Here is a 142,739-nt window from a genome sequence, read left to right as displayed (position 1 = left end):
GGGGATCCAGTTTCAAGCTTGTAAAATAATTTTTGCATGCTAAATGATGTGGCTCGATCACAAGCATAGCAGTAAAAATTCCACTGCAAAAATATATCTATAGAGATTTTCTGTAAAAGTTTGTATCATAAGTTTTCTAGTGCGCTTGCCAGGAAGTTCGCTCAGGTTTCTTCATTATAGGAGTATTTTCGTGTTTAAGAGTGATTCAAAGCCATTTATTAAATAGTTTGTGCTTTTCTAATTTTAAATTAATGGTCGGTTGAAAAGAAATCCATTTTAAATTCTTCTTGAATTAAGTTTAATTCAAATTTAACTTCGAAGTGATCAAATCTCAATTAAAGGTAATTCAAATTTACCTTAAATAAAAATATTCAATTCAAATTTATTACAAATTTATGATTTAAATTTGTGGATTAGATGTGTAATTTATTTACGAAAAGAAAAATACATATATATCCTTTTAAAATACAAGCACCCTTAAGAGGACCACTAAATGTATTCAATCCAATTTAGTTGGGATTCATCCACCCCTAACAGGACCACTAAATGTAGCGATGACAATGGATGGTAATTCCCCAGATCCTGAGACTCTTCAAGGCTCCCAAAAAAAAGACTTTCAGATTCCTGAGGAACTGCAAGATGAGGCACAAGACAACATATCACTCCAAAGAGTGCTTTCAGATTAGTGCTTATTGGGAGAGCTAGTTTGTCTCCAGAAGTCATATGCCAAAAAGCCTTCTCAGATTCTAACCGAAATTAGTTTTCTGTTAAAAAGATATTCCTGATCTTTTTCCCTGTATGATCATCACTTAAAAGTTCCAAAAAGAAATTATTTTTGCAGACTATATCCTTCAGAGATCTCCGATCTAAGTTCTTACTAATAAGACAGGATGATAAAACCTGCAAAAAAAAAAAAAAATCAAACAGTGATGTGTACAACAAATTAAAAACCTTACCAGAGAGATGAACAAGAAGAAGAAAGAACTAAAGATGGAAAAGCAAGGGGAAGGCACAAAGAACTGGAAATAATTGGAGCGAGAGATTTGGAAAGACGTCGAAAAAGTAAAAACTGAAACCAAAATCAAATCTTTCCAGGCACCCCAGACCAAAAATACTCCAGAAAAACGCTATCCCTTTACAAGCTATTCTTCAACCATTAACATGAGACTTGGACGTTCAGGAAAGAAACTGAAACCCAGCAAATCATAGGCATGGGCGGAGTTGGCAAGAGAAAATCAAGACAATTTATGTTTTTCTCTTCCCAATCCTCCCATAACCAAGAACTTCCTGAGCCTGGTGTCTTTCCTCCAAATCTTTTGATGGGATCAAAGTTGGGAAGAGAAGTTGGAGTGAAGTGAAGTCATTTAAAAGAATTCGTTTTGAGGTTGATTGAGTATTTCAAATCCAACCCTAATCAACGCAAACAACTCTGGAGTCCGTGGAAGTCAATAATTTATCAGCTTTCAGTTTCCATGATATTTCCAGGAAGTTTCTTGGCGGTTGCTCGAAAATGAAGATAAAAAATCGGAGGGAAGTATTGGCTGTAGCATTGCACATGCGTTTGTACGGTGAGTGCTGATCACAGTACGTCTGCTTTTTTCATCTGCGAAATGATCAGACGGTCAAGAATAAAAGAAATGTGGCCCGAATGGTTCTCCTTTGGGCTTGTGTAGCCCACTATAAGGAAATAAAGCCCCATGGCTTCTTTTGGTTAGTTAATAGACCCAATGGGTCAAATATCATGGCCCGATTGAGTTTGATCCAGGCTTATTAGCCCAGACCCAGTGGACCAAAAAACATGGCTCTAATGGTTCTTCTAATTAATGTTTGATTTGATCGAAACTGAGTTAAAATAAAACCTTACTCAAATTCAAATTAAAGAGTTGAAAATCAAATTTGATTTCAAAATTTTTAACTATAGATTCAATTTGAAATAGTTGAACTAGAGTATTTAAATTAATTTAAACTTGACTCGTTCAATCTAAATTTAAATTAAAATTTTCAGTAATTTGAATCGAATCCAACTCTATTTTCTAATTTCTCAATATATCGAAAGATCTACGAATGCTTACTCAAAGTTATTGGCATATTAAGCCCATTTAAAATTTTCGTTTGTTTAAAATTATCTTTATATATTTTCAATCATGCTAATAGCTCCATTAGCTATGGCAATATAATACAATTAAGGTAAAATACAGGAAAATTATAAAACTTAGACTGAATATTGACCTAATTGAAGGGCTAATCCAACCAGCCAGTTGAACTAATGATATTTGTATGATATCATAAAATTTTAATATTTTGACAATTTTTTTAAACTAAATCTAAAATCTAATTCAATTATAGGCAATCTAGTTTATCACAATTTATGTTAATTCAACTCTAAGTTGATTCGGTTTAATAGCTAATCAAGTTTTAATATCATTAGATGGATCGAACATGGTATAGACTAATTTGGTCGAGATTTTAAAACAATGGAATCTTGGTTCCACCCAGATGAAAGCTTCCTAATATTTGTCAATTTTAAGTAGCCTTCACACTTAAATCAGAGCATCTTTGTTAGACATGGCAACAATGATCTTAATAATTTCTTAGCATATGTATTCCGGCCATGAAAAGAATTATCTAATCCATAAATATGTACTCGGAGTCTCTCTATCAATAAAAACAAAAACAATAAAATTATATATATTTATTTTAAATATATAAATTAATACATATTTTATATATATTATCATTTGATTAAATAATTTTAAATTAAAGATAAAATAATATATGATAATATGATAATATATATAAATATATAGGTGTTTATATATTTAAACAAAAATACTTGGTCCACAAAAAAGATTGCATTAATTTGATTGGAAAAACCTTTAAAGCGGAGCAGAAAATGAGGCTTGGCTTTGTCAAATTTTTATTATGCAATAAATTCACATGAAGAGTGGACGAAGAAATTGCTAGACATAGAAAATGAGTTTTTGCTGTCTAAGTTCCTCCACAACTTGAGACGAAATTTCATTATAATTATAAATTTAAGATCCCAACTTGAATGACAACAATAAAATTACGAGTAATATTTTATATATATATATATATATATATATATATATATATATATATATATATATATATCTATTTATATATATATAAATAAGTATAAATATGATATATTATTAAATAATTAGATGTTATTTTATCTTTAATTAGAGGGACAATGAAATAAAATAGTTATTGACTTATATACGTTACAATAAGATTTGACGGAACATTGAGAACTTACTATGAGCAATAGAATTTCTGTTCACATTAGGGTAAGATTTAATTTGGGTTGCTTAAATTTGAATTCAAGTTTAAATCAAACATGTCTAGTTAAAGTTAAAGATTAAACATGTTTTCATAAAACGTATAAGTTCGAACAAATTCAAATATTTATATTAGAGCTAAGACATATCAAATCTAAAGTAAAATTATTTTTTAATTGAGTTCTAGTTGTAGGTCATTGATTTCGAGTTTTCTTTTAAATTTCATCTGATCTATAATTGAATTTTGTTCGAGCTTAATTCAGATTAAATCCAACCTTAGTTATCATTTATAACGGTGGGGACAATAACCCTTTTTATATATGAACCTAGAACTAGAAATGTTTATGAATATTGAATGAATTCATTTATTCATGGATAAGTGCATTCATTTATTCATCAATCAAAATTATTCAAGTTTAAATTTGAGTTTGAATCGATTCAAATATTCAAATTTGAGTCAGTATATATTTGAATTTAAAATAAAATTATTTTTAAAACATGTTCGAGTCTCAATGAGCCAATCTTGAGCTAGTTCTTTTGATTTCAAGTCAATCACAAGCAAGGGTTTGTTCAAGCTCAATTTGATCGAATCAAATCTAGCTTTGATGACAAGTGGCTTTGATTAATTAATTAGGCTAATCAACTTCATAAGTACATGTTTTATTATATATATTATAAATTTGAATTTAGATGACTCAAACTTGGTTTAGACAAACTTAAACTCAAATTTAAGCTGAAGATTTTGTAATATCAACTCGAGCTTAGAGAGTCATTAACCCATCAAACTTATGAGTCTAAAAAAATTTGATTCAAATTAACTAAATTAATATCATATATAATTAATATATATTAAAATAATATTATTTTGAACGTTTAAATTAGCCCGGATTCATACCTAACTAAACACAGAGAAGGACTATTATCATATTTCATTCATAGAAATTAAGGAAGACAAGACAAGCAACTACCCATAATCCCCAAGCCAGAAGGGCAGGTGATGGGAAAAGATCTCACCTAATTAATATTATTTCTACTTATTAATGTGTGAAATAGTTGGATGATTTAGACTAGAATCCCAATTAGTATGTAAAGCAATGTGGCCCGAATGATTCTTCTTTGGGCTTGTGTAGCCCATTACAAGGAAACAGGGCCCATTGGTTTCTTTTGGTTCGTCGATGGACCCAATGGGTCAAAGATCATGGGCCAATTAGCACTTATCCAAAGTCCGAAAAAATAATAATATTATATATATATAACTTTATATATAAATAATAATATGTTATCATATAATTAAATTTTTTTATTTTTAATTTTTAACTATTTAATCTGATAATAACATATCATTATTTGTATATAAAAATTATATACATAGTACTACTTTTGAAAAAAATATAAAATAAAAAAATCAATTGGTTCTTTTGGTTCCTAATGGACCCAGACATGGCTCAATTAATTCTAATTGGTTAAGGTTGGATTTGATAGAAACCTAACGAGTTAAACTAACAATGGTTGTATGATATTATAAAATAAAAATAAAAAGGCATACGCAAATTCAATATCCAATCCATCCCTAAATCACTCTGGTTTATCATTGTACTTCGATACCTAAAATAAGCTTTAGTCATTTACTACTAGATCAAATTTGGAACCAACTAGTACAATCTAGATTCTAAAACAATGTAATCCTACTCCATCCCCACATAAAAAATCCTTAATATTTGTCAATTTTTAGTAGCCTTCACACTTTAATGAGAGCATCTTTGTTAGGTATAACAACAATGAAATGCTAAATAATTTCTTTACGCGTGTATCTCATAGATGAAAAGAAATATTTGGTGAATAAATAAATAAATAAATAAATATATTTTTTTATTTATATTTTTTAAATATTATTTATCAAACGGAAAATTCATCATATTTTATGGTTTAAGATTTAATATTTTAAAATGAATAAAAATTAAGTACAAAATTATGTATTTAATAGATAATGTAAGACTGTATTTGCATGGGAAAACCTTAAAAGCCGAGCAGAAAATGAGGCCTGCCTTTGTCAATTTTTAATTATGCAATAAATTCCCGTGAAGAGTGGATGAAGAAATCGCTACACTTGAAAATGATGAGTTTCTGATGTCTAAGTTTCACAACAATTTGAGACGAAATTTCCTTTTTTTTTCTTTTTTAAAGTAATTAGTTACAAGTTTTCTTTATATATACGAAATAGATTCGAATCTAAATTTTTTTTTTTAATTTTAATATTCCATCAATATTACTCACTCTTAATATTTACAAACTTACGACAATATTTCACTATAATTATAAAGTTAAGATCTCAATTTCAATACCAACGATTAAATTGTAAATCGGGTTCTTGTCATAAGTTTGATATTTATTTTATAACTTACAGTTTTTTTAATTTGGGTCAATAATAATAATTCTCAAATGAAAAAAAACGTCTCATTTTTCGTTTTCAAAGAACGATTAAGTAAAACATACATTAACTTATAGTAATATAAGCTTTAGTGGTTCAATGAGAACTCATTGCGAGCAATAGAATTCCCGTTAGCATTGGACTTAAATTTGATCTGAATTATTTAAGTTTTAATCAAACAAGTCTAGTTTAAACTAAAGATTATATTTATTTTCATAAAACAAATAATTTTAAATTAATCCAAATATTTAAATTAGAGTCGACTCAAATCAAATCTAAAAATAAATTATTTTCAATCAAATTTGAATCTTAATTCATCGATTTCAAATTGATTTTTTAAATTCAAATCAATCCCAAATTAATTTTATCCATATTTAATCTAGATTGTATCTTACCCAGTTTGATAACCTTTTTGATATATTATCCTAGAAATATTGATTGAATTCATTTATTAATGGATAAGTGCATTAATTTCATGCAGTCAGGATATTATATTTTTTTAAGCCCATGTTCTCTCTTGAAAAAAAGTTTGATAACAAAATGTTTGACGAATATTTCTAATTAAAATCAATCATTTATTATATAATCACCAATTAAAAGTTTGAAGGGGAAACAAAAAAGGAGGCGTGCATTAAATACTCCTTCAAAGTCAATCCAAACGGTTGGATTTTAAATTTAAGTTTAAACCGATTTAAAAATTTAAATTTGAGTCAGTTTAAATTTGAATATAAAATAAAATTATTTTTAAATTAAATTCGAGTCTCAATAAGCTAATCTCGGGCTAGTTCTTTCAGTTTCCAATTGATCTTTTGCTAAGCCTTGTTCCAGCTTGATTTGATCGAATTGAATCTATCTCTAATGGCAAGTGGCTTTGATTAATTCATTCGGCTAACTAACTTTCATAATTATATGTTTAATTATACATGACATAGATTCAAACTAAGTTGACTTAAGCTTAACTTAGACAAACTCAAACTCAAGCTTAAGTGTAAAGATTTTATACTGGCAAACTCGAGCTTGAAAAGTGATCAATTTGTCAAGTTTGTAATCCTAGAAAAGTTTGATTTGAATTAATCGATTAAAACGATATTATTTTGATCAATTTTGAATCTTGATACTATAATTAAATTCGAACTAAGCTCCCCGACAGGGATACTAAACACCAACTAATTTAAGATAAGGTTAGATAAACTAACATCCAATCCAAATTAAACATATTGGACTATTCGTATAATTCATTTATAGGAAGACAAGACAACCAACTACCCATAATATAGCCAACCACAGGGACAAGTGATGCGGAAGATATCACCCAAACAAGATTTGAATATTAATTCTGCCTACTAATATGGAAAACAGTTGGATGATTTAAATTAGATTACTAATTAATCAAATTTTCTAGTTGGTGCATAATAAGTGAGATAATTAATGATCTTAATTGCTTTATCAGAACCTATTAATTGCTTTAGAAGGTTAAACAAAATTTTCAAACCCAAGTATATACGTGTAGACGTGTTTAATTCAAATAAATCAAATTTAAGTTAAAGTACCGATATTTGACAACTTGGCTCCAGTCAATGCGATTGTCAATGTTGACACATTAAAACTCTTTCCTTTTTTAGTAATTATTTTTCTTGTTTAGTTGATTTTTCTCTTTTATGTTCTAACTATTATTCTTCTTAATAATACGATGAAATAAATTTAAACTAAATATTTTAAATTCAACTAAAATTGAAACTGGTTTTTGTTTGAATTTGATTCAGTTTGAATCCACTTCTAGGGATACGAGTGACTTTCTTCTCTTAGATTTTATTTAGATGGAAAAAGATTTTACGTAATTATTACTAATTTTATATGAATATAGAGAATATACCTTAGGGCAACTTTGTATAATACGTTCATCTCTCATCACCTACATTTGTAAACTTCTAAAATCATGGACAGAAATTTTAAATGCAGGACCTTGATTTTTCCAGACACTACCTAATTAAGTCCTCCTAAATTAATGATTGTTAGAGAAATGTCCCCAGAAATTCGCTGTTAAAAGCAGCCACCACCTTCTCAATCTTTCCATAAACAAGGACTTTCCAAACCTGGAAGCCGTGGAAATTATAGCAAAAATGGCTTTTCTCAGCTTGTCAATGAACTACCCTGAACTATTCATTTTATCAATTCTTTGCTTCATCCTCTTCCTGTTTTTGCTTCTTCCCAACTGGTCACTTGTTGGAATGTTCCTTACGTTTCTTCTCAATCTCCATAACTTGCCTGAAAAATTCACTGAGCTTCTGGAGAGAAGCCAGGAGGGTACAATTTCAGTGCACAGTTCAAAAATGGACATGGTGGCGACGACAAATCCGGGAAATGTCCACCATGTGATGAGCAAAAACTTCTGGAATTACCCCAAAGGCCCGGCGTTTCGACAACTGTTTGAAGCTCTTGGGGTTTCTCTCTTCACTTTGGACTTGGAGGACTGGAAAACTTACAGAAAGTTCATTCATAATTACTTCATGCATCCTCAGACTCACCAGTTTTTGGCCAAAGTCATCCCTGAGAATGTCAAAATAGGGTTAATCCCAGTTCTCGAACACCTCTCTAAACAAGGGTTTATAGTGGATTTGGAAGATTTGTTCAAGAGACATTTATATGATTTTGCTTGTATAATGTCTACAGGATTCAACCCCAACACTCTTTCTGTGGAGTTCCCTCACCATCCATTCTTCAAAGCCATGGATGACATGTGTGAGGGCATATTTTACAGGCATTTCATGCCGGATAGTTTATGGAAGCTGAGCTGGGTGGGGATTGGGAAAGAGAAGAAACTGAAAGCAGCAAGAGACACCCTACGTGAAATTGCCACAAAATACATGTCAATGAAGCGAGAGGAGATAAAAGCAAACAAAGACAAAGAAAAATTCGATTTCCTGCAGTGTTTTTTGACTGAACATGAAGTGTTTGGCTCGGTGTTGCACCCGGAGGAGATCATAAGAGACAACATCCTGGGCTTCATCTTCGCTGCACAAGACACCACCAGTGCGACACTAACATGGTTCTTCTGGCTGATTTCTAAAAACCCAGAAGTTGAAAACAAGATCAGAGAAGAAATGGAGAAAAACCTGACAGTAAAACAAGGAAAAAAGTGGGAGATTTCAAGCATAGAAGAGGTGCGGAAGCTGGTGTACATGCAGGCAGCTTTTTATGAAACATTAAGGCTGTATCCTCCGGCGCCGTTTCAGGAGAGGATAGCTCTGGAAGAAGATGTTCTTCCGAGTGGGCATCGAATCAATCCGCAGACCAAAGTTCAGATGTCTTCTTATGCAATGGCAAGGATGAAGTGGGTTTGGGGAGAGGATTGTAAGGAGTTTAAGCCAGAGAGATGGATAAATGAGAAAGGAGAAATTAAACATGAGCCATCAAACAAGTTCTTTGCTTTCAGTGCAGGACCCAGGATTTGTCTAGGGAAGAACATGGCGTTTACCTTGATGAAAGCTGTTGCTGCAACTATTATGTGGAATTACACAGTGGAAGTTGATGAAACTTGCCCGGTAATTCCCGCAGCCAGTGTGATTCTTCACACCAAACATGGCTTAATGGCCAGGATAAAAGAACAAGCTCCCTAGTTAACGTATCATATCTTATATGAAGTAACGAAGTGGCCTCCCTCTCTCTGTTTGGTCATCGAATAATGTAATAATGTTTTCGGTTTGTTATGTCAGAATTTCTTATCATTGCATTTAATCCATGTATTTTTGTCTCAAAGGAAACAGCCCCTGTGATGGGAACACTTCTTTTGGTCAATTCAGAGTACATATTAGTGCAAATAAACATGCAAGCGACCGATTTTAAGTATGCCAAGCTTCATGCAAATTGGTTTTAAAATAGGAGTAATGATAAATACATAAATAATATATATATTTGTATATATAAATAATAATAAATCATAATATAATTTAATAGTTTTAAATTAGAGATAAAGTAACATCTAATTAATTGATAATATATTATTATTTATATATAAAATTATACATATAATTTTATTATTAAAATATTTGCCGCAAGGAGTTTAAAATAGTACATACAAATTATTTTAGGACAATATTAAATTAGATATTAATGATGATATATTTTTTTTTATAACTACTGATGATTATATGTTATTATGTAAATTAAAGATATTAAATTAAATATAAAAGAATATTCAATCGTATAATGATATATTATTATAGTACTTAATTTCGTATTCATTTTAAATATATATGGTATTATTAAAATGACGTAATATTGATCAAAATAAGTATCATTTTGATTGATTTTGACTTGATTCAATATTATAGCCGAACTCAGCTAAACTTCTCTCTAATTAAATTGAGTTGGAACTAGTTTAAGATGGCTTGAATTCGATTCGAATTCACCACTAATTATAGTAAGGGGACTTTCTTATGATTCATTTATGGGAATGGTGGAAGACAAGACAAGCAACCACCCAAAATACAGCCAAGCCAGAGGGACAAGTGATGGAAAAAGCTCACCTAATTAATATTTGAATATTATTTCTATTTCTTAATATGTAAAACAGTTGGATGATTTAGACTAGACTACTAATTAATCAAAATTTCTAGTTGGTGGTTCACAAGTGAGACAATTAATGATCTTAATTGCTTAATCTAAACTAACCAATAAAAACTTATTATATTAGGGCTGGCAATGATAAATTTGGGATTCGATTTAAAAGCTTAAACAAACTTGTAAAAATTTAGTCCCAAGTAGATACATGTATACGTAGATTGCACCAAATCAGTTTAAACTCAAATTTACAATTAGTTCAAAAGAGCCAAATTTGAGTTAAAACTGTAATTCGACTCTAATTTAAGGGATTATGAATATCGTAACATTGAAACTCTTTTTTTTTTTTTATGATTATTTTTCTTTTTAATAATTCTTTTGAGTAATATTATTTATCATTTGAGTATACTCAAGCTAAACTTTTTCAAATTTAAGTTAAATTTGAGTCAACTCTTTTGTTATGCTTCTGTACTTTTAAATTTTATTTAAATGAAAATATGTCTCATCACCTACATTTATAAGGTTCTAAACTAACAGACAGAAATTTTAAATGCAGAGGGCCTCGTAATTTCTGTTGACTACCAAATTAAGTGCTTCTAAATAACGGTTGTTAGTTCAATTGTTAGGTAAGATAATTTGATCTATGAAATCGGGTTTTTGGCCCATCTCTTCTTGAATGATTTGGGGATTCTTCGATATGCATAGGGATGGAGACAAGAATAGAGAACGGTGAAATTCCCATAGTCGGGGATAAAAATAAATATACGCCAAGACTCTCTCTGTGGAGAGGAATTCCCTCAACATCCATTCTTCAAAACCATGGATGACATGTGTGAGGCCATATTTTATTGGCATTTCATGCCGGATAGTTTATGGAAGCTGAGATTGGTGGGGATTGGGAACATGTTTTTTGAGTGAACATGAAGTGTTTGGCTCCGTGTTGCACCCGGAGGAGATCATAAGAGACCACGTCCTGGGCTTCATCTTCGCTGCACAAGACACCACCAATGCAACACTAACATAGTTCTTTTGGCTGATTTCTAAAAGCCCAGAAGTTGAAAACAAGATCAGAGAAGAAATGGAGAAAAACCTGAGAGTAAAACAAGGCAAAAAGTGGGAGATTTCAAGCATGGAGGAGGTGCGGAAGCTGGTGTACATGCAGGCAGCTCTGTGTGAAACATTAAGGCTGTATCCACCGGTGCCCTTTCAGGAGAGGATAACTCTGGAAGAGGATATTTCTTCCGATTGTTCATCGAATCAATCCACAGACCAAAGTGCAGATGTCTCCAGAGAGATGGATAAGTGAGAAAGGACAGATTAAACATGAACCATCAAACAAGTTCTTTGCTTTCAGTGCACGACCCAGGATTTGTCTAGGGAAGAACATGGCGTTTACCTTGGTGAAAGCTGTTGCTGCAACTATTATGTGGAATTACACAGTGGAAGTTGATGAAACTTGCCCAGTAATTCCTGCAGCCAGTGTGATTCTTCACCCCAAACATGGCTTAATTGCCAGGATAAAAATACAAGCTCCTTAGTTAATATATTATGTCACTCATACATTTGTTATGAGATACGAAATAGAACGGTGGCCTCTCTCTCTCTCTCTCTCTCTCTCTGTTTGGTCACTGAATGTTGTAATAGTACTTTTTGCTTTATTATGTCAGGATTTCTTATCGTGGCATTTGTGTATTTTTGTCTATAAGGAAACAGCCTTGGTGGTGGTGACACTCCTCTTGGTCTAAAGAGAGTACGTATTTGTGTAAATAAACATGCAAGCGACCAATTCTGGGTAGGCCAAGCTTCATCGAAATTGGGTTTAATTATAACAACACGTAAAAAATTTTACGGCCGATTATATATATATATATAAAACAATGACGTTTAGAAATTAGCAACAAAACGTTATTATATGATAAAAAAGTTTTAAATTAAATATAAAATAATATTAATTATATAATTATATATTATTATTATTATTATTATTAAAATTAGTATTTATTTTAAGTGATATTATTCAAAATTTTATTATATGTAATAGTACTAATTTATGAAAAAAACAATAATTTATTATTATATCATTAAATAATTTTTAATTAAAAATAAAATAATACTTAATTATATAGTAACATATCATTGTTACTAAGTTTAAGTTAGTTCAAGTTTACCTTAACTTCTAGAAATCATGCTCAACTTTGAATCGAATTCAACTATAATATCAAACAAAGTTTAAACTCAAATTTAACTTTTTCTTTTTTATAATCAGAGACTCTATTTATATTTGTTAGACAGATAAATCTGAGACATAATGATTAGATCTATAATTACTATATTAAATAAATTAAAATTTTATAAAGATGACAGGAATTAGAATTCAAACCTCTACTTTAAATATTTTATTAGTTTTATTAATATTTAAAATCAAAAAATAATATTTTAATATATATTAATTAAAACGATATAAGTATAATTATTTCAAATCAAATTGGTTCAAACTCATAAGCCAAACAATCCCATGATCAAACATAAACTCAATAATGCCGCACATCCAACCTCAAATTCAAACTCGCCTAGAACTAGGTTGGTCACAGCTTGAACTCTAGTTAACTGAGCTCTTAATCTGATCCTATATAGTTACAAAAATAACACTCATTATCAACACGATAGGGTTGCTCCAACAACATATAATAAATGATGCAGATACGAATCTGCAGCTTTAATAGAAAGCAGGATATTGTCTGCCCAATAAGAGGCCTCAAATGCAAAATATATAATGCAAGGGCATGCAAGAGGACCTGATCTTTAGGCTTAACGACACAATTGCCCAGATCTCATATGGGCTTATAAACTGCTAATTGAACAAATTATAACATCCATCAATCAAAAGTTTACTTCACCAGAATCTAAAAACAGTACAACTACAATGCATTTCGATTTGGTTGCACGGTTTGAGTTCACAAAGCATCAAAGTAAAACGCAAAAAAGGGAAAAATGCAGCAAGTCTCTCTATAGAGCCTCTTCATATCTCGTAGCTTTAGGGCCACAAAGCGTTTTATATCCGACTGTCCAACTTACGAGCTAGCTAGTTATTCTTATATTATGTATGTAATGGTCACCGCTATACTTATAACTCTCTACAGTAAGAATATTATTTACCATTTCTCCTCCTCTTCCTCCTACTCCATATCAATATGACTATAAACATCATCATCTTCACATCAAAATCAACATCAACATGCATCACCCCATTTACAATTCTCCAACAATTGTTCAAGAATTGGTTGTTTATCGGTTTTTACCTGTCAATTGAGCTTGATAGACCTGGAGTTGAGGTGGCCCATGAACCTCTCCTGGTCAGTGAGTGCATGGCGGAAGTGGCAGCGGTGGCCGTAGGGACAGACATCACCTGCAAGGACCATGCGGCAGACCTCAGTCTTGTATCGTGGGTGGCGGATAACAGGGCGGAGCTCTTCAATGCCGTGTGCAAACTGGCAGTGGTCACCATATGGGCATGTGCCTGTCTCTTGCCATTTGTTGCACAGTTCTGTCTTGAACATGCCTTGGTTGTACACTTCTAGTTCAAGTGGTTCCTCCTCTTGCTTCCCTCCTCGCACGTACACCTTTTGCTGCATTAATAGTTAATTATCATGCGTACATAATTGGCTTTCTTTACATTTCAATTCATAATGTATAGAGACAATAGATTATATTGCAGAAGGAGAAAACCCGCTACTTTTCAAGTTAAATATTATAGTTCCATCCATAATGGATTGCATTAACTTGACCATTTGGCATGTTCTAGTAATCACCCAGATCGAGAATCGAATTTATGTATAACATTCAAAATATGCTGAATTTGGTTTGCCCAATCGAGGTTTATTTACATGTATTCCCTACGTAAATTAACCTCATTTATCTTTATTTACTAAAACATAATTCACATCAACCAATTAATTAACAAAAATAACACATAATAGACCTTCACTAAGATGTTTATTTATTAAGTTTTGTAAATTATAAATATTTATTATCAAAATGTTTATGTTTTTCTGATTGATTAAATAATTCAGAAAAAGAAATATTAATCAAAATATATCATACTACTTACTGTTCACATAGAAATCTTGTTTGTTCAATACTTGAATTACCCAAGAATGAAAACAAAATCTAATTATAAAATTACTAAATCAACATATACAACATTAATTTTTACTGAAACAAGTTAAATTTGTAACGTTCAAGTTTCAAGTCTTAATGAAATAATAAAGTTACGTTTTAATATCAACATTATATGATAATACGAGCTCTGATATGCAGACATATTCACAAACACATGATCACGCTAAACCCGTGATTTTCTGGCATACCAAACAAACAAATAAATGGGGCCTATTTCGCAAGACAGAAACGTAATTTTACCGTAGGCTTAAGGGGAGTCCGAGGGCGAGTCTTAGTGGGATTAGCAGCAGGTGGAACAGTGGTAGCAGCAGCTTGACCCATCTTCAAGTAACCATTAGACCTCACAGAAATACTCTTAGGCAACGAAACCCTCTTAACATCCACATTCTCTATCACACTCGTCGGACTTTCAACACAAACCTCCTCTCCTCCGCCGCCGCTAATACTTAGCCCACGCATCCCATTCACCACCCCAAAAGACGACGTCGCAGCATTATTGTTATTACTATTACTATTATTTCCATTATTGTCATCACTGTTAAAATCACTCACGGTCGACTTAATCAGTAAGCTTAAGTGCTTGTTGAGCTCGCGATTGACGGAGCGGAGCGAGGCGTTCTCCTGGCGAAGGTTCTCGGCTTCTCTGGCTGCCTCACGGAGGCGCGTGAGACAGAGGTTATGGCGGTTGATCATGTCCTGATGTTGAGTTTGCTGCTGTTGCATCAACAGGCGTGAGAAGTAGAGCGAGTCGTTTATGGTCGGATCCGTGTAAGGTGAGATAGAGAGGCTTGTAGTTGTTTCTGGAGCCAAAACGAAGGAAGAGTAGAGAGACGTAAATCCGTCACCGTTTTGACGCTCCTGCGATTTCGTTCCGTCCGCAACGAGGTTGCCATAGGCCACACTTGAAATGCTTTCGTTTTGCATTTGCTGCAGATTTGAAAAAAAATGAAAAATGAAAACAAAAACAGAATCAGATCTAAAGCAATGAAACAGGTTCTAATTAAATTCAAGATTAATCCGATTTTCTAAGCCAAACAAAAGATAGAAATGATTAACAAGCATTGCTTCAATTACAAGAAATCAAATAATTAATAAATTAAATAATCATATTAATTCAAGAAACTCAACTAATGTGTAATCAATCAACTACAATGAACTCAAGAAACAAACTCAGTCTTCAACGAGCAGAGAGAGCAGCAGTTCGGGAATAAAATTTGACGTCGTTTCAGTTTTAAAAAAGGGGCAAAACAACGACAAAAGTGAAAGAAAATAAATCAAAGTTCTAATCCTGAAGCAATGAAACAGTAACTAAAAATCAACGAAACTTGATCAATGTCGTTTCGAGAAGCAAAATTCATGAAACGACGAACAAATTTGAAAGCTAGATACCTAACGAAGAGAGAGAGAGGAGAAAGAGTTCAGAAAATATTTTTCTTCTTCTGTGACTTGAAGAGAGAGAAATGGCGAGCTTAGGCTAGGACTTTATATAAGGAGAAAATTTGGAGGGAAAATACAATAAGGCGTGTTTGGTGTGCAACGAAATAAATAAGTATCTGAAATCGCTCATAAACAAACAAACAAAGCGTTATTTATTTTTACTTCAAATACCCTTGTATTTGTGCTGCGTGACTCATTTGAGAAAGGGTAGTTTAGTCAGTTAAGTTTTTTTGAGCGTTAATTATACAACTACTGGAAAGTGGACACTGTAGAGAGGCAGCGGATTTAGTTAGTTAGTTACCTTACCAGCATCGTCAACGAAAAGCGAAGTTTTGAGGAATTTCATCGAAATGACGAAACAGCCTCGTAGCTGGCTTTTATTCACGAAGGTGCCACTCAAAATGACACGTCACACTCGTTGTTACAATTTAGGAGGTTCTTATCATGAAATCACGCTCAGTTTTGATCAGACGGTTCAAATTCGATAAGTCCGGTGACTTTCTCATTCTTTCTCGCAGGGTCCCACAAGATGATTGATTTTTACTTCATATAACGCTGACGTGGCCGGATTTGAATGGTTCATTGAAATAATTAACAAACATATGGGTTGTTGGAGAGCAAAATTATTTGAGAAATAATAATAATATTTTATTTTTAAACAGTAATAATTTTGAATTTTACATAAAAATATATAATTAAATCACTCAATCCCATGACTATAATTAATTCGTACATAGCTATTAATATTTGCTGATTATTCATATAACATTATTTAAAAAATAATTTTCTGGGTTGTTAAAATTTCAATTTGATAATATTTAAAATAAATTCCACCATTTCAATTACAAAAGTAACTTAATATGACATTTTACTATGACAAAATTAATTATTAATTGTAATAATAGCCCAACAAAATATTGCTACGGTAACATTATAGTAGCTAGTGATGCTCTCACAGGTTAGATTCAATTCGAATTAATATTTCAATTAGGTTCGAATATAATTTAACTTTATATTTAATCCAAGTTAACTTGAACTCGATTCGTTCTATGAAAATGAATCTAATTTTTAACTTAAATTGGGATTGTACAATCAAAGCTTGAATTCAAATTTGATTAATTTGGATCAAATCAAACCTTAACGCTACAAGTACAAGGTGAAAAGGGGATTATTGTTCTACACTTACTTTACTTTAAAATGGCAATTTTGAGGTTGAGAAAGAAGAGAAAGGGAAATTTTAATGAGAGTGGGAAGGCCCCCTAGCTGTTAGAGAGCTATTGATGATTAAAATTTTTGCTTGAATTTGAAGCCAAATAAATTGGTGGTTTTGAGGTTTGTAATTTACAATTCATGGACTCATTGAAGAAAAGATTAAGACCACATAACATTGAAAGAGAAAAGGAGTCATCATGTGATTATTTTGCTTCTTTATCACAACTGTAACTACCTCTTTTTGTTGACTAATTGCAATTGTTTGGTGGGTCATTTTTGTATTGTCATGGTTGTTAAGTTGGTCATTAAAAGATTACTAATTGACCCCCTTAATGCCTTAGAAATAACATATAATCCCTTGACGTTAGAACTTATCTTATTACAAGTAACATTTTCAAATCAAACCTAAATAATGTATTGACCCAGTTAAAGGGTTGGTTTAGGTTTTGAATAGTCTAATTGATAAACAGACCAATAACAGATTAAATAAATATTAGAACAATATTTAATAAAATAAAATTATGATATGGTGATATGGTGGTATGTGACACATATCTTACCAGATGAATTTGGTTTAATTGTAAAAATATATTTTATGATTAAATTTGAAATTTAGAATTACATTTGATGAAAATCGAATTTAGCGTAGTAGCACACATGAGTTTGTGACATTTGGCTAAGTTTGAGTTGCGAGAATGTTGAAGTTTTGATCAAATCACCTTCCTACCGTTTATTTTAACACTTCGGGCTTAATGGCTCACTGAGGGCAAGGGTTTTTTTTGTTACTTTTAAAATCTTTAGGGGATTAACGATATTAATCGATTATAGTACAATAAAATTTTTTGAAGTTTGTATTTCATTTTCATTACAGTTTGGCCATGTTCCTTCGTTTTTTTCTCATGCAGCTGTTGCTGGATATCATCATGGAAAAAGGGTCAGTTGGTAGTAAGCCAAGCAAAATCTGTAGCTTTCAAAAAATATATATATATATATTTTTTTTTCTAATTACAACTCACTATGAGTCATTTTCAATTAGGTTAACCTAATTATAAACTTGGTTGTTTGGAGATTAAATGAATTTACTGTTGATTTTTACTTAATACAGTTAGACAATGATGATGTGTTACTATGTATTATTAATTTCTAGTTTAAAATTATTTTATTATATAATAATATGTTTTTATTAATATATAAATTAATACTTATTATTAATACACATAGTTTTATTGTTTTTTAAATCTTGGAAAATTTTTTTCCTTTTCTTGATTATATTTTCAAGTCTTCTTGTTATAGTAGACTATATCTGGAACTATATAAGTTTTTTAGTTCAAGTGATTATTTAACATTATATAACGATCGTACACAAATATAGACCAAACATAATTTTTGGATGTTGATCTCTTGGTGGACATGTGTCATTATATTTAGACTCAATCCAAACTGAGCACGAGTAAGAACTAACTTGACATCAACTCAAATCTATAAGGGTTAGCTCAGGATCTCTAAGTTTAAATTTCTTTAGTTTGAGCTCAAAATTGAGACTCGAACTCAGCTCGGAAGCAACTTGACTTGGTCTGAGTTCAAATTCAAATATTCAAATCAACTTATTTATAAAAATAAATTCAATCTTTAACTGAAATTTAACTGATTTGATCCAAGCTGCAAATAAACTCAAACTAGTTCGAATCGTATCCAAGCCTATGTGCCTGGAAGGGCCACATTTAAACATTAAATCTGTAAGTACAACCTACCTGAAAGAAGTGTATATATATCTATATATGTTTCAGAAATGTTACACAACTGACAGGGTGAAGTTGACTAAGATTATAAAACTGAAAGTCATATATTACAGACATAGGTCGAATATAAAGCTACTGATTTGCAGCTGGATCAGAACCAAAAACTAAACAATGGAACTTGAAAAAATTGGTTGAATTGAAATGTTAACAAGAGGGCAACAGGGTGCCAAATGCCAATTTCAATTTTTTACAGATGTATATGTACATAACCAGGGCACAAAAAGTTGAATGGCTTCAGGCTGTATCCAAATCATAGTCTTCTGTCTTCACAAATCTGCCCTTTACCCGCTTTCGTACATCGGCTCCAGCTTTCCGGGATGGATACTGAATTTGGTTCTCATGCCTTAATGATCGAAGATGCATTTACAGTAAGAGTGCATAATAACAAAAGAACAATAACAGAGTCCTCAGAACACAGTAAAGAAACCTGATACTTACAATCTTGCTTTCTTCTTCTGTTTGTACCTCATCATGGCATTTTCTCTGGCTTCTGAAGGGACACATTCGAGGTCATGTGAATAGCATGAAGCTTCTCCTCCAGTATTAGGTGACAGTCTGTTATCGAGACAACCAGTACCACTGCTTTCAATGGTGAACCTAGACATAGAGTAGGACAAAGTTGAATAACACGGTCCAACTGGGCAAGGAGAATCCATATTTCCCTGATAGTTATCAATTTGTTTGGTAGCATTGTCCATTTGAGCTGAACTAGAATTATTAACGGATGACGCCTCACAGGCATCCTGTCATATGATGAAACAAAAAGAAATGACTTTTTGTTGTAGAAGAGTCGACGAAGTAGTAAGCATGAAATAAAAAGTATCTGTGACTAGAACTAACATCATCCAACTGTTAGAGAGCATACACTGCAAAGTTATATATCTCTGGGAAATAAATGAATTGTTACATACAGTCAACCACGGTAAATATGATCTAGTGCAGTGTTAGGCATCCCAGAAAATAAAAAGCAAACAGATTGTTAGATGAACAGAGTAATAGCAGAAAATGGTGAGATTAGAAAATACATCTGTATTGATTCAACCAACTTCACAATGGATGACAGTTTGCCATTTCCCCTCCCTGGTCTGGCTTTTGAGAGGCTAGAATCTCTCCCTAATTTGTCTAGCATTCGAGAGTCTAGATTCTCTCTCCACTTTCACTAGCTTTCAAGAGGTCAGCTCTCTTCCTCAATCAGTCAAAGGCTATCCAAACAAAATCCAATTCACTCTCCCTTCTCTCCTTCCCCAATCTCTCATTTATGCTTGATCATTTCATAACTGTCTATGCATGTTTTTGTCATGTTCCATGTTTTCTTACTTCTGTCCTTCCTCATTCCCACTCTTATTCATTCCATGTTTTCATAATTGCCCTTGTGTGCCACTTATGCTCCCTATTCCCTTCTCCTATGAATCATCTAAATCCTTGGCTCTAACATGCAACAACCAAACAATTCTTATTAGAAAGGTAAATTCCAAACAACCAGAAGGGTCTGTCAATCATTTCAAGAAATCTATGTTGTTTGACCCTTCTAGGATATATTTTTACAGAATTTTCAGTTACACGCGAAGACTTGCCATGTACATTAGCACTTATTAATTTTTAATATAATGTTTTCTTATCCTTATTCCCTCTCATTGGCTGAGGAGGGATATTGGATTGGCAAGAAAGTGTGCATTTAAATTGACATATATAGAATTCCAGCCATTAAACAGAGAGGAAGGAAAAAGGATCTTGACTCAAACCTCAATTGCTCTTGCACTGCCTTTATCCGATTTATTGAGGGACGGATTCTTCTCCAAGGATCGTGATACATATTTACCATCAATCTTTGCTCGGACTGCATCTTGATCACCACCAAATAGTTCTTCAAAGTTTCGGAATGTCACATCGACATCAGGTATGTCAAAATCATCATTACAGGAAATATCTTCACAAACTCCAAGGTCTTGCATATTTTGAGACCACAACTATAATAACCAATCAACAGAATTAAAGGTTCATTTGAAAGATTGAAGAACCATAGAAGCTAACCAGTATCAGATTTAACAAAAATCAATCATCTCTTTCAGGCACTTCAATTTACAACACAATAATACATGCAAAGAGTCCATCAAGAGATAAAGTTAGCCTGAAGGCTTGACAATTCAGGGCTAATTTTTTTAGCGAACATCAAATACCAGTTTTTGATGTAACCCTGTAGGTGTTCATGAGCATTAAGTGAGAAGTTACAGCTTAGTACAATAATGTTAAGGATTTGTGACATTTTCTCCAAGATAAACAGTTTTTTCAAGTTACAAAACTGAGTCATTAAGGTTTGTGAGAATTTGCCACTTCTGCCCCAATCGGAACAAAAGCTCATCAATGGTGAAAAGACCGAAAAATTTGCAGGACAGTGACATGAAAAGTGTTGAATTGCTTAGACTGATATTCAGACCACATTTAAGTTGTTGGTGTCAATTAAGGACATTCCATTTTCAATCATATACTTCAAGTGAACCACAATGTGAGCCAACAAATTCATCAGGCAATTATGAACTTCATTTTGAGTTAAAATTGAAAATAGGATTGAGAGTAGTGATAAGAGTTCTCTCTTCTCAGAGAGAACCTCAGTCAACTCATTGTTCATGTAAACTTATTTTTGGAGAAATTTACATCTTGAGGACACTTTTAGGTAGTGATATATCAATATTTGCTAAAATCGAGTGATCTACTGCTTATGATTCAATTGAATAACTAGGTATGATTTGACCAAACCTGATTACTTTGAGCTGAACTTTTGCATTGCCAAAAGGATTCTCCATTGAATGGCATCCCAACAGTTGGAGACGAGGGTGCATGCTCCACTTGGGAAAATGGTGAAACTGAAGGATCAACTGTCAGCTCTTGAAGCGTATTATCACTTTGCAGAAGATCAGTAGCCGAATACTGGGATTGAAAATCCTTTAAATCCTGTTCAAGACATTCATCATGCTCCTTTAGAGGGTAATGTATTGAAGACGTTTCACTTTCTTCTTGGTGACATATCATAGGCAAACGGCTATTTCCCTTGGTTAAACAAAGTCTTTTCAAGTCAATAATCTGTTTCAGAATATCAGAAGTGTTTTGCTGCTGTTTACCTTCACAAAGTATCTGCAATACCAACAAATGTCATGTAGTCTTCAAATAGACAGGAGTGAAGACCACTTAATTTATGTAATTTTTTTGTGTAGCTACTGATAGTTGCAGAAACTACAATTAACTACAAAACTGGACTTCTAAATGACAAAAGAAACAATGATAACTCCAATTTTAAACTGGCCATGCAGCTTCACGTGGTTTAAATCACCTGACTGCATTTGGAAAAACATCAGTGGCACTTCTTGTTTGTGTTAATGAGATTGCACATTCGAAATTCTTATGGATCCTTATAGTTCATTCATCAACATAAAAATGAGATTGCAACTCGATTATAAGGTGGAAGTTTGCCTTTTTAGTAGAGTTTGCAGATGACCTTCATCATCATTAGCAGCAGTAGCAAGCCTCTCTAGCCAATTACTTCTGACATGTTAACAGAACCTACCTGTTCCTTGATTAGAAAAAAAGTCGTGTTTCAAGTAACATGATCGACTGATTTATTATTTGGTGAAACTCTCTAGATGAACTCGACTAAATCTCAATTTGAAAACTAGACCTCATCTACCACTGAAGAATTGTACAAACTTGAGGGACCTTCAACAGATTAAAAACACATCTTGCCTACTGATATTAATTATTTCAAAGGTATAAACTTCTTAATTTAGGAGGATGTTCAAGAAACAACTACTTAAATAATTCTAGTAAGACAAATTTAAATGAAACCCAACAATCAAAAGAAAGATAAGTGTAAATTTGATTTAAAGTCACTAAATCTGGCTCACCCGACTTCTTTGACTGCTTGATCCTGTTTCAGGCACCTCGCCCGAGACTGAAGTCACGGAACTCTCTCTAGATGCAACTGAAGAATCTGTAATTTGCAGTGAAGACGGTCCTGAAATATCCAATTTATCTGCACTTGGATATGAAGGACCACATGAAGTGGAAGCAAACTGATTTGGAAAACCAGTATCTTCCAACTCACTTAACTCAAGACCCCACAGTGCCACAAAATCTTTAGCAGAAGGGCATCCCATGTAACTGCTGATAGCCCTTCTCTGATGTTTGGAAGTGACATCATGAAGACTCTGATCACATCCATGACACATAAACATTCGATGATCCAAACAACGAATATAAGCCAGTGGGTTTCTGCATGAGTCACAAAGGAGAGTTCTGAGATGCCGCTTGGACAGTGTATTAGCTGAATGAACCTTTGCATCACAGGAAAGACAGAGATGCGCCGCATCAGCCTTGCAATAAACAACTGGCCTGAACGCTGTGCAGAATTCACAAATTTTCTCCATTTCTAATTCCAAACCAGAAAGAACTTCTAAACTTCAGAATTCAGTTGCACATTGAGATATTGCAAAATCATACATACACTGTAACCCAAGATCAGAACCAACAGAAAAAAAAACTTTCGCTCTTCAAACAAGAACCCCAGAAACTAAATTCAATATTTTTCAACACCAACTTTAATATGCACCTTATAATATGAAAATTTTCAAATTCAAACATAAATCAAGGACCTATTCTATTTTAACATCAAAATTAAGTGTGTGAATGACATAATTGAAAAGATCATAAGAAATAAAAAATTGTGCTCCCCTAAACCAACCTTCCTAAAAAGGTTTCTATTCAACAAAAATTAGGTAGCATGCTGCATGCGGCTACCTAAAAACCATAAACACCTGTGACGAACAAAGCTAATTAACACAAAGTTTTACTTTAAACAAACTTAAGAATATGAAAACATATTCAACTCCCCAAATTTTACAAAATTCACCTTTGGCAAATCCTTCAAAGATCGAAGACAAGTTAACAGATTAATCCAAATATATATATTTTTATTTTATCTATACAAATAATAATACATGGAAATGCAAAGCAGTTAATCATAAGCTGATGAAAAGAGATTAAAAAATTAGAAACTAAGGTAAGTACTAACAGCGTTTGTTTCCCGAGGAAAGAATCAAACCCCTGTCAGAGAAAGTGAAAGAAAAAATCAGTAGAAATTAATTACTTAGCTTCTCTTTCTCTTCTTCTTTTGCTTTTATCTTCTTTCTTTATCTGTGTATGTGCTTGGGATGGTAACCTTTTTGGGCTGACGTGTTCGTTTAGAGCGTGAACTTTTTTGCTTACGTGGCAGTGGAAACCTGGGGCCCTTCGATGTTATCCAAGTGCATGTGAACCTGTTCAACTTAGAGACAGAGTGCCATGTGATCCTTTAACTTTACCTGCTTCACCCAATCAATGTCCGCCACGTGGAACCGTTCTCCCATTTTGACGGCTATGCTGTTCAACGGCTTCAGATTTAATGGAGTCACACTCACATAATCTTCCATGAATAAAATGCAATATTTTAAGCCATTTCATATAATAATATAATCTTATTTATTCAATAATATATTTAAAAAATATAATTGATTGTTATCAAAAAAACATTTTCCGGCAATTATTTATTGTAAATAAGGGCACCCATTCAATTCAATATAACCTATTTATAAATGAAAATAAATCAAGAATCAATATTTATTTTTGATAATTTGAAAGGTATAATCTCATTATTTATCAAAAACATCCAATAAGATGCCCAACATCTCGCAATTAGACATGGATTCCAGTTGAGCCAAATCGAACTCAAGTTTAACTTTAACTCGAGTTCAGTTTGTTTGCCCCTCCAACATGGCAACAACATTATTCACTCCGTCAATAACACCGTTCGTTCTATTGATAATAATATTCATCCTATTAATAATAGTCTTTTTCGATGATATTGTAAATAAACTCAAATTAAGCATTACAAATTCAAGTCAAGTTGGGGTAGACCTTTGTTCAGAATTTGGTTCGACTCAAATCCAACCCTGCTCACAATTATTGATCATTGTAAAATTTTTAGTATAAGAATGAAAATGTGATTATTAATCTCCAGCAATAGCACATGCAATATCTCACCATTACACAGAAGAGGCTCTTAACGGTTAAGAAGAAAATATCAAACATTGATTTGGTAAATGACATGAAAGGTCGACAAAGTTACCAAATATCCTCGTATTCATCGTCGGGTCAGTGTTGATTCCACCTAATGCTTCTTCTGCAATGACCTAACCAAGCTGACAAAGCAAGAACATGATCTGGTAAGAGAATAAAAAGCACTTTTTGGCAGAAGTTGGTGGCTTTTGAGCCCTTATAAAAGCACTTCTAGATGTGATAACATGCCTATAAAGATCTGGAATTGGATACTCAATGTAACTATCAACACTTTGCAAACCATATAACACATCAGAAAATCTAAAACAAAAGCCAATTCATTTTCTACAACAATAAGGTCAAGAAACAAGATCCCAGTTCCATGAGTAGTCCAATGTTCAACCCTAGAGAACAAAGACTGAACAAAGACAAGTTTGTAACTAAATCCTGAAAACATAGTTCCCTGTAGAATAGCAATCAACTCTAATAATGAGAGAAAAAAGGGACCCCAGATTTCCTTACTACACTCATAATCTGACTCAAACAAACCAGCAATAATAACATGATTTCCTCATCACTTGTCATTGTGTACAATTTGATATTACAATCAAATGTAGGTCACATGGCACAGGAAAATAAGGAATGTGCAAAGCAGTCCAACCCAATTAATACAATAGTCCAGCATTTCCCAAAAAGTGATCAGGCAGTAATCCCGTTCCAAATAAGTTCATAATACAAGATAATACAAGATAATAACTTAAGCATATATCAAACAACTGGATTGTTTTCTATTTTTCTTGAACCATGTCTTCACAGTTAGATTGTTCAGGAATTTGAATAGCATTGTACAATTGAGGAACCAAAATCGTTACAACAAAGTATATATATGGCAAAAAACCAGGAAATAGACTCATTGTTACAGGCACTCTATCTTCCAAAAGGAAATACACACTGATTTGGCACTGTAGCCGGGTAATAACCGGAATAAAAAATAGGAGCAATAAGAGATTGGAGGTACTAAAAAGCTCATGAAGTTATACAAAGTCGAAAAAATGACATAGTTGATGTGAAAACCCTAAATGAAATACAAGCAATGACAATTGGAAAGAATATGCAGACAACTTTTACAGTACATGCCATGGTAATTTAAAAAGCAAACACTCTGCTCATACTCACACAAACAAAAATATCAAGAAACAAGAAATTCAACAAAGAGGTATACAGACAAAGTATGAGGCATATCCAGGAATGGCATGCAAAGTGATAATGAACTCCCTACACTACTAAGATGAGTCCATACCCAAAATTTTAGCAACTAGATACAGTTTCCTCCCTATCAACCCAAGTTTTCAATATATCAACCTAAATAGAATGGTATTCCCTTGAAAAACCACCCTAGCATGCTAGAAAAGATGGTTCACATTGAGAAGATAACTTTTCTTGATGAAGCAATCGATCAGAATCCTGCTTTATTAAGCATGACTGATTTTCCCCTATAACCTAAAACCACTAAGTGGAGTTTGATTAAATTTCAAAACATACCAATAACAACTCGCTTCAGCAGAGTACCTGAAGTTGCCTCTCAGAAAATCCATTGAACATTTCAACGACTAAATACATGAATCTAAATATTTGGCTAAATTTTCTCCCCCTTGAATTAAATTGTAACAAACAAGGATACAAAAGTTACCCAACCCAAGACACAAAGAGGATTTAACAACAGCCACTTATTATATCGAGCCCTAAACAATCCACTATGTACAGTCACACACCATACTTCATAAAGAATCCTATTTTACAGAAATTTGCTTTCTTTCACAAAATACATGTAAAAAGATGTGTTCATAAAAAGTCAGTATTAAAATGAGCACCCAAAAGAGAGGGCCAAGAAAAATATGCCACAATTCCAAAGTTTATTCAAGCACAAATAAAATGGTATCATACCACAGTCATCTTTTCACATGGACTTCAATAATGTCATCATTCTCCATTCCAAGGCCAGCAGGTGTAGATGCTGGACCAATATTGTCCCCATTGAAACAAAAGACTAAGTTTTTTGTATTAAGTTTAACTTTATCTGCATACATTATGAAGAGGTGCTCAAACTTGTCATCCTATAGAAATAGAAGAAGTTCCACATTAACCATAATATCAAGATACCAAAGATACTGCCAAAGAAAAAAGGGGGAAGATGGAGAGTCATAAAGCATAGAATTGCTAAGATTTCTCTTATTTAGCAATCTGTGACATTAACAAGAAATAGACAATGTCTTGAACACATTAAATATAAACTATTGTATACAGAGGGGAAAAAAAGGTATAACACCCAGAATTACTTTTGGCTCAGCAGGGTCCTAGGAGGGGCACTCTAGATATGATCCTCTCACAATTCACATAAAGATTTTACTTTATGCATTAATTTTGCCATCTCTTTATTTCCATCTAAATGTGTAGTCCACATCAAGAAATTCAGGGGCACAAGACTTCATGTGAAGATTAAAATTCCAGATTCAAGCAAGTCCACAGCAGACAGTTAGCTTGCTAATTATTATCCACAAGCCAATAATTTGAAACAAATTACTTGAGTGATAAACAAACAGATTATACTAGTAACATGTCTCCGAACATCCCATGTAAACTTTTATCATGAACACACGCAATTGCTTGGGTTCTTCCTTGCCCTGGATAGAAATAACTATTTTAGCTCTTTCACGGAGAAGCTTTGATGGCTGATCAGCCACACCCTCTGTTGAAGCTTCATGTAAAACCCAGTTTTCTTTTCACAGACTCCACATCTCACAGCACAGCTTCAGCTTCTGTAGCAAATGACGCCAACTCTTTCTTCTTTAAGCTGCAGTACAGTAAATTAATTGTTAAAAGTGAGATCAAAAAATGAGAAACAAGAACAAACAAAGTCAAATATAACACCAGTTCTCACACTTCTTTTATACTTTTAACTGTGTATTCAACATATTTCATAGAATGGAAATGAGGACAAATAAAATCAATTATAAAACCAGTTTTTGTTGATGTGGAAATTAGGTTGGGGGTGGGTTTATAAGTTTGGGGGTAAATCTCATCCTTGAGCTAGCCTTTAAGGTGGAAGAGACCAATAGCACTTCATCCGATCCAAAAAGTGGCATCAAAACACAAGGTTCAAGAACAATTCCATTCAAAGTCCATGGGAAGGTATTGGTCCATATCTCCAACTTTGGTAAAAATCTTATCCCCGAAGGCCCAAATGAGGCCTTTACTCTCCGGGTGGCCTGATAAAGGGTAGGTTGTTGTGTTTGTTGTGAGTGGTGTTAGACCAATGGCTCCATGTGTGATCTGCAGAGGATTGTTGATTATCCCATATTGATTGGGAATTAAATTGGGTGTTGGCATATAAGTATGAGGGAAAGTCTCACCCTTTTACCTTGTTTATAGGGTGGGAGATGCTCAATGTCACTTCAGGTGGCCCATAAGTGGTATCAGATCCCCATATTTAAAAACAATATTAAATAAAATCCATGGGGAGATATTGGTCCGAGTGATTCTAGCTCTAACTTTAATAGAAATCTCATCCCCGAATTCCCAAATGAGGTGAGGTTTGCTACTCCTTTGCTACCTGATTGACCTGGTTGAGGGGAGGTTATAGGGTTAGTTGTGAGTGATGTTGGTTAAATAGCCCAATGTGTGATAGGGGTGACTTGTTGATTGGCTCACATTGATTGGGAATTAAATTGAGACAGATTATACATATGTGAAATAGAGCCTATCACTTAAGCTAGATTTTGGGTTAGAAGAGGCACAACAGCACTTCAGGTGGCCCAACAGCTCTGACACTTTTTTGAAACTTTTAATTGAATTTAATCAACATATTTCCAACCTATATCAGAAAAAAAAAAAAAAAAAAAAGTAGCAACATAAAAAATAGCAATATAAAAAATAGCAATCTCAGAACCATCCATTCGTGTATACCTTTTAAAGTTGAATCCTCACCCAGCTGAATCTCAACCAAAACCTTGGGCGATGTAGTTAGCTAATCATCCTCCTACTCGTATCACAATTCACAACTTATAGTCCTTTCACGTCCACTTTAACCTTTTTCTCAATCTATTCACCATATTAATTCCCCAAAAAAGCTCCCACATTAGTCTTAAACAAACTAATTATTCAACACCTTCACTTATATCCACAATCTACTTTCCCATACGATCATTTTTTTAAAACTAGAAGCTAAATATTAAATTACATATTCTTACATATTACATCCGAACGCGATTTCTTCCGCCGCTTTTTCGACGAAACCGGCGTCGAATCTACATCTGTACAGTCGAGAAACTCAATTTTTTTTTCCATTATAATTATTTTTACAATTTTTTATTAAATAAATATTCGGGAGATTCTTACCGTCAAAGTTCGTGAACATCAAAGGCTGAACACGACCGTAGTCGAACAAGGGTTCCAAGTTTCGTCTTCAGTTAAATTATCTTCCTACAAAAAAACCAGATTAAATTCACAATTAGAAAAATCAAAACCCTAGATGTTTACTTCTAGATTTTTGAATTGAATCGACGAGCCTCACCATCTCTTCCTATCTCTCTCTTACTTCGCTGCGCGCGATGGTTTTTTAAGGCGCGCTCAAATTCAATAATTCCTTTGACACCCCCATAGTTTGTTTAGTCACCCCACAGGTTTTAAAATTAACAATGTCATCCCAAGCGAAAAATTTTACAAAAAATTCCCAATTAAGGAAATGGTTTTATGAATTTAATATGTTCATAGAATTCAAACACCAAACAATGAAATTAATTGAGTTAGGGTGTGTACAGTCCGTTATGGTGCAGTTTGATTTTGATTTTATTTTTCAGTTGTCCATTATGTATGGCAAAATTGTGGCGGAGTAGAATTTGACAACTTTGAGCCTCTAATCCGATAGTTTTTTTTCTTTCTTTTAGTTAGCGCCACAGAGCTTGCAACTGTTACTTTGTCCATGATTCAAGAATACCGAGTCCAATTTAAATTGTGGCGGAGTAGGCTTCTATGAAAACCCTAGCTAAAGGGGCATCATTTTTTCTTGAAAAACCTATCTTTGGACGATTTAAAGTATATTTGGCAACATGTTTATATGTTGAGACACAACACCTCAGCAGTCCAACTTTGAAGAAGAAATTGAGAAATGTATGAGAATGATAATATGACTCGAGGTATATCGATTGGAGAGACAAATGACTCGCAATATAACACTAATTATCGACCCATTAATGTTGCTCCGAGAGAGAAGAATAAGCAAGCCAAGGAAGTAGATTTCTTAGCCCGAGAAAATAGTACAGGGACCAAGTGATCATTATACAAAAACGAAGGAGAAAAAGGAAAAAAGAATAAAGTCGCTGGACAAGACCCAGGACATATAAATAATGATAATATGATATTCGAAATTGAGAAAGAACCAATGAGTGGTAACATCAACGAACCAGAGAAGGTGAGGGAAGAAAATCACATAAGCTTTGTTAAACGCCGGCTTGTTTGGACTGCTGAGCTTCATCTCAAGTTTAATGCCGCTCTTAGGGCTCTTGAGAACAAAAGTAACACATTACTTGCTCTGGAAGTTATTTATGTTATGCTATTTTCTTCTTCTTCTTCTTCTTTTTGTTTTTAACTCATTTTTCTTTTATCTTTTTCTGCTCTATTTTGGATCCAAACCTCGTCCAAAACAAATACTGAAGCTAATGAATGTGCCTAATTTGACACAGCGCCAGGTTGCGAGCCATCTACAGGTTTCCTTCAATTCTTCTTTTGCACTTCAAAGATTTCTGACGATTTTCGTATCCTTCAAGAAACACAAATTAGCTCTAGCCAAGTACAAAGCCCAGAAAGCCGCTGCACCTGGTTTGCCTCTAGAAAAAGACCGCTAAGAAAGCCTGGCAGCGGTAAAACATCAGGGCAACCACATGAGAAGACGATCAAGTCATCGGGAAGTCGGCGAGGACGCAGAAGTAGTAGCATTGCCATTGGATTTGGAGGTAATTTAACCCACATGATTAATCCTCCAAAGTCTCTGACTAGTCTCAGATTGCATGTTAACAAAACAATTCTATACAAGATTTTTTCTGCTTTTCTAGTAATTCTATTTCTTGATTAAACTATAAATTATGCCAGGACAAAGCAGCTCAGGCACTATGCCTAATTCAGGAAAATCTTCAAACCAAGAACTGAATGCTGTCCCGATTTCGACTCCTCCAGCCGCAGGCTCAGTCTTTCAAGCCCAGCCTTCAACAGAGTTCGAAAATCTGGCGAAGTTGCTTGAAGAAGAAGAGGAAGAATTCTCAGGTTCAGCCAGTGGAGTAAATCCAAGTGATATCGATCGATGCTATAGATCGCTATCAGAAGCTTTACTTGGAAACAACCAACTTCCGCAAAATTTCAGTAAGAATAAATTAAAAAAAAAAAAAGTGTTCACATCAGAAAAATTACAATCTGTACTGAGAGTTTTGTTATCTGTGTTCATGTAGACGCAGCAGGAGGAGCCTCATAAATGATGTAAAATCGTTGTCCATCAATGGCATTTGCTGGAGTTCTTCATGCAATCATGCTATCAGGATGATTCAAAGCTAGATAGAAGTATGACTAGAGAAAGCTTTATTATAGTCTGCAGTGTTTTCTTCATACCGAAAAACCAGCAAAAGCTATAAAATTTACCAAGCTAATCAAATCAAAGGTATAAAATTCAGTTCAAACTTAAAAATTAAAAAAAAAAAAATTACCCAATAAGGAAATATATTTATGAGTTGAATACCTTCACGAAATTCATACTCCAAAGAATCAAATTAATTGAATAAATAAAATTAGAGCTTTGACTTAACATTGAAAAGTAACAAAGGAATATACGAATAATTCCTCTCCTTGATTAACAATTAGAAAAATATTTGGCCAGCAGTCGTCAGCTAATACAAACAAATCTAAGCCGTTCATCAGAAAGCTAATCTACCGTCACATGAGTTCAGATGCCAACACCGTAGGATGAACCATTTCCTAGCTGATCTCCCTTTTTTCACCAACAGAAGACAAAACACAACTCCAGTGTAAGATGAGCAAAAACACCTCAACTTCTACTGTTTTTTTAGCCACTAATGATGCGGTGCGCTTCACATAAACTTCAATGGTATACTTTCATCACAGACTACCATAACATCAGACTTCTCTATTGTTTCATCATGTTCAGATTCCACACTACTTTACATCTTCTATGTTTTTTGCTACTTGCAATCTGCTTCTTAACATTTCAAATCGGGCTGCTGAACGGGGTTTGGTCAAAACATCTACCACCTGATGTTGTGATGACACATATTGTGTGGACATACTTTTAGAAGACACCTGCTCATGAACATAATGCATATCTATTTCAATGTGCTTCGTCCTACCATGAAAAACCGAGTTTGCTGCTAAAGATGTTGCACTTGAATTGTCACACCAAATCATATCCTTTCCAAAACACTCTAACTTCAATTCATTAAACGGAATTCTTAACTAAAGAATTTCTGTTGCAATCTGACTCAAGGCTCTATATTTGGATTTAGTAGATGAAAAAGCTACAACCTTCTGCTTCTTGGAACTCCACTGAAGCAGATTTCCCCAATGTAAATGCAGTAGCCACTGGTAGATCTCCGGTATTCCAAATTTCCAACCCAGTCAACATCTGAACAGGCTTCAAGATTCAGCAGACCAGAAAGCTTAAACAAGATTCCATAGCCCAAAGTACCTTACACACGCACGTTTTACTGCTTGCCACTGCATCTGAGTTGGCTCTTTCAGAATCTTTCTCAGTTTATTTACTAAGTAGGAGCTGTCACGCCTTATGAGTGTTAACTACTGTAATGCCCTAATAATACTTCTATACAAAGTTGGTCTATCAAACAAGGACTGTCTCCAACAAATAGTCTATTCCCCACTGCCATTGGAGTAGACACTCCATTACAATCTTGCATATTTGCCTTCTTAAGCGACTCCAGTCTCTAGTGCATATTTAGTTTGACTCATGTACAGTCCAGTAACATTTCCCCTTGCCTCTATTCCCAAAAAGTAACTTAACTCCCCCATACATTGTAAAGAGAACTGCTCATTCAAATCTTCCACTACCTATTTAATAAATTCAAAGTCAGGCCTGCAAAAAGTATGTCATCTACACATAAACCACAGTCCTCTCCTCCTTGAAAACGAACAGACAAGAGTCAGCAATAGACTTGCTTAATCTAGACTTGGCCAAGATTTGTGCCAAACATAAGTTCAAAAACATCGAAGAATATGTAAGATAATCTTTCAGAAACTTCAAATCTAGACCCTCAAATCTACTTGTAAATTTGTATAAATAGCTAACTCTAGTCAACATACATGGTTAATTGCAGACGTATTTTTTTAAATAAATAAAAATATTTCTCTTTAGAAACTCTTTTATTATTATAATTTTTCGTTGAATGTAATACTACGGCATGGAAGAATAATTGCGTTTAATTAAATAAGAAATTATTATTTCAATGCAAGATTAACCAATTAAATAATAATAAATAAAGTAATTTACATATATAAATAATAAGTGTAACAATTAACATATCATCATATTATTAGGTACATTATTGTAAACATACAAGATATTATTAATAATGAATATCTTGACATAATTAGATATTTTTTACTATTTATAAGTTAAAACCATAATTTAATTTTCTAAATATAATTTATTTATTTGAATATGTTTGTTTAAATAATCCATGTAAATCAATATTTTTCACATGACGATGCATTAAGTATAAAGATTAAATGTTAACTTCTTAATTAATTACTATAACTAATTACTAATCATCATATCATACATGGAATTTATGGCTTTAGTAAAAATTATTACTTAGAAACTAATTAATGATCTAGTATACTATTTTTCCCAAAATCAAGTCTTTCAAGGTCCAATTTGTAGATGGAGACTCGATCCAGACTTAACCCATATTTGATCTAAACGTGAAGTTTTTTATCTAAGTAGTAAAGTTGTCCTAAAACCCTACCAAACAATTAAATTTGTATTAGAATTCATACTCTTGTAAATGTTTTCATTAGTGAAGAGTTTTTTTCTCAATCGAATCTTCATTTTTCATATTTTTAAATAAACATAGACTTTATGTACTAAAATTGCACGATTCAAATAGAATTGTGACAACATACATAGTTTAGTGAGGTAATCTAAGGTATTTGTTCTAAAATAAACAATAATTTTTGTATTTGGAAGCTTTTTTATTTTTTAAAAAAAAAAGAAAAACCTTCAAAAAACGCAATGTGTCAAGAGAAGATGAACAATGGCGTTTGGTTCAACGAACTAATACTCATAATTAGGTTGCCAAATTAAGATTATTAGCCTAATAAATTCTATCTTAATATGTGCATATCTCTAATTACTCAATTTATTTCTTTCTCTGTGGGCTTTCATTTTACCACAGTCAACCACGTCAAAACCAGACTCACACTTCTCAACTATGTGTTAATTCAGGCTGTTTCACTCCACGTGTCGTCTAACCATTGGCTACAGCCATTTACGAGCCTCCGCAGAAACCACGTCACTGGTTTTGTTTTACACCTCTTCGAAAATACACGAAATTGGCTATTCTCAATTTCGTCCTCAAAAATTTAGGTGTGTCCCCCCCCCCCCCAGTGCTATTGGATACTGTTATACTAAAGTTTAGTCCAATGAATGAGACCTACCAAGAAAAAGTCTATAATACCCCTATTTTCTTATTCATTTATTATTATATTTGAATTAAATAACAAAATAGTAAGGGCAATATTGAACTAAACTGTGATACCAAAGTTTTGTCCAGTTAAATAAAAAGTCTATAATGCCCTTACATACTTAGTCATTAATAAACTTTTCATCAAATAATATAATTTGATTGGACTAAACTGTCAATTCAACCCTTCAAGAAAAAGTCTATAATGCCCCTATTTTCTTATTCACATGTTTTTAAAGTTGAAATTGAATAAAAAGACAATAGTAGCAATATAAACTTTCCATTGAACGAATTTGATTGGACTAAACTGTATGAATCTGATTGTAATGAAGAAATGTGATACACTAAAATTCTTACGGACTACAGGGTAAAAAACCAAGCCCTCCGAAACTTATGCGTTGCAATGTCAAGTGTTTACGCAAGAAAGCCCCAGTGAAAGCATTAATAAAGAGCAAAGCTGCATGCGTTTCAATTATTAAGACTTCAATTTTCTCTCTCATTTTTCTCGCTTGAGTAATCTTCTTAAGACTTACCTTACTGAGAAAATCCTCTTCTTCTTTCTGTTTCTGCTTTCTGTGTTTGTTTTTTCTGCTTCCAAAAAAGGGACGCCATGAATCTGATGATGGAGAAAAACGCCTGCAACTTGATGGTTCCCAGCTTTGCTCGAGGCCTCAGTATTTTGCTGGTGGATCATGATACAACTTCTCTCATGTATCTAGCTTTAATGCTTGAACAATATTCGTACAAGGGTATATGATATTAAACACTTTATTATAAAGTTTTAATTATTTTTTAACTAATCTTGTTACTTTATGTACATAAACATATAAAAATATTACTTTATATGCTGAATTTTATTGCTTATATTTGGTTATCAGAATCTGATATCCTTTAAAACTTGTCCATGCAAGGAAGTATATGTTGTGCATGATTTTGACTTTATTTTCTAACTTATTATGTGTAGTATGGAATTTATTGTGAAAATGGCTTCTTTTTTTTCATGAAAATCTGAGAGATTTGCAGAGAATCTTGACCTCAATAGAATTTCAAAGTAGAAGAAATCTTACAGATGAATTTACTTTGGGATTAACTGGTTGAGAGAGTATGTTATTTTATGCTCTAATTTAATTCTTTGTTTATTTCCATTTTATTCTGAAATAAATGCTTAGAAATTTTGACTCTTTTTTCTTATTTTGTTCTCATTGCCTCTCCTCCCATCAATTTTAATTTTGTTTTCTTCCTTTTCCCCATTTCATTACTTCATTCTTAAGAATATTAAGAGAGAGAAATTATATATATATATTTATATTCATTTGATATACTTGTTTGTTGTATTCGTTAATATCCTGAGGTATTATATCTCACGCATGTATGAAGGCTAGCCAGATATTTTATGTGACTACAGTAAATTTTTGGTAGTATGATTAATTTGAATAAATTTTTATATAGATATTGCATAAATTCGATATTGATGATATAATATAGCTTAAACAACTATGAGCCTGTAATCTGATATATATATTTTTTTTTTCTTTCAGTTAGCACCACTGAGCTTGCAACTGTTGCTTTGTCAATGATTCAAGAAAATCAAAATCGATTCCAGCTGGTCATTGCTAATGTTAATATACCTGATATGGCTTGTTATCAGTTCCTCCGAGTACTGATTAAGATGGAAATCCCTGTCATTTGTAAGTTTGATTTGTATTTAACTATTGTTTATTTCTTACACGAGTAATCCTTCAGGTATTAACACAGATAGGTATTAATGGGTTAACGATTATTTAATCATATAATGACATATTAATTATTAATGTCTGATAGCACTCATCCATGCAACTCTTCTTTTTGTATATTTGATTATTGATTACTAACTAACTTGCAGTGATGGCCTCCCAGAGAAGTTTGAGTGCTACTACGAAAGCCCTGGCTGAAGGAGCATCATTTTTTCTTGAAAAACCTATCTCTCTGGATGATTTAAAGTACATTTGGCAACATGTTTATAAGTTGAGAAAAAATACCTTAGAGGTCCAACTTCGAAAAAGAAATCGAGAAATATATGAGAGTGATAATATGACTCAAGGTATATCGATCGGAGAGGCAAATGACTTGCAATATAGCACTGATTATCGACCTATTAATGCTGCTCCGAGAGAGAAGAATAAGCAAGCCAAGGAAGTAGATTTTTTAGCTGGTGAAAATAGTACCGGGACCAAGAGATCATTATACAACAACGAAGGAGAAAAAGGAAAAGAGAAGAAAGTCATTGGACAAGACTCGGGATATATAAACAATGACTATATGATATTCAACAAGGAAATGGAGAAAGAATTAATGAGTGGTAATGTCATGGAACAGGAGAAGGTGACAGACGATAATCACACGGGCTTCGTTAAACGCCGGCTTATTTGGACCCCTGAGCTTCATCTCAAGTTTACTGCCGCTTTAAGGGCTCTTGAGAACAGAAGTAACACATTACTTGCTCTGGAAGTTATTTATGTTGTGAAGTTTTCTTCTTCTTTTTGTTTTTAATTCATTTTCCTTTATTTTTTTCTGCTCTATTTTGGATCCAGAACCTCGTCCAAAACAAATACTGAGGCTAATGAATGTGCCTAATTTGACACAGCGCCAGGTTGCGAGCCATCTACAGGTTTTCTTCTTCAAACTTTACTTCAAAAATTAGGTTTTTCCTTCAATTCTTCTCTTGCACTTCAAAGATTTCTGACCATTTTCGTATCCTTCAAGAAACACAAATTAGCTGTAGCCAAGTACAATGCCCAGAAAGCTGCCGCAGCTGGTTTGCCTTTAGAAAAAAGACTGCTACGAAAGCATGGCAGCAGTAAAACATCAGGGCAACGACATGAGAAGATGATCAAGTCGTCAGGAAATCGGCAAGGACGCAGAAGTAGTAGCATTGCCATCGGATTTGGAGGTAATATAACCCACATGATTAATCCTCCAAAGTCTCTCAAATTGCATGTTAACAATTCTATACAAGATCTTTTCTGCTTTTCTTGCAATTCTATTTATTGATTAAACTATAAATTATGCCAGGACAAAGCAGATCAGGCACTATGCCTAATTCAGGAAAATCTTCAAACCAAGAACTGAGTGCTGTCCCGATTTCGACTCCTCCAGCTGTAGGCTCAGTCTTTCAAGCCCAGCCTTCAACAGAGTTCGAAAATCTAGCAAAGTTGCTTGAAGAAGAAGAGGAAGAATTCTCAGGTTCAGCCAGTGGAGTAAATCCAAGTGATATCGATCGATACTATAGATCGCTATCAGAAGCTTTACTTGGAAACAACCAACTTCCACAAAATTTCAGTAAGAATAAATGAAAAAAAAAAAAAAAAAGGTGTTCAACATCAGAAAAATTACAATCTGTATTATTTTTTTTGTTATGTGTGTTCATGTAGACCTGCCAGACGGAGCATCATAAACGATGCAAAATCTTTATCCATCAACGGCATTTGCTGGAGTTCTTCATGCAATCATGCTGTAAGGATGATTCAAGGCTAGATATATAAGTATAACTAGAGAAAGCTTTATCATAGTTGCAGATGTTTTCTTTATACTGATAAACCCTTAAAAGCTTTAAGACTATTTTGTACGTGATTGGCATAAGACTCTCATATTTGAAAAAAGTGGATCTTATCTGATTAAAGCAGAATCTGCAGGGGAGTCTTTAGTTTTCAAAAAAAATCCAGAATTAAATACTTTTGATTGAATAAAGCAAATCATGTAAACATATTTAGGATTAACTGAACTCAAGTAATCATACTAATCAGCTATTCCGGCCTATCAGAAAATGTAGAGAACAGAAGACTTGCCGGAGATGGTTGAGAAATCAATCATATATTATTATGCTCAAAAGAATGACAATCAATGAACACTACATGTATAAAGTATCAGCTATCTATGTTGGTTATAGGACCTTTAAACCAATGGCGAGCGCTGAAGATCCAAGAAGAAACAGTAAGAACGAGCAAGCCACCGACTGCAACAGGAGTGTAGTTGAGTGTCTCACTGGTAATGGGGTAGGCTACAGGCAACGAGAAGAGGACTGAGATTGTTACCACCCATAGGACAGCAACCCAACCAACCAGAAGACCATAACGACCCAAGCTGAAAGGTCCAGGGGTGAAAGACTTGTGTGCCAAAGTCACCCTAAAGAAGATGGGTAAGGCATAAGCAATGTACAGTCCAATTGTTGCAATAGAGACCATGGCCTGAAATGCCACAATGCTTCCTAGATACTGCAAAAGAATAACAAAAAACAGATCAGCTATTGGCAGTAGCAGCAGGAGATCAATACAAGTAGATTTTACAGCATAAATACGAAAAAGGCGCATCTATACTGAGCTTGTCTGAGAGAAAGAGAGAAGCGTACTGTTAGTGCCATGCAAAATGATATAACTGCAGAGAGCCAAACTGCATTTATGGGGACCTCCTGCTTGTTCACTTTGTGCCACAGAGAAGAAAATGGCATGGCTCCATCTCTTGAAAATGCATATACCATCCTGAGCTCCAATGTTAGGCGTAATCAATAACAATGTAAGAATAATTAAATCAACAAAGTGCTCCTCATGTTTAAGTAGAAACCGACGCAAAAGCAAATGTACCTAGAGTTGCTTGTTACTGAACTCATGCCACAGAAAAATATGGCCACAGCAATTATTCCCAAGCAAAGAATTCCCCCAACTCCACTGCCAAATCTACTCTTAAATGCCAGGTAAAATATTTCAGCTATGGCATAACCGCCAGCATCATTGTCTTCACTCAAAAGGTAAGGTATGTTGGTAACTGCAAAGGTGATACCGAGTATGTAACCCCATCCAAAAATTAGAGATACGCCAATGGAACTAATTATGCCCTTTGGTCCACTCTTATCAGCATTCTTGGTTTCCTCTGTCTAGAAATAGAAGTTTAGTAAAAGGGGATGATGAAGTTTCAGTTTTCTGATCAATCAATAAGCCATTAGCAGAAAGGAAAAGCTAAAAAACTGAAAATTTGGTAGTATGAGAGTTGATTCTTAATTTTCATTTAACACTTAATGAGCATTTTATAAAGCAAGTATAAGAGTCTTTTATCACGTCATCTCGACACATTATTATGTCAAATGAACTTACCATATGAGCAGATGCATCATACCCACTAAGCGTATACTGAGTCATTAGAAGACCCAGAACAAATATATAGACTTTACTGCCGATTCCATCACCATTATCAGTGTTAAAGTGAGTGAACACAAACTTAGCACTAGCCCTCTCCGTTGCAACAGTGGGAATGAGAATCATAAGAACCACGACACCTAAAAAAACCAAGATTCGTTACGCCTCCAAAGAAGACACTATTTTAAGCCAAAACATTGAGAAATTGCTAGATATTCTTCATACCTAGAAGATTCCACAGAGCAGCCAGCTGCCCAAAGAATGATAATACTGAGATAGGAAGACTGTTTATTATCGCATGTAAAAGCAGAATTCCCCCATGGAAAGCTATAACTACATATTTAGATGCCTCATATCCACCTCCATTTTTTCCACCTGTGCTAAGAAGAATGATCACCTGAATCAACTGTGCCAGTGAGAAATCTATACTAGTTGTGACAGCCCACTGAAAACAAAAAGAGCCAAAAGATGAGAGCTTATAGGTGGATTATATGAATGTGAAATCAAATCAAGTTTAACTCTATCAAATTAAAAAAGAAAATTAGTAAGCCTCCAGAATATCAATTCTCATACCTGACCAACAATGTTGAACCTGCAGGAAGAACCAAAAAACAAACATATGCATTAGATGATGCAATTGCAGGACGATCAGCTTGACAGTATTTAGCAGGACAATAACAGAATTACACTGAACATTCTACGCTCTGTTTCAATGATTGTTGCATCTCAAAAATGGATAAGCTAGTCAAAACAGTTAACACTGCATTTTTGGAGAATCATCCCTAAAAGCAGTAACTTAACTTTAGACGAAGCAGCAGTATTTCAAGGTGGGTTTCCACATAATTGGACTTGAGTGTTTTAGGTGTGGGAGAGTAATGACCAGAGAAATTCATGAATAACATATGCAAGTTTCTGAGTTGCTTCGATATTAGAGATGAAAAGCATCTACTACCACCAGCAACAGAGCCTTCTGGTTGGATATTTTCAATCTAGTAGGGGTCTACACTACAGCCACTGAAATCATCACTTTACAAATTAAATAGAACAACCTAAATAACCAAAAGCAAAAGCAATCAACTCATACTGAGCAAGAACAACACTTATTTCCACAATCACTTTTAACTCCAGCAAGTACAATACCAAACAAGGGATCAATCAAATTTCACAATCAAAATAAAGAAAGGCTGATGTAATTGAACTATAAACTACCAACTTGAACACAATTATCCAGAAAATGATTACCAGCCAGTCATCCAAGAGGCAAAAGGTGCCCATTTTGGGCCAGCAAGCTTTGCACTCCAATAGTAAAGACCACCAGACGTTGGATAAGAAGAACAAATCTCAGCCATGGACAATCCCACAACCATAGTGAACCCACCAGCAATAAGCCACCCATAAACCAATGAAATTGTCCCACCAAAATTCAAACCCGTATTATACAGAGTCGTTATACCAGTAAGAACTGATATAATCGAAAACGAAAACGCAAAATTTGACAACATCCTGCAACATCGAACAAAACCGAGCCAACCCAGTTCATATTTCCACATGAACTCAACATCCAAAACCAAACAAACAATTAATAACAAAAGGGTTGTTGAGAAAATTTTACGAGAGATCACGTTTAAGCTCTTGCTTGTAACCAAGTTCATTGAGCCGAGCATGGCCAGAATCTACAGCAACGTTATCGCCTGCCATATGAGACAAAGGAAGTCTCATCTTTTCACCATTCCAAGCCATCTCAAGAGCCTGATTAGTATCAGAATATGAACCCTCTTTCTTGGAACGAATCAAAATCGCTTTCTTTGAAAGGAAAATTAATAATTCAATCCGAATGAGTGTGAATGGTGATGACACATCCAAGTGCACTGTACATAGAGACGACTTTCTTGGAAAGGAGTTTCCGGGTCAAATGGACATAGCCCACCAGCAGAGAATCATACAAAATTTAAGGCTAATAATCAAAGACAGAAAAATCTTTAAAAACTCAAGAGAATTCATATTCTTATTAGAATATGAAAACTGGCATTTGTTGACTAACTGCTTAGCTGTGAAATTTAACAAAATGGAATCTCATATCTTCTTTTTCAAGTTAAAAAAATAAATACTTTCAGATGTAACTTGTAAGAAATCACAGGCAAATAAAATCTTTAAGATTATTTGAATCAGAATCTCATGCAGAAATACTATTTTTATGAAAAATAAATAAAAAAATATTTTAAAAGGAAACAAACACATTACTGATTGATATATGAAATCAGTCGGTTAGAATGCCAATAAAAAAACAGCTTTTAATGGGAAGAAAATAAAATTTTCCGAGAAAGTTTTGAAGAAATAGACGTATTAGGTTTCAAGTTTTGGGTGTTACAATAGTGACGAAGCGATTTACCATGGTTGACTTCGCGTGCTGCTGCCAATAAGATGATTGATGTGCTAAATTATTCTTGTTTTTATTATTTACTAAAAAAATTCTAGAGATATTTTATTATTTTTAATAATCTTTATAATTTATTCCTTGAAGTGCGATTCGATTAAGACAGATGACCTTGGGAGGAGTAAAGATCTGAATGTTAGCTGTGCCGGGCTGAAGGGCCAGGCCCGGCTTTTCTGAGCGTCGGCATGTTAAAAAATATAATTTTCAATGTTTGAGGGTTCTTCCTGTGCCGACCGATGGACATCCCGGTGAGGCCCCCAAGATTTGCTATGTTTGTGGATATTGGCATGATCCGCCAGGACTGACCCATGCTCCTAAAAAGTGGTTTGTGTTGGCACTGGACATGGCATCAGTGCCAGGACCACTCACGGTCGGGCTCCAACCCTCCGTTTTTGCTATATTCTTTGAGGGCATGAGTCACAAAATTACAAGCCCTGCTGGATTATAGACTGTGACAAGGCCTTTGATAAGACCTGTAAGCCAATCCGATATGATTAGTTGAAAAATTAAAAAATTAAAATTAAAAAAAGTAAAAATATATATATAATTAGGTGAGTCTTGATTTGTTAAAGGGCCAATGGGGCCCATTGGACCTATCAACAGAAGGATCCAGCAACAACTACCCTTGGCGCGGTGACTTGGCTGGAGCTAACCCAACAAGGCCGAATGCCAACCATAATTGTAATTTGAAATGCCAATACCAAGCCAACCGTAATTACCTATATTTATTTCTAAATTACTATAATACCCCTTAAATGGGTTCATTACTTTCATTCATACGCTTGATGAAAACTTAAAAACCCCTCTCGGCTCTTGGCCATGTATTAGTAATAATACAAAATCTTTAATAGTCTATCCAAATTTTGGGAAGTTGTTGAAGGGTAATACAGTCATAACATATGGTTTAAGGGATTTTTTCGAGTCTCTCTCTATTACAAGCACATAGTTAACATCAAAGATAAAAATGACATTTAATATCGTCAATTAGTTGAATTATCAAATCCTATCAATGTATGAGGAATAACTATAAGGGGGTGTTTGGTTGGGAGATTTTAAGATTACCTTGATAATCTATTTTTTATTCCTTTATTTGGTTTGTCAGTAATAAAATATTACAGTAATCTTCTATTATCAATGCTGACATGACAGGTAATATAGGTGGTAATCTGATTATCACTTTTACCTTAGGTATTTAAAGATTACTGAGGTAATATTGAGTTTATTATAATTATATTATTATTTATTAATTTTTTAGATAAAAATAAATTTATTTTTAATTAATATGATAAATAATATAAAAACATATAAAAATAATTATATTTAAGGGCATTTAGATAAAATAATTTATTAGTAATCTTTTATTACCTTTAACCAAACACAATAATTATTTATACCTATCAAATTTTATCAAACATAGTAATAATTTATACCCAGTAATCTTTTAAGTAATCTATCTTTAAGGTAATCTTTCTATTTTGATAATAAAATATTACCCAAATCAAACGCCCCCTAAAAGATTTTGTGTTAGAATTTGACCAAACATTCAAGATTCAAAGTAATTATCTTTTTAAAAAAATTAATACTAATGAAATTTAATTATTTATTTATTTAACTTATCTCTAATTTAAAATCATCCAATCATAATTTATTTATATACGTTAATATTTAATTGTTTATATATAAAATATTATTATTTTAAAAAAAAACAATTCTTGATGATCTATAATAGTAACTTGAATGACAATAAAAAAATTTATATATAAAAAAGCGTAGATTCAACTCAAATATGCTTGGAGTTCCTCGATAATTAAGCTGCTGTTACCAGAAGTGCTTCCCACCTAAATCAATTCATCAAAACTGCTTAATTGTCTTGAAGCGGCCAGCTTCTTATACATCTCCATCACCAATCTGCAATCAACAACTTCTTCGCTGGAAACCAAAGCAAATTGTCGAGCTTTCGCCGCCTTTCTTCCTCCAATACCATTAGGGGTCACCACCTTCTCCGCTACACACACCATCAGATCAACGTACACGTCATGAATCCTGACCAAGCTTTTAATGGCCCCCGAGACGCTCTTGCATTGCAGCCTCGGGGCTCTTCTTATTCTCCATAGCTGGCGAGTTGAGTTCCTTCTGCACCCACCAAGCTTTGAAATCTTCAGCTTCTTTCTGTTGCGAGTTGGCGATGATGATGGATATGGACTCTTGAGTCTCTGGTAGTTTCTTCTTTGCAGGAATCTCTTCAAGTTTTCGTAAAAAGATAGGGGAAGAATCTCCATTGTTAATGGTGTTTGTGTTCAGAGATTTATGAAGAGAAGAGATAAAGTAGAGGGGATTTATATGGGAGAAAATTCTGTTGGGAGTTTGAATGCAAGATGGTAGTTATCGATAATTTAAAATGGAGAACCTTGTCTTTCTTAATTAGGGTTTATAAAGTCAATAAAAAATGACAGAGAATTCTTTTAGATTATAGCATTTATCAAAATTTCTTTTCCTTCTAACCATCCAAAGATGTTGAGGGGTAATTCTCCAAAATTGAAACTCTAATGGGCTTTAACGTAAATTTGATATAAGTTAACTTAAATCAAATTTGTGATTCAGTTCGAACAAATCAATTTTTAACATGAGATAATATTTTAACTTAAAATTGACTCATTTGTCTATTAAACAATATTATTTAATCTATTAATAACATTCTTCACGATTCACCATTTAACGATATTATTTATCTATTAATCATTCTTTGATAACAATGTGCACCAATTTAAGTTTAAATTGAGTATTATAAATTCAATTCAAACTCAAATCGATTCATAACTCTACTTGACTCTGATCGAATCCATCTCTATAGAGAAGTGCTCAATCCTCTTGCCTTATGTTTCATCGAAACAAAGTTTGATTTACCTAATTTATTGATCTAATGATTTGATAACCCCTGAAAACATCTAAATATATGTTAAAATCGCTTTAAATAGTTTCTAAAATATTGTGTCTTATTTTTGTAAGATAAATCCTAATCGTTTGTCTATATGAATGTGTAAAGATCTTGATCATCAGTTGTACTTACAGAATTGTATAAATAGGTAGCTCTAATGGATCATATTTTCACTCTAAGCATTGAGAGTATTCCCCAAAAAAATGTATACTCGACATTGTTAACTTAATGACAGAAAGAAGAACCTGCTTTGACCAAGTCAATCGGTTCAATGATCTTTCACATGAACCCTCTTGTGATAATTCCAGTCAAAGAGATTCTACCAAACGCAGCCGACCAAGAAACACCTCAACACTAGATTCTACGAGGGCATGATAAAAACGACGTAGTTGCATTGTATGATCTCTTTATATGAAATTTAATTTAGGCAATTTCAAAGCAAAATAAAATATATTTATTACGAATTAAAAGGGGGCATCATGTTGTAATTAATTGAGACTCTTTAATTAAATCCAATCAAAAGCTAATCAAAAGCTAATTTGAGTCTGACTTAAATCTAAAATGATTAACTTGACATCGGACTTGACTCACATGAGTAAATCAATCAATAACACCAGAAGAAGAAGAAGTCATAAAAAAAGAAAAATTGTTAGACTAGGTAAGATCCGTTGCAATGACACCAACCAAATATTGATTTTAAATTGAACTTGAGGAGCTGAAACTTTAGCTCAAGTTTAGATTACTCAAGGCAAACAGCAGACCGATCGAATAAAGTCCAACCCTATCAATGATGATTAGGGGAGATTATTCTTGCTTATAAATGGAATAGAAGAATCAGTCAATAAATAATTAAGAATGAAAAGGGATTAATACGTTATTAAGAATGTAATAAATATCATGTTTTCTTATAATATTGTTAATTTTTAAAATTTTTTTAATCCTGTTCATTTTATATTTTAATAGGCCTGCATTCGGTGTAAAAGATATATATATATGAAAGGACTCAATCAAACCCACTCATATCAATCAAATGAAAAAACAAAAACCTGTACAGAGGGTAGGACCATAAATCTGCCAAAACAATATCAACGGTTCAGATTTCCTCAGCAGCGCGAAATTATGATAAAATATGTCCTGAAATAAAAGAGCGTGTCGTTCTACTGATATCAAACCTGGTATTTGTACCTATTTTTCTCTACAATGCACAGCAAGAGACCTGAGTCACCGTCTCCTTTCATCTTCCATTTCATCCATAATACATGGGCTGGTGTCCCGAGTGCTGGATCTTGCCGTTTGGCGGTGGTGTTGAGATTCGACATATACACTTTCAAGCTCCGATACCTGTACATCAAGACGGTTGGTGGCATTGTTCTGAACACCATTTCGAGATTCTGACAACATCTGGAAATATGCATGAGGTCCCCAACCTGCATTTCCAATACAACAGCATAGGTATTATGTTCATATCATTAAGGAAAAGAATATTGTTTGTACATAATTTTTTACACAACATGTCACCATATAAGTAAGCAGTTTAAAATTACAATTAAAGTAACACCCACTCATACAGTGACATGTCATTGTTTGTGCATAAACAATGACATGTTACCATGTGATTGAAAATTTAAAATTACAGATAAAACAGCACCCACTCACATGGTGACATATCATTGTTTGTGCATAAAATTGTGTATATAGTTTTATTGTTAAAAATAAAAAAAAGCATTGGAAGAGGAATGCCTATTTCCTCGAGCAATTTGTCCATAGTTCTATCAAGTATAAGATTGAGTGTCAATTCACAAAGGCCCAAGGCAGACAAAATACATTATAGAAATGTACCAACAAATGGATATTAACAAGTTAACGTGTCATCATGTGATTGAGTGATTTTGAATTAAAATATAGTAAATAAATACATTACTCAATCACAATATAATACGTCAGCCATTACATTAATATCTATTAATATTCATTATTAATACATATAATATTACTCATTCACAAAAGCCCAAAGTAGACAAAAGTTAGGGGTGGGCAGGTCAAGTACTATGCAAACATTTGAGAAACCAGAACTGAAATAGGAACTGGAACCTAAAATCTGTAAGGTTGATTCCTACATGAAACTGACCTTGTAGATTCTGAATAGGTTGCAGCTCTTATCCAGAAACTATACTTATATCAAATGATGATAAGCATATTTCTGGCTTTGAGTAGCATACTGGATTGAAAAAAGAAAAAACAACCTCCCACAGATGGCACCAATCCCAACTTACATGAAAACTTCAACATTCTGGTCAAATAGTACAAACAAATACTAGTATTGACATGAAACGTGCGTGAAATATATGCAGCACAGTTGGAGTATTTTTTAGCAAATTCAGATGGAATTGTAGTTGAACCATCAATGACCCAGAAGTCCCTTATTGTGGAAAATCCATACAATTGTATTTTTTCTGCATGATGTTTATTTATAGGTTGTGATTTCGGTTCCGATTTTTTACAAAGTGAAACTAGAATCGGTCAGTTTCACAAATTATGAACCAAAACCTACTGAAAGTAAGTCGGTTCTGAATAGAAACCAGAACCAAAAACAGGGTACTCGCAATTCTCATTCCAATTCAGTTTTTCTGCTTACTCCTAGAAAAAATGCATTATAGAATGGTGGAGAAATGAGACATACCATCGACATCATATGGCGGAGGAAAGAATTGCAAGTAACAGAATGTCGCAACTACTGTCCCTGTACAAAGAAACAGATAGCAAAAGGAAATACAAAGAATTCACTGTGAGTAGGCTAGTGTATTCTGAAACAGTTTTCATTTCTATTTGAAAAAATAAAGAAAACCGAAAAAGAGAGGGGGAGAGAGAGAGAGCGAGAGAAAGAAAAATGATAAGAAGGCAGAACCTATAATTGCTCCACCAAAGACATCTTGCCAATGATGCCAATAGTCATCAACTCGAGAAACAGCTACCATGGAAGCAACAAGTAAAGGAAAAATAATAAGACAGAGCTTTGCGACATGGCCCTTCCGATCAAACACCTGGATTTTCCCTGACAAGTACAATGCAAGGAAACCAAGGCCAGCAAAAGCCCCTGCATATTTACAGTCAAAATTCCTGTTAGCTATCATCCATGTAGTAAGAGGAACTGAAAACTGATAACATAAATTAAATAAATCACATTAAGCAAATTCCTTGAAAAAAATCAAATGAAAGTATATAAAAATGAATATTGTCCAGAGAATTTAATCTACTACAACTTTGTCTTTTCTTCAGCAACCTCAGTGCAAGGGAATTAAAAACAAAGAGGATCCATGAATGAACCTGTAAATTTTATCATAATTTGTACAAACTTTGAAGGGATACTTCATTGTTGCATAGAACTATTAATTAGCAAGTTTAGCAATCCTCTGAGGCACATGGTAATGCAATACAAAGAGAGGAGACTATCACTCCAACAGATAAAAGACAAATGATATATAGTTTAACAGAAGAGGTGCAAAATAAAACTTAATAATCCAAATTCTTCAAAATGTAAATTGCTTTGGAAACTGGAGAAAGGTCAAAACATGAAACGGAACCAAAGTAATTGAACTGCTTACATGAAGTATGCCCACTTGGAAAACTTTTGTGTCCTTCGTTAATAACTTTCTTATCTCCAGTACACAAAACATTCTTTGTGACAGGATCAAAAATCTGGAAATAACATGTACAAGTTACGTATTGAATAGTTAGAACTGATAAAAATCAAGAACGGACTTCTTTGAACTTGAATTGAACCATCTGAAATTAAAAAATAAAAATAAAACTAGGAAAGTTAATAATCAGAGGAACCCACCCCTGTACCATTGGGGAAACAGCGCCAAAAGAAGTCTGGGCGAGGTCGACCAACACCATCTTTAATTGCATCAGTTATAACACCAGTTACAAGGACAGAATAAAGAAGGCCTGAACACATGTCACGGTTCATTAATTTTATGACCATAGATCAAAACATATGAGCACAGACTAATGATATACCGAAAGAAGAAGGCTACCTAATATGGCATGGTGCAGATCATAGATGTCCTTTCTGAAGAAATAGTACACATAAATGACAATACAAGGGAGCACAATTCCGATCAACTGTAACAGGAAATGAAAAAATATTAAGATGTTATAGTCTTGTCAAAAAAGTAAATGTCATGAAATTCCCAGTTGAGGGAAAATTCATCCAATTTATTTCTTAGAGCCAAAACATACAGGAACAGCCCAAAAGGGGACAGTGTTCGGTTTCATGGGATATTTCAAGTCCATCATCATGTCCTGTCCAACAAAGCGGTGAAATGGTTCTATGACGTTCAAAATGATCTCTATTACTCCAAGAAGTATAAGAATCAGCCAGTCATACATGTGTATCCTTAAAACCTGACGCCCATGGGATCTCACAGTATGTGAACCCAATACAATCTCTGGCATTTTTCACTAATCTGTGAGGGCTGAGAAAAAAAAAAAGACATGTCAGATTAGCATTACATGAGAACTTGAAGCACAAGTAACAAAATTTTTTCTTCCCAAAGCTAACAGAACATTAATTGTAATAAATAATAAAACAGAAAAAAGTATTAGTTAAATTTCAGTAAGATGAAAGCAATTCACAGAAAGCATAGATGATATATTTTGGAATATATTTTGAGATCCTATATTAATAGAAGATGTACTATTTGAATATTGTTTTATTATCACCTGAACCCTTCCATGTGTGTATTAATATTGAATCTGGAGACTACTAAAAGTTCGATAACTTTGATAGTCAAGAAACTTTTGGAACATAACATTCCAGCAGATGGCCAAAAGGGGATTTGAATCTTTGAGTCAAAGTCAAATCACCCAATCCGCCTCTTGAAGTCATAGCAGTCTAAATACTTAACAGTTATATTATGTTCTTGTACAGACCAAAGTAAAAGTAATTGTTACATGTAAGAAAGCATTACCATATTGCAATGCCTTACACAGAATGTGTTGCATTCAACAAGTTTAAACTTTTCACTGAAACTACATTTCTAAGCAGCTTGAGGTTCCATGAGTCAAATCAACGGAAACAATTCAATAAACCTTTAAAAAAAAATTCAAACTCTTTCCCCTAGAAAAATATTGATTATTGTATAAAAGTAAAGCATTAAAAAACTTAAAGAACAATGAAAATGCAAGCTGTGACCTAATATCTACACTGAGCCGAATTTGTTTAATACAAACCAAATCCCAAAGCATTATATACTACAAGCAGAAACCTGTGACAGCACTCAACCAAGGCTAATTTACAGAATTTGAAATAAAAGAAAATTGCTCAACTCCTGTACATGAATAGATAAGATTAATTAGCCAAACTTTTGTTGAGATTATAATGTAATTCGGAGTTCCTCTGTCATTTTAATTATATTTACTCATCCTTTAAGCAAACTAAACAGCTTGAATCAGCCACTTGTGCCATAAGCAATAAATTTTCTAAACTTGCTAATGACTCCCTTAGTCTCTGCCCCAGAAATACGGTTTTTATTTAAGACGTCACAACATATCAAGACCAGGAAGCAACCACTTGAAGACAATCAACATCAGCATGAAAACAAATGTTCAGATTTCCTCAACTTTGACCAAAAAAGTCAACATCTAAAAACAACAAAAAAAATTCGCAAAAAAAAAAAAAAATCTATGACTCTTCAGATCACCAATTCATAAATCACATACAAAAATACAGAGAGCACAAAGTTAGGGTTTTTTCAATAAATTTAGCAAATACGCTCTGCATCGGAAGCTAAAAGGTAAGAAAGAGAAGTAAAAGTAAGCAGAAAATTAAAGAAAAAAAAAAACTAAGTACCACACTTAATAATACAAACCTAAAACCTCAGAATTCACTATCTTTCTTCATGTTCCTGCACTTTCTTGGAAAACAAACAGCCACAAACAGAGATAAAAATTTTCAAATCAATCAACTGTTTCCGTTTTCTCTTTCCAAAACAAAACAGCAAATTACAAACTTAGTTAATCTTCCTTTCTTTTCATTATTTTCCACCACTTTTTTCTCAGCAACCAAACACACATTACCTTTAAAACTCAAACAAAAACTTAAAAAATAACTCAAAAAAGGCTAAAGTCTACAGCTGGAAACAAGCTTGACACTGAAGAGATTCAACACAAGAATAAATAAATTGAATCTAAAGAAGCATGAGACAATTGAGTTCAGAAAATGGCGAGACCTGTCAAGCGAAGCAGCACAGAGCTTCTTCAAATGAAAAATGGTTGTTGAATAAAGACGATAAGGTATTGATATTGAGCTTTTAAAAAATCAGATTATATAATTTCGTGAATGAATAAATATATATTATTATATAATTTTTTATTATTTTATTTTGAATGAGTTAATTAATTAATAATATATTATTATTTCTATATATAATATTATTAATTAAAAAGAACCGCGGTGTATTATTTTTTTAATTCATACAAAATATATGAACTTTGGTCATAGCATTTTTAAAAATATCGTGTTATGTTTTTTATTTGAGAAATTTAATTAAATTTTTATCTTTTATAGTTTTATATGTAATTAATTATCATATTCTAAATTTTGGAGAAATATATGCTAATAATATATAAATTCAAATTAAATAAATTAAGTTCAAGTTAAAGATTAGATAGATTTTTATAAATAAATCGAATTTAAACTAATTCATATCAAATTTAAAATTAATTTTTTTTTAGTCAAATTTGAATTTAATGTATCAATTTAGAGCCAATCTAAAACTAAAATTTTTGGACTCGACATAATCTAGATAAAATCTAGCCCTACACATGTGGAGGATCTACAAGATGTTTAAAATCTAATTAACATCATTAATTATGCAATTAATCAATTTAATCATAGATTTTTTGACCTTTAAAATGCATTATCAATTACCTTTACACTAAATTACATATCTACTTTTTGGGTGATTGGAATGAATTGCCTTTGGGTCTTTGTCCTTTGCTTGGTCTTGGAACTATCTTTTTTCCTGTTACTCTTCAAGGGTTCAATCTCTTTGGGAAAAAGAAAGGGTGACGGCACATAAAGACAGATTTAAATCGAATCGAATTTATATGATAGTTAATTCAAATTTAATTTGAATAGATAATAATAAGTTTGTGATTAAATTTGACTCACTCAAATAGTGAACAATAACACCAAAGTAAAAAAAAAAAAAGATTTAAAAAAAAAAATCCATGACAAAGCAAGTTTTCATGTGCTAACAATAATAAGACATCAATCTCGAGATTAATAAACTAAAACTTTACTCAAAATTTAATTTAGATTGACCCAAATAATAATTCAAATTTAAATCAATTCAGATCGTGTCTACCTCAAATTATATGACATACGTGAATTAGAAATAAAGATAATTACACAAAAAGTCAGTTACCTAGTAAAAATTATATAATTTTCTTTGATTATAATCAAGTGAATTACTTCAAAATGTGAATTAAAAGTAAACAATGGAAGAAAGATTAATTAGAATTTTCATAAAAAAATGCCAATCATTTATAAAAAATATATATATATCAAAAATTCAAGTGGCCGAAGTTAAAACAAGTATTTTAGAAGTAGCAAAAATTATCGATGATTTATTATAAACTTAATTTCTATTTACGAAAATCAGAACATTCATACTTAAAATATATGTAACTTGTAAAATTTAATTTGCTTCTTGAATGGAATCATTTTCCCGATAGAGAAAGATTTGAAGGAAGAAAATGATTCAATTTGAAGAAAAAGAAATGCTTTAAATTGAAAAAATACGCCAATTGGGTAAAGGGATTACCCCATTCATGTCTTTTCAACGAAAGAATTGGCGGGCCAGAACCAATTGGCAGGATTAGGATTTCAATTACTTCAATTATGTAGTTTATGACCCGGGTTCAATAATTGATCTAAGAGTAAAACTGCAGTGTTCACCCGAAGTTTGGAGACATCACAATCTCACCCTTTAAATTAAAAAACAACAAAAGATCACCCAAAATCCAACTATGATCCCTAAAAAAAAAAAAAGAAACTAATGATGAAATGTTATAAACATCATTTTGTTCCCAAATTAAAAAATTCACTTATGAATCAATTTCAGATGTAATTATGTTGGATCGAACTTGTTTGATATGGTTTTAATGCAATCGCACTTAAAAATGTGTAATACGAGTGAAATAACAACAAACAGGATGTTATTTGACAAGATCACATCTTGAGTATGATTTTGGCACGAGACGTTGATGGGTGGCATTAGAAAGATATGATCTAGTTAAATATAAAAAGATTACACTCATTTGGAGTGACTTCAATCATCGGATTTGGCAAGATTATCAACAAGGTCTTAAGATATAAAACAATAAAGTAAAATAATTACATATAATTTAGTGATTTAACACTATATCAGATATTTTTTTTTTTGTAAATGTAATTGTATTTCGAATGAAACTTTGTAATTTTTTAATTAAATGAGTGACAACTTGATTTGCCCAAACAATGGGTGGGACCATGTGATTTACTGCATGATTAAGATCAATAATAGTAAAGCTTATCTAGTGGGGGATCATCTCAAGATTAAGTCATAAACTGGTTAAACCCACCTGGCTTTATTCCTTGGGGTTGATATAATAAGTCCTAGTTGACCTTGGATTAATAAATTTAATATTCAGTAATTAATAAATTAAAAAGCTAATCAAACTTAAATAAGAAAGGTTCCACCCAAGGCAGGCCAAATTTCATTTCAAATCCCATTGTATCAATTGTTGACCTTGAAGGGCTTCCCACAACTGTTTTATTCCATGTAATGGCTAAAATCCCATTGAATTTGGATTGATTTAGGGTTAATTTAAGCGAATCTTAATGAGATGTAGTTTAATCACTGACTTAGACTAATCTGGCCATCATGATAATATTAGTAGGTGAATCATAATAAATTGCAGTTCAATCGCTGATTCAGACTAGTCCGATTATCATGATGATGTTAGCAAGTCAATCATAATGAGATGTAATTCAATTGTTGCCTCAGTCTAGTCCGTCCAACTATCATAATGATGTTAGCATGATTTAAATGGTTATTGAAGATAAAGCAACTCGAACCAAATTGTATTATGTATCCATGGTGATAGTTTTACCATTGAGCTATTAACAATGAAAATACCCATAGCGGATTTAAATTTATTTGACTAATTGAAGTGGTAATGAAAAGTGTTTCTAATTTTATTTTTCTAAGTCTCCATAATATATAAATCAAATCATAATTTTGTAAAATTGTTGTTGATCTTTCTAAACTTAGACTAGTTTAATGATTCAATTAAGTGTTAAATTGAATATTAATAATGATTTATTATTATATAATTGAAAATAATTTTATGTTTTAGGTTGGGTCGTGTCAGAGCCAATAGAAAAGGCCGGTTGGGCATCCCAACATGATCCGTACAAATTAAAAAACTAAAAAAATATGAAAATTAAATATTATAGACGGACTTGCAAAACACACGGGTCAACTTGCCAAACAGGCGGTAGAAGCAGAGCCCAGAGGGTTGTGGGTTGTGTTTCGGCCCCTTTTTTGGTGGGTATTGGCACCAAACACTCTGTGGCTCGATGGGTGATGTCTGATGCTTGGCCTGCCTGTTGACGCATCTGAAAATGGGCAATGATTTCCCATGATATTTATCAGCTTAGCCATTGGAATATGAAGAAAGCATAGAGCCCAGTTGGGCTTTCATATACCAAACCTGAAGGCCCATTTTAGCCCATACATCTTTGAAATAAAATTGAAGCAAATAATATTAATCACTAATTATGGAAATTCATCACTAATCTTCAACATTTACACCTCTAATTATGAAATTTTGGCCTTAATTAGTGAGACAAATTTGTACTAAAATTTCTTTAAATCACTTTCAATACTAAATCATTTTATAAATTAGATGACATTAACTAATCTCTCAATCATAATTATTCATTTTTAAGTTTACATTTTGGCTCGATAGTAATAATAATTGACCCGATTAGTTAGAGAAATAAAAGTTTATATCATGATAACATTGATAACTCAAACCAAATTCATCTAATGCACTTTTCAGGATTAATTTTAGTGATTTAATTCTAATTTAATTGTTAATTTGACCCTTTCAAACTCGAGCACAAGGTCAAACAGTTTGGGGGATGTTAGGCTCGGCAAGTTCAAATAAGTCAAAATAAAATAAAGTGTCATCAGAATATTTTGTTTGTCCTATAACGAAACTATAGGTTAAAAATAAAATCTAAGTGGTCCTCATGGTCCACCATTGGAAGATTTATAATTACTTCAATGACAAGAATAAAATTAAATAAAGTAAATCCAAGTTGTTATTATCATCAAGGTTAGTTGCATTCAAAGCAAAGTCATTGTTTATAGTATTACTTATAAGTTAATTTTAATAATTTTTTCGTAATATTATAATATCGGTTATTTTACGTGATATTCCGATTCAATTGACAACTTTTTTCAATTATCAAGACACTTTAAATAAGGGGAATTAATCTAAAAATATTTTTTTTAGATTCAATTTAATTCGGATTGGATTTGAATATTCGAATCAGTTCAAACTTTTGAAATCGATTCATTCAAAAATAATTTTAATTAATTATTTTTAACATTATAATACCGATTAATTTTTTGTGTTATTAACCAACATGATATTTAGATTCAATTGACAACATTTTTTTAGTTATTAACACACTCTAAATAGAATTAGATTCGATTCAAAGTGAGCTTAAAACAAATTTTAACTTAAGATCAACTCAAATCTAAAAGAGTTGGTTTGAGATCAATTCGAAATTGATGAGTTAAGACTCAGATTTTGTTAAAAAATAATTTTATTAAAACACTTAAACTTGAATATTCAGATTTGTTCAAATTTAAATTATTTTATTAAAATAAGTCTAATTTTTTCCTCAAATTTACTTTGTTTGATCCAAACTCAAGTAAGTCGGAGCTAATCAAACCCTAAATCTAAATAGTCTCCAAAATGTATCTGACGTAAAATTTAAATAAAATAGGTTAAAAAAACAATATTAATTTTGCCTCAATTTAAAATTACTTATTCAATACTTACATTGGAATTTGTGAACTGATATCAGAAGCAAAATTGGAACTTATTCTAGTTTATCTCAAGGACCAATTTGAAGAGCATCTAAAAATTTTAATTCCTCTCAGCACAAAAAAAAAAAAAAATTACAAATATTAAAAAAATTGGATTTAGTTGAAAACCAATTTTATACTTATTAATTTTTAAAAACTTAAATATCTATTATTTTATTAGAATTAAGAATAACAATATTATTTAACTATAAATATTAAAAAAAATTAAAAATTTATCATATTTTTTTAATAAATTTAAAATTTTAATAAATTTTATTTACTTAAAATCTAAGAAATATCATTTTTTTTTTGTAAAATTGATCTATTATCACTTTTAGCGGATGTCATTGTTTTCGATTGTATTCTTTCTCTCTTAGCTTTTTTTTCTCTCTTCCAACGTCTCTCACTCCCTCCCAACCCTAACTGTCTTGATCAGAGCCAAATTGTCCTTGTCATCATAAAGCAATGACTGATGAAAGCTTGCAAATATTAAAAAGAATGAAGAGTTGGAGCTGACTAGGCATTAGTGCTTTATTAATTTCTTTTTTTCTCCGAGTACTTTCTTGCTTGCACGCTCAAATACCAAATGCAACTTGCAAAATTCGGAACGTTGAAAACCGCTTTGAATCTCTTTCATTTATTAATTTCTTCAGCCATTTTATCATAATTAAATTTTTATTAGGCTATTGTGTGTGTGCACGCGCATTTGGTTTTGAAATATTATGTGAAAAATAGATAATTTAAGATAAATAATTATTATATTTGATAAATATAATTAAAGTTAAAGGACTATTTCTCATCCAAGTTTTAATATAAAGACAAATACACAAGCACGGGATTTCTTCCCCTCTCCGATCACAGATGACAATGTTTTCTACCCATGAAACTCCAACCAATGCATCTTCATCTTTCTGACACGTTTTCTCGTCAACGAAGATGTGTTTTTGTTGATTCCAAAAGAATTGACGAAAACTTGTTTTAGTTGATTCGTCTGGAATTGACGAGTCTTCGTTGATGAGAAAACGTGTTAGAGAGATGAAGACTTGTTGGTCAAAGTTTCTTGGGTTAAAAGTATTGTTGCTGATGGCCCAAGAGGGGAAAAAAAATAAACCCTAGGTCTAGGGAAAGGGTGAATGTTACTTTTCAAAATTAGAAAATTTAAATAGGAATGAATTTGTTAGCTTTTAAAATATACGGCGAAAAATATAATGAATTTTATATTTTTTAAAATTATTGATAAATAATTATTTTACCCTCGCCTCTAACAAACAATTTTAATAATAGTTAGTTCATTGGTAGATATTTAATACTTAAGGTAAAAGTGATAATAAAATTATCTCTTAAATAACTTGCTATATCACCATTGATAATAAAAGATTATCAGAATTTTTTATTACTTATAAACAAAATAATATGGAGCCGTTTGATTTCAGGATTTAGAGATTACCTTGGTAATCTATATTTTATTACTTTGTTTGGTTTGTTAGTAATAAAATATTACGGTAATATTCTATTATCAATACTGACGTGACAGATAATATAAATGATAATTTAATTACCACCTTTACTTTAGGTATTAAAAGATTACGAAGGTAATCTTGATTTTATTATAATTATATTATTATTTATTAATTTTTTGAGACAAAAATAAATTTATTTTTAATTAATATAACAAATAATATAAAAAATATTTTAAAGTAATTATATTTAAGAACATTTAAGTAAAATAATTTATTAGTATTCTTTTATTACTTTTAACCAAACTTGATAATTATTTATATCTACCAAATTTTATTAAACAAAGTAATCATTTATACCAAATAATTTTCTAAATAATTTATCTTCAAGGTAATTTCTCTATTTTTGTAATAAAACATTACCCAAACCAAACACCCTCTATAAGTAACTTTAATTTTTATTAGCATATATATATATATATATATATATAACCCCATAACTTATATTTATTAATTATCCCCACATGCAAAGTTGGTGAACAATATTTATGGGTCAAAGTGCAATAATTTAAACTATAAAAAGTTTATAAATATTTTATTTTAACTTAATCATACACTTGCAAACTCACTAAACTAATCAATAGCATACTTAAACTCGATTTGAAAGCTGCTATTTATTATATTTGGTAATTAACTGAAAAATAAGTATTGAATTAATAATATTATCCAAATATTGCCAACCAATTTGATTGGTAGTTTAAAAAATAATATAACATTGCTCAATGATGCCTTATTTTATACAAACATAAATTAGTATTAAATTTATGGTGACACATATACAAGATGAATTAATTTATGAATATGATAAGATAAAATAATAAGTTCAAAATAGACTTTACTATAAGAAATTAGGTCAACAATTTTGTTATTTGCCCCAACCAAACCCATAATTATCATTTTAATAGCCACATTGTCCAATCAATTTCCATACTGGTCAACCTCAAACGCCTAGAGATAGAGTGGCATAATAATCTTCTCCCACTTTAAACGTTAATATACTTTTCATGATAATATGTTACATGTAATTTAATATTATTTTTTTATCAACTTCAAAATCATATAATTATATAATAACATATTATTATTAGTATATAAACTATCAATTCTTATTAATATTCATAATTTGATTATACTATAATAGACTTATCTGGATGTCAATTGGCTCGTGGCATGACCCGACTCATAGGGGCACAATCGATGGATTGCGTAGGCCATGTTGGGGGCCTTAGGGTTCAACTTGCAAACCAACCCGACATGGTTTGAAAAAATTTAATATATATATATATGACATGTTGACCTGATAAATGTTTACAGAGACATGATCAGAGCCTCTAGGCTATGCCTCAAGCTTTACCATGTTGTGAGTCTTTGGAATGGCTTGCTATGCGCCCGACATAACTTGCAAGCGTATGATTTTATGCATATATCTTATGTCAAACATACACATATATGATATATACAATAAATATGTGTATATAAAATAAATGATCAAATTATCAAAACCATAATGCAAATGATCCTTTTTTATATATAATTTTTGGATAAGGTCAAAATTCCGCTTATATTTTATGAATTTTGGTAGAATATATGATCAACCTTATCTCTATGTAGATGATACAAAATAAAAGTGATATTACCCTTATACCATGATTAGTGTTGTAAACCAATCAAGTCATTTTGTGAGGTGCCACTAGCTTGATTATTTCACAACCTGACAAATGTACAAGTTAACAACTTATATAAAATATTATATCAATAAATCCTTAAATGTTTGAAATTTTATACTTGCACCCCAACATATTCATTTACCCTTAAGTTTTTATATCTTAGCATGAGAAAATCAATTTGACTCTCTTATCTTTTAAAATTTACCCATATAACCCAATAGTAAATTATGAATATATAGGTAATTGATAAATATATAAGTTACGATATTTAACTATAATTTCTCAAATCGAGCTCTAGTGAGTAGCTCTTATGTGAAGCTCAAACTAAAGTTTTGCATAAATTTACTCAAGCCGTGAACTTTAGAGAGAAATTTGTTTTCTTAAATTGTAAGTTTTGAACTCATATATGATCAATTTTTGCCACAACAAAATAACGCTAACCCACATAATCAACATGTATTCAAGGCTTTCAATAAAAAGATAATTGATCATTTCTGGAAAGTTAATTTGCAAAGATAATTACTCAAAAATTAAGAATGGCTAACATGGTTTGGTATCATTACATCAAAATATATCACAATCCATAAAAATCCCACTTGCTTGAAGGGCTTTTTTTTTTACCTTCATAAAAGGCTATAACAGTAGCAATTGTAAGGTGGAAAAAGTTCAATTATCATAGCCAAATTTAGGCCTCTCATATTCACCCTAAAACCTCAATTTACCCTGTAAAAAAGGCTCCTCAGAATCATATCAATTTTGACTGAACTTCTCAATAATGCCCCAAAATGTTAACTTATTTATAAGTGGAAAATCTTGCATGATTGCTTTCTATTGTTCAAACAAACTACCAAATCTTAGAAACCTCCAAGTTAAAATGATTTCTCTTTGGCAGATTTCATAGGTGATATCATAATTAAGATAATGTATAATTATATAATTTGTAAAATTTTGAATTAAAAATTAAATAACATTTAATCATATCATAATATATTATAATTTATATCAAATTAGTATTATTTATAAGTATATCACTCTTATAAACATTTATTTATTTAAACAATATTATTTTTTGGTCTAACAGTTAGATTCACCTGATTGGATAAAAAAAATGTACTTGAACTGAACCTTCAATTGAATCAAGTTTGGAGTCTGGTAATTAAAACATTGGTATGGATTCATAAAATTTATATTTACTATAATTAATATATTTTGTCATTACAATGGAATAAATTTGGCATGTGACATTGACAACCCAAAAGGTGCAAGATTATAAACTCTCTTTTGGGTTGTAAATGTCATCTTTAAATTTTATTCCAATGTAATGACAATTAAAAATCAATTGATTTTGGACTGTTCTTTATAAATTATGCATTCCAATTAAAAGGAGAACACAAATATAATTTATGCTTTTACTATTATAATTTGTTTGATTTGGACATAGGTTAATAGTAAGTCTTTAGACTAGGATCGGATGTTGACTAGATCAAATGGTTTGTTTGCAAATTGATTGGTCGGCTATGTGATATCAACATAATGTTAGTATGATGATTGAATCGATTTAACCTAACAATTGAACGACTGTTTGATACTATTTATTCAATTCAATCCTAAATCATTCAAATGTAATGGGTATTAAGAGTTTTGGCCATACAACGAAATTGACAAATCCAAATTTTAAATTAATTTAAGGCCAAAAGACTTATTCCTATTCAAGGTTTAGTGTAAACCCAAACTCACGCCCTTTTATTTTCGAAAACCTAAATACCCTTTCGTTTGTTCAATTTTACTATTACTATAAGAGGTAAAATTATTATTTAGAAAATTTATTTAAACTCATATATTATGATTACTCTTAAGTTTTGAAAATTTTATTTTTTTTATATCCTTATATTTTTCAAATTTAAAAACTGACTTTTTTCTCTCAAGTTTAGAGTTACAAACTCTCATTTTTTTCATATGCGTAGCCCTTCCAGTTTTTTAGAAAATTTTAGTTTCACCCTCTCTCTTCCCCTCAATTTCCAATTATCCTCTTTAGCGATCGTTTGTCATCTTTGACCATGGACTCTCTCCTTCATGCCTTCCCTTGATAGTCAAAGAGGAAAAGAAAATTGATCGAGAGGGAGAGAGCTGACGATCAAAGACAACAACAGTCGCTAGAAAGGAAAATTGAAAACTAAGAGAGGGAGAGAGAAGGGGTGAAACTAAAATTTTCAAGAAAGCTAGGGGCGGTTGTACATTAGAAAAAAATTAAGAGTTTGCAACCCTAAAGTTTGGGGGGGGGGGGGGGGGGAGGTTAATTTTTAAACTTGAAAAATATGAAGTTAGAAGGAAAAATAAAAATTTTAAAACTTAAAGGTGATCCTAATATATAAATTTAAATAAAATTTATAAATAATAATTTTATTTTTAACAGTAATAACAAAATTTAATAAATAGGTAAATTTTTAAAATTTAATAAAATATAAGTTTGAATTTATAATAAACTTTGGGTGGGAATAAATCTTTTGGCCTTAAATTTAAATAAAAGAAAATTGGATGGAGATAGAGTTAATTTTGGGAAATGATTTGATTGATATGGGATTTTGCAATTTCTATATTTATCAAAATAAGAGAAAAAAATATATATATATATATATATATATATATTTTTTTTTTTTTTACGAAGAATATTGACATTTTCAATGGTTAAAATCGTCAGGGAATTGCACATGCATGAGAATCTTGTACACCCGGAAGCACCTGATTCTCCTTTTTTAGTTATTTATTTATTCAAATATTTATTGTAATATTAGTATTTTATTATAATTTCTTCAACTGAAAATTTTGGTTTGGCAGTTGGCGAAGCGTTGTTACTTTACAGCGTTGCATCAATATGGACGCCTCCTGTCACAATCCCACTCTCTTCCTAACACGCGTCCAATGCGCCTTCCCAAATAGCCAATGAAAACGAGCTTGTAATGAGCGTGATGTGGGGTCCGCTATCGTTTTCTTCTGCTCAGCGCGTGAGTTTCGGCTGTTATTTTTTTAATTCGAAAAAGTGAAGAAGGATTACGTAACCCACGGGCGAGTGATGGCCGAAGTTGCGGCTAAGACTGCGTTTGGCTTGTGTGGAACTTTTGGAAAAAGCATTTATTTAATTTGAGGGCCAAAAACGCGTTTTGTAAAGTGGCTTCAATTTTATTTATATATTAATCCTAATATTGTCATAATTTAATAATCAATTCATTTTTATTTTGATAATAATATATCATTGTAATGATAAAAGTGGCTTAATTGTTCATAAAGAAAAAGTGAAAAAGGAAATTCCATATATAAGAAATTATATGTTATTAAATTCTATATTAAAATGATAATATGAAGAGATTCTGGAAACAATGAAATTGCATCCATTTTTTTCACTACTTTTGAATATAAGAGTTTTTATCTGTATTTTGAATTATTGTGCGTATAATTTACGAGTGATGTGTTTAGTTATTGTTCAAATAATTAGCTATTTACTATAATGTTTTAAAAACCAGATTAGAATAGTTAATTCAATCAATTAAATCGTAAATCAATGTACAATCTAATCCGGTTTTACAATCCAATTATAGATATATATATTGACTTATTTAAAATTTTATCAAATTGGGTAAATCTATTTAATCGAAAAAACTAGTTAAAACCAACGAAATTAGGTTAACGTAACACATATTTGAAATCAACATGTTTGAAATTATATTTTATATGTTTATTATGATTTATATTTACAAAATATGATAAATTTTTAATACTATTAAAAAAATATAATAATTTAATAATAAATTGAATCGGTTAATTATTTAGTTAAACCAATTGACTTGTAAATTAATAAAATAACCGATTCGATCATCAATCTGATTTTAAAAATATTAATTTATTATACCTTGACTATAAACTTCTCTAATATAACCCTCCCACATTTTTTTTTTAGTGCGTGTCTTGCCAAAAAGAAATTATAATATGGGATTTGGTATTTTTAGTAATAAAAATTAATTATAATTTATTCCAATTAATTTGAAAATATTATTAATTTACCATATAAATTCTCAAAATTGTTGACAAAAGTAAAATATAAGAAGTGGGAAGCATTGAAGATTAGATTCTTATCCATCTATCCTTCCAAAAAGAATTTGTTATATTCCTTTGAACATTCTTATAATATTGATTCAACTTCTAAAATTACAAGTATATCTATCACATTTTATATTTTTTAAATAATTTTCATATAAAAATTAACAAATTATTATATTATTTTAAACGGGTAGATAAAAACTTTTTTAAACGTCAAAATTAAATGAAACGTATATAGTCTATGCATCTTAGCCTTTCATGTGATAAATATAAAAAATAATTTTACCTGATTTTGTATTATTTTATTTTTAATTATATTTTTATATATATTAAAAATATTTTTATACAATTTATTAAAAAATATATTTATTAAACTATTTTTATACTATTTTTCAATGTAATGAATAAGAGTTGTATGTTACATTGAAAAATATGAATTCTTAGTTTTTCGAAGTTTTTATTATTTGATATCAAAGCCACCATTATATCTCTTAATTTTAATTGTATGAAACTCCAAAACATGGTGGCGTTTGACATTGTAATATTCATTCATAACAATTACGATTTTAAGTGCAAAATATTAGATTTGGTTATATTGGCATTAGTATAACATGTGTTGACGAATAGGCGCGCCATTCATCGGCTCAAAGGGGCCCACCATCTCCCATCCTATTCGCGAAAACACGATCTCAATTCAACCCCTTTTTGTGTTGTCTACAGTATTCACACATATTAGTAGAAAGTTAGCACACACCAATCCGCATGGGTTTTAGAGCTCCAATATGGAGTGTCAATGGTGATACCTAACTTTGTAATCGCAAAAAATTATTTTTCACTTAAGTTTTAGCTCAATCTAAAAAATATACTTATAATAGATGAAAAATCTAAACACCCAATCATCCTTAAACTTATAAAGGTAAAATTGTTATTTACAATAATATTAAAAAAATATATAATTTTATCTCATTTTTTCTTAAAATTTAAAAATTAATATTTTACCCTCATATCTAAACATTGAAAAGTGATTTTTCTCCCTAAATCCTTAAGGGGGCGTTTGGTTTGGATAATAATTTATTACCAAAATAGAAATATTACATTGAAGATAAATTACTTAGAAGATTACTAGGTATAAATGATTATTATGTTTGATAAAATTTGATAAATATAAATAATTATTGTGTTTGGTTAAAGGTAATAAAAGATTACTAGTAAATTATTTTACTTAAATACCCTTGAATATAATTATTTTTAAATAATTTTTATATTATTTGTCATATTAATTAAAAATAAATTTATTTTTGTTTCAAAAAATTAATAAATAATAATATAATTATAATAAAATCAAGATTACCTTGATAATCTTTAAATACCTAAGATGAATATAGTAATCAGATTACCACCTATATTACCTGTCACATCAGCATTGGTAATAGAAGATTACTGTAATATTTTAGTGCTGACAAACCAAATAAGAGAATAAAAGATAAATTACCAAGGTAATATTTAAATACGGGAACCAAACACCCCCTAAGTTTTTTTTTTTCATTCCTCTATCCAACCATTGACAACCGGTGCAATGCATTGTTGGATAATGAAGCGTTGTCTAGTGACGACGAAACGTCTTCTATAGGTCATCACCTAGACAACTCTATCTTGTTCTTCTGTTGTTGCTTTGTCATTCATCGAAGAACATGACCGTATTTTAGGTTTGGTATCCTAGAAGAGAAAAGTGAATTTTTTAAAATTTAATCAAAGAAAAATATTAATTTTTCAAATTAAAAAAATAAGATAAAATTTTAATTATTTTAATCTTACTATTAAAATAATAATTTTATCTCTTAATCTTAATAAAAAAATTATAAATATATCTTAATAAATTTAAATTTTAATAAATATTTAAATTTTTTATTTATCACGAATATATATTTATTACTTTACAACTTTGTGTGGAAAATAATCCTTTGGCCACTTTGTAATCTTTACTTGAGTCGTTTATATGTTACGATATCAAATGAAAGATACAAGACTCACTGGATCGGTAGAGAATCAGCACGCAACTACGATGAGTACATGGGCGATGAAGTTCTCGACCGTGGTGGCGTCTGATTGTCTGCATCAAATCTAAGTCTCCAAATGATCAGAGATCGTACCAAATAACAATGATTCTTACCGCACCAACCCAAAAGGCTTCCCAAACACGTGAGACTCCCATGGTCCAACTGTAACCAATGAGTAAACTAGCTGTCAATCCATCTGACCGTACACAGTTTTGTTTCAACTTGGTCACTGTTGTTCTCACCTCTTCAATTTCCACGTAATAAATCAAGAAAATTAAAAAAATAATTATAGAATTTAAAAATACAGATACTTATACACTTGTATTTTTAAATTATGAAATAATCAACATGATTATCTGCCTCTAAATTTTAAGACTTATATTATTAATAGTATCAAAATTTATAACTAAATTCCTTATTATTTATATTAATAGTATCAAAATTATAACTAAAAATCTTTTTTATTTAGAAATTCTTATAAATATTAGCAAATTTTCATACACCTGTGTACAGATTAGCCAAACCCAACCCTGCCAAAAATTTTAAATATAATTTCAAAATTTACATTTGTCATCTAAATATATAAATTTTTTAATTTTCAAATTAAAAAGTTTATTTATAAAAAATGGACAGCTGGAGTAGACTAGACCAGACCACCAGGCGTGGAGTGCCTATAAGAACAATCTTATAAATTCCCATTTTCTCCCCCTTTTTTACCTCCGTTTAACACCAAAACCCCATTTCCCCATGGACCCACCACCTATCTCCGCCACCGTCGCCGCCGTCACTGCCGCCATCATCACCACCACCACCCCCACCCCTACCCCTACCTCCAACTCGCAAGCCTATGCCGACTCAGTTGATTCCTCTCCTCGCTCCCGGCACACCGATTCCTGGGATGATCCACCCCTTAACAACTCTACCACCGCCGCCAACGCCGCCACGAAACTTCGGCTCATGTGCAGCTACGGTGGCCATATCGTACCCCGTCCTCATGATAAGACTCTTTGTTATGTTGGTGGCGAAACGCGTATCATTGTTGCCGATCGTAACGTCACGCTCACGTCTTTAACGTCGCGTCTGTCTCAGTCGTTACTTAACGGCCGGCCGTTTAGTTTGAAGTACCAGCTGCCGTCTGAGGACTTGGATTCGTTGATCTCTGTTACGACGGATGAAGACCTGGAGAATATGATAGAGGAGTATGAGCGTACGTTGTCGAATTATCAGAAGACTTGTAGGTTGCGTTTGTTTTTGTTTCAGAATAACAAGCTCGAGTCCTCTCAATCGCAATCGATTCTGGAGGGTTCGACCAAGTCCGATGAGTGGTTTCTGAACGCGCTGAATGCGGCGGGTGGGCCTTTAAATCGTGGGTTTTCGGACTCCGCTTCGGTGAACTGTTTACTAGGTCTTGATGATGAGATTGTCACGGCGGCCACTGGAGGCGCGGGCGGCGGCGTGGTGGGGAAGAAGTTCCAAGATGTGCACTCGGTGCCGGATTCTCCGATGATGGAAACGACATCGTCGTTTGGGTCTAGTTCTTCATCGCCTTTGTTGGCGAATTTGCCGCCGATAAGAGTTCACGTCGAGGAGAATGTTAATGTTAACAGTGCTAAGGCGGTTCAAGATCAGAAACAAATGGTGGGTATTGAAGAGCAATTTGGGCAGTTGAATATTGGTAGTGCTGCAGTTGCAAAGCAGGTGGAAGAAGGGTTTGTTGTGTTGTCTTCTCCTCCGCCACCTCCGCCTCAGACCACGGTTGGAATGAGTGGGGTGGTGGTTTCCGGCGATTATATGAATAAGGTCATCTCTGATGATGAGAGATCGGATCATGGTGTGACTGTTGCGTATAGAAAACCAACAGCTCAGCCACAATCACAGCCTCAGCCTCAGAAGACAGGTGGCGGAGGAGGTGGCAGCGGCGGTGCTAGTTTCGATTTGCCTTCCCCAGATTCAGTTTCAAGGTTAGATTATATACTTTTTGAAACCTTATCAATTTAATTCGTGGAGAAATGAGTTGAAAGTTAATTATATTCTCTGTGTTTGTTAAAATGTTTTAGTGACAGTAGTCTTACAAATGCTATATCTCGTCAAAAGCCTGTGATTTATCAAGATCCTGTCATGCAAATGCAATCTGGCCCTAATAGGGTTCCTGTTAATCCTGTTGATGCAAAGATTAATCTCGCAGATCCAAATACAAATACTCGAGTTCATTTACAGCAAGTTCAGGATTCTGCTTCTGGGTATGTATTGCAGCAAGCTCAACTTGAACAACAGCAGCAACAACTGCAACAACAACAGCAACTACAACACCAGCTACAACAACAGCATCAGCAACAACAACAGCAGCAGCAACACCAGCTACAACAACAGCAGCAGCAACAATTTATTCATCCTGGTGCACACTATATTCAGCAACATCCAGCTGTGCCCATTTCACATTATTATCCTGTGTATCCAACGCAACAGCATCAACAGCAACATCATCCTCATCAACACCATCAGGTTGATCAGCAGTATCCGGTGTATTATGTTCCTGCTAGACAGCCACAAGTGGCTTATAATATGTCTGTGCAACAACCTAATGCTATCAGTGAAGCACCCACTAGTATTCCTTCTAGCCGGCCTCAAACTCCCGCTGGTCCTGCAATGGTTGCTCCTCCTTCAGGTTATAATCCCATGAGAAATGCTCATATTGGGAAACCTGAAATTGGTGGTGCAGGTGTATACAGAACAGCAGCTACAGGTGCTCCCCAATTGGTGCCAGTACCTACCAGTCAGCATCAACAGCCATATGTTGGTTACGCCCAGATTCATCATCCGTCTCAATCTGTTGCCGCTCCTACTTCTGCTGCTGCAACTGCTAATTACGGTTATGAATTTGCCGATCCTGCTCATGCACAGATATACTATACTCAGCCTATGGCTCCCACAATGACTGCTCAGTACCAAACCATGGCAGGTGCTGCTGCTGTTGTGTTGCCTGACACTTCTTCTCAGGTTTCCGCTGAGAACATCAAGCAACAACAGATCAGAACTTCACAGCCACTATAAAGTCTTTCAAGAAAGAAGAAACAATTTTGAAGGAAGGGTTTGGTTTATATACTATTTAAGTTTTCTTGTTTAGTGTTCTTATTATTACTGGTATTGGTTTGTGATGTATTTGTGATTAGATAATAAGGAACTGTGGATTTGTTTACTCTTTCTTGTATTTCATATCTCATAGGAAAGGATAATGGTCTGAAATTATACTCTGTAAAAGCTCAAAACTCAAATATCATGTTGCTTGTGCAGTTCATATATCATTCACTGAATAATCATTTTTTAAGTAGCTAGGAGAGTTTTTGAGTTAAGTGTTCTACGTTGTCTTTGATTGTATAGAACTCACTTTTCTGACCTAAAAACGTCTTCGTTTCAGGCTTCCATGTGATCATTATTGCTTGCTTGGTGAATGCTATTGTTTTGAATTCTCTGGAGCCTACATCTCCAGTTTAGCCATGCATCAGCCTCTTTTCCACTTTGATATCAGTTCTGACCAGAAAACTTCTTGTTTTAGGCTTCTATGTGGTCTCTGTTTTGTTCTAAGTTGATTCTACCTTTTGAATTTGCCCAGATTAAGATCCTCAGGAACCTGCATTTTTCCAGTTCACACATCCATATGGGATGAGATATTGCAAGATATTGTGTTCTTTGGTGTCAATGAAACAGGTACATGACAGGGGTAAGAAATGTTGTAACATGAAATTCACAGGGGGGTTGGGAGGACCAAGTGCAATGGATGTCTATCCTGAATGGGAGATCTTCAATCAAGGGGCTTGAAAATAACAACCCATTATCTGATTTATTTTATTTTATTTTGATTTCTTGGAATGTCACATGAGCTTGCTTTTGTTGAAACTCATGAGTTAGTGCTTCAATGAACTGGACCATAAGTATAGTTGAATTTGAGTTGAGTTGAGCCCGAGATTGGGCTAGCTTAAGTTTGGCTCGGCGAGCTCCCTTGAAGCAAGCTTGAGTTCGGATTGGCTTGTATTAAAATAATTTTATTTTAATTCGTATTGGTCAAAATGATATTAGTCACTCATTTTGGCCGTTTCAAATCAAGCTCATTTGGATTCATGAGTTTAGTAAGCTAAACACTTTCAGACTCAAGCTCCAATTGTTCATGGGTTCATGACCTTGCACAGGGATCATTTGTTTCAAGTTTGATTGAGTCAAGTTAGCAATTGAGCTCCAATTGGCTTGGTTCGGTTTGAATTCAATCATATCCAGCTGAGATAATGTTGGTGTATCTGCTACCTAAAAACTTACCCTATCCGGCAATACATATCATACCAAGTTTTGATGTATTTTGCCTGTCATGGGACCAAGCCACATTATTCATATGAAACTACATATCAAGAAAGATTCTATGGTCCCATTCTTTGGCCCTGTTGAGAAACCTATTTTACCAGTTCTCTTTAGTTGTCGCATCAAACAATATTTATATTATCTGTAACCCTACCCTATAATTGGATCTTTTTGTGATTAAAGATAGTTCCCCCGATGTTTTTTTTTTTTTCTCTATATTTTTGGGTAAATCTTGTTCTTTTTCGTGATTTTTCTCTATATTTAGTATTATAATTCACTAATTTAAATAATTTATTTTAGATTTAAATCGAGATTGAACTAATTTTTATTTGAATTAGACACTATATATTATCAAATTACCTTAAATTTAAAATAGTGTGTTACGATTTGACATGATAACTTTATTAGGTCCATACTATAAACAATCAGATTTAGAAACAGATATTCAGTCATAATCATACATATTGTTATATGTAAATAATAATATATTGAAAGGGATCATTTAGACCTTCAAAATTTTAAATACTACCATTTTGTAAAATAGATATTGCCCAACAAACGGGTCAAATTTTGCTTTGCGCTGAGCTGCCATCACCTTGAACTTTTTAAGGCAGTACTTGTCAAACTCCTCCTTTATTTTAATTCTCCATTTTTCATTTTTCATTTTTTATTATTTGGTCAACAAAATTATATGTATAAATAATAATATATTACTTAATTATTATATAAATAATAATAATAATATAACCCTTCCCTTATTTGGTTACTTTCCGTTATACGGTGCACTTCATGAGCTCACTCAGCCCTTCGAAACTCTATACGCTGTCGTTTCTTTGGATGCACAGAGTCCGAGACGCTGCCATTTGGCTGCTTATCAAATAATCTCTTTTTCGAATATTCCGGAACGACAACCTGGTTGGAGGAACTTTACGGCTCTTTTCACTTGATTTCTCTCTCTAAAATTGGAATGAAGATCTCATCAACAGTTGCATATGATTTCGTGGAGTATTTAGATCCGAATCAAATGGTTCGTAACTTCATATCTCTTGTATAACTATTTCTTGATTCTCTATCATTTTTAATTTTTTGAACAAGAGAAAAAAGGATTGCGTTCAATCAATAATCTAGTTCTGCTTTTCGATTCCTATCAAACTTTTCAATTCTGTTTTTCGATTTCTGGAAACCTTTCAAAAATCCAGGGGCTTCAACTTAGTTTTGTTTTTTTTTTTTTTGAACTATTAAATTACGGCTTCCTGAAACTTTTCATATGATCAAAATTAAAAAAAAAAAAAAAGAAAATAATAAAATTATATACAGTTATCAATATATTATTATGAGATTAAATAATTTTAAATAAAAATAAAATCATCCATTTATATAATAATATATCCTCATTAAAATACAAATTAATATACATTGTTATTGTATATCATGATCGAGATTAAAGAAAAATAATATTATATCATAAAATTAGATATTTATTATTTTTAATTTTAAATTATTTAATTATATGATAACATAATATTTATGTATGTATTTATATTCAATTGTCACTGGATGATATATTATTTTTATAAAATTTAGGCACAACGACATAATACATTGTATGAGGGATGTAAGTGAGCCAAGTCAGGAGTGGCTTGAGTAGGGCTGGATTCGAGCCGAGCCAGCTCGGGCTCGAGCTCGGCTCGGCTCGGTTCGAGCCCGAAACGAGCTGGGCTCAGCTCGGCTCGATCGAGCTCGAGCCGAGCCCGAGCTGGCTCGGGTTGGCTCGGTATATTTTTTTAAAAATTTTTTTATACAAAATGGCGTCGTTTTGATTTTTATATATATACAAAACGGTGTCGTTTTGATATAAAAAACGAGCCGAGCCGAATTCAGCTCGAGTCGAGCTTGAGCCGAACTCGAGCCGGCCCTCAAAAAGCCGAGCCGAGCCCGAGCTGGCTGCGAGCCGAGCTCGGCTCGGCTCGGCTCGAATCCAGCCCTAGGCTTGAGTTTAAATTTTCAACTGAGCTCATATTTGTTAGTTGGCTTAATGAGTTTACGAGATTGTGGCTTTATTCAAGTAAAATATTAATAAATTTTTAAAAGTTTTAAATATTACATTTAAACTCCTAAAATTTTATCATTTGATAAAGGTATGCATAATTCAGTTTAAATTGTAACACTAGACTAGACCGCTTAAAAATTATAGTTTGTTTTGTAAAATAGGTTTGGTTGAGTTGATAAATTTAAAAAAAAAAAAACAGTTTTCAATTTAGATTACAGTTTGAACGATTTTTAAATTGAATAAAACAGTTAATCGTATTTTTTTAAATATATATAACTATATTTAACAAAATTTTTTAATAAATAATTAAATGTATAACTTGTTTTTTAATATTTATTTTATTATTTTCTTTACATGTATATTAAATATATTTCATATTTATTTGATATATTTATATTATGTTATAAAATATTATAGTTTAATTAATTTTATTAAATAATATATATAATGGTAAAAATGAATGATTTTAATAAATTTAAACTGTATTTTTTTAGTTTGGTTTGAATTTAAATTAGTTTGATTTAGTGTAGAAACTTTTTTTTTTTCTTCAGTTTGGTTTAAAAAAACTCTGAACTATGCCAAACTAATTTGTACACACTCTTACCATTTGACTTTTGATATGAAAAGATAATTGTTAAATATATAAGTTATAAAGTTTAAATGTAATTTACGAATTCAAATGTAATTTTTAAATGGACTGTGTAATTTACTATTATATTAAATGGCGCATTTAATTTACGAACAAGCATTAATCATGTTTGTTTTAAACTTGAGCTTAAGCCAATAACTTTTTAGCTCAATAAGTTCAAACTTTTTGTTAAATATATAAGTTATAACGTTTAAATGTAATATTTTAAATTTATAAATTCACATGTAATTTTTAAAATGAATTCAAGTCAATTATATATATTTTACGATTGAGCTCAAGCACATAACTTTTTAGCTCAACGAGTTCAAACTTTTTCTAAATTTTAGTAACCCAAGTTCGAGCAAAACACCACTCAGTTTGGCCTGGTTACACCTCTTCCTAGCATCACTAAATCAGTTGCTATTTATGATGGAACTTGGTAAGAAAGGTCATAGGGTCGAGACATGACAACTGATGGAATATTCAAACTGTCATAGCATAGAATAATATCTGGAAAAGCATTGCCACCAAACATTTAGCGGTTGATTTGAAGGACAATGTTAACAGAAAAGTAGGATTCTGCTTTGTGATTCTTGTCACTAGATAATGATTCAATGGTCCAGGTGAAGGGTGTTGTTACCCTAAGAACATAAACCCTCATGGTATCGTGATAAGATTGTGGCCCCATTTTTATAGAGATGTTCAAAACTGGTTAACTGAATTGATATGAGTACTCTTAAATCAAATTGGTTTTTTAGTTCGGAGAAAACATTAAACTAAGATAAACTCGTTAAATGACTAATCTGTTTTGAATCCAATTGAATTTATCAAATAATCGAACCGAATTTTTAGTTAATTGCTTTTAAATTGAATTTCCAGATAAAAGATTGTTCTAATTTTAGAGTTTACATTTTCTTCACTTTTTGTTTGAATGACCAACAAAAAGGTATAGTTCTTTGTTAAGTAAGCACTCTGGAAAGAGTAATACTATGTTAATTTAATTCAAAATTATTCAATCATATAATACTATATTATTGTTGATACCCAATTTAGTATTTATTTTAAGAGCAATACTATGTGTACCCACTTTGGGTATACAAATATATACACACTCATATGTGTCATCATATCATTGGTTATTGTTTTACTCTTAATTCAAAATCATCCAATCACATGATGACACATATAAATATGTAAATATTTATATACCCAAAGTGAATACACATAGTTTTTTGTTATTTTAAATGTACATAATTTTATTGATCTAGAAAAGAGAACAAGCATTCCAACCTTGAAACTTCGTTTTTCTTCAAACTAGTTCCGATTCGGTTAACTGCCAAACTGGTAACCGAATTAAAAAGAAATAGATTACGAAAATCCTACCAAGTAACCAAACTAGATTTTCAATTAGTTTGAACACCGACACAATTTGGTTAATGGGCTTTTTTTATCACAGCAAGATTTTTGTACAGTTGGAACAACCCATGCTTTTTGGGATTGATCCACCATACGATCGGGAGGTAATGTTTCCCCACCAGTGACAAAGATATCCATGGAAAGTAACTTAAAAAGTAGGCATTCAATATTCTCAACTCAGACTAAGACATGTCTAGAACTCATGCAGACACCTTGCCACCATTACAAGGCACAAAATAATGAAATAAATAAGCCAACAAATAACAACTCTCAATTCATGGGTGCTTCAGCTTGTAAATTTTGACTGGTTTGATGACATTTAATATTGACTGGAAGCAGAGAAGGTTTCAAAATTTTGTATGTGGATACAAATGAATTATCTGACTAATCAAACAGTAATTTCAAAAACTCTTACACAGTGATCAGCTCCACAGGAAGCAAGCTGCATGCTCTTGCATTTTTTGCTCTTCTCGGGAGTTTTCCATGCCAGACGGTTAACTGCAGACACATGGCACATGAATGGATCAAGTTTTACAGCAATGGAGGCTGCTACACTGGGTACTGTAACACTGCCATTGTTGGTTCTTTTGACGAAGAGATTCCACAGTTCAATGAGTCCGCTTTCCATTCCTACAGCGAGAAATCCATGGTTTATCTCACGATCAAGACCAAACCACGAGAGGGCAGTGACACTGCTGTTGAACGGTGGCAAAGTCAGAATCTGTTTAACGGATTTGTTTTCCACAGCCCATATCTTCACTGTCTTGTCCCTTGAACCTGTTGCGAATTCATGACCAAATGGGTTCCAAGAGCATGACCATATTATTCTTTTGTGGGCCTCTTGCCTTGCGAAAAGTTGATAGTTTATTTCACCAAAATCTAAACAAGCATGACGACATATATAAGCTTTTGAAAATGATCAACAAAGAATACAATCCTAAACAGCACTGTTCATTCAAGTAGAGAGAACCTTAGTGACCAAAAACTTTCCAACAGGAATCAATCGGCTGTCTCTGATTGATCGCCAAGTAATGGATATATAACAGAAGGAGTTGCCCTTAATTTGCATGTTTATTATAATAAAGATTACCAATTTACCATTATTTCAACTCTCAAACACCAGCATACGGATTATAATTTCTTAACAGGTTTCACTAGAACAGCTGACCAAGAAGCAGCAAATAATAGATAGAAATATGTGAACAGTAAGGATTTACAGTACCTGTCCTTTGAATTGAAAAGACAGAGAACTGGCGATCCCTTGAGACGGACAAAAGGAGATTATCGTCATGCGAGAATTCCATCTGAGTCACTGTTAAGCTATGAGACTGCAAATGACCAACTGCCTTCCATGAACCCACTTCCCATAACCATATTTCTGCTACTGCAGTCAATTGGGCCTAGATGATAAAAATAGAAGAGAGCAGTAAATATATATCTCACTTTCTGTTCTATTATATCACATACAAGGCATCAGAATTAAAAATCAAAACTGGAAAATGATTGTCATTTCACATTTAACAAATGTTATTTATGAATGTCATCTTTGTTTTCATAATCAATAAATTTCCCTTGTGTGTTCTTTTTCATATAAAATGTATACAGTATAAATCCATATACCTTACATGATGAAGCAACAAGCTTCCCGTTGTGGTCACAGCATAGTGAAAACAGTTCATTCCCATGACCATAAAGTTTATGCGACTCTGGCCATAATGTATTCCATGCTAGCTGATCTTCAATGGGAGGTTCGGTAAACGTAACCGGAACTGCATCTGGAATGCTTTCAAGGGTGTCAAGACCGTTATTGCCAGTTCTATCTTGGGCCTCACGTGTAGCTGCATAAGAAAATGGCTCATTGAATGATTTATATCATATTTATCCAGTGGCTAATAAATAACAGAATCTTTTAATGTTTAATAGAAGAATGCAAAAGTGATAACCAATCATACATATTTTTTTTGGCTCCCCACCATTAAGCATTCTTTACATCTGTGATTTCTTTTCTCAGATAGGTTAAAATCACCTCACCTCAGCAGCCACGGACATATAGCAAGATAATATAACTTAAAAGAAGATTATCATCTTTGAGAAACAGTACAGAAAAATCAATCACAAGATACCACAAGGTTTGATCAGAAAAGTGGTATTACATAAAGTAGGGGCGGATTTGGGTCAAACTAAACACAAACTTAGGCTTGCTTGAGTTTCGATATGCTCAAAGGAGTTGAGTTTGAGCCTAGGCTTGAACTAGAGGTCTCCTCGTTACTGTGAAAATTAAATTTGTTTACCTTTCTAATATATATTTATAATGAGTGGGTGGAATATGTACCTTTCTACAATGGGAGTATGCACCTTTCCACATTGGAAAGTTACATATCTGACTAGAACTGGTATTTATAATATGCATATATAATGGGTAGCTAGGAGGGTGGGTGTGTATTTATAATAATATAATGTGTATTTCTAATGGTAAAGGTACATGTTTGGGTCGAGTGTGAATTTAGGGTAATTAATTATTTTAGCTATTTTTTACTCTACTTATACAAATCAAACCACTATTTTTTTCATTGTACAATTATAGTCAAATTTCTACATTTTTACGTGGTTGGCTGACTAATATAACATTCGGTCAACCACTTAGAAATGTAGAAAATAGTTGGCTGGCTAGCATAGGCCCGAACCAATCACTTAGAAATGCAAAAAGTGGTTGATTGATTGGCATAACACTTAACCAACCACTTAGAAATGCAAAAACTTGACTATAATTGTATAGTAAAAAAAATAGTGGTTTAATTTATATAGAAGGGGTAAAAAATGGCTAAAATAATTAATTCCCCGCATATTTATAATGGTATTTATAATGTATTTATAATTGATAAGTGTATACCTTTTCACATTGAAAATGTATATATCTAGGTGAATTATGAATTTATTATGGGTGGATAGGTGGGTGAATGTGTATTTATAATGGCTAAGTGTGTACCTTTCCACATTGAAAATGTACATATCTGGGTGGAGTGTCTAATTATAATGTGTCTTTATAATGAATTGGTGGGTGTGGATGAGTGTGTATTTATAATGTGTAATTCTAATGGGTAAGTGTGTACTTTTCCACATTGGAATAGTACATATCTGGTTAGAGTGTGTAGTTAATTTATAATGTGTATTTATAATGGATAGCTGAATCAATGTGTATTTATAATATGTAGATTCATATCCATCAAACCATTATAAATACACACTACTACTAGATATATACCTTTCCAATGTGGAAAAGTATATATTTACCGATTATAAATACCCATTATAACTACACATTATAAATACACACTCACCCACCCAACCACCTATTATAAACACATTAAAAAATCCACACTGCATTTAGATATGTACGTTTCCAATGTAAAAAACTACACTCTTCACCCACTAATTGTAATTACACATTATAAATATATACTCACCATTCACCCATTATAAATACATATTTGAAAGACAAATGTATGTAATTTTGTTATGGTTACGAGCCAAACTCAAACCGAGCTCGAACTTGGCTACTCATATTGAGCACAACTCCCTTGAGCCGTGCCAAACTTGAGCTCAAATCCATTCTTACCCCTATCGATTATAAATATACATTCACCTAACTATCCATTATGGATACAAATTATAAATACACACTTCATTCACCTATTATAAATACATATTGGAAAAGTAAATAAAATTAATTTTGTTATAGTAATGAGCTGAACTCGAGCTTGGCTCTATGAAAATTTGTAGGCTCAAACTCGACTCCCTTGAGCAGAGTCAAACTCGAGCTCAACTCAGTTCAAATTCACCCTTATTCCATCTGCAACATTGATTTTCTAGATGAGTAAGAGTGAAAGAGACTTACCATTAACATATATAGGCTTCTGTGACAGCCCAAGAGCAGACATATTCGCACCCAAAATCTGTATACCTACTTGAAGATCTTCAGGAAAACTAGAGTTTTGAGAGGTGGCATGATTCAAGGTATTCAAAAAAGACAAAGGAGCTTCAAACACTCTAGCAACTTTCTCATCAGCTCCACAGACAAATCGATGGTTACCCTTCGCTTGAATGATGGTCACACAATTAATATCATGACCATGAACTTGAGGGCGAGCAATTTCATGCCAGGAGTCCGTACTTGTGGGAGGAGCTACATCGTGCCATGGAGCAAATACACGAGTTGTCTGAAATGACAAATTAAAACATGGTTATATCTATACTGCATATCAAAATTAATTTAACAATTCATCTAGTGATTTTTAAAAAATTCAGATGCACCCATCTATAGCCACCTTTGGAATTTGAAATAACTTACTAAGGAATCAGTGCAATTGACTAAATAATAAGGGCACACCAGCCTTTTTTTTAAAAAAAAAAATAAAGGATTTGCTAGCAAGAATAGAAATGAGAAGCTTATATCAACAAACACCACAGAAATACCACTTAATGAATTTCTCCTCCAATTTTTCAAGAAAAGTTTGCAGTTTCTCCATTACTCTGAAAGATTTTTGTTTAGAAAAAACATAACCTTTCCCAACTCAAGATGCCCTAACTGATTTTTCTAGAATAGTCGTACAAGAAGGAACTTCATTAAATTAAAATACTTTTAACCTATTTATATATTAGAGTACAATCAAAGAAGGTCTTCTTTTCTTTGAAGTTGATGAGAGGGTCATTAGGCATAGGTACAAGGCAGGTCTCTACCAACATTTAACCAAGACCTAATCCCTTTAAATTTTTAGTGTAGGTTAGATGGTCATATTCCCCTTGTGTGGTAAAATGAGAATTTAGAAAGTAGCTAAAGCCCAAAAAAATTTATGAATATCTTCAAGAAAATACTAATGAGCTTTCCACACGACCTTCTCAACAAAGATTTTCTGCAGTTAGAAGCACATATGAACAAATTATTAAGATAGCTTACATGAATGCACACTGTTGCTCATCATCAAAAGCTAAGCTCATTTTTTCAAGAAAAAAAAAATCGCAGAGGTAATGATCTAAGATGCATGTTAAAAGGTATGCTTACTACGCCCACAATCAGTGTTAAAAATGTTACTGAAATGTTGCAGAAAAGATCATAAGATCAAGCAAGATGATGTTTCCATATGATAAGCAACATCTCACTATCACCTGGTCATGACTGACTGAGAGCACGTATTCACCAGACCTAGCCCATGCAATATCTGTCACTGCAGCAAAGTGCCCAGAGGGAACTTTTTGTGGTTGCCAGTTATCTACATCAACACCAACATTTTTCCACAGATGGAAAGATCCACCATATCCATGTGCCAAGATTGACTGAGCATCTGGGCTCCAATGGCCACCATAAAACCCTAGAGCAGAATGGCTTAATTCTCCAACAGTGACTACATTCATCCAGATACCAGTTGTCTTTTCAGGTTGCCAAATCATCATTGTTTTGTCCATTGATGCGGATAAAATGCTTAAGGGTTGTTTATAGGCCACCCCATCTGATGGTGCAGCTGAAGGAGGTTCCCACTGCACTGAGTACACCCAATCCTCATGGCCAATTAGAAGAGATTCCACTGATATTTGATAAGAGGATGAGCCAGCCACAAACACAGGACCTTCAATGTATGAAGCCAGGCTTATTTCCTCTTTCCTGTATGTACCCTGAGTGTTCGCTGAAGAACCTCGTAAAGCCATCTTCCATATGCGTATGACTTTGTCCTGAGATGAACTTACAAGAAGAACAGGAGTTGCCTCTTCACCGTTGCATACAGGTAAAGAGAAGTCCAAACTCCGAATCCAATCTGTATGCCCTTTTAACTCACAAGCATGAACAAACTGCATATAATAAAATAAATAAATGTTCAAATACCATTAGAAAAGAAAAAGCCTACACAGGAATCAGATGGTAATACATATAATTTGAAGTTAGATACCTTTCCGGTTCTCTCCCCACAGTAAAGATGAACCTTATTATCCAAACCCCCCATGGCCAGAACTAAATGCCTATCATTTCCTGGCAATTCTGCTAATGAGAGTGACACCATAGCCTTTGAACCAACAAAAAGTGAATCCAGACATGATAATTTGCAGTCACCTGAAAGGATCCAGTATCCTTCATACAACCCAGATATAATTGCTATAAAATAATAGTATATGCTCATAGTATTTATTGAGTTCAACAATGACGTTACACCCAAAGCCTGTAATTGAGTTGTTTGCATTCAACATTGCAACCACAAGTTTTAGCCTAAACAGAAAATTTTAAGGGTTTATACTTTCAAACTCAAACCAAATTGACTAAACAGACATATGATAGGTTGTATTATATATCCCATTAGCATGGTATCTTCCATCTCAAAATTATTATGAAGAAATACAAAAAATCTCAAACATCGTTAAATGCCGAAATTATGTAACCTAAGGGTGAAAAACAGCAAAGAAAGCTGCCTCTAAAGAAAAGTTGTAATAGAATTTTCAGCAACCCAACTATCAGGTAATGTGATAAAAGGGTACCAACAAAATGACTTTATAATTCATGCCTATCACGTCCACACAAAGAAATATTTATATTCATTTCAGCAAAAAATTCTGACCTACCTCCAGGAGTTGTTGGAAGAACCACCTCCCAGATATAAACTGAACCATCAGAAGAAGTAGATGCAAATATGGCATCAGTTTCTGAAACCATAATACCAGTAATGCAAGTAACACCTTTTTTGTGTGATTGTGGTAACTGTAATACATTCTTCCACTGGAATCAAGATAAAACAACACAATCAACAGAAGTTACTATGCCCGATCATTCACCATATCAACATGTATACACTAATCTTTAAAGTTTTATAAGTGCAAAAATGCACATCAAGCAAAAAAACACATAAATTCCCATTTACACATGACATGCAAACCTATGCTGATAGGTATAGCCCTAGCTTTTACAATCTAACAGATCAGAAAGCTAAACAGAAAACTTCAATGAGACATAAAAATACCTTTCCATCAGCAAGGGATAGTTCCCATAGAATAATCACACCATCAGTATCTCCAGAAAGCAGATAATGATGCTCAAAATGTTTAGCTGTGAACACACAACAAAACCATAAACATTAAAAACAAAATCCTAATTTGGAAACAAATACTCTCATTTTTCTCCACCATTTATAACCAACCTGTAAGTGGCCAGTAATTAAGAACAGAAACTTGCAATCGAAATACACTTATTTAAATGTAAACTTATTCCTACTAATCCTCTCATTTTCTACTCCCGTTCCTCACCAACTAATTAATACTAATTTTTAACTAATATTAGAGCACAAACTTGTATTTGAAAAGCACAAAAAGGGTGTACCTTTAAAGGCAAACTTATTACTAGGAAGCCAGTGGGTGCAGTTCACAGAAGCTTTATGACCTGGAAGCGTAGTCAGAATCTGAGCAGTCTGTCAAATATTTTATTAACAAACAAAGTCAGCTTGATATTCATACATATGGAAAAAGAAAAGCAAAAACAAAATGGGGTTGGGAAGACCTTGGGGCAGAATATAACGACGGCGTTTTGGGAGCCAAAAGAGACGAAACCACAGGCACCCCATGATATGTTGTTGACAATTCTGTTGCAGCCTGCTCCTATGAACACTCTGTTTACTTCTACTTCACCACTAAAATTATTACTCATTTTAATGAGATAAAAAAAAATCAGAGAGAGAGCGAGTTCGATTTCTGTAGCAGTAGCATTGGCAGAAGGCGGCCAAAGTGTTAAAAGTTTAGATTTTTAGTTCTTAGCTAAGTTTGGGAAAGAGAGGAGAGGCTTGAAGGAGGCCTCGACATGAATTATTTTTTAAAAAAATGAGTGAAAAGAGTAAAGTGGTTTGGGCCACCCGGCCCATGTTCGTTGGATCATGCCGCTGGATACGGGCTGTGTCTGTTCTCACCGGATGGGAAAAATTTTGATAAACCTAGCGCTTTCGATTTGCTTTATTATAAAAGGGCCGTTACTATTTTTCACCGGAACTTTGATAAAACGGCCATTTTTTTAATTTAAAGGTTTTAAAAAATTATTTTTATACTTATTTATTATAAAATTGATAAAAAGATAAAAACATCATCTACCCTTATTAAACTAAATAATAAATTTTTTATTCACCTTTGATTAATTATTATAAAAATTAAAAAATTATAAGTTATCGATAAAATTATTCCCCTCCGCAATAAACCAATCAACATTTTAACTTCTCGAGATGGTGTGACTTGGCCTTTCCATTGTTATTGCATTTTCAATTTTGTGCATAACTTTTAATATTATTGTCTATGTTTACTGTTAATTTACTCTAGATCTATCCGAAGTTACTCAAATTTACCCTATACGTTGAAATCGGCTACTAACAAGCTTCATGCTACTTGAATCTTACTGTATCCACCAATTCTGAGACGTCTTGTCATCGAACAAAGCTTGGGCACATCCAAATTTGCCAATTCCATTGACTGTTTTTTAATAGTTAAAAAATGAGAAAGTAGAAGATAAGGATAAAAAATAAAATAAAATAGGGAAAAAAAAAAAAGTAGGTGGGTGAAAAAAATTTGTTTATACTGTTGAAGGTGGAAGTGATATAGACTATGTCATGTATTGTATAAATAATAAAATTATGTATACATATTTTTATATATAATTTAAATATATAGATGATAAGTTATTATGTGATTAAATGATTTTAAATTAAATATAAAGTTACACTCAATCAGAAGATAATATATCATCTGTGTATCTAAATTATATATTAAAAATATATATACATAGTATTACTCTTTTATAGAGTGACAAAAAACTTTTTGCCTACTAAAATGATGAGTGAAAAAAATTAGATTTTTTGAACTTAAATATGAGAAATCTGATTTTCCATAAAATTCAAGTGGGGATATATCATTTGACCTTTATTAAATAATTAATTTTTTTTTTTACATTGTATCTCAAAACAGTTTTATTTATTTTAAAATTATTATTTCTAATCTTTTAAAATTTCACAAAAAGTTTATAGGGTGACGGTTTTTGGATTCGCTTGTTGTTACATATCAATTTCAAAGTTTTAAAAGGGTTCAAAAAAGAAATAGTCACAATTACCGCATCAATTCATCGTCTAGGAAAATATGTTAAAATTTGAACTTTATTTGAAAATAATTTAATTTTAAATTTAATTTAAATTAAATTGAATTCAAATATTTTAAGTAATTTAAATTTATTTTATTTTATGAAAATAAATTTAATTCTTAATTCAAATTTAATTCATTTGATTTAAGTTTGAATTCGAGATCAAACAGTTTAAATCAAATCCGCTCATTCGGAACCATCAAGAAAAATGAATGAGTTAAGTGGCAACGTGTCCGTTTTTAATTTCATATTTGCATAGACCACCACGAACAGTCTCAACGCAATCAGTCTTGAGTAGCAGAGTTGAGAATGGGCAAGCTGGGCCAGGCAGGAGACAAGACAGCCTGACCCAATTTCAACACAACTTAACACAGTCAAGTCGAACCTGACCTTGAAACATGTCATGGTCCGGTATGGATTAGGCTGTAAACTCTGAAGGTTTGCTCAGGATTTTGGCCCATTTGGTCGGCCTGGTTGAGACCCTAATGTAATTCCAAAGTTACAATACATGGTCTGGTCTGGATTCGGCTGCATTCCTGCCGGTTTGGTCAGAAATTCTGGCCCATTCTGTCAGTTTGTTACTAAATTGGATCTCAAACTCGTGGCAGGTCAATTTCAAATGAACAATATAGTTCAACACAAATGTTGTTTCACAAATCACAATAATATTGTAAGTCGAGCCGATCTCAGCTTCAAATCGGATTCGTTTTCCTCATTGTTTAATATAACATTAGAGAAGATGAAAAAGAATTGTAAATAGGGTAAGATTCACATTTAGTCTTCACATGGAATAACCAATGTGAAAATTTTACTTGACTAGACTTAAAAATGCATGAGATATTAAGAGATTTCTTTAACTATCAATCCAAGTTTTTAGCTTTGATGGTACCTTGTACATATGTGGTAGCAAAGCCATTAGGGTTCGAATCCCATCGGGGGTGTGAGTGGACATATTTATAAAATAAGACCCACATTTAATTCTCGCATGAGACAACTAATGTAGAGACGTTAAATATGTCTTTACATGTATACAATATATCATTAGAGCTAAAAACTTTATTTGATAGTAAGAGGAATTCTTTAATCCCTCATGCATTCTTAAGACTTCACATGATTCACCTTGTGCATATGGCTAAAATGGCTAAAACCCGTTGTAGACATCGAAAAGAGATTAACTTGGGATTGACTTATGATTGAACCAAATGAATCGTGTTAGATACCAATTTGACTGTAAAGTTAGATTAATTCAATCGTCATACTGATATTAGGATGATTAAAGTCTATTTTGAAATTTTAATTATATCATATATACATCACTAGGTCACTCGATTAATTGAATTGGTAAACTGGTGGACGACAGATTAAAATGATCATACATAAAGGGCAAAGAGAAGTGGGAAGATGGGATGTTTACCAAATTTTGTCTCCTTTGCAAAAACACTGAATTTTTGTATGAAAGAGACCACCCAACTAGAAGATGTGACACAAAAGTAGTTCAACATTACAAACACTTAACCTCTCTTACTAGTTTTTGCCATTATCATCCACCCTTTACTATTACACATTTGTGTTTATGACCTACCGATTTATTAGCTGATTCCATCTAATATCATTGGCACTGAATAATTTTAAATGATTTTAATTAGATTTTTTAGTTTACATTGTCGAAACGTTATTCTTTTTGTCAAGACTCGCTCGATTTTCATACTTTAATCCAACAATTGTTTATAAAAATGTAGTAATGTTATTCTTATACAATAACACTTTCTTAATGAACAAAATAAGTTTTAATAACATCATAGATTAGTAAAACTTATGAAACATTATAATTTTCAGGGAAAAAACTTGAGTTTTAGTCTTTTCTGTACATAGTTTAAGTATCTATTTTGTTAATATATGTAATTTATTTACAAGAAATATTTGATTTTTGGACCAAGTTTTCTCACACTAGAAAAACAATTATTTTTAAGAATTATTTTGCTATTGAAAATACCAAAATTTATGTTGTAATAGTTTCCTCAACAAAGGAAGCTTGACCTAATAATCCAAAAACAATTAGATTTTGGATTTATTTTGTTTATACAGAGGATATATATAAAATTTCCTTCCATTTATGCCCTCATTTTACCTCACTGACCTAAAATAAATTCCTGGTTAGAGCTCTAACTCTGACAGTTTGGCTCGCGGGTGATACTGTTCACCCCAGTGACACCGTTTATCTTACTGGCAGCTGTACAACGATACTTGAGCGAACCCACCCTATACAACAGTAGCAACAAAATGTGAGCTTTAATGGCAATGCAGCAAGTTAGCAATTAATAAAAGCACTTTTCAGTATGCAGATTTTTGTTGGTACATCAGAAGTTGAATTAAATTTCAAAGCTCTAGAGAATGAGAAGTAGCCCACCCGTTGATCAGTGTTCTCCGTGGATGTGTTCTTGAAAAGCAGAAGCAGTGTATCAATGTTGGGTTGCAGGATCCAAACAAACTTTTGTTAGAATCACTTTGGCCATCCCTTGTTCTACTATTTTCTAGCTTTCTTGTTTGTGTTTCAGCTTCTCCATGTTGACACCCTTTAATGATTGATCATGGGAGAGAAACCCCCTCTTATCTTCCTTGTCCCTTTGTCTTGGCCCCCACTTTCTCATTCCCTCATTACTGTCAGCTTCTCAAATGAGCACTTTTCCCTTCACCTTCTGTACATAAATGCTTCTGCTTTTCACTTATACCAACAACAAAATTTCAATGGAATCCAACTTCCTTCTCAACCCTTCAAGTCTCCAGTCAGTTAACTATCAAGCTAAGGAAGATGATGGCCTCATCGATCTCGGCCTCAGCCTTCGAACTCTGCAGCCTGAAGCTTATCATCCAACTCAACATGGTATGCATTTTTCTGAATTTTTCTTTTCTGAAAGAATAATGTTGTGACTAGATTTTAATTGGAGTTTGATTATAATTATGTGGCAGTGGTGGGCATGGAGGGATATGGGGGCTTTACAGAATGGCCACAGGCTAATCAGCAGCTGAAGAGTTCAGGCAGAGGATTTCCAGGGCTGATACCAGATGACAGCAGCGGCAACGACGAGGAGGCGGAGGGAATCCAGAGCAAAGAGAGGTGGGCTTATCTGAAGGTTAACATGGATGGAGTTATGGTGGGAAGAAAAATCTGCATTCTTGATCATGGAAGCTACTCTAGCCTGGCACATAAATTGGAAGAAATGTTTGGTAAGTAGGAAAAAAGCCTCTTCAGGATCTTTCTTTCTTGATAAATCTTCAGGATCTTTCTTTCTTGATAAATCTACGATCATTATATCCGGTAAGTGGAGGGATTGACATGGCATTGCTGGGTCTCGAACCTATTCCCTCACTTGAGGATTCCAATGACTCATCCCCTCAAGCCAACCCTTAGTCTTCCTTCAGGATGTTGACATTTTTAATTTTTCTGAAAAAAATTTTCCTTGATTCCAGGGAGAAACTCTGCATCTGGGTTGAGATTATTCCAGGCTAGTTCAGAATTTTCCCTGTTTTATAAGGACAGGGAGGAGAATTGGAGGCCTGTTGGTGACGTTCCCTGGAAGTAAGTTTCTTCAAATTTCTTAAAATTTTTCAATAGATTGTGCAGCATTATCAGCCAAGTTATGGTTTGATTCATGACAGAGAGTTCGTAGAATCTGTGAAGCGGCTCCGGATTGCACGAAACCGAAACTTTTCTTCTGAATCGAGCTTCTGATTAGTAGTTTGTTCTGAAGAATCTCTGAGCATCACTGACTTGAGTTTTTGAAGCTAAATAGAGAGAAGGCATGTTGAAATAGAATGGCACCCAGAGAACACTGTCAGAAGTTGGTATGAGTTTCATATATATATATATATATATGAATTGTTTTTGTTATGATAAGAATGGCAGGGATTCTTAATGTTATTGAAAGTTTGAAAAATAATTCATGAAGAGTTCCCTGGTGATCATAATGCAAGCGTTGATTTTGTACATTTCATGGTGAAGTTTTAATAGGTTGTTCAAGCAACAAAAATACTTAAACACATTAACAAGGGGGTACAAATCTGTGTAGAAACGTTATTGTGTTATTATCAGATTATATAATTTTGAGTTAGAGATAAACTAACACTTAACACAAAATGATGTATTAACGTTTGTATCTTCGTTTGTTTTGAGTGAAAAACAATTACGTAAAATCTAGATATAAATACGAGACTCATCCAATTATTTCATTAGATGAATGTATTTGTTGAATGAACTAAAGAGTATGCAGAATCAATAAAACAAGCAAATTATACACAAACCAATATAAATAGAAAAAAAATACATAATTTATTTTGGTTCACCCGTAACAAGAGTACGTCTAATAGAGTCAATATTATTTGAATATTTTATTTATTTATTGCGTTACACCGAATATATTTAATAATGAATTGTTATTTCACTTATACAAAAGAACTAGAATTTTTATCCTTAACAAAAATTCTATTAGGATTTTCATTTCCAAAAATAAATAATAAAATGAGTCTTTATGGGTCAAGACCAAACCGCTTATGAGCTTTCTCCATCCACTGAGCAGGTGATAGAGTATAGACTTCATGCGTCGCTTCTTATAAATGTAGTGATTGCCATTTCCATTATTAATCAACTTATATCTCTTCAATGAAATTCTTCTCTTTGTTTAGATTTGTGGGAATTGATACAAAAAGGGGCTCAACTAAACATGATCGAAACATAGTTACTAATATTTTATAATAGATAATATGTATTTTAGAATACGATATGATATAGATAAAAAATGATATGTATCACAAAATATATTGAACTAATACAATATAATGAACATTTTTTATAATATTTTACATATAATTGATACAGATCGATACATTTTTTTTTTAAAAATGATGATACAATAGAGTTGTAAATGAAAATTTTTAAAATTTTATGGATACTTGTAATATTTTCTAAAATAATGATGTGTCAATTATAATTTTTTATTATCTTATTATTTTAAAGGCATGTCAAACGATACGATTCATGATATATAATATGAAAAATTAAGTTTTCTTTACACGATTTGACTATCATGGACTTAAGTCATAAAATATGATGCATTTGACTTGTCTAATTCAAAATTCTAATACACCGATTTAACACGTTGATAATATTTTCTTGTACAAATGGTTGAATATTAATATATACAAATAAATTAAAGTGTCATAAAAAAATAAATTTATTTATACATATAATATTACTAAGTATATTTAATCATAATTTGAGAAATCTAATTTATAGACAAGGTAATCTAAGATTGAATTTGATCCAAATCGATTCAAGTCTAGATTGAAGAAACTTAATTCAAGTCAAAGATTACACTCATTTTATAAAACGAATCGAGTTACATGCAAGTTCAAGCTTACACAAATCAAAAGTAAAATAAAATTGTTTTTGAACAAAGTTTAAGTCTCAACTTGTTAACCATGAACTAATCTTTAGCTAATTCTTTTATATTCGAATTGATATTGAATTAAGCCTTCTTCGGCTTAGTCCAAATCCAAATCAAATCCACCCGTAGTTGATATGACATAATAATCAAAAAATATTTGAATACAAGGGTATACGATAATTACCCAAAATCAAGAAACTAAAACTCTCCAATCAAGTTTAGATTGAACAAGCTAATTTTGAGTCAAAAATTACGTTTATTTTCATGAAATAAGTGAGTTATATTCGAGTTTAAATTTATTTGAATTAAATCTAACATAGAATTGTTTATAAATTAAATCTAAATCCCAATTCATTAATCTTAAATCGATTTTAAATTCACTCTTTTATATTCCAGCTCATATCAGATGAGACCTTATTCGGACTCAACCTAAATGTAATCCAGCGATACAAAAATCAAGATTAATATGAACATGAAATACTAAAAATCATGCTAGCTGGACTAACTTGAGTTCTTGACCAAATAAATTCAGCCAAGAATTTCTTTTAATAATTTTGTTAAAAGTCAAGAAAACGACAAATGTATTAATAATTATACCCAAATTAACAGCTAAGAATAATTGTGCCCTTTGATCTGTGGATTCCATTGCCCTCAATTTACGCAGTTTCTTTAGCCAATCGGTTGGAAACTATGGAGAGAAAATGAGTTAAATACGAATTAAGTTATCGAATATAGTTTCAATTTGAAACAATCGATTTCGGACACAATCAAATAAATATACCCAGGATTTGAAATTATAACTGATTAGAAGAATCTGTGTAAGATTAGAGAGTCGATATTTAAACTTAATTAAAAAATAATTTAATTTTAGATTTGACATAAACAATCTCAAACTTAAATGTTCGAATTGGTTCGAATATAACATGAAGAGGGATGAATGTTACTTTATTGAAACTAAGGTGCTTTCAACGTGGAAATAGTGAGGTAGCGAAGATGCACGGAGAATAAAGAGAGGTTTGGTTCGATGGGGGACAAAAGCTTCGCGAAAGTAACAGGAAGACAGCGTAACTAGGAGAAGGACAAAGACTAGATAGAAAATTGTATGGTGAGTGGAAGAAAGCTCACGGCCATGACAGGGGATTGAATATGTGAATCAAGCCATCACTCACGGTTCATTAATAATTACAATAATGATAAAACCATAACCTCTCTTAATTAACTTAATACAAAATGTTCTCTCTGTATATAATATTCCATCTCCTTATCATTTGGACGGTAGTGCGACAGTCAATATTTGAATTATTCATATATTCAAATCTATTTGAAGCAAACCTAATGAAAATTAGACATGGATGACAACGGGGTATGGAGGGGTCAATACCCTAATCCCCATACTTGTCCCCTTGAGTGAAATATTTCTTCATCTTAACGCTATCCCTTTAGAGGAGGATAGGAAATTCTTGTCTCTTCCTTATAAGAAAAATTTTCTCTCTTTCCTCTTCTCATTTGATAGAAAATAAATAAAATATTTATTTATTGTCAAGACATATTTGTGATAATTCAAAATTTTAAGTGGTAATTCAATATTTAAAGGTTAAGGGGCATATAAGAGAGAGAAAAAATCAGAAAAAAGATAAGTTTGAGATATATTTATCCTCAAATGTCATCACTACGACTAATTCAAATTCAATTCTAATCTAGAACTAGGGTTGAAAACTAGTTGAACGACTTGCAATTCTGCTTTATTATTGTCGAGCCAACCTCAAGCTTGTTGTTGTTGACATGGTGAGCTTGTGGTAGACATCCCTAAAAATTTAAAATCTTACCTTTATACCTATATAATTTATATATTCACTTCAAATATAAAGGATAATTAATAAATATAAATTAAGTTATAAGGTTTAATTATAATTGTTTGAACTGAGTTCAAGCAACCGTTTCTATCTAAAGCTTAAGACTCCAAGTTTCAAGCTCAAGTTTGACATATATTCATTCATGCCAAACTCGAGTCCAATACTATTTAGCTCGAATCGATTACAACCCTATTTGAAACAATGAGCTCAAATTGACTTAAATAATAATAGTGACACTAAAAAGGATGATATGTTATCAGAAAAGGTGAGAAAAGAAAAATTACCAAAAAAAAAAAACTCTATTAAGAATCATCCACAAGCCTCCAAACTCGAATTGAATTAAAATTTCAATTTGAATTCAACTCATTTGAGTCAAACATAAATTCAAGGTTAAGTTGCTCCACAGTTGAGAAAGGGAGTGTTATCATTCTAAATCGTAATAAGTCTCTCATTGAAGCAAAACACAATTTGAGTTTTATCAGGAAATTGGTTGAAAGGTCAAATCCATGAAGTGAAAAATAGAACTTCTTCAATCATGTGACTAGAAAATGGCTTGTTTCATCCATTTGGTGAATGAACGTTGAAGAAAGAATGCAAGAAACAAACAAACATATAGGAACTTCTTTGCCCAAGCAAAACAAAAGGTCTGCAATAAGAGCAAGAAGAAGAAGACAACTCCTCTTCACATATATATGCTAGAGCAGTTGGAATCTCTCATGGCAAGCTCTTATGGCAGGCCTACATTCATCTAGCTCATATTTAATAATAAAGAAGAAAATTCTACATCAAATAATAAAAAGATGAACACATTTATCTACCACAAAAAAAAAAAAAAAAGATGAACACATTTCTTTCATAAACATCTTGCATAATATGCTAGACATGTTCAGTTGTAGTACAACCATTCATTCATCAATCTCTCGCTCGCAATGCCTCTATTCTGTTTCCGTGTATCTAAGATTAGTTCATGAATCACCGAGGCTCAGGATTCTTTGCTTTAAGAGATTTTTAGTCACTGGAAATAACCAATCTGTCCAAAGCATCGGAGATATGCCGCATTGTAGGTCTCCTTTCAGGGCTGCTATGTACACAAGCCATTGCAATCTTTAGAACCGCAATAATCTCTTCTTCCCGTTCAGCATCAGGTGCTAAATATGGGTCTAAAACATCCGCGAGTGGCTTTTGCTCTTCAATGCAGAGCTGAATCCAGTGTACAAGATCCATTTCAGAAGATCCCACATGGACAACTGGTGTTCTTCCAGTAATCATTTCTAGTAAGATCACCCCAAAGGAGTAGATATCCCATTTCTGTGATGGCTTCACCACTTTGAGTGCTTCTGGGGCCTGATAATAAGACCCCAGGTTACTTGACGAATTGGTTGTAGTAACTTCCGAAGATACACTCCTTGACTGCCTTTCTTGAGGTTTCTCTGCAGGAATTCGATTAGATTGTAGGGTTGGTGACCCACCAGCAATATTAGCAAGGCGTCCAAGTCCAAAGTCAGATATGTGTGGTTCCATGTCCTGTCCAAGCAGAATATTACTTGGCTTCAAATCGCCATGGACATACTTTTTGGGACTAAATTCATGAAGATAAACCAAGCCTTTTACAATCCCTTTTATTATTCTCAACCGAACTGACCAAGATAACGGTGTGAACGGTACAATTCCTGGCTTCCCTGTTATATAAAGAAAAAATTGATACAAATCAAACTGACTAATGCATATAACAGCAACACAAACCTCTCCGAAGAAACCAAATTATCTATCAGAAACAGTACTTGCAAGAGGGTTTTAATAAGCATACCGTGAAGTGCAGCGCCAAGGCTTCCGTTGGGTATGTAATCGTAGATGAGGAGTTTCTCGTCAACTGACCAGTAATAAGCTCTGAGGGTTACAATATTAGGATGCCTTAGCTTTCCAATTGCTTCAACTTCCGTCTGGAATTCCTTGAACCTTTGAGACCCGCCTTCACCCAATCTTCTCACAGCTAAGGTTAGCCCATCTTCAAGAACAACTTTGTAGACAATCCCGATTCCACTCTTTCCAAGAACAAAAGCTGAGGCCTTAAGCAGTTCATCCAAATCGAAAGCCACCTGTGTATCGAGTGGCACAAGATCATACTGCTCAACATTCTCTGATAGCGTCTCAGATTCATCTTTCCTAAAGCAACAACACTCTTTCCTTCCCTTCTTTCCCTTCTCAAAACCATAACTAATTTCATCTTTACCCTTGCCATGGCCACAAACCCTCGAATAACAATACGAGAACAACAGCCCAACAAGGCAAATTCCAATTACATCACTCACTATTATAGCAACTATAGCACTCTTACTTAGCCCTTTTCCTTTCCCAATCTTTCCACCATCATCATCCACATTGTCAGGAGGGTTATTGTTAGGAAAAAATGGATATGAGGATGGTGAATTTGCACTTGAGGCATCAGAACATGGGTTCTTCAATGGCGTTCCACAGAGACCCGGATTCCCGATAAATGCTGTTGGTCCTCTATTCATTAGAGCACCACTTTGGGGTATTGGTCCACTCAAATTGTTATAAGTTAGATCAATATAAACCTTCTCGGGAAGATTTCCTAAACTAGCTGGAATTGAACCACTGAATAAATTATGGGACAAATCAACAGTTCCTTGCAAACTCGACAAATTCCCCATGTTGCTAGGGATTGAACCATTGAAGTTATTGAATGAGAGATCAAGTTTTTCAAGTGAAACCAAGCCAGTACCAAATTCATCTGGCAAAGGACCAGTAAAATTATTTTGACTGAGATCAAGGGTTTTCAATCTCTTGCATTGCACAATTGACGTAGGCAATGACCCATTAAAGAAGTTCTGTGATAAATCTAAAGTTTGAAGGTACTTAAGCTTGCCAATCTCATTTGGCAAAGGCCCAGAGAAAGAATTCCCATAAAGGACCAAACTTTGTAGCCCCTGAGCTTCAAGGAGCTCAGTAGGAACACTTCCAAAAAACTTATTATTCCTTAAATTAACATGGCGAAGATCAGAAAGAGAGCCTAAAGAAGAAGGAAGAAAGCCATAAAGCTTCTTCTTTGGAATGCTAACAGAGACCACCATTTGCTCCTTGCATGTAACCCCATTCCATGAACAAGGGTTTTCATCAGAAGAGTTCCAGTTACTCAAAGACCCTTCTGGGTCCTCATAAATGGACTGCTTAAATGACAAAAGAGCATAGCCTTCACTATTCAAAGACTCAACAAAACCATTGAAGTTGCAGAGAACAAGCACCAACACAACAAAAGCACACAACATCTTTACAACAACAACAAAGTGACCTTTAAAATCAAATGTGGAGGAGCTTACGGGGATAAAAACTCACCTTTGTTTGAAGCAATGAATAGTGACAGGAGCAGAGAGCTGAACTGAAAGTGAGAGAAAGAGATGGGAAAGTGGACAGACTGTGTGTGAAAGGTGTGAAGTGATGTAGAAAAGACTGAAGAGAGAGTCTTGAAGAGGGTAAAGGTTAAGGTAACAAAGCAAAGCAAAGCAAAGGCATTGGGAAGATTGATAATTGAATCAAAGAAAGTGAGGTAACAGATTAAAGAAGAAAGTTGGTGAGACAATCCATACATGAACAACAATGAAACTCAATTTCTCTTCAATTTCCATAACTTTCAATTTCTCGTGATACTTTGATGAATAGAGTAGAGATGATGATCCCATGTGTGCGTCCTTATTGCCTACACAATGTTTTCACCCTCTTAATCATGTTTTCCGATTGAAAAGTAACGACATCGGTGCCGGTTAATCGGCAGTGAATTGGTTACTGTTCAAACAATTTTTTTTGGTAAATACTGTTTAAAATATTAAAATAAAACCAAATTATATTTATATAAAAATAAAATTAGTTTTATCTATTTGTAACATATTATGTAAGTTAATGAAGTGTTGAGTTCAAATTTTAATAAATTTAAACGTTAAAAAAATTATTTTTTATTTAAGTTTTAGTCTATTCAAAAAAAGATATTCACAATATTTTTAAAATTTAAACACTTTAAATATTTTTTAATAATATTATTTATCTTAATAATAAATTATTTATCTTGTCATCCGAACGAGACATTTTAGTCCGCTTGAACGAACGAAGAGTAGGTGCTGGAGCCTCAATCTTTATAGTGGAGGAGCCTTGGAGACTTTCGGGGAGTGATCGGACGGCTAGTATTGGAAGAAAGATAGAGCAGGAAGATCTGGACTGTGATGATTAGTCCAAATTGGCTATGAACCGTTAAGGGGACAACGTGATGATTATGGTCATTTTGTGTCCCAAATCATGATATTATATTAAACCCATGTAGAAATATCCATTGATGGAACCTTGACTGCCGTTGATCAGACCAACACCGAAAATTTTGACCTTTAACTTCTTTTTTCATCAGGATAATCTAGTGGTCCTAACGCTCTCTTATTGTAGTGGGTCCCTATACGGTTTTCCATCGATGTTTTACACGTGTAATCAAAGTCAATGAAGTTCCCCTTAATTAGCTCATTCTAAATTGGGTAATTACTATTATGATTCTCATACCAATAAAGAGCATTGTTAGAATTAAGATACAATAAAATAATACTTATCTATTTTAATCATATAAATAACTATATATATTTTATTTATATTATTATATAATTAAATAATTTTAAATTAAAAATAAATAATATTCAATTACACGATAACACATATAAATATATATTTATTTGTGTACTCAAAATAGATATATATTTATGTATAAATGATTATATATTACTATATAATTAGATAATATTATATTAAAAATAAAATAATACTTAATTACATAATAATATATAATTAGATAATATATTAACTTACGTAACCATGAGTCAAGTTATATCGTGTCAAGGCCTATCTTAATAGTACGGCTCGGGGTATAACACTTAGCCTCTTATATTGTGTCTTTGTAAATCTTTTTACGAACTAACTAATATATTTTTGTGCGTTAAGCTGCACAAAACTCAAAATTGTATATATTTTTAAATTTTTGCGGTTAACCTATCACAAGCAAACAGCCAATTATCAATTACAAAGCTGAAATTAAGCACACAAATTAAACATCTTATGTTTACAGAGAATAATTTCACAACTCCTAACAACCCAGTTAAGCTTACATATGAAGTCCCAAGTATCTCACTTGAGTTGTTGAAGCTTCCCTTCAACTAATGGTCTTAAATTTCCTCACGTACTGAGATGAAGTGTGTGGCAATGAACGAACCTACAAGAGAAAGTAGAAAAACAAACAGTACAAGTTGTCGAAAATAACAAAGTAACAAAGGGCTTGAACAGTTAGAAGCAATTGAAAAATTAGTGCCCAAACAGAGAATTATCAGATCAATTTGCTCGTTAAGGAGGGTGGGCTTAAATACCCAAAAAAGGATAATCGACACCTATACGAAATCTCAACATATATTGGACAATTGAAATTAAATTTTGAATACGAACAATATAATTATCATATATATAAAAATAAAAATCGATATCCAAATGTTCACATAGAAATCAATAATACGTACGCATATAACATGACTTCTAATCATCCAAAATGTATTAATGGAAAATACTTTGGCAATTATTTTATAAAATTATTTTTAAATATATTAAATAATAAATTATAATATTTTTTGTGAATATTTATTTATTATTTAATAGAGGAATAAAAATGATTATGAAACGCATGCAAAAGAATCTTTCGCGGTAAATTAATTCTCATTAATCCAACCCGCATAAAAAGTACTTCTTATAGAAGTGCTTTTGTAAGAAGCGCGGATAAACAAAGAAGCACCAGCCCAGCTGCCTCAGAATAACTTCCATTACTCACCCGAAACAATCATTGTAATTCTCGCGATATGAGAAATTAACACGGCGATAATTTAACGCTAAATCAACATGTGAACCAGAGATAGAAAGAAATGGCCGTTTGTCAGAGTGGGCCCCACCTAAGTTTTTTATCGTTTTATGTACACAAATTAGAGGATTCACTTTTTGACGGATGCTTTTGTAAAATGTAGAAAATTTTGGGGAAACATGGAAATAAAAGAAGTTGAGGGTAATTAATCAATTTTAATAGCCCCGGGTTCTGTTCCCGTAATGGCAAGTTCAACTGTTCTCTTTGTCTTTCTAGTTTCTCGAAGTTTTCGGTCAACTTTCTGAGCACAGTTTTATGAACAGCTTGTTTTTATATATTTATTTATTTTTGGGATTTAGGTTTTTTTCTTTATAATTAATTGAAATATCAAAAATTTTAATAAAATTAATCGTTAAATGCATTAACCCTATTTTTAATTGAATAATAGATGTATTATATTAAATATAAATTAAATAATAATAATATATTTTCAAATATTTTAGAGATAATCAATAAAACTAGGAATACATAATTTTGATATATAAATATGTATTTATGTGATTAGAAGATAAAATAACATCTAATCATATGAGAATATATTTATATGTGTATATATTTGTATATCAAAAAATATATATATCATTACTTAAAGAAAATAATATATGAAGGTATCAACTTATCAATTATTTTTTTAATTATGGAATCAAAATTTCATTTTAAAGATATTAAATTTTTATATTTTTATTAAATATATTAAAATTTCGTTATTTTCTATTAAAAAAATACTATATTAATCAATTGGTTTTAAAAATATAACAAAACAAATAATTTTAATTTTGTTTATTCGATATCATCAATAAAAAATACTAAATTTTTAATAATTTTTATAAGAAAAATTTTAAATCTAGTTCTCTTAATAAAAAAATCTAAAAGTTTATTCTATTTAATAAAAATATAAAGTTTAATCAATTTAATAGAAAAAAGTAATAGTTCGATATACACTATTAAATATTGTTATCATAATACTTTAAAAACCCGTAATAGTATAAATTTTTAATAATAATAAATCTAACGTTTTTGAACTAAAATGAAGGTTTACTTGATTAAATGGCATGTTGAATGGTTTGATTGGTTGGATAGATCGGTGTTGTTATTATGACATAATTAAAAATTTAAAACAAGTTTAAGCCTTATGACATTAATATAATAATTTAACAAGTTTGATTTAATAGTTAAATCACGTTCCGACTAAAACATATTTTAATTATAACTTAAAATTAATTTGACATCGATTTTCAATCAGATCAACAAGTAAATAATGATATTTAAAACCTAGGTTAAGGTGTTGGATAAATTTTGACTTCAAAATTATTGTTGGATGTTAGTCTCATCATTTGTGAACATGATGACTCCATGGCATGAACATATGTATGAGCAAAGCTCTAAGCGGAGGAGCAACGGTTCACTATGATCTAGGCCATTGTTTATCATTTTGGTGCAAGTGGTTAGCAAAAAGGTAAGCACCATCTGATAATTTAAGATATATATTTGTTTAACTTCCGCTCCCAAGGTGATGCGGTGGCTTGTCGTTATTTTTGGGTGGATTTATACCAAATCAAGTTTGCATAAGTGCAATCTCAAGCTTTGTGAGTTCAAGCTGATTGGTGAGCAACGAACATTAGAGAAGAAAACCATGAGTTATTAAAACAGAAAGAAAGATCATAATCTTCATAGAAGAATAGTTTCGGTGTGGTGACACTAATAAATCCTTGAATTTAAATTGAACTAAATCTTTAATCCGAGTTTAGCTTATTTGAACTAAATACAGATTTAAACCCAAATTAATTAGGTTTAAATCCACTCCTAATTATTTTCTTCAAATTTTTTAGGATAAATATGTTTTTTTTTTCAATCCTTCAACATTATCAAATAAATATATTAATAAACTCATTTAAAAATTTTAATTATATTATACTGATGTTATCGTTTTGTTTAATTAGTTAGACTGATTAACCCACAAACCGACCTTTTGATTTGCTCAAGGCCCAATCTAGATCTAAAAGCGTTGCATCAAATCCTACTTGTAAAAATATGATATGTATGATTCCGATGTTTGATCCAATATATATACAATTTATACATTCATTTGTAAACAACTAGCTCAAAAGGTACGAAGTTGTCGATGTAGCCAAGTAACCTTGGCTAAGTGACATCCGTTTACCTTAGAAGAAGCAAGAATGTCGACTTGAGTAACACAAATATTGGCAAGAACCCTATACATAAAAAATTGAAACAGTTCTTCATAAGGTTTCTCTGCATTAGGTAACTTTAAACCTAAAATTAGGTGTAAGACCTCCCAACAAATCCTATAATGATAAAACACAAAAAAGATATTCGATATATATGAGTATTTCATATTGATCGAGATTATCGATGCTTGTTTTGGGTTAAAAGGTCAATAAGAAAACTGCATCGGATTATATATTCAAAAGGGTCGGCAGCAACAAATGAAAAGACGTAAAACAAAAGGCATGAAGAGCTGGCTGGAGTGTCCCTGGAATCTAAAGCATTTTTGACCCAGAATTTCACAACTTGGAGCCCACTCTTATAATTGAATTGGAGATCTAATTTACAAAGCGTTACATCTGAAAAATAATACAATTACTTTACAGAAGGCAGCCTTTTTGTCTACCCATCTGTAGTGTCACAAAACAAGCATGACGAAAGACCTGTACAAAGTCTTTTTGTTGGAAAACAGACTGATTTTGAGAGGATTGCCAAGTCAGCTTGCCCTATATTTGGCCACAGGGCCTCCCTTTTTTCTTATATTTTATCGATTCATTTGTTGATTTTGTCACAAAAATGCTATTTTGCAATTATATATAATGTACAATTTGGGTGATTTGATATTAAATTGAGGGTTTTTGTGGCTCTAGCTCTGTCACGGGTGCCACTATGACTAGTAGCTATTCCTTCTCTTTCCCTGGATTAGATATAAACAATTTTGAACTCAAATTGAAATAGCTTATTTGAGCACTATAAGGTGAGGTTTAATTGATCTGAATATTCGAGTTTAAACTAAATTAGATTGAATCCAAAATAAAATATATTCAAATCAAGTTTAAACATTAGCTTGTTGAACATGAACTAAATTTGATTTTGTTTTTTTTTTTTTAAATTCAAATTAATCTTTAATTGATTTTTATTTGTGTTTAACTGAGATAGTATGTTAGATTGATTCGACTATTTATATAGACATTAGCATGACATCATGCTTAAGCCAACATGATTAATACTTATTTTAAAATTTTAATTATATTATATTAACATTATTGTTTTGCCCAACTGATCAATCTGTAAATCGACTTTTTAATCGAATCAAAACTTGATTCAAGTCTAAAAATACTAATTACTAACTACATAAAGTTCAGAAGTACCAACATGAATGGTGGCTTTGAGAAGTGCCTTTTATAGGTGGCAATTTGATATTTGCAATTGACAAAATTATTGTTGGAATTTAAGTAGAAGTGGGTAAATTTGGTCAAGGTGTGTGGCAATTTAGTATTCCTAAGGTTAGCATTGGATCACCTTTTTTTAAGCCCAATTAACCTGTTCATCAGTTGGTTCATATATTTTCAACAATTTCTTTGGCATTTATACAAAAAATTAAGACACCAAAATCATATATAATTTGAGTAATCTTACGGGTAAGAATAGTTGGGATTAACAGAGATATAAAAACTGAAGTATTATCGTATGATTCAGTGATATAATTATTTATTTTACTTTTAAATTAAAATCATACAATTAAATATACGATTTGATTTGATTTGATCTTAATCAAGTGTAAGATTGACTCAAACTTAAATTGAATCTATAAATATCCAATTAGAGCTTGAATTGTTACACAATATCATCGCAAGACTATTAGTGATATGAACAATATCGTTGAAGGACTAAACAATATCTTAACTGAGATAAAAAAATATTATTAAATAAACAAATGTATTAAGCTCTTGAGTTGAAACTTTAACTTAAAATTAATTTGTTTAAACTAAATTGTGATTTGAGCTTAATTAACTTAAATTAAAATTATTTTTAATCATATAATAATATAAAAGTTTGTTTATACTCAGAAAGTATCCACCCGTTCATTCATATATCAAGTATAAATTGATATGGTTTACACTTTTATGAATTTTGTATTCTAAATTTAGACCTTCAAAGCAGAAGCCCAAAGCAATCCCAACCCGGCCCACCTGAAAGAAATCTCAGTGAAACGACGACGTTGCATTAACACAACAAACTTGAGGCCGAGGGATCATCGAGCATCGAACACGACGGCGTGAAGAGATACGAAGAATGACCGACGACTCTATCACTTGTGGAAGCTATACACGCGAGCCCCATGCTAGCCGTACTCTGTCTCTCCGGCGGCGCCTCTCAGGTCTCTCTCTCTGTAACAACACTCAAATTTTAATATTAAATTATTAATTTATTTAGAGCAAATTGATCAGTTTTAGGCAGGTTAATGTCGGTTCCAGGAGCTTCCAACGCCATGCTTGAAACAGTTGTACCGTACTCCAGAATGTCCATAATTCAGTCACTCGGCAAGGTTGACGGTTTTTGGCATGTGTAATTTTCACTTGAGTTTGATCGATTCGTGTAGATTACTTGATTACTTGAAATTTCAGATTGCTTGGAGATCTGTCAATTAATTGTCATTTTATCTTTCACTTCAGGGGATCGCAAATGCATGCAAAATCCCAGCAACATTCGTTTCCTGGTTGACTGAATCTGAAAAAGTTACTGAATTTGAGGAATTCTTCAGTGAAGAACAAGAAATAGAACTCTTTGCTTTCGGGTTTATCCCTTTTCAAATGGTTTGCTTTTCATTGAACAAAGTTAATTTAAAATCGGCTTGAGGTTAATTACTTAAGGTTTGAATTTGATTTAAAAATTATTTTAGGATTTAGAGTTTAGTTTAAGATTAATTTGAATTTAAAAGAGTTAATTTAAAATTAATATTTGAATTTAATTTAAAAATAATTTTATTTTAAACTTGCTTGTATTAACAGTCTTGACTTATTTGTTTCGGGTTTAATTCGAATTTAAGCAAGAATTACTGTTATTTCTACGAAACTCACCGACAATAATAAAAAATAAATAAATAAATAAAATAAAAAGAGATAAGAGATAATAATCCTTTGGCTCTGATATATTCCTTCTGACTTTCACTACACCAAAACCAAACACATTTCGATACTGACAAGAAGCCGTCAAAATCTAACATTGACAATATTATAAAAGTGGTAACCTTACTGTACCTGTAACTAAAACTGTCACATTCTTGACAAGTCAGCCAGCCCGCCCTGATTGACCATAACTAAATTATACAGCAAGGTGAATACCAGAGTTTCAATTCAGGCACCGCAGGCGGCGCCGCATCCGGCGGCACAATTGGAGGCATAAGCAACATCAGCATTTGTAGTAGAAGCTTTGTCCTTGGAAGCACCTCCAGCACAAGAGAAAACAACAGCTGAAATTATAGAAAGAGTCACCAAAACTGCCCACAGGAGAAACACTACAGCTCCTCCTTCCTCTCTTACCATCATCATCGTTATCTCTTTCCATTGCCTCATTCTCTTTAGCTTTTTCTGTGGAAAATATGGACAAGTTGTGTTCTCGATATACTATAAAAAGACTTGAGAGGAAAGATGGTATTTTCTTCGATTATATTTGGCCACCAATCACAATTTAAGGAAAGTGCTTTTAGTTTTTGGTGGAATAGAGGGGACAATATAGGGTGGATTATGGGCTAAGCTAAATCCCAACAAGGGTTCATTCGAGTTCAAGTGGATAAGGAGAAAAATTGTTAAGAAAGAAGAAAATGAATTATTCCAGAAGCAAACTTCAACACTTACATCGATCTCTAAATTAGTTCAATTCCAATCCATCTCTAAAAATTCAATTAACATTGCACAAAGATTCATTTTCTTTTTCATATTTTTTCATTGTTTTTTAGCCACCAAAACTGATCATTTTGAGGATATATCAACACTATATAATGTTATGTTATCAAAACTCTTTGTCAATCAAACTTGTGGATACAATATTCGTAAAGACAATTAATGACTAAGAAATGCTACACTAACTTGCAAGTTGAGAAAAAGATTTATATAATGCACAATCTCATCCATATGTTATAAATAGAAAACGAGGTCCCCACCCACCACAATGTTGAAATCTCCCTAACATCTAATACCAGTTTGCTATTGTTTTGCAATCACTTCCGCAATTTCAATAACCACAATCAAAGTGTAATTATTTTTTTACTATATCAGGATCACATCCGTGTCTATCGAATCATACATTTTCTCATTTTATTAAAATAGTTATATATGTATCTTTAATCTCAATTAATATAAATTTTTCACGGTGGAATCGCTAAGTAAGAGTGACTTCAAATTCAAACACTTAATTAGCTTTGTAATATTATTTTTCAGTTCATATTATTTGTATAAAATCACTAGCATGAATTTAAAATCAATTTAGTTTAATTCTATTCAAACCTCACATTTCAGAAGGAATATGATAAACTTACAAAAACTAAGAGGAAGGAGATGAGTCATCAAAGTACACGTGTACTGATGGATTTTCAATTTGTACCCATCCGAAATAGACATGAGATAAGACTGTATCTCGTTCTGGAAGATGGATGTCAACAAAATCCAGCTCAGAAAAAGAGACAAACCAATTCATGCATTCACATTTTCTAGAGAGTACCACTATGCATATAAATTATAAATATAAATTTATACCTAAATAATAATTTTTAATTATATAATTAAAAATTATTTTATTTTAATTTAAAATTATTAAATGTTTTGATACCACTTATTAGTAGTACCTAAATCTATAAATAATAGGAAGAAAGTCCAAAATAGTAATAAAAGTATTTGGTTTGATTTAACTTAAAATAGAATATTATAAACTTAATTAACTATGGGTTGAGAGTTAAATTTAATTTGAATTAATTTGGTTTTGAATAATTGTTAAGCTTGAATGAGCCAAATTAGATTTGGAATAACCGTAATTTGAGTTTGCGTCAAACTAACTCAAATCCAATAAATTGTTAAAAAATTATTGACAAATTCATCTTCTTTGACAATATTTTTTTGTTTCATAATCCTTTTTTTTCAATCTATGCTCAATAATCCTTCTTCTTCTTTGTTGTGTCTTGGAGCTTCACAGGCAAAACAACAACCTCATTACTAACTCAACTTGAATTTTTTAGATTTAAGTCAAGCTTGCTTTAGTCCTTATTTAGATTTGACTTGAATTCACCTCTGTAAGTGACTTTGGGAAGAGAAAATCCACTAAACTTCTTCCACAAGAAAGTCCACAAAACTTTTTCAACAAATAATGTGAATCTCAACAATTTTCCTTCAATTCCCAACGTTGCACAACTCGTTAATCTGTTGGTTCCCGCTGCTTTGTCTATTCAAAAACTGCCCCTTTTCTTCTTGGCCATGGATATATATATAAAAGGACCTCCACCATCTGAACTGCACAGCTTTAAATTCCCTCTTCGGTCAGTGTATGTTGTGCAGAAATTGGGTTTTAACATGAGCAGCGAGAAATCATTTGGAATAATTTTAGTGAGGTGAAGTGGCCGGGCAGTTTTCTAGAAATGAAAATAGCTTAGATTTTCATGAGTCCTGTGTCACTGTCACTCAGCCAAGTTCTTGGCTTCAAACTTCTCGTTCAATGGAAACCGTTACATCAGAATTGCATAATTTCCCTGATATTTTTGAGGGCTTAACGAATATTTCAGGTTCTGCAGCATCTACCGGCAGTATTAGCCTTGGAGTTAAGCTGGAGACTGCCCGTGAACATGATAAGGCCGAAACAAGTTGGACTGGTTCAAAAAACCTTAAGAAATGGTTCTTTGGAAGTGCCACAGTGATGTGAGTTCATTGGTTTGGGGCCTGAGACTCACCTAGTGACTGGTAGAGTTTCATATTGACAATTTTCTTGTAAACTATTTTCTTCTTGGTTCAGGTTATAGATGCATCATCAGAAGAGCTGAAGAAAGAGCAAAACAATTGCCCCAAACGAACCCGTTCAGCTGAAGTTCATAATATGTCTGAGAGGGTAAGAAACTGGGAAAACAGCTTAGGGATGGATCTAATCCAAACTGACTTGGATCAAATTTATGGCTCAGCTCATATGAGTTGATCTGATAACACTGTCAGTGACCCTTTGGTGATACTATGCACCAGCTTGAATGGGGCAATATGACTTCACCTTAGATTGAATCTACCCTTGGGAAAGCTTCATATACTTCTATGGTGTCTTCTTTCTAATCTTTCCATTTAAAAAAAAAAAATCAATATGCATGTTTTGGTGAACAGAGGAGAAGGGACAGGATAAACAGAAGGTTAAGAACTTTGCAGGAATTGTTACCCAATTGTAACAAGGTCAGAGTTCCTTTTTCTATCTATTATTCCTGGTTTTATATCGTGTTAATTATTCTGATTTTTATTGAGTATTTTTTTATTTTTTTTTTCTGAATTTCTGTCAGATAGAGCTTCTGTGTTGGATGATGCTGTAATTATCTTAAAACCTTGAAGTCTCAAGTTGAAGTAAGAAACTATTCCACTGTCTCACATTACTGAAACAACTGTGCTGTACTTTTTTCCTGGTAAAATGCATCAGATTATGTCAGCCGCAAGAGAAGCTATATTACAAGCCTCATTCATGACACCAAGTGGGATTCAAAGCTCACAAGTTTCACAGCTTTCCCAATTTGTGCCCATGAGGCAAGAATTAGGAACAGGAATGAGAATGGGAATGACATATGGGATGTGTTATGCTCCGAGTGTTTCGATGGTATTGATTCCCTCGGCCAGCCTTCATCCTTCATTACTTGTAGGATTCCCTCTCGCGTCTCTGCCTGGAAATCTTGTGCTTCCTCTAGTTCAGGTGCCACTAATTCGGCCACAAACGTTGCCTGCACCTGCTGAAACATCAACCTGGAATCTTTTTACAAGGTTTTCTTCTCCATTTAATTTCCAAGGCCAAAGAGAGTCTGGTTCCCAGGCAGTGCCAATTTCTGCCATTGATCACAAATAACTTCAGATGATAAATGAGGTTTCAAGCACCTTCCATGACTGAGAATGTAGTCTCTGAAGCTTCTTAATTTGACTCAGATAAAGTCTCCCGTTGTTCAAGATGGTTGAAGTTCCAGCTTCACTTACCTTAAATTTACCTTGTTAATTTATTTGCGTACTTTGCTAGATTCTTGTTCAAGCTGAAAACCTGAACAAAACCTGATCAGTGTTCACTCCTGAAGCAGTTTGTCCTGTCAACTGTTAAATGAATTTGGCTATTTTAGTCTTTTCAGTTGCTCAATGGAAGCTCTGGAAGAGCCCAAATTATTTGTGAAAAAGTTCCTGGATAGTTATTTTGTTTTTGTACAATTCTGCAATGTTATTTCCGGTTTCACATGTATTGTTTTCCTTTGGTGGGTGCTCTTGGAATCCTGTCAACAACTTCAAATTGATATCGCGAAACAATAGAATGACCCATTATCAAGATGTAGTTTTGTAACCCAAGTGTCTTAATAGTTTACGAGTTCACAAGTTAAATATTTACATCCCCAGTGGTGCAAAATGTCCATACAAACTCAATATCTTTTATGTTTTATTAATGTGAGATTTATTTAGAGTGTTGCATCATGTCTTGAGTAATTTTGTCAGCAGGATAATCCACCTCTCCTTGGAACCTCCCATAGAGAGCTGGCAGTGTTTCCAGGCAGAGAAAGACTTTGTTCCGGAAACAAAAGCACAGTACCAATTAGGCTCAGTCCATGGAGAATTACAAAAGATGGAAGAAATGTTCATTGCCTCACCGAAATGACAGAAAGATGATTACCATTTCCTATTTAACTGGAAAAAGTAACAATTTCATTTATAATATGTGACACACACGAATTTCATTATCTAGTTAGGGGACCGGGCCTATTCTCTAATGAGAATATATCAATTCATTAATAAATATATTTATCGTTATAAAGAGAGATGATTAGATATTAAAAAAATATTAACTATGCTAAATGTAGCTTTGTTTTGAAATAAATTACAATAAAACTATGTATACTCACTTTAGGTACATAAATATGTATACATTTATATGTGTTATCATGTGATTGGATGATTTTGAATTAAGAATAAAACAATAACCAATCATATAATGATATATATGAGTGTATATATATTTATGTACCTAAAATAGGTACACATAGTATTGCTCAATAAATTATGATAAATCATTTTTTTTTATTTAGTGTTCATATTAGTCTGAGTACGATTACTTAGTTTATTGATTTCACATATTTTTTACTTCGTTAACTTGATAGGTGAATGAATATTTACTTATTTGTCCCTCTGCTGTTTATTTTCACTTCCTAATTTTAATAGCACGAGATTTATAGTATGATCATAGGATAATTTTTGTTAATTAATTATACTTAAAAGGTATAATTGTTACTAATTCAATATTTTTAAGTAATAGGTGATGTATAAGTTTTGATGGGCAATGTTATATTTACGTAAATGATTTTAAAATAGGGCAAAAAACTATTTCTCACCCAAGTTTTATCTTAACCTTGAAAACACATTCGTGTTAGATTAAAATCCTAAATACTTACCTATTTTTAAATTGTTACTAAATTTTTTATTAAATATAAAGATAAAATCATTATTTAATAATAATATTAAAAAATATATAATTTTATCTTATTTTTATTCAAATTTTAAAAATTAATATTTAACCCTTATACCTGAACTTTGAAAAGTGACTTTTTTTCTCTAAATCTCTAATTTTTTCTTTACTCCTCTTTCCAACCATTGAAGACAGACGCGATTGATTGTTGGATAACGAGCATTGTCTAGATCTAAATGACACTCATTGTCCATTTTAAACGACAGAGCATCGTGAAGATCATCCTCTAAACGACTCAGTTTTGTTCCTCCATCATTGGTTAGCTGTTTATCGAAGAAAATGATTAGATTTTAGGAAGGAAAAATAAATTTTTCAAAACTTAATTCAAAGAAAAAAATAAGATATAATTTTAATTATTTTAATATTACTGATAAAATGATGAATTTATCCTCTAACTTTAATAAAAAATTTATGAATATATCATAATAAATTAAAACTTAGATAAATATTTAAATTTTTCATCAAGAAAAATTATCCATTTCCCTTTAAAATAAAGATATAATAATTTGAATTTAAGAGTAAAATCAGTACAAGAAAGTGAAATATTTGTTTGTTATCTCTTACGTGGCAACTGATCTGATAGTTTGACATGCCACATGATCTCTTTAAAAATAAAGACCCGTTGCATTTTCGTAGAAATACAAATCGGGTTGACCCGGTTAGACTGTATAAATGACGGTTTTAAGTCGTTGAACTGAAACCCTAACAGTTTTGTTCTTTGAGTCAGAAACCCGCAAGGCAATTGCTATGGATCCCCAACCAGAACCAGTCAGCTACATCTGCGGAGGTACGGTATTCAATTTTACTAAAAAAATGAACTTTTTCGTGATTTTGATAGACAAAATCGATTATGATGGTGTAATTTTTTTTTTTTCTGGCTCTAGATTGTGGAATGGAGAACACGCTGAAGCCAGGTGATGTTATTCAGTGCCGTGAATGCGGTTATCGTATCTTGTACAAGAAGCGTACTCGCCGGAGTAAGTGTTTTTGTTTCCTCTGATCGTTTATATTTTTGAAAGTTTAGCTTATTGAAGGCGGTTCATCAATATTAAGATTTTTGTTTTTTTTGGTATCTTGTAAATGCTTGTGATTTAGATGAACTAAGAATTAAAAAGTTTGATCCTAATTTGGGTTGGATTCGACCCAAGCCAACTTGGACTTGAATACGTGTTTGGCTTGAAGGAGCCAAACTCGAGCTGAAGCAATTGCAGCTCCTTGAGATTGAAGTCGGTGCCAGAGCTCGCCTCCTTGGCGATTTTTTTCTTTTCTTTAATAAATCTTTTCTTCAATTCTTGTTCTCTCACGACTCTTCTCCTCCTCCAATGTTACTGTTCACCTCCTGAGTTGATGCTTTACTGCTTGAGCAAGCTCAAGCTAGCAGTTGAAGCTCGGCTTGACTCGAATCCACCCCTAAGCCTAATGAGGGTTTTAAAGAATTAGACTTGATTGTTTTGGTTTTATGCATCTTTGTAGTCTTCAAGTTAAAAAAAAAGTTTTAGGGTTCTGTTTTTTCGTGGCACAGTTTTTTTTGCTCTTTTGGGTATTTCTGAGTTCTATTTTGGGTTGCCGGTTCTCTATTTTGTCTATTTTTTTATTGTTGTAAGAGGAGATGCAATCTGTTGAGGCAATGATTAATATTGTATGATGAGTTAATGGAAGCTACTATGTGTCTTTAAAGAGAGAAGCTATGCATGTGAATTGCTTGAATTGCTAAGTTTGTTGAGATTGCCTACTTTGCTTATGTTTTCTGTGATAAGGATTTATTAATGAAGAATTTGTGGACTTCGCATTTAGGTATGATTTGAATGAGTCTGGAGTTATATAAAATTGCTGGAGTGAAAGTTTGTTAATGACTGCCTAGTGACAGGGATAAATTGATGTCTTTGCTTATGTTTCTGTGATGAGGATTTATTAAGGAAGAATCTGGGGACTTTGTATTTCATTATAATTTAATTCAGAGTTTATATTTTTTTGTCAAACGTGTGGCTTGCTATATGGTTAGATACATACTATGATATATGTATTTTCCTTGTAATAATGCAAGGAGTGTGCTGTATAACTTATGTCTATTGCATGGTTTTGAAGTTTAAACTTACAGTACTTGGTGTACAGCGTTTGGGTCTTTCAAATGTTCTTTTTGATGGGTGCATTTGTGGATTATACCAAGAGAAAAACTTCAACAAATTGGACATGCTTTGATAGTTTGTTTAAAGTCATCTTTGAAATTTTAAACCCTACTGTCTCCTTTTTGTGTTGGTCTTGTGTAATTCATGATCCAGCTCTATTAAGTTTTAGGTGCAACATGTGAGGTGTTTTTTGTTCTAATGTAATCTTTTGTGTTGCTTGAATTGCATATTGAATAAACATCTGATTGGACATTGAACATTTTGCTCATTGCAGTTGTCCAATATGAGGCACGGTAATCGCTTGTGTCCGGAAGTATTGAAGCATTCCATGTCCTGTTGGAAGTCCCCGATGGCTTGTAGTATGCCTATAGTGTCTGTAACGAACTTGTTTCTACCGGCATTAAGACTTTCAATGGTTGGATGGTGAATCGGTATAACTACTTTCATGTTTCGTGTGTGTTCCATGATGCAAGTGTGTGGTGTTAATGCAAATTATTAATTCTGAAACTTCATTGAAACAACAGTTAAAGTAGTTTATTTGTGTTGCTAGTGTATACCATAGATAATCATTTGTCGTTTTGTGCTGTGATCTCTATTACTCTCCATAAACTTCCTCTTGTGCTGTTCATCCGGCTAGGGCTTGATTCAAGCCAAGTGGAGTTTGAACATGAGTTGGCTTCAACTAAAATTCATAATAGTTAGTTTAAGCTTGTTTGAGTTTGTTAGAGATGTTGGAGGATCGCCAAAGAATGAATAGTGTTTCTGGTGGAATAAACAATATTATCGGACTGGGATAATCAAGCCTAACAATAAGTTGAGCCAACCTGGCTTGATCGAATCCAGCCCTGGCTTCCCAACCTCCTTTGTTGTCTATCCATCTTTACAATCCAAAAATCTAAGTCATCTACATTCTTCTTTCCCCATTCATCATATCTTTCGTATGGTAACCTTTAAAACCCCTCTTGAACCTCAAGCACCAATTGACAGTCTCATTAGACTTCTGCATCAAATGTTTGATAAGATCTATAAGGAAATTGACGAGCAACAATCTGAATTTTCGTTTATATTGTAGGACTTTCAGTATTAATAAAATACCTACAAATGTTACATATTGAATGTTAGGGTGACTCTTAATTTGGGAAGACTTGACTGATAAGGAAATTCAGATTCAACTAGGTATAGAGAGAAAGTCTTGTATGTGTGCATATAGATTCAATCTGAGTTTATTCAATTAGGATTAAATTTGATCTAAGTCAAACGTAAATAAGGTTCAACTCAAGATTGAATTCAAAAGAACAGTTTAAGATTGATAAATAATTTTGGATTTTATCTGAGTTGACTTGAATTTAAATGTTTAGTTTGATTTGAATTTGACTTGTTTAATTTAAAACTCGAATTTAAATTTAATTAGTTTGAATTGAATTTAACCCTATTGTAAATTCATTATGATCTCAGCCAATCATTCAAAGTATAGAGTGGGATCATTATTAAGTATGATAAGCCTAAGCCTTACTTTAATCTCACTTTTTATATCCACTCACTAATTCAAATAAACAATATAAATGTTTGTTTATTCGATGTCGGAAAGAAAATATGAAGGAATATGAGTTCATTTGCGTCACATCACCGAAAGATGATTAGCATTTGCTTATCTTTGACAAATAAACAAAAAAAAAAGACAAAACAAATGATTATTTTGACTAATGCAAGAATGAGAAAATATTCACTTTGGTCCCAGATAAGAGCATGCTTTTCTCAAAGGTTTAAAAAAAAAAAAAATTGGTCTTGAGAGGACATTTTAGAAGGCCGTATTACTGAGAACCCGGTTCGAGGTGGTTTGTTTAGAATAAACTAATTTTAAACTAAATATTCAAATAAACAATTTGAATCGAGATCAATTTATTTATCTATTTAATGATAATTATGACATTAAACTCAAGGTTAAGTACTATAATTTTGATCTGAGTTTGAACAACTCTTAAAATTAACTTTACTCAAATCGAATCCACTTGATAATGCTAGAGCCTTACCTTGAGTTTTGTATTTAATGGATTGGTAATTTTATCATATAGAATTAGGGGATAATAATATCCCAAGTATTAAACTACCACATTTTTTTTTTTGTAAAAAGTACAAAACTTTCATACTAGCTTATTGAAAGGACCAAGCTTTCAAATTTTTATTATTGAAGAAATTAAACTTTTACTATTTTTTATTAAAACTATCAAACTAATAAGACAATCGGAATTGTATTTGTTCTGTAACTCAACTAAGAAATACTTAAAATTTTGATTTCTTTTATAAGAAATTTAAAAACTTTGTTCCTTTAATAGGAAAATCTATTAATCCCTGTCAGGGGAGATACCAACCTTCTCTCCTTTCTACGAAAACTAGTAAGACACTCAAATATTAATATCAATGGAGAAATTTCAATGAAAATTACTGATGTGGGATAAAGAACCAAGTTGGGATTTTTGGCTTTCTACGTTGAGATCATAGTTCTCCTGGGACTGGAACCGGAACCGACAGTATCAGTTTTCGGCTGGTGATAAGGAATTTGCATTTCAGAATATATTAAACGATTATCAATCTCTTCTTATAACACAAGATTCAAGTTCTAATATATTAGCCCTGATTAGATAATTCTAGAGAAAGTAAAATGTATAGCAATTCAAACATGACACTATATTTCATTTCTAAAATATAATCACCACCACCACAACATATATAAACATGCAGCTACCCTATAGAAGACAGCATATGGTTTTAATTCATCTATCTTTTTTTTTTTTTCTCAATAAAATTACAAAAATGGTGGAAATGAATCTAACCCGGAGGATAATTAAGCTTTCTCGAATTCACTGAGATGGTGTGGCTGTGTAGTCATGCCAACGCCTTCGTTGTGGTGCTTCTGCCATCCACCAGTGTCAGCCCTGGAGTGAGCCCAGTAGTAGAGGATTGATCCTACCAGTGACAACAATGTTAAAGCTGCCCCTGCAGCAAAGACGCCTTTCCGAAGGGTGGCACAGGAAAGCTCGTTTCCACCAAAGATTCCTCGGTATTTAGTGTGATATGCGTTTCTCGCTGACCCTGCCAATAAGCATGCTTCGGCTCCCAGAAAGCTAATCCTGTTGTTATTGTTCATTTTTTGGTTACTAATTCAAGTCAGTCTTTACACACATTCTCCAAAAAATGGTAACAAAAAAACTAAAGATCGAACAATTTCATTCGATAGAACCTGCCATCAAGATTCAAGAATGCCTCATAAAACTTCATAACTTCATACATTTGAAGAATTGTACGGTGTTTTTTTTTAACACCCTTAGACAAATCTCACATTGATAAAAATGTTTTTGCGTGTAGACATACCACATCATATGGTGATTAAATTGTCTCTTAGCTTATGTATTTTGGACAACAAATCTCAAAAACAAAACCATTATATGTTTAAAATGGACAATGGATTCGACTATACTTTGGCAGTAGGAGTAACTAAACTTTGGCTGACAAAGTAGTAGTTTAATCCTCAACTACATATAAGAATACTTGATCTTATTGTGAAAACTACTCAAGAATAGAAAAAAAATGTTGCATTTCTATATCTGCACTGATGTTATCTAGTAATTGTTGAATGAGGATTTATCAGAAAGTACTTGGTGTTTATTAACCCTTTTATGATATAAAATAATACCCAAAACACCTCTATAGGCATTGACATTTGCCAAAAGATCCATTGGATTCTTCTAAATTGGAAAAAACGTTGTTGTTGTTTTTTTTTTCAGAAACCTTGACAAGTGTTTTTCCAAGTAGCTTCACCAAACATAATCTCATCCTTATAGACAACCACTGTTCCCCAGTACGAGAATCGAAAAAGTTAGTAGAAATAAATCAAAAGTAAAGTGTATTCTTAGTCAAAAAAGCGAAAAACATGTTGAATATTTCGAAGTTCCTCCCACCTACTGCCATTTCCCAAATTAAAATACGTATAAAAAAAAAAACAAAAGCAAAGATAATCTAATTAAAGTCTGAAATGATAAGCCACATATGTTAAAGCTTAAAGTTGTACTTGTGCTTGAATTGAACGGCCAAAGGCCTTAATCCCACCTATAGGTTGTTGAATCCCTAAACTTATACCCGTTTTGTGTTTGAAAACATAAACCCTTCTCTTTTTATTATTAAAATTAACAAAATCAGTTAGATTTAGAAATAAATTTGTCATTTAATTAATAATATATTAAAAATAATAAAATTTTATCTTATTTCTCCTTTTGATTTAGAAAACTAATAATTTTCCTCTAAGATTAAATTTTAAAAATTACATTTCCCCTTATTAGGTTTCTTTTCTCCGGCAATTAAAATCCCCCTTCTTTGGACATAACACTCTCTAGCGTCTTCATCGCTTCATTCGGAGAAGGGAGAGCCTAGTCGTTGGAGGGAAAAAGCATAAGAGAAATGGAAATCTAGTAAAGAGAAAATATAACTTTTTCAAGTTTAATCATAAAAAAAAACTGTAAGTTTTCTAAATTAAAAGAGAAAATGAGATTAAATTTTATTATTTTTAATATATTACTAGTTAAATGATAATTTACCTATAATTAACTGATTGTGTTAATTTTAACAACCCATAAATAGAATTTTGAGTTTTCAACACTTAACGGATGATAATGGTTTGAGATTTAATAAGCCTTGGGTGGGAATAGGTCTTTTGGCATCGAGAGCCCAAAGAGTCATCAAAGCTGTCCTCTTTTAGAAATTCGATTCAAAAACGGTTAAACGAGCTGAGAAAGAAAAACTTAGTTACAGAACTGAAGGTAAACTTGATTTCCGTTTACAATTTTCTCAAAACCGAAAATATGTTCCACTTGAAAAAATAAAAACCAAAGCAGTTCTGTTCACCCGTGATACAAACTCTTGCATACAATCTACTACGGCATCACGCTCGTCCTTATTCTGTGTGTCAAGTTGCTTTGTTTCCAAAAAATTGCAACTTGACTTTGAGTATAATTAGGCGTAACCTTTAAACAAATTATTAGTTATAATTTCAATAAACACCCTGAGGTTTACTGCTGTATACACAAATTTCAATTTTCTATCAATAATTGTGATAAAAATCCGAACTTTAGCTAACTAAGAATCAAAGCTGAAATAAATTAAATAATACAGTTGGGATACGGCTAAATTCGAACTTAACTTATTTACTTTCATGCTCAAGCTCCGGTCAAACTAACCCAACATGAGCTCAGTTTAACCAGCTCAAGCTCAATGCTAAAAGTTTGATTTCCAACTCCGGTTCAAGTTTTAGGGATATGTTATTCGGTTCGTCAAATTCACCAATTTAAAAACTTTAATATAAAATAATATTTTTTTAATAATGTGCTAAACTCGAAAGTTTATGCTCGAATTTGATTCAGTTTGAATCCAGTCTTAGTAGGGAGGGATAGATCGGGAAAATTACCAGGAAACGACGAAGAAGACGACGGCGCAAGCAGTGGATGAGCTGCCACTAACAAGGCCTTTACCAAAGCAAAGACACCTAGTAACGCCGTTCAAAACAGCTTGACTCAACAACAGCAAACCAAAAGCCGCCAATCCGTACACAGTCGACGCATCCGTCCCGTACACACAGTAAGTCCGTTCATCGTACTGATCCGGCACCACCTTAGCCTTCAAAAACACAAAAAGAAGCTTAAAATTTATAAACACTCCAAAATTTTTCTTTTTAATTAAAAAAAAAAAGAAATGGTAAGAAGTCAGAAAGAGTACATTGCTGCGTCGCCGTTCGGCTCCGACGGCGAAGACGAAGGCGATGAGATGAAGAGAAGTAACAACAGCCAGAATGGAAACTGAGACGGCCATGATTTTCCCTTTTTTTTAATGTAAATTTTGGGGAGAGCGAGAGCTGATAAATAAACAAGTAAATATAAATGACAAATATTATAAAAATAATAAAATAAAGAAATAGATAAAAAGGACTCTGCTTTTGACTTTTTATGAGTGTGAAATTTGTTTTTTTTTAATCATTATTTTTTTTTTTAAGCCTGCTTTTCTGGATTCCTGTCTTGTGGATTTCAATAGCAAGAACAAGGGCTTTGGATGCCACTCTCACAGTATGGGTGGTTATTTTTAATTAAAAATAAAGAAATATTTAATATAAATAAATAAATAAATAATATTATAAATTTAATTGTAATTAAATATTATTTTATTTATAATTTAAATTTATTTAATTATAAAATAACTATTAATAGTTATATTTAAATTTATATTAATAATATAACTATCATTATAATTTATGTGTATTAAAGATTGTTATATTATTCATATCATGAGGCCAAACGATTATTTCCCACTCAAGGTATGTTGCAATCTCAAGTTTTTACTTTTTAATTTTGATAATATCAAACACCTATCCATGACCGGTTAAATATAACGAAACTCTAACCCTGAAAATTTAATATCATTTTTCCCCCTAAAAGTTTAAAAATTAACATTTTTTTCCTAAGCTAAGTTTAAAAAGATCATATTTCCCCCCCTAGGGTTTAGTTTCCAAACCCCTTCACTTTCTCCAACACCATCGCCGGCCGTCTCTCCCTCCCGAACGTTTCTCTTCCGCCGACAGCCCCCCCTCAACTCCACCCCAATTCATCCGACGTCGAGAGACGTCGTCTGAGAAGAGAAATCGTCTTCCTAGATGACGAAGACGAGATCGATCGATCTCGTCTTCGTCGTCTGGGAAGATGATTGTCTTCCCAGATGAAGACGACTCATCTTCTCAGAGGACGATGAGTCGTCTCATCTTTGTCTGAGGACGAAGTTCTTCGTCTTCCACAGCTTCTCTGACGTCGATCGGGAGTTCAAATGGGAGGAAAGAGATCACCGGAAGGAGAGGATTCTTCGAGAGGGAGAGGTCGTCGGCAATGGAGCCAGAGATGTCGCTAAATATTTCAAAAGGAAACCCTAGACTAGGGAAAAAATTTAGTTTTTAAAGTTTAAGGGGGTAAAAATAGATTCTATTTTAGTTTATTTTTAATATTATAGAGGAAAATGATGATTTTACCCTTACCACCATTAATTTTAACTGCTCATAGGTGGGTGTTTGATATTATCAAAATTAAAAGATGAAAACTTGAGATTACAGCATACCATAGGTGGGCAATAGTCGTTTGGCCTATTCATGATCACAAAAGGTGACAAAAAGTTTGAGCTATTACTTGTTTGTATTAATTTTTTTGATAATAATTTTGATATTTATTTTTTAAATTCTTCTACAATATTAAAAAGTAAATGTTATAGTCTGTTTTAATTTTGCTTTTACGTTTTTTTTTAATACAATTAATTATTATTTTATTTTTAATTTAAAATTAATTAAAATCCTAAGTTACAATAATGGATTGTTTTGAGGGTAGCTGATCACATCCCATAAGTGTAGTGGGACCCAGCAATGCCAGGAATCAGGGTTATTGGCAGATGGGTCTGGTGTCCAAATAGCTGGCTGGAGTGGTGGACCCCAGCAGTCGGCTTGTCGGAACTCCTCTTTCCCGGTTAGTTCACTGGTTGTAGCCGGTAACAATTTCTTCGTTTAGAATTAAATTGGGCTTGAGCTGGCCCATCATAATGTTGGCCTGAATCCTGTCCAGGGAGTGATATGGGCTGATAGCCTGACCCATTTGACTCAAATTTAGATAAGTTGGCCCTTCTCGACTCCTACAATTAGGGATGAGGTTGATTTGACGGCTCAGATCATTGTTTGTCTCCGGTTGAGCTTCGATCTAGAAAAATTAGCTTAAGATTGATGTCTCATCAATGTTATTATATCGGAGTTCGCCTTATGGATGATATTTTCATTTTCTCCTATTGTTTTTCTATATTTGAATGATTCTTTTTTTTCTTTTTAAGTGAATTCTTCATCTTCTTTGGTCATATTATTCATTGATTAGCAAACCAAATTTGAACAAACTTTTGTTCTGAATCGACTTAACTCAAATTTATCAGTATTCACAATGTCAAACGATTATTTATTTTGGTAAAAATGTTACAAAATAAATAATTTTTTAAAAATAAGGTTTTATATCTTTTTAACCGAAGTAAATATATTTTGGGTAAAAAAAATATTTGTAAATTTAGTACAGTAAAAATTAATAAAATTATATATATTAACAATGAGTATAAATTTTTGTATTAATGATGATATGCCACAATGTAACTCGATAATTTTAAATTATCGATAAAATTATATTCAATCACACGATGATATATAATCGTTAATACATAAATTATTATTTATTATTAATGTATCATTCAAAGAGAATAATACCCAAAAAAAAATAAGATCCTCAATTGATAGATAAATTATATATAATATTAAATTTTTAAACATAATTATAAATGTAATGATTTGGATCAGGTTGAGGTTACATGCCATGTGTATGCCTTATCTATCACATTATTCATCTTACTCAACCTTAATATATATTTGACACCTCAACATTGACATATCCACATATATCGAAATAATTGTAATGTTTTACAACTCAGTCATTCTCCCTCCCTTCAAAAAAACTATAACTATATCTATATGCACACAATATTTTATTAAACAATTGAATATATTGTTTATGTGTTTTTTTATAGTAGTTAAATCGTGTATTGAAAACTTAATTTTATGTATCGTGTATTAAGTATTGTATCATATCGTATAATATAGCTTTTAAGAAATAAAATAATAAAAAAATATAATTAACACGTTATCATTTTGAAAAACATCATAAAAATTTAAAATTTCTCATATATACCCCTATTACATTATTATTTTATCTAAAAAGTGTATTGATTCATATTTATAATATGTATTGTATCTTATAATACGTTTACTTTATTATATTAATTATGATACATTTCATAATACGTTTCGTTTTTTATCTGTATCATATCGTATGATATGTATCATGTATCATATATATTGATAACTATGAAATCTTCATGTGATCGAATGATTTTAAATTAAATATAAAATATTATTCAATCGCATAATAATATATCATTTATACCGAATTATGCATTTAAAATTGTGTATATATAGTATTACTTTTCTTCCTTATTTGTATTTCTATTAAGATATAAGATACATTTATTATATAGTAATTAAATTATGAAACTGATTATGTGGATTATAGTTATGAGGATTTGGTATATTTTGAGGTGTCATTCTTATCTTATAAATCAGAATATGCTTATATATTATTCTTATCAAATAAGATAAACTTTCATGTGATTAACAATATTAATCAGTTAAATTTATAGCTTATAGTTATTTTTAATTCGTTGTGATTGTACCTTTTTGTGTTATGGGTTAGAAGACACTCGATCTAAACACACTTTATGTATTAGAATCATATCGAAAATATTTGAACATAACTTATTTACTGTATTTTAGAAATGAGTTGTTTCGTATTATAACATAACCTAGTTAATCTATTTTAACATAAAACAACACATTTTATATGTTTTAAACATATCCATGGAAGACATTAATCCAATCTTACCTGTTTTGACATGAAATGACACAACCCAAATACGATGTGACACTAATATATAAGTTGTTTTTGGGTTATAAGACCTAGACACGACCCATTTCGTAAATGGGTAGACATGAACACAACTATTTTGTGATTTACGTAAAAAAATAATAAAATTATATGCATAAATTATTATGTGTTTTCTTGTGATTGAGTATTAATATATTTTTAATTTTTAGCTATTCAATTACATAATAACACATCGTTGTTTATATATAAAATTATATATATAATATTAGTTGTAAAAAATACCTAATATGAACCATTTTTAAAATTTTGTCGTATCGAATTAATGAGTGGTCTAATAAATCACTGACTCTAATTAAAATAAAGGATTAAATGGGTTGTGTCATAAAAATTAAATAATTTATTAAAAAAACAAAATAAAAATTTATTTGTTTAGGAGCAATATAAAAAATTCTAATCAAAGTAAGTTTTGACTTGACCAAGCTTAACAAATTCGGCACGTGCACCAAAAATTTCTATAAATGAAAATAAAAAATTTAAATCGATTTTAGAGATATATACGTTCATGGAGATCTCTGAGTCATTTATAACGAAAAACTCGTAACAATATCCAACCCAAAAACTCACTATATATTTAAGAAGAAGAACATCCAAGTGTAAGATTTTCATGGAGTCTCTCAATCTACAGAAACTCAGATTGCCATAAAAGTTCTGTTTTCAAATCCTTTTGAAGATTGCCCTTTATATTTTGACGTCGTTTTATGAATATGGCGGCTTCGTCTGATCTCTCTATGATACTTCCTAGGGTTCTTATCGTCTCTCGAAGAACCCTTCGCAAGAACAAGTTTGTGGATTTTGTGGGTTCGTTTTCTTCTCTTTTTCTTTCTCTCTGATTATTCTTATTTTGACGTGATTTTTCTGAATTTTTCTTGCTCTAGGGTTTTTTTTTTTCCTTTTTTGATTTATAGATGACCCTTTGTATTGATATATTGTCAGTGTGGCTTGCTGTGATGTCATTTAGTAGAGGTTATAGTATTTGGCTTTCATCCTCGTCAGGAAACACAAATCTTGTGCCGGAATACGTAGAAAATCCAATGGTTCTCCCGGAACCAGAGAGAAATACCATTATCCCGACGCCGGCAACTTTAGTATTTTAAGTTCATACATCAAAGCAAGGTCTCGGCATCCTGCTTGGCGTCAGTACATAGCTATTTTTAATTAGGGCATCACTTAGACTCCAAAAGAGGGATATCAATTAAAATATTCTAATTTTTCTTCTTATATACATATATATAGTCACCTTTTTTTTATTATATGTATAACCTAAAACATAAAATATCTAAAATGCCTTTAGAGTTTGTACTCACCCAGTCAGTCAAATATAAACTCACACAATCAAAACATAAAACTCACTCATTCATCCAACCTAGATTATGAAATTTTTTGATGATTTTGACAGTAAAAATATTGGTTAGGTGGTTGATCTCCAATTAATTTATTTTTAAAAATTGGTTGATTAGGTGCTTAGTTAGCTGATTAATATGAAATCTGATAATCTTCTTCTTTTAATGGTAAAATCAACTTAAAAAATAGCTATATTCAAAAGGTGATTATATATATAAAAGACAAAAAAAAAGTGGTTATTTTGATCAATATCTCCAAAAAAAGCTTTAGTTTGAATTTTTCTAAAAAATAATTTAACTTTTAGATTCATTCTAAGTCAATTTTAACTTAAATATTTAAATTAATTCAACATAATGAGGCGAATAAGGGGTCAAGACTTTTTTAGGTTTAAAAAATTTGAATTACCCTATTTGTATTAAAAAAATGAGTGTTTTAATAACATTTAGTTGTAGAAAAATTATTAGTTTAATATATTTAAAATATCAAAATAATTTTTAAAATTCTACATATTTATTAAATTTCATCATTTCTTCATTGATTTTCTATACTTTACTTTTAATCAATTTTGATATTTCCTAACTATATTTGCACTAGATATAGTTCACATTTCACTTATTTTATTTAGCAGAAGCCTCTATGAACTTGTTCTTAACGTGGGAATTGAGCAGGAGAATATCATCTAGATCTAATTGTGAGCTATGGAGCTGTACCTGTGATCGTCCCACGAGTCAGTGGTGTTCACATGCTCTTAGACAGCTTCGAGCCCATTCATGGAGTTCTCCTATGTGAAGGAGAAGACATAGATCCCTCCCACTACGAATCCGAACTCTCAGGATTTTCCCCTCAAGAGCTCCAAGAAATCAGAGAACTCCACGCCAGTGACACTGCAATCGACAGAGAAAAAGATACAATCGAGTTAAGGCTTGCAAAACTCTGCCTGGAAAGAAACATCCCATATCTTGGAATTTGCAGAGGCTCACAGGTGCTCAATGTGGCCTGTGGCGGCACGCTTTATCAGGATGTTGAAAAGGAACTCTCGAAGAAGAATGGGAATCTGCAGAGAGTTATGCATATGAACTATGAGAATTATGATGGGCACAGGCATTTGGTGAAGGTGGTGGACAAGACGCCACTGCATGACTGGTTTAGGGATTCTTTGGGGGGGAATAAAATGGAGATTATGGTGAATAGTTATCATCATCAAGGTGTGAAGAAACTTGCTCAGCGATTTGTACCAATGGCCTTTGCCCCGGATGGCTTGATTGAAGGGTTTTATGATCCTGACACTTATAATCCTGAAGAGGGTAAGTTCATAATGGGGCTTCAGTTTCATCCTGAGCGGATGCGCAATCCTGAAACTGATGATTTTGATTATCCTGGATGCCGATCTGCTTATGAGGTAATATAAGAAAGGTGCAAGATTATATATACCCACTTTGAATATACAAATAGGTACAAACTTATGTATGTCATCGTGTGATTAGATATTATTTTATCCTTAATTTAAAGTTACTCAATCTTATGATAATACACATCAAATATGTACTTAAATTTGGTATCGACAATTTTATTGATATAAGAAAGATTCTTAATGTTTTAATTCTTCAGATTTCAGAGAATTTAAGTTTGAAGAGTCTTTTTGCAGGAGTTTGTGAAGGCAGTGATTGCTTATGACAAGAAGCTTAGTTGCTCAGCAAGAATTCCAAATTCTGTCAAACTTAACCAGGAAATGGAGAAGAAGAGAAAAGTACTTGTTCGGAGCTTCTCAATTGCTAGAAACATGTACAGTTCAGGCGGTGCAAAGGTTTCAGGTCAAGAATCTGAATTGCAAGTTGGGGCTGAGTTCCTTGAGGTTAACCCTAACCATTTTCATGTTTTCTTGGCCAATAAAATTGTGTATACATGTTTTTGAGTTAACAGATAGACATACATATAATGTGTCATTATATAATCGAATTGTGATTAAATAATTTTAAATTAAGAGTAAAATAATACATCATCACATGATAATATGTTATGTGTATACTCAATAGTGTGTACACATAGTATTGCTCGCTTCCCCACATGGCACTATATCAATATCATAAAATAACCTATGAAACTAAAAGTGAATTTGAGCAAGATTCAAGCTTGAACAAGGACCAACTTAAGGTTGGCATGAATTGGAAAAGCCTTGTTTAAGCTTAAGTTGGTGATGAATTGTTAGATGAGACATTGGAGAAAAATAATAAGTCTTGTCAGAAATGAAAAAGATGGATTTATTGTCATTGTCAATGAAAAGTCATATGAGTATGTTGGTAGTTTTCCAACAATTCAATCTATCTGAATTGGTTTGGCTTAAACTCGAGCTAGGGTTACCCAATCTTGAGTTTGGGCTCGTTTTAGTCAAATCCCAAGTCAACTTAGATCAGATTCATCCTTACATGAAACAAAACACTTGGATTGACCAAATCCTGCTCGTGATGCGGGGTTGTTTTGTTATTATGCAGGCAAATACTGCGTTGAGTTTGCAGCAAGAGAAGAGGCTGAAGCAAATGGGGGCCACAGTGAGGAATGCATCTTCATATATTCAAAGATTGAAGATGAATGAAGAGAGGGAGAGAATGGCCCGAAATATAATGGGGAAAATGTCAATAGAGCAACTTTCTGAACTCAAATCATTCTACCATTTAATGGGACAGATCTGTTCTGAATCCTTGGAGAAAAAGCTTCATGATCTAGTTGTTGTCGATGAAGAAGACACCCACTAACTATGAAAATTGTGAATGAATTGTTTGTAATGCTTTTATTGTAAGTTAATTGTGTGTAAGTTCTATATGGGAGTTTGCTCTTATTCATCTTCTATTCACGAAGTAGAAGTTCATATTCAAATTATAGTTATTATACATATAGTACAATACATTATATATGAAAAAATATATATATATCTTAAAGTATATAAAAAATTAATACGGTACAACATATATTTTATAATATAATATATATTACTAATATAAATTAATACATTTTTTTTTAAATGATGACAAAAGAAAGATGTCGATAAAAAATTTTAAAATTTTGGAAATATTTATGATATATTTTAAGATGATGACATGATAACTAAAATTTTTTATTATTTAATATTATTATTATTTCTAAAAGACATATACTACGACGGGCGATAAAGAATACAAAATGCATTCAACATAATATAATGTCCAAAGCAAAACAAATATGATATCATGAATAATACTAAATGTACAAACTTCTTACACAAACTCTTCCATAGTTGAATAATGCAGCAATAACAGAGTTGTAAGTGGGAGTTTGTATCAGTAGTTTGCACATGTAACACCGCTCAATGATATTATATTTCTACATAGGGCTGCGATTGAACCTAGCTGAGCCAAATACTGTCGAACTCAAACTTGGTTCAATTGCGTTTTTACAAAGCTTTAGATTGAGAGTTGCAAGCCCAGTTTGAACTTGTGCTAGAACTGTCAACTCAGACTCCACTTAAGTAACTATAATTAAACCTCATAATTTGTATAATTGTTATTATCTCATGTTTAAAGTAAGGAAATAAGATTTCAAAAATGTAAATACAAAATTTAAAATTTTTCAAAGTTCATTAATATTATACTCAAACCAATTCAATGATAGCAATAACAAACCCAAGTTTTGCTCGAGTATAATACTCGAGGCATTCACACAAAAGTTCAATTCAATAATAATCAAGCCAGTATTGTTGATTTCAGTCTCAACTCCATTGGTTTTTGCAAAGCTTAAGACCTAGAGTTGCAAACTCAAACTCAAACTCGAGATAGAAATTGTTGATTAGACCTCAACTCAAGCAATTAAACCTCAAACTTAAGATAAAGACATATATTCATTAATACTCAATTCTAACAATAGAGAGCTCAAACTCCACTCGAGTATAACACTGGAGCCTTTTGAACTTAAGCCTGGTTCAACAATAGTCAAACTAAGCCACATATTGCTCATAAGCTGCTCAAATCATTTGCAGCCCTATTTCTGTATCTCCCAGGAGATTAGAAAATCAACACCTAATAAATTCAAGTAGAAACATATGATATGCATTTAAAATATGAGAATCATGCAACATGATGGCACTAGCAAAAACTAAAAGTTCCAAGCATCAAGAGAACCATGTAGCTAACCTAAATCATCAATTAATATAAATAAAAGTATTTCTTTGAACACACTGTTCTTCAGATGGGGTTGACAAAACATAAGACTTTTACCAGTTAGTAGCTAGTACAAATCTGGGGTTGCTCAAACTTCACGCTTAACGCAACCTCCCTATCAAAATATCAAAATCCCCTTAAAACGATGTTAAATAAAGTATTACATCCTAATTGTCAGGGCCAAAAAAAGAGCCTGTTCTCTTAAGAACATAGCATTCATTGATATGGATATGGAGATGGATATAGATATAGGTATAAAAAAGAAAATAAATAAAGAAACTTGTTTGTGCTGACATAGCAAGCCGAACTGCAGCTTTGTCTCGTTTATTAGCTCAGAACTTCAGAACCTTCTCTAAACTATTAACTTGAGACTTCTAGCAGTTGATCTCCTTCCATTCCAAAGTGTTCATACTGTTTTATGCATTCTTTGTTAATCTCTCTCTCTCTCTTTTTTTTTTTCCTCTTTTTTTCATTCAAGTAATTAATGACTGATAGGATATATCACCCCAAACTCAAATGTGATCCTAAAACTACAACAATTTAAGGTGATTTCAACTCACAGGAACCTCTTCACAAGAGGATACAGTTGTTGCAGCATTATAATTGCAGTGATATCCCAGTATCACCTGCTGCAGAAAAATACAAAATCTGGGTGATCAACTTGAAGCCCTCTTAACCAATTATCAGCATCCTGCTGAAGGGAATTTGCCATTTGGCGCTCACATCCCCCATTAGGGGTCCATACAGATCCCTTGAACTTGTATGATGCAAGACCAAAAACACGTAAAGACATCATAGGAACACCACCAATCTCATTGGGATATGTATTAGCTGGAGCTTTTGCACTTTCTGGAACTGCAAAAGTTCAATATGATGAATTAGAAACATTACAAAATCTTCATTTGACAGAGTAATATATCAGGAATAGATCCTGATAGTTAACATAGCACAGAAAAAACGGCAGTGATTACTTTAAATACATGCCTTAAGGTACAAGAGCTTCTTATTCCACCCCAACTACAACACTTTTCACCCTTTCTTAAACTGGAGGACTTGGGAAGAAAAGGTTCCATACTAATAGATTCAAGTCCATAGCTATGGATTTCAAACATATGATTTAAAAATTACATGCAACAAAGCAACGCACGTTCTTAAATTAAATGAAAATAACTGTAAGAATCTTTTGGCTTCAATCCACATAATCGCTCCATCCAAACAAATTAACACACAGAATATCAAAGTGTACAATAATTGGCATAAAGGCCCAAGATTTTCTAAAACACAAATAACACCAAAAAAATAAAAAATAGGCACGAAAATTAATGAGATCTTTTCATTTACCTCCCACTGGTGTGTGAAGAGAATGATACGTCAAAAAACATGCATCCAGATCTTTTAATGTTGGTCCTGTTGGAATTCTGTAGATTGGATACCTACAAATTTTCAATCAGGGCCATTACTTTATATGTAAATAAAAGAGGATAACAGAAGTAGAGGCATAAATTATGTTAAACAACAATACCAGGCTACAGAAATCCAACTGGAATTCAGCAAATCACAACTTCTCAGTGTTTTCAGCTTAGGGAAATGGGAGGCAAGAACTGATATCTGTGACATCAAAAAGATTCAGCAAAACATTACAAGGCATAAAGGCTAAAAATTGGGTGAACAAAGTCCCCTGCACAGTGGGTATTTCCTATTTCTTTTGGAACAAATAGAACAAACCAAAAAAAAAAAAAACACTTGCCTTGTTAGCTAAAGGTTCCCGGCTATAAGGAGCATCCCGTTCAAAATATTCAAATATCAAACGACCTTGAGAGTTTGTAGCTTCACCCTCATCACTAGACAAGTCTTCCTGAACATTATGCTGATCTCTCAAAGACAATGGATCCATCCTAATCTCAGTTTCTATACAATGATGGCTCCATTGCTCCCTTGAGTATTTTGGTCCTCTTTCAAGTTCACAGTCACTGCTACCATCACTACTTGAGTCCCTAAAATCAGAGTCACTATCCTCACCTAATCGCCTGTCACATAACAGAAGTGTTAAAGCAAACCAATAGCATCTCTCTCTGCATGGTAATATGAGAATCAACTGACATCAAAGAAAAAGTAGCAAAGTACAAAAACAAGGAAAAAGAATCCCGAGAAATATCAACAACGGAAGAGTTGGCTTTCGTTGCACTTGAGCCATTAGAGCTCAATGTTAGCTTTAACCAACCTCTAATAGGCAATTATGGACACCTTAGTTGGCCTTAAACAATAGCTCAAAGCCACAAGTCATCCAAGAGTCCAGCATCAATCCCCTAGAAGTACAAGCCAATAAATCATTCCTAACTCCCAACTACACCCCACAGTCCCATTATCCCCTCTCCATTCAAGAAGGCAGTCAACTGTTATGGCAATGAAGTACTCCCATGTCATTCAAGATTTCGTCTACTCAACAAGGTGGATAAAAGCCAATAGCAGATCACCTGACTCTTCCAATCCACATTTAAAATAACTTCAGTCGGTTTGATTCATTCTCTAAAAGATCATACCAACATCAAGTTGGCATTTATACAAAACTCCAATAACTCAATGTTTACATTCCTCTGCTCCTAACCATAAACTACATTTCACCAATTGTAAGAGGTTATTCCTTGTCAATCTATTTTGACATCACACAACAATTTATAATCCTAATTGTTCCATATGGTCCGTAATTTTCAATGGAAATCAACTCATTCAGTTCAGATTTGTGATACTATTCAAATAAACAGGAAACTTAAGCTAGGAAAACAAATTAATAAACCCATAAGAATTTGATGCCAGAAAAAAACATAATTATTACCTAGACTTCACCACTGATGAACTCGTAGAATCAACGTATATTTGAATACCAGACAAATACGGCACATAATACTGAACGACACAATCACTGTTGTTTAAAACCAGTGGAACCCCTGCTCCATAAACACTCCACTCCCAAAACGACTCCCACAAATCACCAAGCACAAAGTATGGCCGATACTCCATGTCACGCGTCGTCCTCCCCCTCATCGACATCGTAGTCTGCCACCAATTTCGAAACAGAAAAATCATATTTTCAAAAACAAAGACGAATCAGTCAATCACTAAACTAAAATAAATTTAAGCAATCGCTCTATAAATCCAGGGAATATGACAGGGACCGAATTATACAAATTGAAAAATAAATCCATCCCAGTACCGATACCGAGATACGGTAAGTTACCAGATCACTGTACTAGTATTCTATGCAAAAAACGAACCTTAGACGGATACTGCGCCGGCACAGACGGCGTGATCGCCTCCAAAAACCGTTCCAAGTTACTCAAAACCGGTTCAAATGCCGGTTCCGCAACTATTTTGCTTACATCGTTTAAACCGGTACGGTTCTCCGGCTCTCTAACCACCACCACCTCCTGCGATTGCTTTACCGAAGACTGACTCGGTGTCACGTCGCTCTTAGCTCTACGGAGTTGCTCGTTCGTCGAATTCTGCTGTGCTCTACGCGCTTTCACCGAATTGTAAAACCGATCGTCACCGCAATGGCGCGTGAATGACAAACCCGTCGCGAACATCTTTACACAACCGAACGAGAAGAAAAGAAAACTAATCTGATTGTTTTGGTACAGATGGATCAAAAGGAACGAAGAAAGAGTTCGGTGAAACTGAACCCAAGCGGTTTTAATGGAACATGGTGAAGGGCAAAATAGTAAAATGAGGTCAGTAGAAGGAAAAGAGATTGAGATTCAAAAACCAGGCCCTGAAGGAATAAAAAAGGAAAACAATTCTTAAAAAATGAACCCCTGAGTTTCGATGCTTTTTTGCACCCTATAACTTTAAAAACTTTAAGATAACCCCATATTGCTCGCTTTTTTAAAGACATATTTTGTGACTGATGGTATAGTTGATCACTTTTTCAGTGTTGATTTTCTACAATTGACTAAGGAATCCAACCGTACAATAATATTTGAAAGCCATTTCAAAATTATAGGGTCATTAAGAATGTTTTAAATATTTGGGGACAAATGAGATTTCACAAATTTCTCTTATTATTAAACAATTTTAAAAGAATTTAATCATTATTTTTTTAAAGCAAGAAAAAATAATAGATTTGACTAAATCTGGCTGTGATCGAAGGAAGGTACGAAATGGGGAATAGCTATTAAAGGCACTAGTTATTGAGGGGTCAGAAACGACATGTCGGCATGTGAGGAGAGATGGTGAGACACACGTGTATGGCGATTGAGACATGGTGTGGGTGTCATTTTCTTATCCCATTCGATTTTATCGATAAATTTGAATAGTTTTGCCGGGGACGAAGTGTTGCTTCCACGCGCGCTTTTTGGATTTGAGGAAGCACGCGCGAACTATTGGGGACATCGTGGGGTCGCATCGCCACGTTGCCTTGCTGTCCGGGTTCTTCAGTTTGATTATCATACGTAAATACTTATTATTGTAGAATTAAATGTTAAAACTTTTGTATTATCGTGATTAAACTCCTCAAGAGATTGCTTTAAACTCAAATTGAACTAGTAATGGAGCTTAGAGTTTGATTTGAGTTTTCCTTAAGGATCAACTCACGACCTAAAAACTTTCAAAGGGATTTTAACTTAAAGTCAATTCGTATATCAATTTAAATGAGTTTATATTTTAATCTAAATCGAATTGATTATTAGTTTGATCAACCGTTTAGTTAGAGTTTTAAAACATTGCTCATAACTCATATTAAAGGAATTGAGTTTAAATTTGAACAAACCGAGTCAAAGATGGGATTTGTTTTCATAAACGAGTTGATCTAAATATTTGAATTCAAACTTGAATCGGATAGAATCTAAAATCAATTTACCTTCGAATTAACTTTAAAACTTGATTTTACAAATCAAACCAAGTCCAAACTATCATATTATTAACTTGTCGATTTTAAGTTAATTTTAATTCAAATAGGTTTTCATTTGATTTAAATCAAATCGAATTTGAGTCTACTAGTAACGAACAAAATAAACTTTTTTATACCATAAAATACAAATGGTCAAAATATAATTAACGAACAATATAATATGTGTTATTATATGATTAAGTATTATTTTATTCTTAATTTAAAATCACATAATCACATAATGATATGTATCTCATGTATATTCATTTATGTACTTAAAATAGATACATATAATTTTATACTAAATTTAAAATTATTTAACTACTTAATCACATAATGATATGAATTATTTTATTATAAAGTACTCACAACGTTTGAATATACCAAACTTTATACTAAATTCATTATTATATTTCATATGTTTATTGCAACTTACAATAAATTATATATATTAATTTCCAGGAGTAAATTAAAGGGCGACCGTCATGTCACAGCAGGATAACGTGACGGTCGGTCACATTTACATATTTAAGAAATTAAAAAAAATAAAAAATAATATCATATGAATTAATGCATAATCACAATTATAAATGTTAACACGTGTAGTCACGCGATTAAGTTATATTTTCTTTCAATTTCTCCTTTATTTTTTAAAAATTTTAAAATAAAATTGAAAAAATTAATTAGAAAAATAATATTACTCTAATTTAATGAGACATTTTTACAATTTAAAGTTGAAACAGTTGGTGGTTGTCTGGTTAGGAACAAAAGTAAATTTGGAATCGGCTTAAATCTAACGAAGTTCAATTTACTCGAATTAGTAAATAATAACATTGACTAAAGAGAGAAATCGTCAAAAATAAAACAAAAGAAGATATAACAAAATTATAAGAAAACGATAATGAGGTAAGCTCTTATACCACAATACTAATAAAACATTAATCTAAAGCTTGGTAAACCTATTCTTGTTTATTTTAAAGTGGACTAATTCAAGCTAAACACCAAATTGAGCCCAAGTTTGCCCACCTTAAATCCTACCCTCAACATCAAGATATGTCAGTAGTCATATACATTAGGCTTCTTTCTAAAATTTATTGTATCAATTTACCCATCAAATATTTGGTTGCCCATAGATTTGTAAAGCCCATAATAACCCCATAATGTGGGCCCTAATCACCACTTCACGACCGAATAAATATAAGATTTGTATCTTAAATATGAGTAATTAAATTAAACAATATTATACGTATATAATTTTTAATATATTATTTACAAATAAAATTGTTGTCTACAGAAATGAAAAATTATTATTTACAAATTAAACAATATATTATTAACAAATAAATATATTTTTTAATATATATTTTCATTTATAAATAAATGAAAAATGAAAAATTCTAAAGAAAGATAAATTTATTAATGGCTTTTCTAAATATTGTTAGATTCAAACTAACTCGATTCTAATATTAAAATTTGAATTCAATTTATTCGAATTGAAATTAAGTTGAAACTTATTTATCTTATCTTGATTTTAATCTTAAGATAATACAATGAATCTAATTTGGTGACCCTTCTTGATGGAACTCACTTAACACGGAAAATTAGGAAAGAATTCAAAAGTTTCATCCTAAGAATTGACATGACCAAAAAAATAAAAAGAAAGTTCAAGATTAATTAGGAGATGAAAGTCAAGGATTTCGGATGAATGAATTGACTTTTCTTGGCTACATTTCCGAATTAGCAATCATATAATTGGACATTTATAGTGTCTTTTGCACCTTGGAAAATTTTCTTTTTATAGAAGGAATTGGGGTGACGATCTTTCTTATTTCTTATGAAGATGAGAGCTTATAATATAAGGTTGAATTGTGAAATCTCTATCAATCAATCTCGATTGTTTTGATGCACGATTTTAAAATTTGGATTGAATTAGTAGATTTGGTTGAAAATTAGTGTCAAATTTGATTTAGATCATGATTAAAATTTATTTTAATAATTAGATTAAATTAACCTATGTTTAAATATATAGTGTAAAAATATGATACAACTACCAAATAAGATCAGTTTGATCGTTAATATTGACATCACAAAGTTAAAGCCCATTTTAATATTTTAATCATATTATGTTAATATCATTGAATTGACCATCTAATCAGACTGATCGATTTATTTACTAACTATTTAATCGAATCAATGTTTGATGTAAATCTAAAAACATTGCTCCGTTGTGAACAGTTCAAAAAATCGATGCCATGCCCTTTGTTTCTTTCACGAATCTAGAAAGATAACGTGGTGGCTGACAATCAAAAGAAAGGGTTACGAATTTCTAGACCAAATTTGTGAACATGTGTGACCATCATATTAAATTAAAATTTGATTAAATGTAATAAGCAAATTGTTGTAGACATTATCTTGATGTTTATTTAAATAGTTCAATCGGTTAAACTAATAAAAATCCGAATCGATCTTTTCATCGGATTACTACCGAATTCAGGTTTTAAAACTTAGATTAGGATAAATATTGCTAGTCCTTGATGATTTTTTAGTTGTAACCATCAACGGTCTCAAGAGACTCTTATCTTACTGTTTCTTTAAAATTTTTATAAAATAAATAATGATCGATTAAAGTGTGGCTTAAGTAGATGGTTTTGTAATACTTAAATTAGATTTAATCATGTTTACACATAAAATATATAATATTGAATTATTGATGAATTTAAATACTTAATTAAAACATATTTATAGAAAAATCTGCATGATTCATACCTTTGAATCCGTAGAGCCCCTGAGAATCATTTTATTGTCTTTATACAGTAACTCTTCCATTCTTGAAAGTTTCTAGATTATGATTTTTAATAGATAAAACTATTGTATTAGGGTTTGGAAAAGGAGACTAATTTATAAAAGATTATTAGATTGTAAATGTCTAATAAGCCCATATGTGGTACCTTTAAATAAATCTTATATCGATAAAATACGAAAGAGATATTGAATATGTATGAGCTTCTTAAGTTATTAATATCCGTTTTAAGTTATAAAATTCAAAAATAAAATCATAATATATATAATTATTTTTATATAAAATTATATATATTATTGTGTAAGTAATTTTATTTATTTTTCTTTATTCCTGCCTATGCTTGGAACTCTTTTCTCAACTCTTATCCACTTACCAATTCATTTAACTCAATATTTATCTTGATTTAGTGTGATAACTTGGTTTAAATACTCCTTTAATGATATTATTTAACTTATTAATGATATTATTTATTTCGTCAATGATTTTTTTATTATATTTTTACCTAATTTTAATGAATTTGAATTAACTATTATGAATTCAAATCGAATAAAAGTCAACTCATATTCAATCTTGACTTAAATTAAATTTAATCCTAATTTCTTATAAGAAAATATACAAAATTAAGGTTGAATTTGATTCGAGATATTGAAACTTGAATTCGAGCTTCGATCTAATGAGCTAAATTTGAACAATGAATTAGACTTATTTTTATAAATGAATTAACTTAAAGGGTACTCAAAGTTAAATTACTTTCAAAAGTCAACTCATCTTGTGATTAATGATAAGCCAAAAGAAAGTCAACTGAATCCCTTAATTTTGATTTTTAAAAAAAATTAAGATATAATAAATATAAATATAATTCATAAAATTTATATTGATTTTATGTAAATTTAAATTTTTATATTTTATTTTTATTTAATTTTCACTTTTATAATTTTTATGTCTAGATCTGATAATATTTAGCAATATCAAATTGAACCTTGTAGGAGCTCCGTTTGGTCAAATCCAGCCCCAGCAGAAAAATTGTTAAACTATAAATTTACCAACTATAACTGTGAAGCTGTCAATTCTTCAACGTTGAATTCAAACTCAATCTCTTTTCAAATCACAAGAAAATCATTCAATATTGAAACTTCCAAATGAACTACCAAGCCGTCCAGAACTTTTTGGTTTCTCTTGTTTATGATTAAATTCATTGAAACCATGTTAGTACAAGTTTCGTGAATAAAACAAGTTGGTCAATTTTCATGAGTTTTTTAAAATTCTGACCCCATTTTGGGTTATTAAATTCAATTCAACGGTCCAAGATGTGAGGCTGATTTGTACACCCTCTTTTACTCTATCTTTTTTCCATATAAAGCCCTTAATAATTTGGTTAAGCTCTCCCCACCCCCACAACACTTTCCGGAAACTAAATAATACTCCCCATCTTCACTTTCTGTCTACCTAGCTACAATTGACCATTGTTGACCATTTGAAAAATCAAGTCTATTCGATCGAGTCTACTCAAACATAGTTATTAGTATTATACAATATCATATATGAAAAATGATATATATATTAGAGTGTATTAAAAATTAATAAAATTATGTATATATATTTATGATGTATAATTTGAATATATAGATGTTATATCATTATGTGATTAAATGATTTTAAATTAAAGATAAAATAATAATCAATTATATAATAACATATCATTTGTATAGCCAAATTGTGTACACACAATATCACTCATTAAAAATTTTTATAATATATGATATATATTATACGATATGATTGATGTGTACATGTCTATATTGATAATTATATCGATATGAGTTAATACATCTTTTTCAGAAAATGATAATGTGGTAGATGTGTATGTAAAAAACTTTAAAACTTTAAGACTGCTTGTGATATTTTTTAATATAATGACTCGATAATTTAAAATCTTTATAGTAGTATCATATGTATAAATAATAAACACAAATGATGATATGTTATAATGTGATTGAGTCAAAATCGGTCAATTATATAATGATATATAATCGTTTGTATATAAATTTATGTTTATTGTTTATGTATATAATTTTATTAAAATTTTTATTATTTAAAAATATGTATCATATCATATGAATATGATATATGATACAAAAAATTTAGGTTTTATATATATATTATAATGTACAATGAAAAAGAAAATTAATGAGAACACTCCACTCATTGCCATGGCTAAGTTGACACCATTATTCGTTTCTATTATATTTGTGGTTGATTTTATGAGAAAGATTTTGAACCTTTAACATTTCACTTGGATCAATTTAAAGTTAGAGATTTAAATATGAAATCTGAGGCTATGGAAAGTTAGGGATTTTAGATTTTTTTTTCAAATCTTATTTAGTAAATGACTAGTATAACCCTAATTTAGTTAAAGTTAGCGATTGACGACCATGATTGGACCTAAAAACTAAATTTTTATGAGATAAATTCAAAAATAATGGTACAAAGTATGAAAAAAAATTAAATGAGATCAAAATTAGAAACATTTAGTATAAGCACTATTAGAAATGACTATTGCTATAGTTATAAGTGGTTATAGTGACACATTCAGGGGTCTTGTTCTCTAGTGAGCAAGAATGACTTTAAAGGGTAATACTAGGGTTGGATTCGAGCTGAGTAAAGCTCGAGCTTGGCTCGGTTTACATATAGCTGAGTTCGAGCTCGTGAAAACCAAGTTTGAACTCCGTTCGAATTCAATTTAGCTCGTTTTTTGTTATTAAAACGATACATATTGATCAAAACAATGTCTTTTTGTATCAAAATTTTTAATTGAAAAATTTGGTGAGTAGCTCAAGTTCGAGCTCGTATAGGGCTTATTCGAGTCAAGCTCAAGCTCGAACCTTGGTTCGAGTCCAACCCTAGGTAATACCTTTGAACCTATAAGCAGTGTTGACGTATTCACTATCATTCTATACTTATACAACAGTTAAAGTGTAACATGGTAGCTGCTATCCCTTGAATATCAATTAATAGTTTGCGTTTATCTTGTGAAGAACCGTTTTAAAATTTCTCCAAGAAATGAGAATACTAGTAGAGTTTTGTTACTAATATAAATCTTAATAGGGTTTGATTTAAATATGATAATTTTAGTATATATAAATATGTTATTCTCTTGTATAAATATAGTAATTAACATAATAATTCGTTAAAAAAATACATTCATTTATAACGAGTTAGGTAAAAAGATATTAAAATAATATTATTTTTATTGAATATAACTTAGTTTTGAATGAATCCGAATTAATCACACATATTTTTCTTTTTATTGTGTAATTATCTGTTTTATTGATCTCATATATAGTTTCTACTTCGATCTTTCTTTCTTACTACTAATAATAGGGGTATGATGTTAGTTTCCGGAACCTTGAGGAAACACTATTGGTTTACTAAACCTGAGGGGTTCTTGCGGCTATCGCCACCTCAACTATTAAACAATTACAAGTCAATCAAACATATCCTGGCAACTCTCTCTCACTAGTCATTTTAAAATTATATATAAATCACATCAATCTGTCTCTTCTCTCTCTTTAATCTTCACAAGTTCATCATCCCCAGATGAAGAATCAAGTTTCAGGCTTCTGTGTTTTCATTCTTTGTATTCTTTCAGCAACAGTTTTGGCCGAAGTGGACCCTTTTTATGAAGCCTGTGTGCGCCATGAAACTTGTGGCGATGGACAAAACATAAGCTTCCCGTTTTACATCCGGGACAAACAACGACCCTACTGTGGCTATCCCGGATTTGAAGTCTCATGCAATAGCCAAGGAAAACCAGTTCTGAATTTGCACAATATCGACTACATTATCCACCAAATCTTCTACGATAAACAGTTTCTTCGTGTGTCAAATGCCGCAGTAGTGTCTGCAACAAACGCTAACACTACTTCTTGTATAGATCCTCGCATCCAAAACGTGTCTCTTCCCGAGGACCGGTTCGCGCTTCTTTCAAATCAAACGGACCTCGTTTTGCTCTACAATTGTAGCACTTCATTGCCTGGGGAATTTTCAAAGTACAAAGAAGGTATCTGTGAAGATAATGAGAACAAAACCGTGGGTGAAGTTTTGGCACTGGTTGAGAATGATCCTAACCTGGAAAATGTTTCCAAGGAATTCTGTCATGGTGATCGGGTGATGGTGCCGGTGGACATGTATGGCGGAGATGGAGGTGGGTTTGGGATTGCAGAGGTGATAAACAAAGGGTTTTTGCTTAACTGGACAGCAAGTAATTGCAGCGTTTGTGAAGATAGCGGGGGCAAGTGTGGCTTCAATCTTTCTACTTATCATTTCAGGTGTTTCTGCCCAGATAGACCTCACGCTCAGCAGTGTGATCCTGGTACTTTTTTCATCAATTTACAGTTCTTCTCAATTATCAAGTTCGTCCTTTTATTTAACTTTCATCAGGGTTAGTGTGAGAAAACTTTCAGATTTACTTACAGGATGAAATTTCAGTATTTTTTATTAAATATATCTAACAAACACAATTAAGATTATTTATTTAGTTTTTGAAGTTCGATCAGGGTGATATTTTGATAACATAAACGTTGTTTTCCCTTGACTTAAATAGAAAAGTGAGTTTGTGTGTGTGGATATCGGTGGCCGCTGGACACATGGGAGTCCTGCTGCTTCATGGCTTGATTTTGTCCACTTGTTTTGAGAGGGGACAAAATTTTGTGCACCACTTGTGTAGGTTAACTGGTTTCATTTATCCGTCGCATTCGTATCCTGCTGTTACTCAGCAAATTTTGGCAAATTTTGGTGACATTTGAAAATTCTTCTGGCCTTTGGATGGAAGATATCTACTATGGGTTAGAATTCTATGCATTATTGGAGATTGTACAGTATTTTCTGTCAGCGTTAGTACTGCCGGTTACAACGGTTTAGGGTTCAAATGTCCTCTTTTAAGTGTTAGATGGTCAAAACTTGATCTAGGAGTGGCTTTGAGTCGAGCTGATTCAAACTCAGATTTACGTTTGACTCAAATAAGTTAAATTTGAACTAAAATTTTAGTTCGATTTTAAATTGAGTTTGACTCATTTATCTTTCTAACAATACTATTCATCTTATCGATGATATTGTTTAACTTTTCGACAATATTAATATTCTTTTTAGTACTCTTTTGACAATAGTATTCATTAATTCAAACAAATTTAAACTAACCATTTGTTCTAGTCCAACTTGATTGAATTCACCCTTAACCAAAGGGCTAGATGAGATTAACTCATTAAGTCGATCTAATTCGAATTTGAGAGTAAGCTCACTTTGGACTTGCCCCAAAATTGGACTAGTAGTTGGATCAGAGTGAACTGTGATACAACCATTGGAACCCTTAGTTCTTTTGTATATTATAAGTAAGACTAAAAAAATTGTAGTTGATGGGACTTCACCGCAACACCTCAGCAATTACTATCAAATTTATTTATAGATAATGAAACGTAAGAAAGACTTTTTCTCAAATTTAAAAAAATTCAAGAGGTCCAAACTAGAAAATTATTATAGGCATACGGTTCAAACTATGTGATAGAATTTTAATATTTATGTGAAAACTTGTACAAGAATTTTCAGTGGAACAAAGAGATTTAACGCATGTAGTCATAAATTATTATTGGCAGGGTTATGGCACATTAATATTGAGTCAACGACGACCTACTTCAATAAACCCAGTTGCCCCACTTGCAAGCTTCTTTATTTATACCCAAATATCAACCTTACAATTTGACAAATTATTCATTGATTAAAGTCAATGAATTTATCAGTCTTAGCCTTCAAATCAATTATATATATATAGGCTCACTATTTTTTCTTTACTTAAAAAAAATATCAAAACAATTTTATTTTGATATATATTTGTTAAAACAACATTAATTTTGGTTGATTCAAAACAAGCTCGTTCAACCTTGTAAGTTTGGTAGGTCAAACACGCTTTAAGTTTGAGTTCGAGCTCAATGGTACAAAACCTTTTAGATTCAAGTTTAAACTCACCTAAGTGGAGTTTCTTTTGAGCTTGATAGTCAAACGAAAAATCAAACTTGAGCCAACTTGGCTTAAATCCACCCTTAGTTGGATACAATTTGAGTTGACTTAGGGTTGACTCATGAATTGGATGAAATGATTCAACTTTGAGCTATAACAAGGATAGCCTGAGCCCAAGATCAAGTCAAGTTAGCTTAATTCAATTGAGTCGTTGGAAAGAGTAGACAAATTCATCTTTTTTAACGATTTTTCTTTTGTTTCAACATTTTCTTCAACGATTTTTTTTCATCTTTGTCTTTAATGACCTTTCTTTTTCTATGGTAACTTTCCAACGACTTCTTCAATAAACCCATTGCCGATTAAGTGAGTTGAGCTCGACCTCCAATTGAACATTTTGGATTCAAACTAAATTTACTCCTGTTCAAACTCAGCTAGGATCCACCCATAGTCCCAAGTTCCATGTACTTTGCCAGTAGGCTAAGTAATTTGTTTTCAGTTAGCTACTATTAGTTGTCAATATATTATGTTTTAGGTAGGATTAGGAGGATAATGCAGTGCAATTTCATGTATAGTCTCCATGCATAGACATTACTATATATATATATTTTTCACAAAATAATTGACTTTGAAGTTTGAACTCTCAGGAGGTCAGTCAAAGTTAATAAGAAGACAAGATTCTTATTAAAATACACTAACATAGGTAACTAACTTTCATATAATAACCATGGTCACATGTAGGGCCTTTGTTTTTTTAAAATTTTTGGGTACAATTATTGATTTAAATATTTATAATTTTATGATAATTATTTTGTCATTTAGTATAATTTTCTGGGAAGTTTATATCTCTAGTCATGGTCCTCAATTAGAGCTATATTATTTGTAATGAAAACAAACACATTAAGTGAGAAGAAAAAGAATGTGAAAACCCAAATCGGGAAAAAACACGGCTGAAGAATGGAGAAATTTACCATACTTAAGTTTAATTTACAAGAAAATGCAATAGATTAATAACTCTATTAAATATTAGGTGTAGAAACTGTAAAACCTTAACCACTAACTTAAGTCTATCTCAAAACATCCTACATTTGTGAACTATACAAATTTACACTTGCAACGGAATGAATTTTCCACTCAATAGAATGCTTGTTTGGGTGTCTAAGTTGGGGTTGTTTAAACCAAGAATGAAATCGTTTATTTGGTTGTCACTTATTTAGTGAGACCCCTAAGTGAATCCCATTTCAACAAAATACGAAAAAATGTTGGTTATGGATGTGCGTCTAACATCGTTTGAAATGCTAAAATGATGATTGTTGTATTTTGAGTTACAAAACTCAAAAACAAAATCACGATGGATTGCATATCTAAAGTGAATAATATCTTGATAATGAGTCGGGTTGTTAGACCAAAATTGATGTTTTAAGTGGAATGTTCACTCACTCAATTGAACAATGGTTTTAATACTAAAATTCCCATTCTACAATCTTGAATGCCTATTATTGGAACTATTGTTCTTCAACTAGAATTCTTGTTTTTGAATTCAAGTCACCTTATCCAACATATTAGGATCCATTTCTTGATGAACACTTCAAGAACAATTGTGATTTCGGTTCCTTAAAAAATTTGACACTTCCCATCTCTCCTTTTCTCTCTTTTAGTATTCCCTTGATTCAATCCCTGTACAAATGCCCCCTCAGTTGCACTATCCCCACAAATTTCACTCCTGGTTGCAATAACTCCCAAAACTCTTTCACTGTCTACAATAACCCAACTGATCATCTTCAAAGATCTCCACCTAAATGTTCTCCTATCAACTTCAAAGTGAAAAAAAGACTCACAAAAGTGTTAAATATTCAGATTTTTTTATGGGCTTCTCTGGATTTTGATTGATTCCTTGCCAGGATTAAGGGCTATATTAGTCTCATATGGGAAGTTCTGACTGTCCTTTGTGCAATCTTGTATTGAATTTGCATGAAAAAAAATATGCTGACATGTTGTTTTATATATAGACTAACATTACTTTTCTCTAGATTATTTCACAGAAAAAGGAAATTCGGAACTCAAGCTAGGCCTGGGACTAGGTAAAACAACTCTTAAACCAAAGTTCTCTGCTGCATATGCTTCTATGCAACCTTCAATGAAAAGCAGTTGTTCAGTATTTTGTGGCTTTCCTCCAAAGCAGTGTGCTGATAAAAAAGTTTGCATTTTTATTAATGATCAGGTATTGGAGTTGGAGTGGGGTCTCTTTTAATCTTGGTTCTGACTGTTACAATTTGGCAACGCAAGATAAAAAAGTATACTCCTACAAGCTTCAATTCAAGAGACAGTTCTTCCGATCCCTCCTCAAAATCAGAATTAGAAGTGGGTGGCGCCTATTTTGGGGTCCCCATATTCTCCTACTCTGAACTTGCAAAAGCCACAAACAATTTTAGTCATGAGAAAGAGCTTGGAGATGGAGGCTTTGGAACGGTATATTATGGTAAGAAACTGAACACTCGAGATATACTTGCTAAATGAACCATATACTTGTAACATCCATACACAAATCCCACATTGGTAAAAACACTAGAGTGATGTTGTGTACATATGAACATCCCATGTTGTTTGAGATAACTCTTAAACTGTCAATATATGTGTTTTAGATTACAAAACCCAAAAAATAGACTATCTTGATACTATACTAAATCAGGACACTTGACAGGTTGCTAAATGACTTATTTAATTCTTTGTATCAGCAAAACTTCGAGATGGGCGGGAAGTTGCAGTGAAGCGCTTATATGAGAACACTTACAGAAGGGTTGAGCAGTTCATGAATGAAGTTGAAATCCTCACACGTTTACACCACAAAAATCTTGTACCCCTTTATGGCTGCACCTCACGGCACAGTCAGCAGGGTCTCCTTCTAGTGTATGAATATGTTCCCAATGGAACTGTTGCAGATCATCTCCATGGTGATCTAATGAAGCCTGGCTCATTAACATGGCCTATTCGTATGAAGATAGCAATAGAAACAGCTAGTGCATTGGCATACCTCCATGCTTCTGATATCATACACCGAGATGTGAAAACTAACAACATTCTTCTTGATAACAATTTTTGTGTAAAAGTTGCTGATTTTGGGCTTTCCAGATTGTTGCCCACTGATGTTACTCATGTCTCAACCGCTCCACAAGGATCTCCAGGCTATGTTGACCCTGAGTATCACCAATGTTACCAACTAACTGATAGGAGTGATGTATATAGCTTTGGAGTTGTCCTGATTGAGCTCATATCATCAATGCCTGCTGTGGATATAAACAGGCACAGAGAAGAGATTAATTTGGCAAACTTAGCATTAACCCGAATTCGAAAACAGGCAATTGAAGAGCTAGTTGATCCATCCCTCGGATACCAATCAGATGAAGAAGTTAAAAGAATGACAACTTCAGTTGCAGAGTTGGCATTTCTATGTTTGCAACAGAAAAAGGAAATGAGACCTCCCATGGATGTGGTTTTGGAGGAATTGAAGAGAATTGACAGTGGAGAGTGGAAACTGGAACATGTGAAAGGAGAGAAAGAGAATAAAGACATGCAGAAGAATATTCAACCACCACCATCACCACCAGATTGTGAAGATATTGCTTTGTTGAAGCACATCAGAGTGCCATCTTCACCCATTTCTGTGACTGCCAAATGGGTTGGCAGTAATAATACCACACCTACTGTCAGTAGCTAAGAATTTTTCTTTCTTGAAGCTGGATTTTTGAGCTCATCTTCTCATATTTTTGTCATCCTAAAAGAAGTAAATATACAATTTGTGTAGTTGAAGCAAGAGAGAATGTACATTGTAAATTCATGGTGAATGGAGCTATTTTCTATTCTTTTCTGAGGCTCTGCAATTGTTATGCTAGTGTTCTTATCTTGTAAAATGTTCAAACTTCAAATCATGGACTACTCTTCGGTGCTATATTTTGAGTTCTTTTAATCCTTTGATTGATATTTTTGTCAAACCCATTCTCCCTTTTTACACCTTATTCTTGAATTCTCAATTGGATCACCAAAACTTCTCCAAAGTCTCTGGTCAAGTCTTTGTACTTGTGGTGTTTATTAACACAGAGAGGGAGTTGAAAAGTTTTACATTTGCCTTTTCCTAACCTTGAGCTCAGCTTGCACCTGTTTCCTTCTGGTGCACTTATTCTTCCCTATGCAATTTCCAAGTCAACCCAGTGTGTTTGGATGGACATAGCAACTCAAATTCTATATTGAGAAAGTAGCAATAATTGATTCTTTTCTTGCTTCTCTTACCAGTAGAGAGATCTCTTTTCTTTTGCTTCTACTTTGTACATGTCCAAGTTTCCGTTGTGGTCTCCCGGATGTAGTCAGCTTCCCCTTATCTAATCGAAGACATATGGAATTTGGGTTTTTAGTTGTGGATTGTGACATCTTGATCTGATGGTTCAACCCACGTTAAGA

At 32.3% G+C, this 142,739-nt stretch overlaps 16 protein-coding genes, 2 long non-coding RNA genes and 1 other non-coding gene across 24 annotated transcripts; 9 read left to right on the top strand and 10 right to left on the bottom strand.

Annotated features, from left to right (window-relative positions):
* The first annotated feature begins 7,679 nt into the window (after window positions 1–7,679).
* LOC123213208 (alkane hydroxylase MAH1-like) lies at window positions 7,680–9,579 on the top strand. The gene has a single exon (XM_044632595.1). The coding sequence runs from the start codon at window positions 7,854–7,856 to the stop codon at window positions 9,348–9,350; it is 1,497 nt and encodes a 498-aa protein (XP_044488530.1). The 5' UTR covers window positions 7,680–7,853; the 3' UTR covers window positions 9,351–9,579.
* A 3,586-nt stretch (window positions 9,580–13,165) lies between these two features.
* LOC123213566 (zinc finger CCCH domain-containing protein 15) lies at window positions 13,166–15,983 on the bottom strand. 3 transcript variants are annotated; one of them, XM_044633030.1, is made up of 3 exons: window positions 15,862–15,983; window positions 14,713–15,399; window positions 13,166–13,913 (listed from the first exon to the last, which is right to left on the bottom strand). In XM_044633030.1, the coding sequence occupies exons 2-3, from the start codon at window positions 15,394–15,396 to the stop codon at window positions 13,596–13,598; spliced, it is 1,002 nt and encodes a 333-aa protein (XP_044488965.1). In that variant the 5' UTR covers window positions 15,397–15,399; window positions 15,862–15,983; the 3' UTR covers window positions 13,166–13,595. The 3 variants fall into 3 exon arrangements, with proteins under 3 accessions (XP_044488965.1, XP_044488964.1, XP_044488961.1); XM_044633029.1 differs by having other exon boundaries at window positions 13,166–13,919; window positions 15,601–15,982; XM_044633026.1 differs by having other exon boundaries at window positions 13,166–13,919; window positions 15,862–15,981.
* Window positions 15,984–18,873: 2,890 nt separating this feature from the next.
* LOC123214017 (zinc finger protein CONSTANS-LIKE 10) lies at window positions 18,874–24,349 on the bottom strand. The gene is made up of 6 exons (XM_044633700.1): window positions 23,983–24,349; window positions 22,817–23,340; window positions 21,675–22,049; window positions 20,663–20,887; window positions 19,359–19,663; window positions 18,874–19,263 (listed from the first exon to the last, which is right to left on the bottom strand). The coding sequence occupies exons 2-6, from the start codon at window positions 23,336–23,338 to the stop codon at window positions 19,155–19,157; spliced, it is 1,536 nt and encodes a 511-aa protein (XP_044489635.1). The 5' UTR covers window positions 23,339–23,340; window positions 23,983–24,349; the 3' UTR covers window positions 18,874–19,154.
* Window positions 24,350–24,929: 580 nt separating this feature from the next.
* On the bottom strand, window positions 24,930–29,673 carry LOC123214018. Its single transcript, XR_006501800.1, has 5 exons — window positions 29,575–29,673; window positions 29,400–29,483; window positions 28,968–29,314; window positions 26,949–27,855; window positions 24,930–25,147 (listed from the first exon to the last, which is right to left on the bottom strand). It is a non-coding gene; the product is annotated as an uncharacterized LOC123214018 (long non-coding RNA).
* A 5,696-nt stretch (window positions 29,674–35,369) lies between these two features.
* LOC123213605 (two-component response regulator ARR10-like) lies at window positions 35,370–38,091 on the top strand. Its single transcript, XM_044633079.1, has 6 exons — window positions 35,370–35,508; window positions 36,298–36,447; window positions 36,642–37,223; window positions 37,330–37,406; window positions 37,502–37,688; window positions 37,811–38,091. The coding sequence occupies exons 1-6, from the start codon at window positions 35,370–35,372 to the stop codon at window positions 38,089–38,091; spliced, it is 1,416 nt and encodes a 471-aa protein (XP_044489014.1).
* A 498-nt stretch (window positions 38,092–38,589) lies between these two features.
* On the bottom strand, window positions 38,590–41,972 carry LOC123212864 (amino-acid permease BAT1-like). The gene is made up of 8 exons (XM_044632089.1): window positions 41,537–41,972; window positions 41,167–41,427; window positions 40,498–40,516; window positions 40,150–40,369; window positions 39,883–40,064; window positions 39,376–39,665; window positions 39,144–39,273; window positions 38,590–39,009 (listed from the first exon to the last, which is right to left on the bottom strand). Exons 1-8 carry the CDS (start codon window positions 41,662–41,664, stop codon window positions 38,662–38,664), a joined length of 1,578 nt encoding a protein of 525 aa, XP_044488024.1. The 5' UTR covers window positions 41,665–41,972; the 3' UTR covers window positions 38,590–38,661.
* Window positions 41,973–46,296: 4,324 nt separating this feature from the next.
* On the bottom strand, window positions 46,297–51,634 carry LOC123214537 (lipid phosphate phosphatase 2-like). Of its 2 annotated transcripts, XM_044634356.1 has the most exons (9): window positions 51,527–51,569; window positions 51,167–51,202; window positions 49,536–49,771; window positions 49,331–49,418; window positions 49,132–49,241; window positions 48,896–48,989; window positions 48,199–48,387; window positions 47,974–48,033; window positions 46,297–46,720 (listed from the first exon to the last, which is right to left on the bottom strand). In XM_044634356.1, exons 3-9 carry the CDS (start codon window positions 49,749–49,751, stop codon window positions 46,515–46,517), a joined length of 963 nt encoding a protein of 320 aa, XP_044490291.1. In that variant the 5' UTR covers window positions 49,752–49,771; window positions 51,167–51,202; window positions 51,527–51,569; the 3' UTR covers window positions 46,297–46,514. The 2 variants fall into 2 exon arrangements, with proteins under 2 accessions (XP_044490291.1, XP_044490292.1); XM_044634357.1 differs by lacking the exon at window positions 51,167–51,202 and having other exon boundaries at window positions 51,527–51,634.
* A 14,808-nt stretch (window positions 51,635–66,442) lies between these two features.
* Window positions 66,443–69,110, top strand: LOC123214029 (RNA polymerase II degradation factor 1-like). Its single transcript, XM_044633713.1, has 2 exons — window positions 66,443–67,743; window positions 67,840–69,110. The coding sequence occupies exons 1-2, from the start codon at window positions 66,530–66,532 to the stop codon at window positions 68,831–68,833; spliced, it is 2,208 nt and encodes a 735-aa protein (XP_044489648.1). The 5' UTR covers window positions 66,443–66,529; the 3' UTR covers window positions 68,834–69,110.
* A 5,305-nt stretch (window positions 69,111–74,415) lies between these two features.
* Window positions 74,416–82,031, bottom strand: LOC123214741 (elongator complex protein 2). The gene is made up of 10 exons (XM_044634705.1): window positions 81,755–82,031; window positions 81,578–81,665; window positions 81,222–81,307; window positions 80,827–80,980; window positions 80,163–80,323; window positions 79,387–80,064; window positions 78,119–78,440; window positions 75,844–76,061; window positions 75,446–75,623; window positions 74,416–75,102 (listed from the first exon to the last, which is right to left on the bottom strand). Exons 1-10 carry the CDS (start codon window positions 81,899–81,901, stop codon window positions 74,612–74,614), a joined length of 2,523 nt encoding a protein of 840 aa, XP_044490640.1. The 5' UTR covers window positions 81,902–82,031; the 3' UTR covers window positions 74,416–74,611.
* A 3,740-nt stretch (window positions 82,032–85,771) lies between these two features.
* On the top strand, window positions 85,772–87,424 carry LOC123214978 (auxin-responsive protein IAA32-like). Its single transcript, XM_044635004.1, has 4 exons — window positions 85,772–86,249; window positions 86,336–86,593; window positions 86,837–86,945; window positions 87,026–87,424. The coding sequence occupies exons 1-4, from the start codon at window positions 86,075–86,077 to the stop codon at window positions 87,096–87,098; spliced, it is 615 nt and encodes a 204-aa protein (XP_044490939.1). The 5' UTR covers window positions 85,772–86,074; the 3' UTR covers window positions 87,099–87,424.
* A 3,849-nt stretch (window positions 87,425–91,273) lies between these two features.
* Window positions 91,274–94,238, bottom strand: LOC123212872 (receptor protein kinase-like protein ZAR1). Its single transcript, XM_044632100.1, has 2 exons — window positions 92,470–94,238; window positions 91,274–92,341 (listed from the first exon to the last, which is right to left on the bottom strand). The coding sequence occupies exons 1-2, from the start codon at window positions 93,947–93,949 to the stop codon at window positions 91,671–91,673; spliced, it is 2,151 nt and encodes a 716-aa protein (XP_044488035.1). The 5' UTR covers window positions 93,950–94,238; the 3' UTR covers window positions 91,274–91,670.
* Window positions 94,239–100,701: 6,463 nt separating this feature from the next.
* LOC123215098 lies at window positions 100,702–101,526 on the top strand. 3 transcript variants are annotated; one of them, XM_044635158.1, is made up of 3 exons: window positions 100,702–100,996; window positions 101,094–101,164; window positions 101,292–101,526. In XM_044635158.1, exons 1-3 carry the CDS (start codon window positions 100,912–100,914, stop codon window positions 101,472–101,474), a joined length of 339 nt encoding a protein of 112 aa, XP_044491093.1. In that variant the 5' UTR covers window positions 100,702–100,911; the 3' UTR covers window positions 101,475–101,526. The 3 variants fall into 3 exon arrangements, 1 of the variants encoding a protein (XP_044491093.1); XR_006501950.1 differs by having other exon boundaries at window positions 101,077–101,164; XR_006501949.1 differs by lacking the exon at window positions 101,292–101,526 and having other exon boundaries at window positions 101,077–101,285.
* A 2,136-nt stretch (window positions 101,527–103,662) lies between these two features.
* On the top strand, window positions 103,663–106,145 carry LOC123213448. The gene is made up of 2 exons (XR_006501703.1): window positions 103,663–105,032; window positions 105,137–106,145. It is a non-coding gene; the product is annotated as an uncharacterized LOC123213448 (long non-coding RNA).
* A 1,823-nt stretch (window positions 106,146–107,968) lies between these two features.
* LOC123213136 (DNA-directed RNA polymerases II, IV and V subunit 12) lies at window positions 107,969–109,993 on the top strand. Its single transcript, XM_044632501.1, has 3 exons — window positions 107,969–108,124; window positions 108,222–108,314; window positions 109,738–109,993. The coding sequence occupies exons 1-3, from the start codon at window positions 108,085–108,087 to the stop codon at window positions 109,758–109,760; spliced, it is 156 nt and encodes a 51-aa protein (XP_044488436.1). The 5' UTR covers window positions 107,969–108,084; the 3' UTR covers window positions 109,761–109,993.
* A 1,750-nt stretch (window positions 109,994–111,743) lies between these two features.
* LOC123215168 lies at window positions 111,744–111,854 on the bottom strand. Its single transcript, XR_006501970.1, has one exon. It is a non-coding gene; the product is annotated as a U6atac minor spliceosomal RNA (small nuclear RNA).
* Window positions 111,855–112,125: 271 nt separating this feature from the next.
* On the bottom strand, window positions 112,126–115,387 carry LOC123213215. The gene is made up of 3 exons (XM_044632603.1): window positions 115,227–115,387; window positions 114,919–115,127; window positions 112,126–112,591 (listed from the first exon to the last, which is right to left on the bottom strand). The coding sequence occupies exons 1-3, from the start codon at window positions 115,317–115,319 to the stop codon at window positions 112,306–112,308; spliced, it is 588 nt and encodes a 195-aa protein (XP_044488538.1). The 5' UTR covers window positions 115,320–115,387; the 3' UTR covers window positions 112,126–112,305.
* Window positions 115,388–119,703: 4,316 nt separating this feature from the next.
* On the top strand, window positions 119,704–123,228 carry LOC123215107 (putative glutamine amidotransferase GAT1_2.1). Its single transcript, XM_044635165.1, has 4 exons — window positions 119,704–119,866; window positions 121,078–121,808; window positions 122,055–122,261; window positions 122,899–123,228. The coding sequence occupies exons 1-4, from the start codon at window positions 119,767–119,769 to the stop codon at window positions 123,157–123,159; spliced, it is 1,299 nt and encodes a 432-aa protein (XP_044491100.1). The 5' UTR covers window positions 119,704–119,766; the 3' UTR covers window positions 123,160–123,228.
* Window positions 123,229–124,561: 1,333 nt separating this feature from the next.
* On the bottom strand, window positions 124,562–128,372 carry LOC123214958. Its single transcript, XM_044634985.1, has 6 exons — window positions 127,869–128,372; window positions 127,430–127,650; window positions 126,344–126,623; window positions 126,119–126,204; window positions 125,938–126,029; window positions 124,562–125,451 (listed from the first exon to the last, which is right to left on the bottom strand). Exons 1-6 carry the CDS (start codon window positions 128,178–128,180, stop codon window positions 125,219–125,221), a joined length of 1,224 nt encoding a protein of 407 aa, XP_044490920.1. The 5' UTR covers window positions 128,181–128,372; the 3' UTR covers window positions 124,562–125,218.
* A 7,434-nt stretch (window positions 128,373–135,806) lies between these two features.
* Window positions 135,807–142,233, top strand: LOC123214602 (LEAF RUST 10 DISEASE-RESISTANCE LOCUS RECEPTOR-LIKE PROTEIN KINASE-like 1.2). The gene is made up of 4 exons (XM_044634474.1): window positions 135,807–136,653; window positions 140,318–140,368; window positions 140,509–140,766; window positions 141,023–142,233. Exons 1-4 carry the CDS (start codon window positions 135,879–135,881, stop codon window positions 142,000–142,002), a joined length of 2,064 nt encoding a protein of 687 aa, XP_044490409.1. The 5' UTR covers window positions 135,807–135,878; the 3' UTR covers window positions 142,003–142,233.
* Window positions 142,234–142,739: the final 506 nt, after the last annotated feature.

The sequence above is a fragment of the Mangifera indica genome, chromosome 4 (assembly GCF_011075055.1).
Source record: "Mangifera indica cultivar Alphonso chromosome 4, CATAS_Mindica_2.1, whole genome shotgun sequence".
NCBI classification, from domain to species: domain Eukaryota; kingdom Viridiplantae; phylum Streptophyta; class Magnoliopsida; order Sapindales; family Anacardiaceae; genus Mangifera; species Mangifera indica.
Note: the sequence above shows the minus strand (reverse complement) of the source record. Positions and strands in the feature narration are given on the sequence as shown.

Coding starts and splice junctions, on each gene's coding strand:
- LOC123213208 (XM_044632595.1), top strand. CDS start 7,854: ATGGCTTTTCTCAGCTTGTCAATGAACTACCCTGAACTATTCATTTTA.
- LOC123213566 (XM_044633029.1), bottom strand. CDS start 15,396: ATGCAAAACGAAAGCATTTCAAGTGTGGCCTATGGCAACCTCGTTGCG. Junction 13,920..14,712: donor GGACTCCCCTTAAGCCTACG/GTAAAATTACGT, acceptor CTATTAATGCAG/CAAAAGGTGTACGTGCGAGG.
- LOC123214017 (XM_044633700.1), bottom strand. CDS start 23,338: ATGGAGAAAATTTGTGAATTCTGCACAGCGTTCAGGCCAGTTGTTTAT. Junction 22,050..22,816: donor CAAGCAGTCAAAGAAGTCGG/GTGAGCCAGATT, acceptor TTGGTATTGCAG/ATACTTTGTGAAGGTAAACA. Junction 19,664..20,662: donor GCAGTGCAAGAGCAATTGAG/GTTTGAGTCAAG, acceptor ATCATATGACAG/GATGCCTGTGAGGCGTCATC.
- LOC123213605 (XM_044633079.1), top strand. CDS start 35,370: ATGAATCTGATGATGGAGAAAAACGCCTGCAACTTGATGGTTCCCAGC. Junction 35,509..36,297: donor TGAACAATATTCGTACAAGG/GTATATGATATT, acceptor TTTTTCTTTCAG/TTAGCACCACTGAGCTTGCA. Junction 37,689..37,810: donor CATTGCCATCGGATTTGGAG/GTAATATAACCC, acceptor AAATTATGCCAG/GACAAAGCAGATCAGGCACT.
- LOC123212864 (XM_044632089.1), bottom strand. CDS start 41,664: ATGGCTTGGAATGGTGAAAAGATGAGACTTCCTTTGTCTCATATGGCA. Junction 39,666..39,882: donor ATGATGCATCTGCTCATATG/GTAAGTTCATTT, acceptor TTCTATTTCTAG/ACAGAGGAAACCAAGAATGC. Junction 39,274..39,375: donor TCAGTAACAAGCAACTCTAG/GTACATTTGCTT, acceptor ATTGGAGCTCAG/GATGGTATATGCATTTTCAA.
- LOC123214537 (XM_044634357.1), bottom strand. CDS start 49,751: ATGCCAGAGATTGTATTGGGTTCACATACTGTGAGATCCCATGGGCGT. Junction 48,990..49,131: donor GTTTCCCCAATGGTACAGGG/GTGGGTTCCTCT, acceptor TGTTATTTCCAG/ATTTTTGATCCTGTCACAAA. Junction 48,388..48,895: donor TCCAAGTGGGCATACTTCAT/GTAAGCAGTTCA, acceptor GTAAATATGCAG/GGGCTTTTGCTGGCCTTGGT.
- LOC123214029 (XM_044633713.1), top strand. CDS start 66,530: ATGGACCCACCACCTATCTCCGCCACCGTCGCCGCCGTCACTGCCGCC. Junction 67,744..67,839: donor TCCCCAGATTCAGTTTCAAG/GTTAGATTATAT, acceptor AAAATGTTTTAG/TGACAGTAGTCTTACAAATG.
- LOC123214741 (XM_044634705.1), bottom strand. CDS start 81,901: ATGAGTAATAATTTTAGTGGTGAAGTAGAAGTAAACAGAGTGTTCATA. Junction 80,324..80,826: donor TCTTCCAACAACTCCTGGAG/GTAGGTCAGAAT, acceptor GGATCCTTTCAG/GTGACTGCAAATTATCATGT. Junction 76,062..78,118: donor GAAGCCTATATATGTTAATG/GTAAGTCTCTTT, acceptor TTTCTTATGCAG/CTACACGTGAGGCCCAAGAT.
- LOC123214978 (XM_044635004.1), top strand. CDS start 86,075: ATGCTTCTGCTTTTCACTTATACCAACAACAAAATTTCAATGGAATCC. Junction 86,250..86,335: donor TTATCATCCAACTCAACATG/GTATGCATTTTT, acceptor ATTATGTGGCAG/TGGTGGGCATGGAGGGATAT. Junction 86,594..86,836: donor TAAATTGGAAGAAATGTTTG/GTAAGTAGGAAA, acceptor CCTTGATTCCAG/GGAGAAACTCTGCATCTGGG.
- LOC123212872 (XM_044632100.1), bottom strand. CDS start 93,949: ATGTTGTGTGCTTTTGTTGTGTTGGTGCTTGTTCTCTGCAACTTCAAT. Junction 92,342..92,469: donor CCTTGGCGCTGCACTTCACG/GTATGCTTATTA, acceptor TTTATATAACAG/GGAAGCCAGGAATTGTACCG.
- LOC123215098 (XM_044635158.1), top strand. CDS start 100,912: ATGACCGACGACTCTATCACTTGTGGAAGCTATACACGCGAGCCCCAT. Junction 100,997..101,093: donor TCTCCGGCGGCGCCTCTCAG/GTCTCTCTCTCT, acceptor TGTCGGTTCCAG/GAGCTTCCAACGCCATGCTT. Junction 101,165..101,291: donor TAATTCAGTCACTCGGCAAG/GTTGACGGTTTT, acceptor CTTTCACTTCAG/GGGATCGCAAATGCATGCAA.
- LOC123213136 (XM_044632501.1), top strand. CDS start 108,085: ATGGATCCCCAACCAGAACCAGTCAGCTACATCTGCGGAG. Junction 108,125..108,221: donor AGTCAGCTACATCTGCGGAG/GTACGGTATTCA, acceptor TTCTGGCTCTAG/ATTGTGGAATGGAGAACACG. Junction 108,315..109,737: donor CAAGAAGCGTACTCGCCGGA/GTAAGTGTTTTT, acceptor TGCTCATTGCAG/TTGTCCAATATGAGGCACGG.
- LOC123213215 (XM_044632603.1), bottom strand. CDS start 115,319: ATGGCCGTCTCAGTTTCCATTCTGGCTGTTGTTACTTCTCTTCATCTC. Junction 115,128..115,226: donor CCGAACGGCGACGCAGCAAT/GTACTCTTTCTG, acceptor GTGTTTTTGAAG/GCTAAGGTGGTGCCGGATCA. Junction 112,592..114,918: donor GTCTTCTTCGTCGTTTCCTG/GTAATTTTCCCG, acceptor CAATAACAACAG/GATTAGCTTTCTGGGAGCCG.
- LOC123215107 (XM_044635165.1), top strand. CDS start 119,767: ATGAATATGGCGGCTTCGTCTGATCTCTCTATGATACTTCCTAGGGTT. Junction 119,867..121,077: donor CAAGTTTGTGGATTTTGTGG/GTTCGTTTTCTT, acceptor GGAATTGAGCAG/GAGAATATCATCTAGATCTA. Junction 122,262..122,898: donor TTGGGGCTGAGTTCCTTGAG/GTTAACCCTAAC, acceptor GTTATTATGCAG/GCAAATACTGCGTTGAGTTT.
- LOC123214958 (XM_044634985.1), bottom strand. CDS start 128,180: ATGTTCGCGACGGGTTTGTCATTCACGCGCCATTGCGGTGACGATCGG. Junction 127,651..127,868: donor CGGCGCAGTATCCGTCTAAG/GTTCGTTTTTTG, acceptor AATTGGTGGCAG/ACTACGATGTCGATGAGGGG. Junction 126,624..127,429: donor TCATCAGTGGTGAAGTCTAG/GTAATAATTATG, acceptor GTTATGTGACAG/GCGATTAGGTGAGGATAGTG.
- LOC123214602 (XM_044634474.1), top strand. CDS start 135,879: ATGAAGAATCAAGTTTCAGGCTTCTGTGTTTTCATTCTTTGTATTCTT. Junction 136,654..140,317: donor CGCTCAGCAGTGTGATCCTG/GTACTTTTTTCA, acceptor ACTTTTCTCTAG/ATTATTTCACAGAAAAAGGA. Junction 140,369..140,508: donor CAAGCTAGGCCTGGGACTAG/GTAAAACAACTC, acceptor ATTAATGATCAG/GTATTGGAGTTGGAGTGGGG.